Source organism: Agelaius phoeniceus, chromosome 6 (genome assembly GCF_051311805.1).
Source record: "Agelaius phoeniceus isolate bAgePho1 chromosome 6, bAgePho1.hap1, whole genome shotgun sequence".
NCBI lineage: Eukaryota > Metazoa > Chordata > Aves > Passeriformes > Icteridae > Agelaius > Agelaius phoeniceus.
The window spans coordinates 7,542,409-7,686,587 of NC_135270.1; the positions used below are offsets into that span (position 1 = coordinate 7,542,409).

Below are 144,179 nucleotides of genomic sequence, written 5' to 3' on the forward strand. Positions count from 1 at the left end.
CCAGCCCACGAGGCCGGGGACAGCGACGGTGCCGCCGTGCCCCGCTGCAGCGTGGCTCCTGCAGCCGCCTGTGCGCGCTGCCCGGGCCCGGCTCTGCCGCTCGCCAGCCCGTCGGCTGCGGGGCAGTGGCCGCTGCCCGGCGCGCAGCAGGGAGCAGGTGAGAGCGGCGCGGCCCGCGGGGGCCCGGCCCGCTGCACTCGCGGGCACTGGGGGGTTCCTGGGCGCGGGGCTTATGGCTCGCTCTCGGCCTTTTGCAGGGCAAAAGAAGGAGCTGCAGGAGCTGTACCAGCTGGGCCCGCAGCTGGGCAGCGGTGGCTGCAGCACCGTTTTCTCGGGCATCCGCCTCTCCGACGGGAGCCCGGTGAGTGGCCGCGACGGCCGGGTGTGGGACGAGGGGCAGCACTGGGAAGGGGCAGGGCTGGAGCTCAGCTCTCCTCTCTCCATGGCTTGCAGGTGGCCATCAAACGCGTGGGCCGGGAGAGCGTCCTGCAATGGGACGAGCTGGTGAGGGAGCGGGGCCGGCGGGACAGAGCGGGCCGGGGTGGGCAGGGAGAATCCCGGGGCGCCGACTGCGAGCGGGAGGCGGGGACGGCGGGGACAGCGGGCGTGGGCTCAGCGTGCGAGCCGCAGCATCGCAGGCCCGGCCGTGCCAAACAGCGGCGGCGGGGCCGAGCAGGTGCACCCCCCAAGCATCCCCTGGGCGGGAGGAAGCCCCAGCACCAGGGAGGCTGCGCAAGGGGGCGCGGGGCCATCCCAGGCGGGGCGCAGCGCAACAGCCCCGGGGCAGCATCAGGCCTCCGCAGGCATTGATTTTCTCCTCCTCACAGCCCGACGGCACCTGCGTGCCCATGGAGATCGTGCTGATGGAGAAGGTGGGCTCTGGCTGCTGCAACATGATCCAGCTCCTCGACTGGTTCGAGCTGCCTGACAGCTTCGTGCTGGTGCTGGAGCGTCCGGAGGCATGGCAGGATCTCCTGCAGTTTCTGCTGGAGCAGGAGTTCCTGTGCGAGGAGATGGCGCGCTGGCTTTCTGTCCAGGTGCTGGAGGCCGTGCGGCACTGCACGGCCTGTGGCGTCCTGCACCGGGACATCAAGCTGGAGAACCTCCTTGTGGACCCGGAGAGCGGCGACCTGAAGCTCATCGACTTCGGTTGCGGCACCTTCCTCCAGGAACGGGCCTACACGCGCTTTGCCGGTGAGCCCAGGGCCCGGGTCCTGCTCCCGGTGCCAGGCACTGCAGGGCCCAACTCCCTCCTGGGCTGCAGGCTGCGGCCTTCAGCCGGCTGCCCTTTGGCCCGGGACAGACGCCGTGCCCCGGGAGCCGGCTGCCGGCCCTGCCCACAGAGGGGGGCGGCAAAAGCCAGCTCCGGGCCTCTCGGCTCGGCAGGTCCGCAAGGGCCTGGGCCGCTCCGCTGGCTTTCTTTGCCTCGCAGAATGGTTCCTTGGCTTTGGCCAGCTGGCTGGGGGACGCGGGGTGGCCTCGGGGAGGGGAAGCTGTGGCCGCGGGTGCAGCCCCTGCCTCAGCCAGGAGCCTGGCGCTGGGCTCTGGAAGGCAGCAGCCCGCGCCTGGACAGCGCCGCCCGTCTCCCCTAGGAACGCACGCCTACAGCCCGCCCAAGTGGATCTGTCTGGGCTGCTACCACGGCCATGCGGCGACCGTCTGGTCCCTGGGCGTGCTGCTGTACGTCATGGTCTGCGTGTGCCTCCCCTTCGAGGACGACCATGCCATCGTGCAGGGGCAGCTCTTCTTCTGGCAGCAGGTCTCTCCAGGTTGGTCTCCGGCCCCAAGAAGGCGGCTTTGGCAGCGGGCGGCGCGCAGCCCGGCGCGGCCCTCACGCAGCTCCGCGCACTGTTGATCTGCCCCCAGGGCCGGCCGCAGGGGGTGGCCCGTGCCCACGGGCTCAGCGTGGCCCGCGCGGCCCAAGGAGGCGGCCGTGTCCCGCCGTGCCGCTCTCTTCGCGCGGGGCAGAGCGGCTCGGGAGGCCGGCGCAGCCCCGAGCACACGCAGCGCGGCCCGGGCCCCGCGGGCGCCGGGGACAGCTGGGCAGGAGCCTTCTGCCAGTGACCGGCGCTGTCTGCCTTCTCTCCCCAGAGTGCCAGCATCTGATCCGCTGCTGTTTGGCCAAGCACCCCGCGGACAGGCCGGAGCTGGAGGAGATCTTGCGCCACCCTTGGGTGCGGGGCAGGCGTTTTTGACGCTTTGCTGGAGCCTCTGCAGCACCCACTTACAGAATCCCACGCAGGACTGAGTACCCAAGGAATAAAACAACAACAAACCCATTGCGGCGTTTCAAGTCTGGTCCTTGTCATCAACTTCAGCTAAAGAACTGTCTTGGGAAAAGGGGAAATCAGAGGGCTCCCTTCAGCCTTTGTCAAGCTTTTCATGGCTTTCCTCCAGGATGGTCCTTTTGTGTCTTCAAGCAAAGGCTGTAGTGCGGGTAGGAGGGGCTTGACCGAGCCAAGAAATGCAACAGTGAAACAACAGCTGCCCTTTGAAAGTAACAGGGGCTTCTTGGTGTGTCTCCTGAAGTGATACATGGGTCCCTGTGTGCATTGCAAGGGTCGGTGGGTGTCAGGGCCAGAGATGTCTCCTCTCCAAAGCTCTGAGAAGAACCAGAAGCAGCAGAACGTCATTTCAGGTTAAGCCCCGATGAACTCTTCCTCTTTCTTTCCCTCCCATCAGCAGCAGGCAAATGCGCACCAAGCCTCGAGGCTAATGCCAGAGCCTGCTTCCTCCCCAGGAAAACTCCTCCCAGTAAGGGAGGAGCCCCCCACAGCCCAGGACTCTCCAGCTCAGCCCCCCTAGAGCCAGGCTGCCCTCTGAGCCCCACGTGCCCTGGGCCAAGTGGGGATTGGGGACCCTCTTGGCCACAGCCACCACAAATAAATTGGATGCTCAAACCTCTGACAAGAGGAAAAGGGCCAGCAAAGCCTCAGCCTGGAGCATAAAGAGAGCAGACTTCAGGCTGCTCAGGGAACTGCTAAGCAAGGTCACCGGGGAAAATTGTTTTTGAATGTGCTGGTGTTATGGACGATTGAGGCCAGACTTTCTTCAGAGAAAAAGGCTCTTGCTTATTTAAAAAATCTACAGGAGATGGAAGGCCTGAGATAGGCTCAGACCCCCATGCAACAAGTCAAAAAAAATAACAGTGTGTCTACTCCACATACACACTGGGTTCTGCATGAAGGGAGCTCCTCAAAATACCCCAAACTCAACTGAAATCCCATTCTATAACCCCCCTTTGAGTCCAGGATTGGTGGGTTTTGGATCCATGCAGTGATTGGCTTGTTTCTGGTGCTCCTATTGTTCTTTATTGTCATTCATTCCTGACCAATCATTTCCTTGGGGTGTCAAATGATTGGTTTGGTCTTTCATCCAATCTCCTTCTGCGGTGCTGGTTTTATTGCGCTGACTCTGTTTCTGGATGTTATTCTGCCCCTTTGGACCATGCCCCTGCTATATCCTGGACCCTTTAGAACTTGCAAAGAATACTGACTAACCCCCTAAAAACAAGATGTTATTCCACCAATTTCCCCAATCAGTTTGTAGCAATGGGGTCCACTTTTGGACAGGAACATGGGCTAATTTCCTGATGTTGGCAGTAATATTTGTAATTACCTCACTATGATCGTCTATTTCCACGCAACATTCAGAAGAATTAAATTTGCCACATACCCCTCCTTCCTCAGCTAAAAGGTAGTCTAAGTCCAGCCGGTTTTGATAAATCATTGTTCTCATTTGCTGGGACTGGGCATTGAGAAGGTCTGTGGTTAATGTGGACTGGTTGGAAATAATCACCAATAAAGCCTGTAATCTGATGATTCTATTTAACATATAGATCTGAGTTCTATATCCCCATGACCCATCTTGGGCCCAGGTGGCAGGGCCATAGGTGGTGATGATTCGCTCAGGGGGCCATTCTTCATTCCCTCATTGTTGGCTGCCCCCTATTAATATGTCTCTTTTTTTTCCAGGCTAATTTGTCATAGAGAGGCACTCCCAGATGCTGCCCTTCCACACTAGGGAAGAGGAAGAAGGAGAATCTTATAATGCCTAGAGTACAACTCCCTGCCCACCCTTTTGGTAGGACCACATATGCCACTTTTCCACACAGCCAACAGAGACTTTTTGGGGCTCTCCAAAATAGTGAATGTTTTTCTAATTTGTGGCTAGTCTTATTCCAAAATTTTGATATTTGGGGTGCATCCAAGAAGGGGTTGGGTTCTCATGTGGGGCACTCATATAATTTCTCCCTCTCTATGTAGGAGCACTGTGGTCTTTGAGATCTGGACCAGTATAGATGTGGGGGTCTAGGGATCCACCACTGGTGCGTGTTACTCAGTACCAAGTACCTTTTGCAATGGATCTCACCCAAATAGATGGTATACTCAGAGCTTTTCCTCCAAAGGCATTCTTCTCTAATTACTTCAGATCTCAAACTCCATATCTCCTCCTTGGGTCTCTTATCTGGTCTGGGTCCTTCTCTGTCCAGTAATCTGAGTACACTCCATGTGTCACAGACATCTTTTGTGAAAAATCTTTTCTTGGGATTTTTCTCCCTTCTGAGAAGCTGGGGCCTCAGAAACAAGATGTAAACAATGGTTATCTGCTGCTGTGGAATGCAACAGGTGGATTTTTGATTGGGCCATCTTGAATGTTTATAATTAATGGTCAATTCAAAATGGAGCTATCTTGGACAGAGTCCAAGAGAGCTGTCTTTTGTTATGATTCTTTTTTTTTCTATTCTTAGCTAGCTTCTGAGAAGAAACCTTTCCTTCTATTTCTTTTTAATATAGTTATAATGTAATATATATGTATCATAAAATAATAAATCAAGCCTTCTGAACATGGAGTCAACATTCTTGTCTCTCCCCTCATTCAAGAACCCCTGTGACCACTGTCACATCCATGGGCTCATAGAAATCCCCTCCCATGGCCAAACTTCGGCCATGCGAGTGTCCCCAGAAATCCAATAGTTAGAGATGTTAAATTCATGACTGATTTTATTGGTAAAGTCCAGGAATATACTTTTCCCTCCTAGTCTCTGGATTTCAGGCCCCTTCTTGATTACCACTTTTATCTCTCTTTCTTTAATCAAATCTGGTTCATAAGCCCCATATTTCACTTTTCCTTCAATAGGTCTCTTTTCTGAACTGATCCATTTTTCTTTCATAGGTCATTTCCCCCAGCAATTTCTGTTTAAAATTCCCTATATTTTTGAATAGCCAATATGTTTTGCCATCCTCTGTACAGGTTGTTAATGACAAAAAGTTGATACGGCTGGGATTAGTGTGGGTTCTGAGAATGGCAGTCAAGAGTCTCCTGCATGTAGAGGACAGTAACATTTCTCAAACAGCAGAGATCCCCCCTCACTGGTATTGATAAGCAGGAGGATCAATACAAATGGGGGTCCGGCACAGGCCACTCTCCCAACCATGCCTCCCCTCCACAGATGATCAGCGACTCTTTGTGGCAAGAGGGTAACCTGATCCGGTCTTGCCCCCCCTTCTTCCTTACTACCGTGCTGTTCTTACCAGTTACTGTGGCAGGAGTCTACTTTCCCTTTTTGGATTAACCTGTTTCTTCTTTCTTTTAGGGCTGGTGCCAGCTTGGGTCTGGGAGGCATCCTGTGCAATGCGGAATTTCAGGGGGCAGCCGGCCATTCCGGGCCACAGGCCCCCGAACACCAACACCGGTATAAACTATCAGCCAGAACTGGTTTCTCTCTCCAGTTTTACATGCAATAGAAATAATACAACTGCCTGTAATATCAAACCAAAGGAGGAAATTGAAGGTGCGATTATCGATTTGGAAAATACAGGATATTTTTGTGTCAACAGTACCACCTGCTGGATATCAAGAAGATAAGAGGCAAAGACTAATCAACATTATAAAAGTCAGAATATGGCACAACTCAGTACTAGTCTTGCACAAATATCAGCATCACTAAACTGTTACAAATGAATCGATGACAAATTTTCAGATCTTCTGAGGCACTCCCAAAACCCTGCAGAGAGGTCACAGACATTTTCAATACATATTTTTTCTTAAATCAGATATTCAAAACTCATTAAACATAATTAATCAGATGAATAAAAAATTCAAACCAATCTGCCTAGCAGCCCAATTTAAAAGCAAAGCTACTACTATTAATGAATGTGTTAAGTAGGCAGTTTTTAAACTAAATTACACAACTAACATGTTATATCCTTACAATCTTATTTAGCGCGGTGGGAGGAGTAGAAAAAAATGCCCTCAAAGCACTAAAATAAGAAAACCCCCTCCCCCCATCTGTTACTATTAAGGTACTGTAAAATGCCAAAAATAAGCAGCTCTTAAACTACCTCAATCCAAGGGACTTGACTGAAAGGTTAAAGCTTCAGCAAAAAAATCATCAGCCTTGAAATCCCCTAACATATAGGCCCTCTGACACAGAAAATTGTTATCATGTTTTTGCTACTTCTCAAGAAACAACTTTCTGACTATATTATTGTATTGGTTTTGCATAGGTGGTTTTCAGTAGCAGGGGGACCACAGAGGCGGCTCCTGTGAGAAGCTGCTGAAGCTTCTACCATGTCCAGCAGAGCCAATGGCTGATGGCTCTGAAGATGGACAGGCTGCTGGCCAGGGCTGGGACAATGAGAGAGGTTGGTAATGCCTCTGTGATGACAAATTTAAGAAGAAAATCAAAACAAAGTCACACGTTTTTTGCTTCTAGTTAGAAAAGAGGAGGAGTAGGTGAGAAGATGTGAGGGAAACACCCTGGAGACACCAAGGTCAGTGGAGAAGGAGGGGCAGGAAGTGCTGCAGGTGCCAGAGCTGAGATTCCTCTGCAGGCCCTGGTGATGCCCATGGTGAGGCAGCTGTGTCCCTGCAGCCCCTGGGGATCCACAGGGGATACAGAGATCCACCCACAGGGAATGGGGATCCACGGGGGATGCAGAGATCCACCCACAGGGAATGGGGATCCACGGGGGATGCAGAGATCCACCCACAGCCCCTGGGGAGGTGCCCATGCCAGAGCTGGGGGGTGCCTGGAGGAGGCTGTGATCCAGTGGGAGCCCCAGTGGAGAGGGGGCCCTGCTTCCAGGCTGGAGCAGCCTGTCCTTGGAGGCTGCACCCCGTGGCAGTGACCCATGGCACAGCAGATTTGGGAGCACTGGGTGCCTGTGGGGGAATTCAGGTTGCAGCAGGTGTAGCAGGGCTGCTGCTCGTGAGAGTGGAACTATGCTGGAGAAATTAATGGAAAACTGTCTCCTGTGGGAGGGACCCCACGGCCTCACAGGGAAAGGACTCCTCTCCCTGAGAACTGGAAGACAATTTGGTGATGAACCAACCAAAACCCCCATGCCTGTGCTGTTGGTGGAAAGGAGGGAGGGGCTGGGGGGAGAAGGTGTTTTAAGGGCTTCTTTTACTTCTCATTATCCTGTCTGATTCTGTTGGTAATAAATCCACTTTGCAACTTTAAATTGAACCTGTTTTGCCCTTGAAATATTTTTCCCAGTCCTTATGTCGCTCATGAATCCTTCATTATTTATTTTTCTTCCTCTCTGCTGCCCAGCTGGAGCAAGGGAGGGTGAGTGATCAACTCTGGTGGTGTCTGGTGTTGGGCCAGTGTCAAACCACAACAGTTACATGAGCACATTAAAAAAAACACTCATCTTTTCTGTTATGCATCTTTGTGGGGGCCCTGAGGGGTATTCCCTGGGTTAGAGAGACAAAAGGAGCTTCCCTCAAAAGCTGTTCAGACCCCGCTGGCTCCTTCCCTTGCTCCTGTGTCCCTCAGCCACTCCCTCCCCGTTTCCCCATTGCCCTGATCTTTGTCCTGCCCCATGGCACTGTTCAGCCCCTGCCTCTGGGGACACAGAAACCTGGACTGTCCCCGTGAGTGTCCTTGGACCCTGAACATATCACCACAGGCTGGATTAAACGTCTGTGGATATCATGCAAAGGCTCTTTTTGCTTCCTTAACCTGGACTTTACTAGTAGCTATTCCAGCTGCAACAAATCTTATACCAGGTCACACATTCTTCAGAAAGCTGTGCTCTCTTTCTCCATGAAGAGCTCTGTCCAAGCACAGTTCAAGAGTTCTGTCCAAGCACACTTCAATCTTCCTCTAAATCTTAACAGATTTGCAGGACTAACTAACTAATATATTTTAGTTACCTTCAGGGATTACCATTTGATGGATCCAAAAGGTGACTACATGCAATGGAGACCCCTCAGCTCTAAAGCTTGGCAAATACTGAACACTTAATCCACAAAACAGTAGCACATTCATACTCAAAAAAAAAAAATTAAAATAATGTTTTCATTACAAAGCAGAAAATTAATTCCTAACAGTGTACACCATGAAGCAGGAAAGTTTCATTGCCTCCACTGCAGCTCCCAGGAACACAACAAAGCTCTCCTGTGTCCAATCTCAGACTCTCCAGTAAGGGCAGCAGGTGACCCTCCTTTTCTCCACCTTCCAGTGCACCTCATCAGTCTCTCATTATGACAGTAAGACTTTTGATGGCCAGTTCAGAAAGCCCAGGACCAGGCTGAGACTTGTGTTAAGTACATAGTTCAGCAACCCAGTGACCTCCTGTGATAACCTAACAGGCTTGAGAAGTGGCTCTGTATGACACCCATGAAGTTCAAAACCAGGTGCAAGGTGCTGCATATGGTCAGGGCAATCCCAAGCACCAATCCAAGCTGGACAAAAGATGGATTGAGAGCCCTTAGGAGAAGGCCATGGGTGTGGGAAGCTCACCATGACTCAGCAATGTGCACCTGCAGCCTGGAAAGCCAACCACATCCTGGGTTGCATGAAGAGCAGTGTGAGGAGGAGGTCGAGGGAAGTGACTGTCCCTTCCCTCTGCTCTTGTGACACCCCAGCAGGAGCCCTGTGCACAGCTCTGGGGCCTCAACATGAGAAGGATAGACCTGATGGAGAGTCCAGGGGAGCCATGAAGACCCTCAGAGAGCTGAAGCACCTCTAGTACAGAGTCAGGTTGAGAGAGCTGGCCTTGTTCAACCAGAGAAGAGCCCAGAGAGACCTGAAAACCCTTTCCTGTAATACATACAAGAGAGATGGAGAGGTTTACAAGAATGTGCAATTGTAAGAGCAGCTTCAAAGAGGGAATGTCTTTAAACTGAATGAGGGTAGATTTCGATTAGGTATTCCGAGGAACTTCTTTACTGTGACAGTAGTGAGGCAGTGGCAGAGGTTGCCCAGAGAAGCTGTGGGTGCCCCAGCCCTGGAAATGTCCAAGCCCACGCTGGGTGGGTGTTAGAGCAACCTGGTGTAGTGGAAGGTGTCCCTAACCGTGGTAGACGGTTTGGAACCAGGGGGTTGTCCTAGGTTGGAAATGCAAGATGTGGCTGGAGTGTGTGTTCTATTGCCATCTGTTAGATGTGGGGCAGTTATCTTCTGTTCATTGGGCCACCTGTTACAGTTTTCTTTATCTCTTCCACTGTCGTGAACGGCGGAAGAAATGCCTCACACAATATGCGTGAATTGCAAATCTCAAAGTTTATTGAAAGCTCACACATATTTATATTGGTGTTAATGAAGCTTATACATATTGCAAAAGCTGAGCTCATTATTGGTTAAAGCACACTTAGATCAACCACACCTACTTCTATGCTCTAATGATTGTTTTGTTTCTATGTTTGCATTCTTCTAGCTTCTCTACCTAGGATATCTACATTTTCTGGCAAGCGATTTTCTCCCCCATCTTCCCGTTTCAGCAAAGGTCACTATGACCTTTGTCAGTGATTGGACACTGGTTTCACAATCCCCAGCTTGTTTCCCCTATCCTTATCCAACGGTATCACATCGAAGTGGCTTTTCTCAGCTAGCTAATTATCCAAAAAGCTCTCTACATTCCACAACCAGTCCTCCCTCCAGAAAATATCTTCTGTTCATGGCCAGTGAGTGTCCCTATATAGCTGATAAAATTACACCATTCCATGGGGAGATCCTCTGCCGGGGGGAGGAGACAAGCATTCCTACCTGGATATGATCTGAGATTTGGAACACCACAGCAGCCTTTTCCCACTGGATTCCCAGGGGAGTAGCTTTTTTTTTCACTAGATTCCCAGAGGGAGACCAGGCCCATCCACACCACCACTGGACCTTCAAAAGAAAACTCCACCTTTCTACAAGATCACTGCTTCACCAGAACCACATTTGTCACTCCTGGAGGGCTGCAGCCACCATGGAATGGGACTGCTGCCAACACCCTGACCCACAGGGGATCAGGTCATTCTGACTCTGTTAGTGTTTTATACTATTGCATTTTTTTTAAATTTTACTTTTCTTCTTAATAAAGAACTGTTATTCCTACTCCCATATCTTTGCCTGAAAGCCCCTAATTTCAAAATCATAATAATTCAGAGGGAGTGAATTTACATTTACATTAAGGGAGGCTCCTGCCTTCCCTTAGTGGACATCTGTCTTTTCAAACCAGGACAAGGGTCATTAAGATCCCTTCCATCCCACCCCACACTATGACTCTACCATCACATGATTCTGTGCCTGATTACAGATGGATGGAAGAAACATAAAAACTTAAAATCGTACTTCACAACAGTGAATGACATCACAAGCTCATGAAATAAATGCTAGGACAAGAACAAAAAAGATAAACCTTGTTCAAAATTACCAAGGTAGACAAGAATCTTGGCAGATGTTGCACGATCCTTTATTAAGAATACATTTATGAAAAAATGTGTATTTCATGATTGGCTTTTCACAAATATTGAAATGAATATTATATATGTTCTGTTAGAAAGTTATGCTGTACTAATTTTCTTAAGTAGTGTGTTAAATATAGTTTTAGGTTACAACAAAATGTTAAAATAGAAACTATGCTATGTAAGATACCTATGCTATGTAAGATGCCTTTTTCTAAAGAAAGGACTCACAGTGAGATAGCAGCCACAGGACACCTAAATCTTTTAGAGAAAGAGAATTTATTGCTCTCTTATCAGAAGAAACGAACTTCTTCCCCCCTCACTCAGCCAGGACGACACTGTCAGGATTAAGAAGTTGACGATGACCAGACAGAATCCTGTGTTTGAATGGAATTTATGCATCATGTCTGAGGTGTATGAATATGCAACGTTATTGTTTTTAATGGTTAATCCTCTGTTAACGTGGGTCCTTTTTCAGGCTCGTGCTGCCCAGAAAAGGTACCTGGACGTCTGTAACTCTTTGTTTCTATTGTCTCATACTTGTCCTAATCCAAATTGTCCAAATTAATATTACTCTAATTGTATTACTATTTTTATAACCATTTTATTACTATTAAACTTTTAAAATTTTAAAAACAAGTGATTGGCTTTTTTTCACACATTTTATATTCCTCGCATAACTTGGGGATTGATGTATGCACATCAATGTAAACACATGTATGTAACACATCAATCAAGTTCACTCAATTTCAGGAAATTGAAACACTCGAATTCAGGAAATACGGTAATGCCGGAGTCTACTATAAATAACTGGAAGAGAATGTTTCTTTCTTTTCTCTTAAGAAAAATTGGAAGAAACATTAGAAGAGCCAGAAAGCGACACCTTCGATCACCCGGCCGAGACAGGTCTGCGGCGGGCAGGGCCTCACAGCTGAGCTGGGGCAGCCGGGCGGGCACGGCACAGCAATGCTGGCTGCCGGCGGGCCCCGAAACCGATCGCACCGTTCTCCCGTGCCGTCACAGGGAGAATTCACTATGGAACACCTTCCATTGAATTCACTACCGGGGACACGCGCGCGTCCCCGTTCCAGCCTCCGCCCCCGCCGGTCCCAGGCCGGGGCGGGCCTTGCCGGCGCTTCCTCCGCGGGGCCGCTGGGTGCCGGGGCTCGCCATGGGGCAGTGCCTGCCCTGCATGGGGGACGCCGTCAAGGATGTGGTGGAGACGCCGGACCCGGTGAGTGAGGGGCGGCGGTGCTGCCCCGTCCTTCCCCGCTGTTTGTCACTGCCTGGGCGGCCGCGGTGAGGGGAGCGCGGGGGCGGTGACCTTCCCTCCTTCCTTCCCTCCCTCCCCGACAATGGAGGCCGGGCCGCGGGGCCGCTGCGGTGCCCCGGGAGGCTGTGCCGGGGAAAGGGAGCCAGTCCTTGGCCCCGGCCCGGGCTGCGGAGAGCTCTGGGGCCGGGACACCCGGGGCACCCCGCAGCTCGGGGCCTGGGCTCCGGAACCTCCTGCTGCTGCTCTACCCTGCCCCACGGTCACAGTGCGTGGGCACCGTAGTTCTGTGCAGACCGGGGGTTCCCGTGAGGCCTGTTAGTGCATAACTGTGGCCAACGTGAGCCCCATTTTTACAAGAAATGGGAAAAGCTGTGCTTTTTTTTTTTTCCAGGTAGATAGCGGTGCTCTCTTCTAATTACTCTCCACCGCATGACATTTTTCCTAGGCGAGTAAGAGCCCATGATTGTGGTTTGTACCCTCATCTGAGGGTTTCACGGGGGAGAAGGAAGGGAGCCTGCTTTGCCTGGGGGAGCAAGCATTCCCCTTTCCAGACTCTAAAAGATGTTTCATACACTGCGTGCAATTTCACCCCAGGCTGGATTTTTTTGAGTGAAGGTGCAGAACAGCTGAATAGTGATTTCTGGTGGGGTTTGACTGTATATATGCCAGCAGCTGGTCTTCTGGCATATTAGTCACTAAAAACACTTCGTTCTTGCAGGCTGGCAGTGCAGGGAAAGATGATGCTAATTACCTTGAAGTTGTCATTTTGCGGGAGTTAGTATCACGGATTTGAGTCATACTGAAAAACTAAAAGAATGCAAAGACTGTATTGAAGTAGAATTTCACTGTCTTTAACATTTTACCTAGGAAATAAAAAGAAGACAACTAGCAGAAGCCGCTGAAAAGAGGCAGATGGAGGTAATGTCTGATAAAATGTCATTTGTTGAAATTATTTTTAGATAACTGGTTTATGAGGAGAATGGCTATGGCTTCTCTGGTGACACTGAGTATCATGTTTGGATTGTGGGAATTGTTGTTAAGTACTTTCCTGGTATTATTAATGTTGTACATTTATACCTTTTTTATATCTATTAAGAATTTCACGGGTAGGTGCTCTAAGACCATTGCAAATTAACTGAGCTTGTTTGGATGGGAGATATTTTACAGTAGTTTATAAAACAACCTAAGAACTGGAAGAGCAACTTCAACATTATTTTTCACTTGTTCTAAGACTTGAAAACAAGAGATAGAGAAGTATTCAAACAATTGCAGTGGCAATTTCAAGTGGTACTGCACTTGTACTTTTCTTAAAACTACAGGTTGTATGCACTTGCAGGTTCTTCTTTGTCAACAAGGCAATAGTTTGAACATGTTTATAAGCTCAGATTCCAGCAAAGATGTAGTATTAACTTAGTTTTTTGTCTTTTTAAGATTGCCAAGCTTAGATATTTTTAAAGTTAGAAGAGGTAGGATACAAATGTTCTAGCAGAACAGCCAGCCTGGTTTTTTTTCCTTACATACCTCTAAAAAGACTTATAGCATATACTCTTATTGTAAATTTGGAATGGTGTGTCTTGGAGACCACAGCTGAACTGTGAAGAGAAAGAATTGTTATTTGTGTGAACGTTAGTGACATTACATACTGAATTATGAATTGGCCATTATGCATGGGACCATGTTGACCTGGTTTGAAGGGAGTTTAGTAAATAATTGGAGCAACAGCTGAGTGATGCATGAGACTCCTAAAAATCCTTGATTTTGTGTCATTCGATGTACTAAAAGCAATCCACATGTTGTTTTCAACCACAAATGGGTTTTTAAGCATAACTGTAGGAAATAGCTAGCTCTTAACTGGCTAAAAAGCTTTCCTGAGTGGAATGAGAAGTGAAGCAATTAGGGTTGTGGATGTCCTTGAAGCTTTGTGGGACCCATTATGCTGACAAAGAAAAATGGAAGTATCACTCTGTTGCTTTTTTTTTTCTTGGAAGACAAAGAGCTAAAGTATCTAAAGGATTTTTCAGGACTATCTTTGAGGTCATTTTGGCCTCTGAATGTTGGGTAATGGAGATGTCTTGCAAGCAGCCATACTTAGTTTCACCCTTGTGAGGAGACAAGAGAGTAGATCAGATGTCCTTCCTTCTCTGCTCATTATCCCTCCTGACATCATATGAGCTGTTCTTCCTTTTGGGGTGCTGCAGACAGTTTGGGGACCTGACCCCCTTGGAAGGCCAGTTTCCTAAGAGGCAGAGAACATAAGGTCTAAGTGGGTTGTTATGTTGTTATTTGGTGGTAAGATTTGTCTTGGTACCCCACTGAGAATTGAGTTGTTGTTGGGACCTTGAAATTCAGGTGAGAACATTGCTGGTTTGCCTTGATAGATTTTAGCATCTTTTGTATAAGTTCTGCTATGTTATTATAACCCTAAACTTATAGAAGAATAAGGTTTTTTAAAATTTTTTTTTTCTATTTCATGTTGTTAACTGTAATTCTGATGGTCCTGCCATCTAATCTAGATTGTCATTAAACAGTTCCACAGGGATATGAAGCATGCAGTTCAGGACAGATTTTTCATTCTGCTACCCACCCACACACCCTGTGACATTTTGAAGGGTGGACTGTCATGCAGGGTATTTCTCATAGATCACAGTTGAAAAGTTTAATTTCTTCACAACCTGGGCTGGCAATACTGACACAGGTCTTTTTCTCCCCTGTTCATGAGGGTAAAAGTAGTCCCTGACACTGAAAAAAACAGACTAAAAATCTGTGGACTTCTGATTCTGCATCTGAGGATTAAATATCTTCACCTGGATGTAAAAACAAAGGGAAACAAAACCACCCTCACTTACCTATGGGACCAAGAGTTCTCAGAAGGAGGAAGTATCCTGAAAAGGCTACCTTGATGTAACAGTAGCATCACTAAGTGCTTCAGTCTTTTCATGCAAAGCACAGTTTATAAAATAGTGTTGCCAACACTTGTAGTTTGGTCTCTGTCCAGAAAAATCACTAAATTGGTCTTACTCAAATGTGTTTTCTCCCAGGCTTCCTCTCGAGGTATTAAGAATGTTCACTCTGTAGAGCAGAAGAAGAAGAAACAGGAGGAAATAGAAAGAAGAATGGCAGCTTCACGTCCTGGAGGAGAAGGAGGACTGAGAGTAAGTTTAAAAAAGAAACAATGTGATTCAACTATCCATATATTCACTGTGAAAATCTGTATTGTCATGTAGAAGATTAAATAACTTGAGAAAAAACCAAGAGGAAGGGAAATGGAATAGAAATGGAAGGATGTGTCATTGTCATGCAGTGTTCTTAATGAGACTTCATCACTAGGACAGAAAGACAGCTGCCATGGCAGAGAGCTTTTTCTCCCCCCCCCCCCCCCCTTCTTCCCAATTTCTACACACACGATGCATCAGTTTTACAGGTCTCAGCACTGGGGCCCTCATCACTGTGTTACCCTGTACTCAGTGTCCCCTTTCAGTGCCAGCTGAGATTGTTTCTCTTCCTTCAGAGCTTATAGAAAAGATTTGCCCTAAGTAGGGCAGTGGTTTGGGGTTTATGTGTCTCTCATTACAAAAGAAACATACAGTGTTGGCATAAAATTACTACTGTTGCTATTCTAATGTGAACTTTACCTCAGAAGGCCAGGCAGAGAGTTAGTGAAGAATTACAGTCTCTCCAAAACAATAGATGGATCTGATCATTGAAACTCAGGCTTCATAGGAAATTCCTTCATCTTTTGCTCTCATTACCATACATGATTCAGGAGGCAGGAGTTTGTATAAGTTGCCACTGATAACGCTGATACACTGCATGTCCATCACTTGCTGGGATAAAAGATTAATTGGGAATTTAAAGGTGAATGGAGAACTTATGGTAGTTCAAGAACCTTACAGTGTTTGCTTTGGGATTTTTTCCTTTCTTTTCCTTACATTCATACAAACCTGTGGTGTGTTTTGTTTGTTTCTGTAGTGGCAGGTTGGATAACACAGGACTTCTGAGGAGAAGATGATTGATATTTACTGCCAGTAACTTGTCAGTTTCTGCAGCCAGGTAGCACTTACTCATCATGTGGCTTTTGCTGTTTGAAGACTCAGCAGAACTTTGCCATTGTGGGACAATGGATGTGGAAACATTCACAATGAAACTTAAGAACTAATCCTGAACACTATGTTTTTGCCAATTTTGTTTGTTTTCCATGCATATTTTATTGCTTCTGTGTCAAGACTTCCTGTCAGCTGGAAGTGGCCTCATGTGTAGTCAGCCAATATATGTGTACTGTCTGATCAGCTGATGTCTGTCTGTCTGTGTATGACTGACCTGAGCAAGCCCAGGTGCCCACCTGTTGGTTTTGATGCTTATTTCAAGCACTACAATTAAGTTTTTCTCCAAGTCCTCATGTAGAAAGTTTTTCACATATGTATGTATTTGAACATGCGGATGACAGCATTTCTTTTCTGTTTCCTAATGACTTGCACTGCTTAGGAATTTAGTGCCTTTTTGAAAAAAGAAAAGTAGAGTCATGGCAGGTCCGTACAAATGGAATAATTTTGTGACTAGTAAAAGAAGAAATAGAAACCTTTATAAATCCTGTGTACTTAGATCAAGAATGCCATTTTATTATGTGTGTAATAATTGTTCTCGTTTTCTCATGTGGGTTCCTTTGAGCCTGTAAGTATTTATAATGAATACTGAAAGATAAAACATGAAATTAAAAATCCTGTTATTAGTTGTATTCATTTATTTCCACAAGAGGGCAATGCTAACCTTCTCAGGATTTTGAAAAACAAACAGGAAAACGGTTACTATGTCATTACTTCGCCAGTTCATTTCCAAAGGTTTCTGTGTTATCTATTTAGGTGGACTACTTACAGTGCAAAAACGTTTTCTTTTCCCCAGAGAGCATGATGCACACTATACATGGGCTCAGTATGCAATTGCTGCATTTCTGACCTACTCAAGATAGAGAGGCTTTTTTCCCACCCCTTGAACTATGGATTTTGTCTTTCACATCTCAGTACTGCCCAGTGTTGTCCCAAAAGTGCAGTCTTGACACAATTTCCTGGTTTAGCCTTCAGAATTGAGGTGAGAAGGGAGAATTTGGATATTAACATAATGGTGTTTGGGCTGAAAAAAGCTGTATTCTTGGCTGAAGACTGCTTTCAGTTTCCTTTGGTTGCTGGCAATTGCTCTCTTCAGTGTATGAATTGTTCATAATAATTCTTTTAAAATCTAGTGGAAATGCATTGAGTTATAAAGAGGTATCTCAGACATTAATTTGAAATAAGAATTTCAGTCTAGCATCAGAGTGGGTGTCCTACAAGACACTTAAGCAGCACTTAGACTTTGTTGGTCACTTGGGGTATTTAAAACTTGAAACATTTTTCTCTTCATTCTCTGTCATATGCTCCTTTGAAACTGCAAGGGGAACAAATAAGCATGTCCCTTGTCATCCAAGCCTCTGCTTGCATTAGTGCCATGAACACGTTCATTTAAAGCCATTGAAAGAACCTAGAGAAACCATCACATTCTTCTCTCTCTCTCCATCCTTTATGTAAAAGCCAGAGCTGTCTGTGCTTCTTAAGAGACCTAGTTTTGAATGTTGGATTTATTCCACAGCTAAGGACCCACATCAGAGGATGTGGGAGTGTGTAGTTCTCGATTATGAATAACTTACAAAGCTGTTTCAAAAGATGTTCCTATAGTATACATATCCAATTGTCCAAATGGCCAGGCTCAACTGACTGGGAATTATTTGAGTAAATAAAGCCACTTGCTGTGACCGTGGTCACAGGGGTTTTCTGGTGAAGGAAGAGACGAGAATGTTGACTCCATGTTCAGAAGGCTTGATTTATTATTTTATGATATATATATATTACATTATGACTATACTAAAAAGAAATAGAAGGAAAGGTTTCCTCAGAAGCTAGCTAAGCTAAGAATAGAAAAGAATGAATAACAAAGATCTGTGTCTCGGACAGAGAGTCCAAGCTGTCTGGTCTGTAGTTAGCCATTAATTGTAAACATTCAAGATGGCCCAATCACAGATGGACCTGTTGCATTCCACAGCAGCAGATAACCATTGTTTACATTTGTTGCTGAAACTTCTCAGCTTCAGCAGGAAAAATCCGAAGAAAGATTTTCACAAAAAGATGTCTGCGACAACTTCCTGTTGGTTTAAGTTTTGTTTCAGTTGACAGTGAAAGCAGAAACTACTGCAGATCAGTAGTGTACAGCTGATAGCAACCTGCCATGTACCACTGAACAGCAAGGCTGAGAGCCACGTAGATGAGAGCTTCTCTCTCCTTGCAGATGTCTTTCCTGTCTTTCTTGTTGCTTAGTGCAGCAGTAAGTTTATGTGAACCACAACAGGAGTTTTGTCCTTATTTCCCTCAATCCTGGATGTTTACTTCACCTCAGAGGCTGTTAAAATGCACCTTTTCACATAGATTATCTAGATGGTTGATATTTCTTTCACATCAGTACAACTCTTTTTTTTTCCTTCATCTTCTGAAAGCATAGTCTTATATTTCAAAAACTGGCAGGCCAGAGCCCAGTACTGGTAAACTGGACTGAAAAGCTGACTTTCCGTCACTGTGATAGCATCATCTTTGTTGCAGTAATAAAGTGAAACGATTTGCCACTCCATATGGTTAAAATACAAAGATTATGCTAGAATGTTTGTAGCAGGAAATTCCTGAGATTTGGGAAGACACAGAAGCTGCATCTCCACAAGGATGGGCAGCATCACAGTGGGCCCTGAGGAACACAGATGACTTCAGCATGTGGATTTGGCAGAGTGACAAGACTAAGTACTTGAGACAGCTCATCAGGCACAAGCAGTGCCAGCAGTTTTCCAGGCTCTGGTGTCACGGACATATTTTATGAAAAATGCTTTTGCTAGGATCTTTTTCTCCTGAGAAACTGAGAGGCCTCAGAAACGAAATGTAAACAATAATCACAGAATTTCTAGGCTGGAAGAGACCTTTAAGATCATCGAGTCCAACCCATTGATTATCTGCTGCTATGGAATGCAACAGGTGCATCTTTGGTCTCATGTGGTTGTTTTTAATTAATGGCCAATCACAGTCAGCTGGCTCGGACACTCTGGTCAGTCACTAAGAGCCTGAATGAGAGATGTGGGACTCCAGGGATCTCCAAAATGCAGTTTATTCCATCCAAGAGGTTACAGCAGTCCAGGGTTGTGGGTGACAGAGCCTGTGCCTACAGCTGGCAGCTCCAGCTGCAGGCAAGCCTGGAGACTCTTTGGTTTTGGTTGCAATGCATTCTATACTTTTCTTTGCTGAGTATCTTAATACGGTAGAACCAATCTATACCTTAACTTTTATCTATAGCCTATCATAACTACTGTAATTACCATATTCATGTCACTATTCTCCAATCACTAAAAGTCAGTACATTACAGTTTAAGCAAGAAGTTGTTTTTCAGTTTTCTTGCAGTGGAAAATTCTGAGACCTTTTTCTACTTGCCACATCAGCAGGCTTGTTTGCCTGTGCTATTTTTCTGCTTGGTAAAAACATCTTGTTTGAGATGGGTTTATCCTTTGCTCTAAGCCATAAAAACCCCTTCTAACTAACACACCCTTTGCCTCCTTGGTTATCCAGTAAGGCTGACTCAGCAATTCTTTTCTTCTATATCAAAATTTACTTCCATCTCTATTCCATCATCAGATTCTACATTTAAAAATCTTTCTGCCAAGCATCCACATCTGTGAGACTTTCTTGTCAAACTTTCATCCTTCCAACAAGTCACAAGATTTTATTATCATTCCTTTCTATTCCTTGCTAGCCTTCTGATGAAATCCTTTTCTTCTATTCTTTAGTGTAGTTTTAATATATCATTTTCTTTTAATATAATATATATCATAAAATAATAAATCAGCCTTCTGAAACATGGAGTCAAGATTCTCATCTCTTCCCTTGTTGTGGTTGCCTGCAAATTCAACAGTCCGGGAGAGCCTCTCCTGCCCCATCACCATTTGTGTGTTCCACCTGTCTGTCCCACCTTACCTTAGCTGACACACCACAGGCTCAGAAAGGAGGAGGCAGAGCAAAGAAGGAGCACTGGTGCCTCCTTCCCTTGTCAGGTACTCTCAGGCTGCTGCCAATGAGGCAGTACAATGTGTAAGCCCAAAAAGAACCCAGCCCTTGTCAGCATCTCTAGGAGATACTTCTGTAACTCTGTGGTGTGGCAAACAGCTCATCTTCCAGATCTGAAGTGAATATGTGTAATTAATTCAGGATTGAGTCTTCAGTTACAAGAAACTTGCTGTACCTTTCCACACATATATTGCCTTCTCATTTCACTCATCCCCACCAACAATCCTTTAACCAGATGCCAGATTTTCCATATTGTCTCTAAATTGCTGTTGGAAAAAAAGGTGATACTGCAAAGGAAGGAGCAATTATCCCTGTAATAAAGATGTGAAAAACCCCTATCCTCAATCAGCAATGTAAATAATCCTGCTTAGGAAAAAATCTCCAGGTGATGTATGAATAGCAAGGGACAGAATGCACTGCCTATAAAGAGCAATAACAGATATGACAGTTACATTTCCAAACTAGTTTTGAATGGCTTCCAGCATGATGCATCATATTTGACATTATATAATAATAATGGTTTTTTGTAAATAATTTTACATCATTTATCCATTTTAAGATTAAGCACAGTTTATTCACAGGCATCTCCCATGGGGTTTGGTCTACAAGGACTTTGAGAAAAGGCTTTGTTGTAGCTCCTATCACTGGAAGTTTTTAGGACTTCAGCCTCCTCAGTAGTCACATTCAGCCAATTCACTCAGCAAGATTGTTAAAATCACTACATCATGGAAAATGACCCACATTTGTTCTGCCCCTGTCACTGCAAGGCTGTATGCCTTTGAGCAAGATTCTGCTACTCAGCTTTATCTTTATAAATTGAGCATAGGTTCCTAACAAATTTTCCAATTCCTACATTGCTACAGGACCTAATCCACAATGAAAATACAATTTATCAGATTAGCAACACTTACCTCCAACTCCCTCTTCCAGACTAACCATCTTACTGCATTTCTTTGGTTGTTTGTTTTATTGATGCTTTCATTTCCTCCTCTGTTATTCACACCCACATCAACGCAGTCAAAAGCAACAAGTCCCACCTGCATGTTTTCACATCAGGTGGTACTGGCAATACTTTAAAATGAAATCCTATAGTCTCCCATTCTGGAACTGACAAAGTTTTAAGTCAGGAAATGTTTTAATGTGATTTTTTTAAAAGACATTTGAGTACCTCAAAACAAAACAAAAAAAAGACTATTTTGACAGGTACAGTCCAAGCGCATAAAGGGATTCATGTTTAGTTTAAAATTTTGATTTGGATTTACTGGGACTGTTAAAGTTTACTATTAAAATAAACTTACGAATAACTTTTTTTGTAATTATCTGCTCTGATTTATTAATATGTAAACAACTTCAAATATTTAAAAAACTGACATCATAATAACAACACAAACTTAGTCTTGGATGATGGAAATAAAGATTGAACTTGAAGATCTTGGAAGTCTTTTCAACCTCAATGATTCTGTGAAATCCAACTACTTATGTTTAAAACCCTAGTCATTATTTTTAAATAAACATCTCACATTTTCACGAGTGATTTTTTTTTCCTTCCCTTTTCATTTGAAAACAGATCTCTCAGTGCTTATATTAAGGTGATGATTTTTTTTTCAGCTATGCTACATTTTTTATAAGATGATGTTGCTTGTGGTCTGCTTTCTGCCCCCTTATGGAGGACATATGACAACTTCTATGACAACTGAGACTTCAAAAGATTTATTGCCACATATGTGTTTAATCTTCCTAGAAAATGTTTAAAAATAAGAATAAAAGGAATTATGTAACTTTGGAATTATGTCCTGCTGCTTTGTCTGCTGCACCAAGCAATTGTGAACTGTTTGTATTCAGCAGGTATTTTTAGATGGTGAGGTAGGCCTTTTCTATAGAAGTGAGATATAATGTGCTGATTTTAATAAGGCATGGAACATGAAAGATGGTCTTGATCCTTCCTAGCCCACGGACATTTTTCTGTTAAAGACCACAGGAGCAGATCATAAGACCATTTAAAAAAATTTAACATCAGAAAATAGAGAAAAATTCTAGTCAGGACTAAAAAAATATTTCCAGGATGCTTTTGATTTTTTCCCCTGCAAAGAAAAATCAGTTTTCAAAAAATATGGGTATTTCTGTGGTATCTGTTTGCCCCTTTCTTTGTGCAGCTCATTATTAGGGCAGCGAGCAATGCTGTGCGTTGTAGGCATCCAGTCAATAGCAGCAAAGTGTTGCCACATTTCTCTTTGCAGAGAAAAGCAAGGCACAATTCTTCCCAAGAATATTTCTGAGATTCACATTCTCTGAACCTCAGAGAAAGGAAAAACATAATTCTTATCATTTGCTGTGCCTGTGTTGTGCCAAAGCAGAATGCAATATGGAGATTGTTTACCCACAGTGAGGATGTTTTGTTCCCTTGGCATGTCAGGGCCAGGTGTGTGTGTGTGGGTGTGTGTGGGGACTGTGGGTGACAGCCACGAGATTCTGGGCAGTGCGTGCAGCGTGAATGCTTGCCAGATTCAGTTTAGATGAAATGTATATAGTATAGTATAGTATAATAAAGTAATTAATCAGCCTTCTGATATCCATGGAATCCTCCTCATCATTCTCTCCCCTTGGTCGGAGTCACCTTTGATTTACAATAAATGGTGACCTGACATGTGGCTGTGGCCTGGACTGGGGAACCGAGACCCTGAATTTGGGCAGGGTTCGCAGCACGGCTGAGCACAGAAGAATCTGCCGAATTTTCCCAGAAGCGTGTCCAGAGGTCTTCGTGGGACGGACGGGAAAAGCCTCTAGGACCCCGCGGGACCCCGAGCCTGGATGCTGCCGCCTGCTTTCCCCTGAGAGGAGGGTATTAAGCCTTTCCTGAGTTTCCCTAGGGGAGACTCGGTCTTTTTCTACCGTGTTTAGCCCCCAAGCCTTCGAGGTGGGGCTTGGGAAGCTCTTCTGGCAGGCACTGCCCGATTGGGTCGGCTTTGACTTGTCAGGGGAGGTGAGCCCTCAATTTTTATGGGGAGAGAGGTTCACTTTGGAATTCGGGGAGCTCACGCTTCGTGACCATGGAGTTCTCGTGCCCCAGCAATTACTTTATGAGTTTTTTGACTGGGCCAGACGCCATGGGCTCCCCATGGGTATGAATTCCTCCTGGGATCCCCGAGCACGGAATGCCCTGGATGCTTATCTTCTCAGGCATTTCCAGCGGACTGGGAGGGTCCATCGGCAGCTGCCGACCTGGGAGCTGCTTTTCGCATTTGTGAGAGAGGACCACCTTCGTTTCAAGAGCGTTTCTGACTTCGTGAGGGCCTCCGGCAGGGCCGTGTGGGGACGTCTTCCCCCGCGCTGAGGGCCCACCAGCCCCGCCCCCCGCCGCAGCAGGAAGGAACAGAGCCTCTTCAAGGACACTCCCCCAGAAGAATCTCCTCACGGCCAGTCCCCGCCGCTGGCTTGTCTCCCCGCGCGGAGCCGGGAGGGGAGGCTTTGCCTGAGATGCCGGCAGAGAGGTTTTTTCCTGACACCCTGGAGCATGCGGAATTGGAGCCACCCGCAGCTCCGGCGGCGGCAGTGCCGCCTCTGGCACCGGCAGTCGCCGCTTCGCCCGGGTTGCCAGGCAAGGCAATGGACAGCGGCGGTGAGCCACGGCAGCGCGGCTCAGAGCGGGGGCCGCTTCAGTGTAGGGTCTCCGCCGCTGACGGCCGGCCTGGAGATGCCCCGGCAGCCAAGGGAGTTCCCGGCCGGCACCGCCGCGGAATTCTCCCTCCTCCCAACTCCGGGAGGGCGCGGTCCCGCTCGCACCCCCACCGAGGGAGACGGCTGGCAGCCCCGCGCCCACCGGTGCACCAGGTCTCCCTGCAGCACAGCCAGCAATTGTTGTCACGACATCGGCCCACGCAGCACCGGCGGGGGACAACTCCCCGGCTGACCCGTCGGTCTCGCCGCTTCCTCCACCTCTCCCGGGGCTGAGAGACACCCGCGGCTCCGGCCGCCCCTACAGCACAGCCCGTGACGGCTCCGACAGCGGCGTCCCCGCCCTCGGCCTCCGCCCCGGCGGGAAATGTTGAAGGTGAGGACCGATCCCCGATCCCCCCCGCCGCCTCCCGCCGGCCCGGCTCCTGTTTCAGGAAGGCGCTGAGGACGGTGACCAGCCCACAGAACCGCCCCGAGCGCCGCCCGCGGCCCCCGGCGGTGGCTGCCCGCGGCCCCCGGCGGTGGCTGCCGCGGCACCTGCGGCCTGCCGGACCCCCGAATGTTTCGGGCTGTGCCGAGGCTGCCCGTGCGGGGGGAGCTGGGACAGGGGAAGGCGACTCCGGCCTGTCCACCAGGGGAGGCACGGCTCGTTTGCTCATAGCGGGCGCCTCTTGGCTGAACACTCTGAAACTCAGCGTTTTGATGGCACAAAACGGTGGTTCACCGGCCGACTCTGGGTTGGTCGGGGGTTTCTCACTGGGATTTGGGGTGCCTGGCTCCCCCCGTGCGCCCCAGCAATGTGGGTGGTTTCCGGAGGCGCTGCCTCCGCTCCCGAGCCCCAGGGGATGGGGATGGTGCTGCTGATCAGGCTGGGCAACAACACTCGTTCGTACCGCGGGGGAGAGCGGCGCAGCAGGGGAGCGGACGGTACTCGTTTGTTCTGGGCAGACGGGACCCGAGATCTGGGTGCCCCATCCCCGCGAAAGCTTCTCCTGCCCAGCCGCCGGCACCGCTGGTTCCGGGGGGGACAGGGAGAAGCCGTTTGGCCGCTCACTGGCAGCATTGTGGGGGCGGGCTGTGAGAATGAAAACCCCGTCCTGTGGGCTGGGTCTGGGCCGCTTGGCTTGTCCCCCTCGCCCGGGGGCCTCTCTCCGCACACTGCCGGGTTTGGGGGTTCTGATCCCCCCAGCCGGGCCCGGGTCTGGGGTCCTTGGTCCGCCCACCCGGACCACGGCCAGGGGCTCTGCCCCGCCGAGCCACACAGGGTTCAAAAACCCTCTGCTGCTGCTGGTCGTTCTGAGAAAAAAAAGAAAAAAAAAAAAAGAAAAGAAAGAAATGTGGAAAAGGCTGAGTTCTCATGGTCAGTTCAGAGTGCTGGAAAGCCACGAGTCAGCCTTGGCCCAAGTGGTTGAATTATAGGCTGTGGCCATGGTTTTCCAGAGATTTTTTTGATACTTTCGGATTTCTAATAGTTATTAGTGATTTTCTTTAGCAGTTCTCTGTTTCAGGATTCTGCAGGTCTGTTTCAGAACCAGGAAGGACCTTCAGGGACATCAAAGAGCAACATCTCCAGAATGGACCTTCTCCTGAAACTCAGCTGTTCGGACTTGAAACAATGAACTTTCTTTGCATGGTGGTTTGGGTTTCTGATATTGTAATCCTTGTGTTAGTGATGTAATAGAAGTATATATTCTACAGGTAAAGAATCTCCTTGATCATTCAATGTCAGCACTTCACTGAGGTTTTGATTTGCCATGGATAAACCTCTTGAGATGTGTTTGTTCTCTCTTCTGCAAGGGACCAGCAGAAGAATTACAAACGCAGCTCCTTTTTATTATAATAAGAGGGGTGAGGTGTTGCCACATTTCTCTTCCCAGGGAAAAGCAAGACACAATTCTTCCCAAGGATTTCTGAGATTCACATTCTCTGAACCTCTGAGAAAGGGAAAACACAATTCTTATCACTTGCTGTGCCTGTGTTGTGCCACAGTAGAATGCAATGTGGAGATTGTTTACCCACAGTGAGGATGTTTTGTTCCCTTGGCATGTCAGGGCCAGGTGTGTGTGTGTGTGTGTGTGTGTGTTGGGACTGTGGGTGACAGCCACGAGAGTCAGTGCAGTGTGAGCAGGGTGAGTGCAGAGTGACTGCTCAGCAGATTCAGTTTAGATGAAATGTATATAGTATAGTATACTAATTAATTAGCCCTCTGATATCCATGGAATCCTCCTCATCATTCTCTCCCCTTGGTCGGAGTCACCTTTGATTTACAATAGCAAAGCAGAGATGAGTGATTACAAATAATAAGAGATTCAAAATGTATGAGTATTTTAAAAATTTTATTTCATTTTTAAATTTATACAGTCAGTGAAACAATCCTATAAAATGATTTTTCTAGGATGTTACAAGGCACATAAATTACCAAATATAAACATAAAAAAGTAGCCAAAATAATGAACTAAGCCCACATACGCCTTTAGCTGTATTAGAGGTATGTGAATGATTTTTGAGAATGTGAATCACTCTATTTACAGGGTAATGAATATTTCACATTTAACAATAACCAACAACATTAAAAAGAAGGGAAAAGAAAAGTTCATATCCAAGAACAGAGCCATGTTTTGTGACTCCAGCGGGACTTTAATTTTCTGAAGCTCTTCCTTGGGTCTGAGGGCTGTGCACCTTTACTGCTTCCCTCATGGGCTGCAGAACATCCCCTGGTATGACCAACCAGTTCTACTGGCTGACACAGGAAGGGGCAATCTCTCCACTTCCCCATGCTTCCACATTGGGCAGCTTTGTCAAAAACAGAAAGGATCTACACATAGATCGAACACTCAGCATTGTCTTCAGCTTTAAATAGTAAAATGGTGTGAAGGGGTTTCTTGGGCTTTTTCTTTTAAGTAATGGCTTTGAGAAGTTGTTTGGCATGCAATAAGCCATTATATTCTACTAATTAAGAAAAGATTGCAAAACCTACAAATAGTCAATTTTTATTTCATTTCAAGATACATTACCAAATAATTTCTCCAAATACCCAATTTCCACCTGCATATATATATTTCAACTAGACTAACAGTCAGGGATTCAAAGTAGTAAGATTTTGGTACAAATAATATTTCATTGCGTATTTTCTTCTATTAACAGGATTCACTGCTTTATGTAGCTCTAAGTATACATTCACATAATAAAGAGTAATAATTTGGCTAAAAAGATATGTCTGTTTATTATCCGATTGTAGTAATTTGCCTATCAAGGGTAATTTGCTATAAAAGATCCAGTACTAGAAATAAATAGTTCTAAATTCAAAGATCTTCAAAATGGGGTGTCATTTCCAGTCTGTGTTAAATTTTCCAAAGTCGTTTTAAAGCATTAACTAAATTCACTACGCTTGGGAGAATAATTTGGACTTACATACATGAAGTCCCACTCACATGAGAAGCTTATTTCACTTAATTTCCTTCTTGGTTTTGTAATGGGCAGAAACAACCAGATAATTGTCTGGATTCATGTCCCTGATGTTTGGAGACTTGCTCTGGATTGGAGATGTTTTCCCATCCACTCGGGAGATCTGAAGCATTCGGCATGGGTCGTGCTTCAGTAAGTAACCTGCAAAAGTCTCCCAGCCTCCTCCCACACGAACCATCACGTGTTTGTTGTGCAGCATCTGAAATTACACAGCAGGAAAAAACACAAACACTCTTGAGAGGCAACCATTCACAAAGAAATCATACTTTTTTTGCTGTAAAAACCTGCTTACTTTAACTGAAAGCCAAAAACACATGATGGTAGTACATAAAAGGAAAGGAAATACTGTACAATAAAAAGAGATAAATAGTAGAGTGTTTTTTATTTGCATTTTTGTTGGGAAGGATGAAACTGTGACAAGGAAGTCTCACAGATATGTATGTTTGGCAGAAAGATTTTTGAATGTAGAGTCTGATGAAGGAATAGAGATGGAAGCAAGTTTTGATATAGAAGAAAAGAATTGCTGAGCCAGCCTTACTGGATAACCAAGGAGGCAAAGGTTAGTTAGAAGGGGTTTTTATGGCTTAGAGCAAAGGATAAACCCATCTCAAACAAGAAGATGTTTTTACCAAGCAGAAAGATAGCACAGGCAAACAAGCCTGCTGATGTGGCAAGTAGAAAAAGGTCTCAGAATTTTCCACTGCAAGAAAACTGAAAAACAACTTCTTGCTTAAACTGTAATGTACTGACTTTTAGTGATTGGAGAATAGTGACATGAATATGGTAATTATAGTAGTTATGATAGGCTATAGATAAAAGTTAAGGTATAGATTGGTTCTACTGTATTAAGATGCTCAGCAAAGAAAAGTATAGAATGCAATGTAACCAAAAGAAAATTATAGAATGCATTGTAACCTAAACTAAGGGTGCAGCTGGAGCTGCCAGCTGTAGGCACTGGCTCTGTCCCCCATGACCCTGGACTGCTGTAACATCTTGGATACAATAAACTGCATTTTGGAGAGCCCCTGGAGTCCCAAATCCCTCATTCAGGCTCTTACACATTTTAAAAGTAAATTAAAAAAAAAAAGAGGTGGTATTTTAAACTAAAGACTTTCATATTTTATGTAAATAAATGTTACATGTTCTTCTAGTCCTATGAAGCATGGAGTCTTTCTGTTCTTCGTGTGTTTAGTAGTAATATGTCAGGGAACATGAATACTTAAAGATTTTTTTTTCTAAAATATATTAGTAAAGACACTGTTTTATATTGAATTGAAACTGGCTTTTCTTCACAGGAGTAGTGAAGGGCAAACAACCAAAATAATTTCCTCTATCTCTGAAAAATTTAAGAAATAAAAAACTTTTAAGTAAATGAAGTTACATTTAACAATTAAGTCTTGCTGACAATTTATTCTAATAAAATAGTTAGTGCTTTAATTAAACTAATCCAATGAGGTACATCAGAAGTAATTTATCTGGGTTTGGAAACACCTGAAATTTCTGCCTTAATTAAAATAAAATTTTTCTCCAAGTGCCAGTGTACCTTCTCCCTTGCCTACCCTTGAATTCAGTTGGTGATTTTACTAATATCTCCCTGTTGTTTTTCCATGCAGAACAGTAAAATAAATACCAGTGAGGTATCATAAAGCAGCACATTCTATAATTTATTGGTTTATTTTATAACCAACGTGAATACCACATTGAAATATGCTTTGATCAGGATATCTCATGAAATGCTAAACAACATTGAGCTGTAGTACCAGAAATTAAAAATTGATCCAGTAAAAGGTGTCTAGAAGACATTTGACACAGTCTGGGTTTTTGAATTTGGATGTGTAGCAGTGATGCCTATATTGACATGTCCAAAACTCCCTGGAGGGCTGGCAGTATTTGCAGTTGGGACTTAAATGGCAAATAAACCTTTTGTAACACAGTGTAGCCAAGAAAACAGCAAAAATCCTCAATCAAACAGAATCACACACAATAGAAGGTATGGAGGGGCTTGACAGCTGGCCTGCAAGCAAAGCTGAATTAATAGAACAACAATTGACGATTTTCGAGTGTATCCATAACAAGGAAGAAGACAAGGCCATCAGCATGAAAACAGAAGATACATGAAAATATTTGTAAGCTAAACTATGTGCCTAAGTAGATGTGTATATGTGCCTTATTAAATTTCAGTAAAACTTTTGCCAATATACTGACATTAATTGCTTTGCACCAATGAATATAATAAGTTATTGTGATGTAGTTAATGACTTAAGATCACTCTTTGTTAAGAGTATATAAGCTGGAGAACATGCAGAATAAAAAACTTTTTTCTTCCTGCACCCTGATCAAATGTGTATGTCATGTCCGACCTAATGGTGAGAAGAAGGCAAAAAATTAACTTAAAAAACCCCCTCAAACAACCCCTCACCTCAACCTATTGTTTGAATTCTGTGACATAAGGAAACAGATTCACCTGGAGTGAAGAAAGAATGGCCAGCTGTACAACTTACTGAAGTTTGAAAATCAGGTTACATTTATAAGGAATGGAACTCTTCATTAGAATAAGCAGCTGCAGATGAAATCTCATTTGACAGTTTTCATTTGAAACACTGTTCCACAAGGAAATTCTTGCTTGTGCACTTTGGTTTTTATGTGAAACACAATGTGCAATCAATTATGGATACTGAAAAATAAAGTTACTTCTGATCCATCACAAAGAGGTGCTCAAGCACTCTCGGTTTAATGAGTATCTCCCAGCTACTGAGTCCGTGCTGTTGCTCTGGGCTGTGTGAGTGTTCATTTCTTCAATAGCTGTACACAAATGAGGTTTTCCTCTAGATTTACGGGAGTGAGAACAGAATCAGACTTTTTATCTCAAGGTTTGTATTTTAGTTTCAAGACTTTGATTTGAGCTGACAAGGATATGAGATTTGAATCATGCCTTTAGTCTGGACAATGTATCATGAAAGAAGCAAATGGTTTTTGCATCAAGTTTGAAAATTGAAGGTCAAATGGAGACAGAGCCTTAAGACAGTCTGGAGAATTTTATTTAGCAACTTTCTTCTCTTTGAATGCCTTAAAAAGTTTTGAGAAGTGCCCCAAAAACTTTTGACATTAAAACAACTTAAGCCAAACTGTTGCAATACAACATGGGGTGGGGAGGGGTTGATTGTGCCTGAATTTCAGCTGCCCTGTATTATCACAGGGGGATTCAAATTCCAAGAGCAGTTAGTACCTGGGCTTTTGATTAAGATGCAAAGTTAGCAAAAAGTATATTTGCTTCAATTTCCCTTGCTGACTGCTGTGCAAACACACTATAAACACACTATTTCCTGATGCTTGGGTTAAATCTTTTGTCTTTCCCTTCTTTGATCTTTATCTTGTGTTACTATACTATTAAAAAATTCATTGAGTGCTTGCTTTCTACAGGCAGAGTTTTCCTACATCCTAAATGTAGTAACTGTTTATGCTGTATTGTGTGCACCATTTTATTCCTACAGTCATATTTCGACAGTAACATCAGCATGAATCCAAAATAATTCTGCTAGTTTCAGAATTGCTTCAGCTCCACAGAAGTTTGAAAGACTTCTTAGTATGGAAAAAACCACCAACAACTTGCTCTACTTTCTAACTCAAAAAGCAGTTTTCTTCCCAAAATACTTCAGCTGAAGATGAAACCTTTGAGATTTCATATTCCATCCAATTCACCTTTTCAATTGCATGAGATCCCTGAGAAGAAAAAGTTGGATTTTACAATAATAAAGTTTGTGAGTACCAATTTAAATACATTCATGGCGTCCATGTATTTTTCACACTGCTATCCAGCCAACTAAAACTAAGAAAATCCTTTCCAAAAATCCAACATATGTTTATGATTGCCATAAATTCCAATATTTCAGTTGTGTCTGAAGTGGGGCTGTCACTAAAGCTCTTCTCTCTTGAATCTGTCACTGAATCTACAGTGAACCAAACATATAACGAACCAGAGGACCAGAAAATAGCATTACAGAGGAAGAAATTATTGCTTTGGTAGGCACCAAGGCTGCATCCAGAGATAACAGGGACAATAGTTAATAGAAGTTAAGTGACACTGAGCTGTCATTGCATAGGACTTTGGCTTCAGAGTAAAATATAGTCTAAGCAGTTATGGTTTCACATACCTTAAGTTTGGTGAGTTTGATGTCTTATTAAAGAGATATTAGGCTGTATGTAAAAACAATAAGTTCATCTAAATAAGCAGTGCTTTACTGACTTGAAAAAAATCTATTCTGTGTTATAGGAACTAAAAATCTGGCCCAATCTGGCCCAATATTGTTACACTTCTGTGGATGCTGACAGTTTAGTCAGAAGAAGAAACAGATAACTTTCCCAGGCATCATCCTGGGGAAGTTGTGAGAAAGCTCAGAGAAAGAATTAAAACAATTCTTATCTTTGTGAACATGTGGAACATGTTATGCATGATGTTATGGAAAGATACTTACAAGGATGTGTTGTTCCTAATTAACCAATAGGGTGGCAGGTGTTATTAAGAACCAATCAGGTTCTTATAAAAATATGAAGTTTTGCAATAAAGTTGCTTTTATACCTTCTGAAAGTGCATGGAGTGTGTCGCCTTCATTCCCGTTCTTGACTCATTGGTGACACACTTCAGATTATAACTTTCTTAGAGAATATTTCAGGAGGTGAGAGGCAAAAGAAGGAGGAGTTACACACTTTAGATCTGATCCAAGTACTATAAAAGCCAACACAAAAACCATGCTGACTCAAAAGGAACTTGGGCTGGGCTCTGGAAACTAAATGCAGCAACCTAAGGCAAACAGTTAGTTGGTATGACTTCAGACCAACTTCAGAAACAGTGTAGGCTACATACTGAGAGAATATTGACTATAAAAATTGAAGGTGTTTGGCAAAATAATACAGAGCATCACACCAGTGGCTGTGCAAAAAAAAAAAAAATTCACACTCACAGAAGTGAAATGTTAATGAGATTGCTAATGAGAAAAAAATCAAATTTTACTGAATATAAGCCACTTAGACTTATTGTCATCAGTAGATGTATCTTGTTGCTTGTCTCTTAGGACTTAAGGATCCTTCTTTGAGTGCATTCAGAACAGCATCATGAAATGGGCTTCTAGATCAATACATTTCACAGTATTCCCAGAAACCTCACAGGCCAACACTAAGGAAATACCACTGATCTGAAGACTTATGTGCATTACTGTCTCAGACTGCTGCTTACAGTGAACTTGAAGGCTTTGCTGCCTCCACTGAGAGGTACACACAAGGCACCCTCAGATATGGTACATCTAGGTGATGATTCTGCGGCAACCTCTGCTGATGTTATTTAGGAATCATCTTGCTCCAGCTTGCCCATACCACTTTTGATGATTGACCCTCCTGTCTATGAAAAATAAATCACTTTCTGAAATCTCAGCAGTGTTCAGCATTCACTAACCATTCTTAGTAAAAAAAAACAAAGTGAGAGCAGGATACAAATCTCAGACCAGGAATAGGAGTCAGATCTAGGCTGTTAGCCTGCCCCAGTGAATCTCTGGGCCTGTATCTAGAATATGTTATTGTCAAGTAATGACAAATCATTCTGCAGGGCAGAGCTCATGTGGACATTTTCATGGAGCAGGACATCTCTTCCATTAAGAGACTGTAGTCTTTCTCTTCCCAGTTGTGATAAGAACTGATGTTTGGCGCTGGCAAAAGGTGAACTCTTGGAATTTGATGCACCTATCTGTATGGAAGATGAAAAAGTATTATCTGCAGATTTGAGACACTACTGCTTCAGGAAACAGGGCCAGCAAAATTAGTCTTCAAAATCCCCAGAGATTCCAGTGCTTGGCAGTGACCCAGGCCTGCTTGAAGGTGGCCACTGAAAGTTCTCAGATGTATCACTTCATGTGGAAGCAGGTCTAGCTGGGTGAAGCCCTGAGAAAGGCTCTGGAACAGTGGCAGTGTGCAGAAAAGTCTTTCCAGCTGGATGCCTACCCAGAGGCTCTGATGACAGTGGCTCAACATCCCTGACAGTCACCAAAACATGCAAAAGTTCCTGCTAACAGTCCATGCTAATAGTCCATTCAAACAGGATGACTGGGGGCTGCCCAAGAACAGGACACCACCATAGCAGGTGGTAGAAGGCATTTATACAAAATTAGAAGTTTTCTAAATTCATTCAAACAGGGATGCAAATTTTCAGAAATTTATAGGTAACTGTTTGTAGCTACATGAAGTTTTTCTACTTCTCTGAGAATTCAGTGACCTGAAAACACCAGAGTCTGTAACAGGCTCCTGATTATTTGCTTGCAAGCCAAATGTAGACATTAAAAATATCTCATTAGCAAAGATTATGCAACTTCATCACTAGAATTCCTCACAAAATTTATAGCAAAATCCTGAAGTACGATCTAATTTAATCATCAGCCAGGTTCTATTTAGATACAGTCCTATTTTAAAAAGTTTATAGACACTGTAGCATAAACATTATAAAAGGCAGTACTGCTGTTACACACAGAGGACTCCCTTACACACAAGGAATCGTGGGAGTAATTCCCAGCAGAATATGGAAGAAAATCAGCTTCCCGTGCGAAAGCTAGAAAGCTTCCCTCCAACTACACTCTCTCTTGGCTTTCACTTCCCTTTTGTAATAGAATTTGTGTCTTAGAGAAATGTTTTAGTCTAATAAAACAATAAAGCTCATTTTAGACTTTTAAGGAGTCACGTGCCTGAGTGCACATCCAAGGGATTAAAACTAAACATCACCTCTACAAATCTGAAAAAGTGCAAATTATGTAGCCAATTCCAGGTACTAATTATTCATGCATACTGAAGTAATCTATCTGCAGTCTTTTAATGTATATTTTGGCAGATGATAATTTATTAGTCCCTTCCAACTTAAATTACCCTAAAAATAAGTAAAAATAAGTCTTTCTCCACCTGAAAACCAGGAAATATGCACTCCTCCTTTTTCCCTTGTCTTTCCTCATTAAGTCACATTTTGCCTAGCTCCCCTCTTTATATAGGATTACACAAAAATATTTTGGATAAAAATGTCTTCTAGTTTTAAAAGTTCCAGATGATGCAACCTCAGCCATCACATATGGATTTGTTTAAGGAGCAGCTCTGACTTTCTGTGTTGTCCTTCTAAAACCCCAATAAAATAGCCTGCACTTCCTCTCTCTTCAGACACCATGATAATGACATGGAAAATAGATGGCTCTCTGGATTAACATCTCCCTCTCATTTTTGGGAAGTTATATGTTGTAAATCACATGAAACAAATCTCTCTTAGTTGGAAAAAATGTAATAAAAAAGCTCAGACTGAAAAAAATATGTCAAGAACATATGTTAATTGCTTGTCACAATATTTCTAGCTATGCTACAGTTTGGTTTAAGAATTAACATACTTTTTGAATTATAAAGAATTTTATTTTAATGTTATATCTTGGTCTGCATCAAACACATCAACAGGTATCCACTTAATTCATTGAAACAACCTCTGTTTCAGATCAAAAGAACAAACAGACTGTTTACACAAACCCAAAAGACATCTAAATAATCATTTAGATATGTAAATACCCAAAGGGCTATTTAAGCATTAAAAGTATTAAACAGAAAACGGCTGGTGTAATTATCCACTTTTCTTATTTTCAAAATTTAGCTGTCACTTTACTTTGCAAACCAAATTCATCAAAGAGGACTGCAGACATCTCTCTGCATGCAGGACCTTAAGGAGGTCAGCTACAGTAAGCAAACCCTTATCCTTTTGGAGTTAAAACTGAGGTTTTCTGCAAAACTGTACTGAGTACTAAATGCCATGTAATCCTTCTAGGCAAAAACTATTATGATAAAAAGAGTACCAAATATAAAAAAAGAATGGCAGCAGAGTTGTATGTTATATATAGTGGCATCTTTAAAACAAACACTATCTTTTACTTTATACATGGCAAGATACCTCATCTGCCCAATGAAGAATTTAGGGTTCAATTTCATATTTTTGTACCATTTTCCATATTCAACTCCAAACTGCTTTAGATACCTGCGGCAGACACACATTAATAGTGAGGGCTTTTTTTTAACAGCAAGAATGAGATAGTATTATTATTGTGATCTATCACAGATACCGCTGTATCTTCAAAAAGATTTGCTCTTTAAAAAAAGCCATCTCTCTTCAATTAAGACATAATGAGAGACTCATAGTGCGGTGCCCACTCGTTGGTGGGCAACAGACACCCTTAACAGTCCCTATTCTAGGACAGAATTTTTAATTATAAGTGTGTTTTCATTAAATTTTCTTCCCTACCCATATTTTTATCATTTTTCTATTTCACAGTTGAGTCTTCAGGATTTGTAAAGTGATAGCAGCTTATAGTATCATTATAAAATACAACATTAGGTGCTATAACTTGTTACTGTAATATAATATTGTCTTATATTATTAAATCGATATTACCTATTGTTTTACACTTTAACCCAGTAATACATTTTGAAATAAAGTAGAGATGGAAATGTTTAAATATATAAATAAAGTGAAGATCTACTCCTTGCTGGACACTTACTCAGTAACAGATACACTTTTTTACCAAGTGAAACCAGTTCCACATTTTCAAGAAATGAGTGATGGAGTTCCTAATGAAGTCAATGGGAAGTCCAATTCTTCAAAATGTATTTTGGGTCATGTTTTTTGGAAATCTGAGCCAGACCCTTTTGCTAAAATAGTAAGATTTTCTTCTTTTGTGTACAGGCCCCTAGGATAAAGGTTTTAAAACCCTAACCCTATATCCTTTGTAAATTAAATCCACTCCTTTCAAAGCAGCCTTCTTGTACTCCTTTTCATCTCACATCATAACAACAGCTGTTTTCAACACAACATCAACACATCAGCTGTTTTATTTCACTAAAACACATAGCAGAGAGCTCTTGTCATTTAGAATAGGAAGTGAATTGCTTCCACCCAATTCATCTTTTCTTGATAAGTCACTTTGCTTGTGTGTTGATTTCTCCTTTTTCTAAACAGGTATTACTGTCCATTTGGCAACTGCCTCCATTTTCAAAACCAGTCCCTTCTGTGAAAAACTTAAGCAAACAAAGGTAAATAAAGTGCAGTTAAAATGAGACTGCCTTTGTCTTTTGGGATTCAGTTTCTTTTCAAATCTTTTATATTCCATTTTTTAGTGCCTTAGAGATTAGGACCTCCTTTGAGATTTCTACCTCATGACTTTCCAATTTATTTTTGCAATAATTTCCCGAGTTGTTAAACTACCTTATCAGTCAAAAATCTTGTTTTTTACAGTGCTTATGGAATATATATATATATATAAAATGCTACTATAATTATGATGTCGTGTTTTTGGCGCAGCACTGGTAACACAACTGGGAATAGAAAACATCTGTGCTGAAGACAGGCAGTAAAGTAAGTGGCTAGTGATTGCAGTGAAATCAGACTGCTGTAGCTCAAAAACAAACACTTCATATATTACTCCACCTTGTTGGTATGACCTATATTATGTTAAAACACTGCTTAAGCAACTTATAAGTCATACATGATTGCAAATTACTCCTAGCAGGAAGGCAAATGGAACCTCTAAAATGGTTTAAAAATCTGGGAACAGTGTTCCCAAGTATCTCAACCCTGTGCCTTTCACCATTACACTGAGCTAAATCCTGCTCCACTCTTTCGGTTTATGCAGAAAGCAAATCTCCACCAAGCCTCACAGCAATATGAAATGAAAACAAAAATTGACTTAGTCACAGCTCAGGAAACTAGCATGTAATCAGGTCAGAAACCCAATACCACAGGGAAAAAATTTGTAAATTGTTCCTAGAGAGTTCCCCTAGAAGAGGTAAAGATGTGGAAAAGGTGATGGCTTACTTACATCTGGGTTTATAAAGGTCTGAAGGAAGCTAGGAAACACATATTTGATCATGAAGACACGGCGTGTCTAAAACTGAATAGGATGCTAAATTATTAAAGCCCTATATGATCTAAGAGAACTAAGTAGTTTCACAAGCCTCCATTTATAGCAGAGAGCAGAGAGCAGGTAAATGGCATGTTTGCAGTGGTATCAGGAACAATGTACCAGAAAAATCTTCCATTTGATCTATCAGCAGAACATCATACTAGGACAGCACCACAGCCTCCCAAAAGGGGCAACATCAATTGCTGAAAACAGTACTCTGATAAATCTAACAGGGTATCACTGAAGATCAGCCAGTTGTGGGTTGTAAGAAGTACATCAACAGCAGGGTGGTGACAGAATAAGGAAGTAAGAAAACAGGATGTGGGGATGAGCAAAATGATTAACAAACAGGTGGCCTAGAAGTACCCACTGGAATGTTGGAGACAATAGTACTTGAGAGCCAAGGTGTCCTGGGGTGATTTATACTGGTATTGTATTCCATATCTGTCTGGGCCAAAAAACTGTTACTGTCTCTTTCTTGAGAAGGCTGACATAGAACAGAGCCTAGACAGAGTTAAAAAATAAAGTAGGGATTTATTAAAAAGCCTTAATGGATCCACCTTGGGCAGCATAAGATCCTGGCCAGGGCTACACCCAAGATGAACCAAAATGGCCACAAAATGCACGACCGGTCATGAGGTCTCACACTTCTGTAAGGTTTGGTCCATTTGCATATTGGAGTTAATTGTCCAATTATAGCTTTAGGTTATGAAGTCCCATCCTGCTTGTTTTCTCTCTTCCTATGCTCTTGGGCCTGAAACTTGTAACAGTTGTCCTTGGTCCCAGGCTAGAAAAGGAATTGTTTTGTTTGCCTACCCTGTGAAGAGAACTTGCTAACACTTGATATGAAACTCTGAACTACACAGCTAGGCAGCACAAAATCTGAAAAATATGAAAGCTAAAACTTAAGGCATCGCCCTCCATCCAGGACCCTTGTGTATGTGGGGTTGTGACCATGGGCATTTTCAAACTCTCCCTGCCCAGGTTTGCTGTTTTTCACCATGTAGTGTTTGCTCACGGGCTGCTTGGTCTTTGCTCAGGGAAAGGTTTTGGTTTTTTCCCTTTTTTTTTTCCCCTTGGCTTGGAGAGAATGTAGTTATCAGGGTTGAGCTTCGTTGGGGGGAGTTCCACACATCCCTGTTGACGACCCTGCTCCAGGAGAGAAGATGGGAGCAGAGCTCTCACTCTTTTGTGGCAGCTTTGGATTTCCAACTGTAGCCATTCATGGAAAGTGCATTTCACAATCAGAAACTGTTCTGAAGTGAACTTTGCAAATTCTGCCAGCAGTGGAAACAAAAAGCCAGTGAGGTGCTGGGGCCGGGACACACTGTGTCCCCCTTGGCCTGCTCCTCCTGCTGCCACCCCTCCCCTGCGACGCAGAGTGTGGCAGCAGCGGCATGGATCCCACACCAGCCTGCAGGTTTCCATCTGCCTCTGGAACGGCCCTGGAGCTCCTCCCTTCCCTTCAGAGGCTGTCACCATCTCTTGTTCCTGGGGCCACGCAGTCACCTGGGAGGTGCCATTTGTCACAATCCGTCCTTATGAATGGGTTTCGTGATGGTTCATGAATTGATCCGATGATCAGAGATCCGAGATCGACACGGCACAGGGCGTTTGCAGTAATAATCATAAACAAATGCACCTTTATTGAATAACCACAGCAAAATGCGTTGGGGAGGAATTGGGGGAAAAGGGAAGAATAAGGAAAAGAGGGAGGAAGAGAAAGAAAGGTATATATCTACCAAACGTAGAGAGACGAAGGCCTTCGATGTCCAGCCAGTGGAGTTCACCAGGTCACGTCTGGGGAGATCTCAGGGTTGCAGTTCATCCAAACTCTTATTATACTCTTTTTGGATTGGGGGAAGGGGATGAATCTTGAAATTGAATCAAAAGTAGCCTATTGTATTTTCTGGGGAAAAATGGTTTTTGAAGAAGGGTATACACAGTCCATGTTCTCAGTGGTGGTCAAAAGCCATTGTCTTCTTGGTCCACTGCTCACACCTGCAACATCCATCCTGCTTTGGTGAGCTTGCCTCCCCCACACACCTCCCCCGGGTTGGGGGTCTCAGTCCCAGTCCTTGGGAAGAGTTGGGGGGGGCCTTTTCACATAGGGATTTCATGTCTCCGTCTTTGATGGAGAGGCTTCTTACATCTCAGTCTGTCTGTCACAGTGGTTGTAAAATAGGTGAGGGGTCTTCTGTGGAGACCACCCAAAACCTCAAGAGAAGTCCAGCCAAGCCAAGAGGTGGGAAAAATTCCAGGGTTATTGTTGCAAAAGGGCAAAGTGCCCCTCTTTTCCTTTCACTGGGTTCAGTGTAGCACACAGCAAACACACCTGTGAACAATAGCTTAGCAATGCCAGAAGCTGTGCTCAGGCCTCAGGGTCCTTGGCAAGCGACTTTCTCCAACAGGGCCAGAATTTCAGACAAGGGTCCTTTTTCTTCAGTGGTCCCCAGTCTCTGTCCCTTTCATGATGATCGTGAGGCAGATGAGGGAAACTTCAGATAGAGACTTACACCATTTTAGAAGTGCAGGGTGTGATGTCATCTTCCCTCATATCCTCCAGCCATTTTGGGAATGGCATTTCAGGCCCTCTTTGTTCTCATGGGGTTGTGAGGTCTAGCAATTTAGTAACTAGCAGTTATTTACCTTTTATTTTTTCCTTTCCTCTCCTGCCTGCTGGCATTCTGACTGTTAATAAATTTTTGTGGGTTTTTTTCACTTTGATCTACTCATATTTATTCCTTATTAGTGGAAAGGGATTATCTGAACTCTTAAAGGGAGACAACTCATTCCAGAATGTTCTCCATTAAATTGTCTCCAACCAAGAGACAAGGGAAAGAAAGTTTCTTTCCAACAGGCATCTAAGAGTAAGCAAGAATCTAGCAGCCCACTGAAATCCTGAACTGATGTAGCACATGGGATAGTGAAGGATAGAGAGGGAAATCTCAGGGCAACTCACAGTAATTACAACTTAAAAGACTGAAAGGACAAACTGGAAGTGGGACTGTCAACATTGTCTCATAAAGAAGTTTCAGTGATAAAGAAAATGGCACGTGATACCTGACCTCAGGACCTGAGATATTTGCAAAGACCCATATGGAAAGCTGTGCCCAGGAAACGGAGAAATTGACAGGAATGGGATAAGAAAAAAGAAAGATCCACTAGCACAGTGAAGTGAATGGAAAGATCTCATAAAGCCTGAGACATTGAAGAACAATCCTTTAATTAGTGTAGAAGTCCCAGATTGAGGGTGAGCATTTCTGTAGTCATTGTGTATCATCAAAGATACTTAGAAATCATGAAATAACATCTTGCCTTCTGCAAGGGAAGTGAGGAAATGGAAATTTTTCCCTTTTCACATTGCAAAAATGCAACATTCTTCATCTATTTGTGCATGGCAAGAGATGAAGTCAATATGCTTGGTATAGTGGCAAAAAACACTAATGCACAGGAGTTCAGCTATTTGTAAACCTGAAGCAGCCAGGAATTGTTTTAGAGGTTGAAACCACAGCCAGGTAAGTCCTGTATGGCATAGATAGCTATTGACCTCTTGAATTAACAGTTGTGTTAAACATTTCTTCAAAGGGAAGACACTGGGACTGACTGTAGCAAAGATATTGCACTTAATGAAGCTGCTTATTTCTGCTTCCAGACAATAGCAGGCTCATTGAAATAATTATTCCAAGTATTCCTGCCTAACTAACTGAAATTGAGATATATTTTTGTACTGATAAAAATCACATGACAGTTTGGACATTTGAAATTCTTATTCTTATTTAATTTTCTCTCAAACCTTACATTTGGCTTCTGTCTGAAAGTATTTTATAGAATTTGGAAATAGCATATGTTTCATGTCTAACACTAGATCTTGCTTTACTGTTTGAAAACAGCATCCAGCATAGGTGAGCACTCTGTGTGCAAGAAATAACACAGATGCAGAAGTAAACACAATTCCTGTTCATTAAGAACAAGTGTATTTCTGACAAGTGAAGCCATTTATGCCTTGGACAAAGATTGATCATGTCAAGGAAAACTATTTATATGGGATTCATGTTCAGAATGGCATTAGCAAGTAAAGGGACTGTGCATTTCCAAGCACTTTGGGTGACATCTGCTGCATTGAGCTCTGAGGGCAATTAAGGTGAAGCTTTTTTGTTTCTTACTCTCTAGACAAATTTGTCTGAGCCAGCCACAAGGAGGACCTTGTCCCTATCAACTGAAATGTGTGATATTGAGCAGAAATCTAGTTGCTCTTAGCTGCAACACTGACTCATAAGAAATACTTTATGCAACACTCAGCAGATGAGATGATATGGCAAACAGATGAAATACATAAAAAGAAATCAGACAGAGTTTATGAGAGTAAGTGAAAGTGTCAACCTGCAAATGATATGTCTGTATGGAGTTATGGAAAACCATAGGTACTAAAATCAAATAATAGGGGTAGAGGAAGACTGTATTAAGAAAAAAAAATTAAAAAACATTAGCATGAGGCTGCTAAAATAAATTTATGAGAGATTTCTTAAAAAGAAGAAAAAGACTTTCTTCTTACCTTTGAATAAAAACCCAAACCCAAACAAACAACTAATTTTCTTAATTGCAATGATTAATCTTTCTATTAGCACTTGGGGCCCTGAAAAGTTTCTCTTAAAGAAACCCAAATAGCTAGAGGCAATTCTCTCTCACTTTCTAAAGTCAACTAAGTTTTTACCCCCCAAGAAATACCTTTAAAATAATGTATTAGAGCAGTGAGGTACTATTCAGTTAGAGGCAGAAGTTAGTAAGAAATAAAAATATGAGTTCCATCTATAAATTGTGCACAAATTTAAAACAGAAACCCCATTGAATACAGAAAGGAATTAATTTTACCCAGACGATCAAGATTCTCCAAAGTTACATTCTTTTAAGGACGTTGAGTCATTTACAGAGTGTATTCATGCAGACTGATCATCTGTTTAGATTTTGCCACTGAATTCAGCTGATCTAGGGTTTCATCATGCAAATGTGCGTGGGCTGCGTGTGAACATGCTCGTGTTACAGGATTGAAGAAGTACATAAAAATGTTCTTATGAATCCTGAAGTGCCATCTGTTCTCTAGCTATTTTATCAAGACTTATTCTGTCTCTTCTAATTTTCTGCCTCAAAACAGCCAAATTAAAGAAAGTACCTCCTGCAACTAAACAAAACACTGCACATCTTCATCTACAAAATTATTCTCACTGCCTCCCTCTGGAAGCAATGTGCATGTGGTGACAGATGTTTTAGGTCCAGCACAGACTGATTTCAGTTACCACACACATCCAACTGCAGCAATCGATGTGTTTCCCTGTCTGGATTTTTTTTTTAACCTTCCAAATTGCTTCAATTATCTACTTTCAAGTGTATGTAAGATTAATGCAGAAGCTGGAGTTAAAATGCTTACTTGTTTCTTTTCTTATGCATCCCCATCCTCTGGGATACCAGTACAGCAAACCCAAAAATACTTTCCCTGTAGTTGTGATCCTTGTAATATTTGTCACAAAAGTGATTGTTGGCCATTTTCCCCAGATCACTGACTTTTGCCCCCTGTGGAAATAAAGACGCTGCCAGTCCTTTAGTGGTTAAAATCATGATCCATAAACTTTAAAATTATGTTTAAGGTATATTCAAAATTAAGTTTAGTTGAGATACATCCTCAAATTGACCAAAGCATTTCCGTTTAACATGTGAAGTCTAAAACAAACAAACAAACAAATGAATAAATAAATAAATAGCATGTCTAGAATCATCACAATTCAATTCAGTAGCTTAGTATAGCCTATTAAAAAACTCAACCCCAAACTAAACCAACCAACCGACAAAAAAATAAAAAAAACCCCCCAAAGCCAAAACCATTGAAGACGTCAAATCAGGACTGCAGTAATAAGGAAAATCACAAGGAGGCAGGCAAACATCACAATCAATTGAAAGCATGAGAAATAGGAATAAAATGTATACTCTAGAGAAATGAAGATCTCAAAAAGGATAGGTGGCACTTTTTCATTTCCTCATGCAATAAAAACTAATAAAAATGAAACATTTCCGGATACCTTAACAAGGAACTGAATGCCATGTGTTTTATGCTTGCAGATTTATCTTTGGGAAGAACTAAAAAACATATGACACTGTAGAGGTCTTCTGCACTACTAGTCAGTGTCACAAATACTTTGACTTTTAGATGGTTTTCTGCCTTCTATGAATTTATTCAAGATTAGCAGCTGCCTCATTTGGTTTGGCACTGTCAAGTAAGCAAAAGGAAATTCAATAGCTTTAAAGTCCCAACAAAAGAATACCAGAAAGATTTGAATTTTTCTGGACATTCTCAGAATTGTTTTTACACTTTCAGATGCAGAAACTGCCTACATATTTTTGCATGAAAAGTTCAATAATGCCATTGCTACTCAGGCTTTTTACTCCTTCATGGTATCACTTTCAGGAATGGCAAGTGCTGAGGTGTCTGATCCAACCCATAAGAGAAAATAATATGTAACAGCTGTAATACTATTTCATTTCCTCAAATTTATGAGATGTAGGTTTAATTATAAGCTCTAAAGACATATTTTTCACATGTTCTTCAGCAAGTAAATATACTGTAATTCTATACTTCAAGTCTCTAGGCTTGGCATAACAAGACTTACTTGTTCCAGTGCATCTGTGTACAGGCTTGCTGGCTAGTCAAAGGTAAGAACTGTGAATATGTGTGGATAAAATACTAACATTAAAAAGTACAGTTTCTGATAACTAAGATAAAACCAGTCACAGGGTAGATATAGTTGAAATTAGGAGTTTCTAAGATTTAACATATGCATAACATAACTCTTCACTGAATGCTTGCAGATGAAATTGGTCAGTGCTCAAAATTATTGAGCTGTCTGTATGTTCCTGAAGATGAAGAACCTATAGTGCACAATTTCAATATGCACTAGCCCCTGCCTTACTGTGACTGCAACTTATTAAAATAAACACATAAAAATAAAGAAACGAACATGAAAGAACACCACCAACATGATGCATGGCAATGATGGTAGTTATGCAGTTTAATTAAAGTGAGACATGTAAAACTGGGGAAGTTTCATTCATATGACTACACTGGCCTGAGGAGATCATGTACCAAAATCCAGAAGTTATCCAAGAGAAGCTATAATAGGCTTACAATCAGTTTATCCCTGTGCCAAAGAATGAATGTTCTTCAAAAAAGCTTTTTAAAGCAATACAATATACTAGCCAGACATAAAGCCATTTGTCCTTGGTTGCCTAGCAATCCTAGAATAGAGATGCAAATAAATTCATCCAGCCTTTATTTCTGACTAATTCAAGATTACATTCTATTGTCTAATCATCGTAAATATATTTAACAATATGGTCTTTTAGAAGGAAGCTATTATTTATACTATCCTCTACAAAAAGACTCATTAAAATGTGGCTATATTGAGGATATTGCTTAGAAGAATCCTTTCTAATAGCATCACCAATTAATAAATAAATTGGGATACATCTATTGTTTTCAAGCATGGGTTATACTTCAGTAATTTAATCCACCTACTTTTCCTCCATCTTTCCTCTACAGGATGTTTATTTCCTGTATTTTTCATAACCTAACCCACAAGCTTCATGGAAATCTGGATTACAGGTGAGAGAAAATGAAAACCTTCAAAGGAATAGAAGCACAAAGGAATGAGCATTGAAACAGAGAGCAGTGCAAACCTTATTTTACAAGTGTCCCACAGCAATCCAGTACCCCAGAATGGCAAGGAGAAAACAGGGAGCTGTTCTTGTTCCAATCTCCTAGCTGTCTTCTATTCTGAGGCCAAAATATTCCTCAAAGAGCTGCAGTACAATTTTAGTGTCAGTCCAGTACGGGCTCTTGCTGAACATTTACATTAAGGTGAAACACTGCATATGGACATTTGTTGTGGAGCAGTAGTAGCTGCTAACTCACATTCCTAAAAGTTACTTGGTTAATTTGCCCAAAAACCTAAGTTACAGTCAAGTTCTACAGAAATGTAAATAATTCCCAATATACTGAATGAGATTTTCTACTCTGACTCTCCAAGAAAGTTCTGGACCATGGTGTGAAGGCTTGGCTTCCAGTTGCTTCTCCTCATTGTGTAGGTGCAGCAGTAGCTGCAATCCCATCTCCTCCCACCAAGGCTCTGTTCTGAGTTCCTAGGTTTCCACCACTCCAAATTCCACCTCCTGCCCTTGATGAGTTGCACCTACCACCCTTCCTATTTATAACAAGCAGTGAGGAACTCTGGATGCTGGACCAATGCCACTCTCTCTTCATTCTGGACTACATAATGCATACTTTTAAAGAAGGAAGAGTACATGGATGGAAGAACAAAAAATGGGGAGAAGACTTCAGTAAAGAAAAATACTTCCCCCCCCCCCCCGCCTCATATTTATACAATTCCACTTCTACAGCTTCATTCAATTTGATGTCCTTTTCTTCTTTTGAAAAATGCTCTCCTAGATTTGTAACCCTGTACTTTCATAAGCCTGTAGGTGGACCATGGTAAGGTTAAAAACATGAGCTGACCAACATTTAAGATTAAAGGTAATAATGTGTATAAGTCTGTATTTGCTCCATTATGTATGTCTTTTGAACAGACAGTATGTATGTGTTGTATGTCTTGTGAACAGACATAATTAACAATTTTTTTTACTTGTAGAGCAGTTCACTTTGAAAAATGCATCACTCGTATATTATATTTCACTCTTTTTCCCATTATCTCCTCATCATAGTCCTGAGCACCAGCAAGTCTCTGCTAACATTGTCCTTTGGCCTCACTCTAATGTCAATTCACAAAAAAAAAAAACAACCAAAAAACCCAAAACAAACAAACAAACAAACACCACCAAAAAAACCCCCTTTATATCTTTTAACAACACTATGTTCTCATTATGGCAAATTTCCAGCTCAATTTGCCTTTACATATAGGGTACATTATAAATGGAAGCAATCTTTATAGTTTCATGTAAATTGAAGGAAATACCTGAAAAACCCAAGGTCCCAAGAAGTGAGTACACTGCCAGCCAACTCTGCCCTGCAGTATCACTGCTTCCATTGACCCATTAAGGGAAGAGGAGCAGCTTTCATAGGAAAATTATTTTACAGAAAAATTTCAGTGAGCTGGCAATATTCAGATAATATTCCTTCAACCAACACCAATTATATTAATGAGAACTGTCACGACTCTGTAAGGTACTCCAGAAAACCTATGCAAAGCCCAGATACCCATGATTCTGGTTGGCTGCCTACAGAGTGCCTCAGATTCCTTCTGTTTTATGATTCCTAGTTATGCTGGAAACTCTAGTCCATGTGCTTTTAGATAAAATCTAATAGGCAAAGAACAGAAAAGTCTCAAAGTATGTTTTCCAGTCTTATATATGAACAGTTAAGGGCAACACCAAAATGATGAAAACAGTTCCACAGAAATCTGGAAACTGTCTCCTACCTCCATCCCCTGGTTTTTAAATCAACAGAGCTACATGCATAAGCAAAAAAATTACATTTGGAAAGTATCTAGAAGCAGATTGTTTTATTAGATCTTGCTTGAATTTAGACTAGAAGTTATTCTTTTAAATGAACAGGCCTACAATAAATTTATTTAACTCCATGGGTTTAATTAAAATGCCTTCTACTTTACACTGGGTTATGAGGGGAGAGCAAGAGTGGCATTATTTCAATAATGTTTATCCTTAGGCTTAATTTTCTTTAAATAGTACAAAGCATTCTCTCAAAGTTTTCAAAATGATGTCAGTGTGAGTCTGTGGGGCATGATGTTACAAAGTTGGAATGAAATTATGTCATTGCAAATCCATGAAACCAGCATTTTCAATAATGAACCAAAGCTATACTAATGTGTTTAAAAAAGTGAAAATCATCTGAGTGGTAAGAAAAACTTTAAACAAAATGAAGATATTGCAGATTGCAAACTATTTATCCAAGAGTGCAGTCACTGGTTTAGACTACAGATCCAAATACACATATATATTTGGCTAGGGAGTCACATCTAATGCAATGCCATCTGTAGTATTTTACATATTTCAAATCTACAAGATCTCAAGCGACTTGACTAGCATGGAAGTCTTTGGGCCAAATTTGACCAGAGTATAAGTAACACTGGGAATTACATACCAAGTTCATCAACTGGAGAAGAGTGCAAATGGCTGGAAAATTTAAACTAGCATACCAAGTGGACAAAATTTACTCTTGCTGCAATGTGAAAGCAGGAAATCCACAACTGGTCACTCTCCCAGCTTCTAAAAATAGCCATCCAAATGCAAGTCAGAGGTGAATCAGTTGCATTAATGATGAGAGCATGAGCAGAAATTAACATATGACAACATGGCTGCATGCTATCTCACTGATACCAACTTTTCTTGCTACACCTCTTTCCTTTCTTTCTGGGTCCAGATTAGCAATTGCCATCATCTTGAAGCAAATTTCTAACATATTTGAACTTAAAATGGGTTTGGTCTGTAGTTGTATTGCCACTGAGAAATTAAGAATTGGCATTTCAGCATAAAAAATGTATGACTTTCAGGTATGGAAGTTAACTACTTCATTTCATACTCATTGCTACTTCACCACAGTCATTACACCCATTTTTCGAATCCCCTTGCCAGATCTACATGTATATCCTTACACTATTACTCCATTAATACTGAACATAATTAAACATATAAATTAGAAGTACTTTATTTCTCAACCACATTAATCTTACTAATGTCCTAAACTGCACATATAAATCACTTCAGATGGTGAAGTGATTCAGGCTTTTTTTTTATTCAGGCTTTTATTCTTAATAGTTTAGCACAAAATAAATTTCAGCTGAAATTAGTTTCATCTAGTTTGGTGTGTTAATGTTGAATTTTTAACTGCTTTGACCAAACCCAAGATATTTTACATGGACATGAAACTGCCAGAATTCACCAGTTTGGTAAATTTGGGCAATAAAAGACAAAATACTGATGTTCTTGTTCTCCACAGCCCTACTTTGACAGCACCTCTGATACTAACTTTGTTCATAATCCTCACTTTTCCATGAGACAGATCCAGGAAAAATCATGGTAATACTATCACTTTTGTTCTGTGGAATTCCAAGTTTATCTTTGGAATGCTTTCCAGGAGTTTACTGTACTTTCATGACACTTGTGAGTGGCTGACCAGGTGCCAAACCCTGAAATCCATTTAAAGTGCAGTAAATGTTACCAAAAAAACAGACTTCCTTGGCATGGAATTTTAAAGATAAAAAATTGCTGGGGTTAAAAGGAGAAACAATCAGACTTTAAAAATGCACAGATTTTTCATATTGTGCTATTTTTCTGTGGGCTATTTAATAATTTTAGGACTCTGGTAACTCTCTTGACACAGGAGTGAATTATTTAAAGTTAGTATTAGTAATTCAGTTTAGTTTTGATAGCTGCTAGCTGTAACCTGACAGCACTTCAATTCAGTCACATGGAAATTCCCTGTTGCATATATTCTAGTATGCTGGATCTGTTTGCACTCATCAGTTTTATATCTTTCTGCAAATACCAGAAGAAACATCGTTCTAGGTTCTGGCAAAGATCTTGGAAAGGGAGAATGTGCTAGTTGCCAAAAAGACACTGATTACTCTAACAGAGTAGCTCAGAGTGTCTGTCCTTTCCTTTTTAATATGCAAACTTGTTTCTGATTTAGAACTGATTCCTGGCAAAGGTGTTTTCCTCAGTGCTCATTTGTGGATAGCTAGGCTCTATGTCGACTCTCATCTTAGAGAACACAAACCACTTTTCACTTACTCAAAGCATGAATAAATTTTATAACATTTAGTTCTGCATTTCAGGGCAGGAAGGCAGAGTGAGCACACATAATAGGAACAGAAGCAGTACTTCTATTGCATGTATGCTTTTAAATCATGACTACAGTAGCAGAATTATATAAAACTCATTTTAAAAAATGTAACAAAAAGAAGAGGTATGTTTACACAAATCCAGTGTGTATACACATCGAGTATGCAAGTATCCTTGCATCCTTCAATACTTTATCCTTAGATTTCACTTCTTTCAGAAATATACTTTTTAATTATTGCCAGAATAATAGATTTTCCTTTGATAGGGTGATCAGCTGATGCTTTGGTAAAGGCTGAAAAAGCAATGGAAACATTCTTGAATGAAATGCCTTCTCAAATATTGTTGTTCATTGCTGCTACATCTGAACTGTGCAGCAGACAGTGCTTCCTCTGTTCCACATGTGGATGGTGTGCCCTCGCCATATCCTAATCCATGAAAAGGCAACATTTTTTTTTAACCTTGCCTCTCCTCCTATTTTCAGGTTATCACAGAAGAGGCTGCATGCTCCATCTGAACATTTAAGAAACCCTGTGTGTCCAAAATTATATCTACTTCATATTCTAAACACAGACCTGACTAGGAACCACTGCTGCAGTTTCTAAAAATTTCAGTTGACTGTCTACAGGTCTGTTAAATCTTTAAAGCTTTATTCCATTTTTAGTGAGGAACCAGTTTCTCAACTGGCACTGAGGAAAGTAATTTCTACAGAATCTTTGTGCACTGATGTCTTCACAGTGTCTCTCCCTATAAGCAGTTTAAGAGATACTTTTCATTATAGTGCACTTGTTCTGCAAAACAGTTTGACTACACTAAAAATTAGCATGCAGACATGAATATTTCAAACTCAGGGCCAAACCAGAGAAGGTTAAATCAACATTTCCTTCTTGCATTTGCCATACTTAAAGGGTACAGTTCTCACTTTTAATTCACCTGGATTTAAAATTTAAAAATTTACCCAGTTAACATATTAACTCTCCTTGATGTATTTTGAGTTGACATCACCTAAATTTTTAAACTTTTAGTCAAAGGACTATGGTTTCACAGATAGTAGTGTGGCATATGTACACACCCATGAATAACTGTTCACACCCAAACAGACTCATAGAATACATGAAGTACCCTGTGCACAGACAAGATGGGGTATAAAGCAGACAAGAGTTCCTAAATGCAAACACATGTGTTAAGTTGGTAGATCGTAATAGATCTTCATAACATTTTTCCACTTCTGTATTATGAATAAAGCAAAATGAATGTGTGTTGTAAAACAAAGCTTCTTCAGACTGGAGAATCTATTAAGTTAGTATTAGCTTTTGTTCTAAAATGACTTTGCTTTTTAAACAGTTTTTGTTATTATGTTAATCTTGAAAGTAAAAACTAATTGTTAGTTAACTAATTGTTAACTTTTAGTTCTATCTGAACAATGTACACATCATGGATAGCCCTAAGCAGTAGCTCTAAACAGAGATAAAACTCCAGAGATCTTTCCCTTAGACAAGCTTTGCTAATACTAAGCACCAGTGCTGTGAAATTCTTTCCATGTAACTTTCCTCTCGAAGTATCTCCTAAGCAGTTATTATGAATTTTGAACAGTTAAAGAAACATGGAGATCACAGAGTAAAATGTAATTATGTCTATTTTCACATCAATATAATCTTTCTTCATCAGGATACTCTTAGTTTTTGGATTGGACTCTTTACTTCAGTATTAACAAAAAGGGAATATTACATAAAAATTCCTGAAGTATTAAATGTCAATACATTGATATTCACTAGGATCTGCAAAAAATTACTTGATGGCTTGAAGTCAAATACAGCCAGAGTCTTGGCATCAAAAAATCCTCACTGACGACCCTTTTAAATATACATATATACACAGTGCAGACCTGAATCAAACACCTGATCTCCATATTTCCTACAGCAAAGATTTCATGCCACAGACACCATGGTATAGAGCAGAAATCTTTGAGTTTTAAGGCATCTCCTCTGGCTCAAACCTCAGGCCAGTTTTTGGACTAAATGGAAAGAACAGTAGAGAAGCACCATCAGCAGCCTGGCCAGTATGTCACAGACATACTGCTTTTCTGAAAGAAGGGATGGGGATGCCTTGCACATTTAACAAAAAGCCTTTGCCCCACTATTCTGTATATACTGGGATACTCCAAAAGCACTCTTTGCTTACTTGTCCTCAACACTGATGGGATTTCCTGAAGCACTGAGAACCAGCTTTACTTCTCAGAGATTGAATTTTTTTGGTGCTGTTTGCAAGGGACTCAGGACTAGGTCAAGACTGCATACTAAAATGATAATAGCTGATACAAAAACTCCTGAACAAAACCACGTCCCCTTTGCTATTACTTTCCCTGAGCTGGAAATGTGTTTTAAAAATTAGTGCAAAATTACTCTTTTTACTCTTAGTAAATTAGCTACATTATAGATGAATCTGTAACAAAATGATACACAATTATCAATACATGCAGACCAGGTTTTCATGGCCTCCTTCAAAATCTGAGTTCTGTCCAGAATTGCTAAGAATTGTTAAGTAGGACTTACTATAGTAGCTTTTGCAAACACTATATTAAATTTAAAAACAAAACAGAAAAAAAATCCCACCACTCTATAGACTAGAGAAAAGAAGGGAAATGAGAACAATGTACACTTTCAGCATGAAATTGCCATGATATCATTCTTTGGCTTGCCAATATTTTGGGAAAATGGGGTGGAGAGGAGAGAATGAAACAGAAACGGGGTTCTTTGTACCCTTATGAAATGCTAAATTTATCTTCTCCCTCTTGCCTGTCAGTAAATCATGAGGAAGCTGTTAAGTAAAAGAAATTTGCATGAGCACCACTGAAATTTCTGAAAAACTGAGTTTTTTGCAGCCTACCATTTTACTTGATTTACGTGAGTTGGGTTTGAAAGTTCTACACAGAATTCTGAATACAACTATGGTTCTTCACCTTAGACACAGGAGAAATACATTTAAAAAGAAAAATTTAAAATATCTAAAATACATTTAAAATATATACATTTTGACTGGGAAACATTTTAGGTTAGGAATTTTTAAACCCTATCATATAAAGAATTCAATTTATTGTTCAAAAAAATATTTAAGTATTCTCTTCAACTACAGTGTCTGAAAATAAGTGAGCTATATTAGTTCAACTGGATTTATAATAGACTAGCTAATGGCAACATGTTTCTCGGGTCTGATATGGGAAGTGAAACCTGAGCTTTAAAAAGAATAACTGCTTCAACAATTTTTTATGTGTTCCCTTGATGGAAACCAGGAGGTATTTTGGAACCTAAAGCAAAACCAGTTTAGTTGAGCTCAGATCTCTAAAGCTAAATGTTATCAAGAGCAAAATGGCATCAAAAGGTTAAATATCTGTGTCGGTTAAAAAAATAAATTCTAATAGAAACGCATTTTGTGACTTAGCTGGGCCACCTTTAAGTGACCTGTTGATATGTTCCATGTAAAATCACACCACTGGAACAGGGCCAGGAAGCCATCAGTTGGTTGCCAAGCCCAAAGGCTCTGGCTACACCTATCTTTGAATCTCCCTGCCACACCAGAACCACTTGCACCAGCTCAGATCCATCGTTATTCTCATGGAAAGATTCAAAATTGTGTCTGGGCTCCAGATTGAAATTCGGTGTGTAGAGAGCAAATATTCCTTGGCATCTTCATTCAAAAGGAAAAATAAAAATTAAAAATTCAGGAAAAGGAAGGATTTAAGATGGGAGGTTGCAGAGGCAGAACACAGATGAGGTAGAAACCAGTTCCTTTATAGGTAGTCTAACACATGAAAAACTTTAACACAGAGGCAGGAACCCATTTCCCCCATATTTAAAAAGTCTTTGAGATTATTAAAACTTACTTAAAATGAGACACAAAGTTATCATGGTTATACATTTGCCAGACTGTTATAAACATATCTCCATATGAATAAATAATTACTCTTAAATACATTTAAGTTCATGTTAAGCTAACTTGGTATTATGCTAAAGGTTGAGAAAAGCAAGACTTTCAAAGGCAGTAACCACAGCAGAGGAAGCAGCAATTTTCCTTATGCTGTGACATAAAATCTCCTTATGTGACAAGACAGGGCAAGGGGCAATGGTTTTAAACTGATGGGAGAGTTGATTTAGATTAGATATGAGGAAGAAGTGTTTTACAACAAGGGTGGTGAGACCATGGCACAGGTTTCCCAGACAGATTGTGGATGTCCTGTCACATTCATATTTTCTGAAAAATCCCTTCGTCCAGGATTTTTCTCCTGGGAAGCTGAGAAGCCTCAGAGAAAAATGAAAACAATAATTATCAGATTTGCTTCTGCTCTGTTTTGCTCATGTGGAATGTGTTTGGAGATTGTTTACCCACAGGTGGTTGTTTCATTGGTTTCATGTGAGTTGTTTTGACTCAATGGCCAATCAGGGCCAAGCTGTGTCAGGACTCTGGAGAGAGCCATGAGTTTTCATTATTATCTTTTTAGCCTTCTGTAAGTATCCTTTCTGTATTCTTTAGTATAGTGTTTTTTAATATAATATAGTATTATAAAGTAATAAATTAGCCTTCTGAGAACACGGAGTCAGATTCATCATTCCTTCCTTCATCTGAGGGCAACCCAAATACAATTATGTCCTATCCCTGGAAACATCCAAGGCCAGGCTGAATGGGTGAGCAACCTGGTCTAGTTGAAGATAACCCTTCTTATAGGAGGGGGTTGGACTGGATGACCTCTACGTGTCCCTTCCAAACCAAACCATTCTATGATTCCATGTATGACAAATCCTTAATACAAATATAAAAATTACTTAACTTCCTTTCAGTATTATTTACAAAAGCAATCATAACCTAGTAAGTAATACAAATGGCATATTTTGGCAACAATTCTGGCTCTCTTCTGAATATTAAAGCTTCAGATGGAGTTGCAGCGAGTTGGTTAGAGAAGAGGTGTATTAGGATTGCAAAACCTAAAATATCTAGCAAAATATCTAATAAATTCCACCCCATATATTCATCTAAATAGAGTGTTCGTAACAACTAAAGCACTTCAGCATCTGTTGCCATGATTGAAATACTATCTTAACAAAATAAGACAATTTTAGTGACCTGGGGTGTGGAATTTTGCGGGGGTAGAAGAGGGGGGAGCTTGAGTTGTATTTTAAACCCTTAAGTAAATGCAATTTTGATGAGTTGAAAGCAAATGGTGTGCTCATGACAGTACACCACTAAGCAATCAGTATCAAGGGATGCTGATTTATGACTTGATGAGCAATCTATAGCTGGTCTTCAGTTTAGTAGTTGCTGTTTTTTGGTAAATACACTTAAGATAACAATTGACTCGGATCTCCTAAGTTTACTCATCTTTGGCAAAGAAAATGTTTTCTGTGTTTAAAACTTCCTTATAGCAACATATTCTTGTTTAGTTCTGAATTCCAAAAATCAGTGACAACAAAAAGAGTAAAAGGAATGCTCCTAAAAGTCCATTAAAACATGCAGAACAATGCTTAAGTGTCTGAGCAGATCTGTTAGATCTCAATGAGATTTGTAAAACAAACTGTTAAAAAAAAAGTATTAAAAAGTTTTAGAAATTTGAGCATTCACCATTTTAAAAATCAAAATATAGGGGAAAGTTTGTTTTTGTGTACAGCTAACCCTCAATGAAATAGTTCATTACTAGAAGACATGATGAATCATATATATGGTTTTCAGAAGGGGATAAACAATGGCAACTGCATATTCAGTTCTAACTCTGAATTCCACATTAGGAAAGAAGTTTTATCCCTTGGCTTGTGTGGGCTACCACTGACTTCAGGGTATTTCTAACAACTTGAACCCATCTCTAAGTTGGTACTTACTCTGTAGCATCCATGTGATAACTAATAAACTTTTAATCAAGGCAAAAATGCAATAATTACAGTTTCCTTACTGTTCTGTTGATAAAGGAGAGAAACTACACAGCAAGCTTCAGTGAAAATTCACTATTTGATGCACAAAACATGTAAGTGGTCTTGTACTCAAACTTCTAATGTCAAGAAAATAAACAAAACCAAAGAAAATAAAGTAAGGATCAAATGGTGACCTTTGCTGGGCATTTGTGATTTCTGCTGATGGAGGTGCCATGGAAGCACAATTCTGGTCCCACGTGAACTGGCACAGTCACTTGATACAACTATTTCCATTTGTGATATACAAGGAGGTGAGCAGCTCAAGAAGCAGAAGCAGTAAATAATACTCTGTCTAGGATCTTACAGGTACCTGTGCAGAACTACTAAAACCTGTATTTTAACCTGTTCATGTATTTTGATCATGAACTAAATTTTATACAGTTCATCACAAACAGCTTGAAGGGCAAGTTGTCATTATATTAGAATAACATAATATAATCAAATTTGATTATATATATATATATATATATAACATATATAATCAAATTTGAGTGCACTTAACCTTAAAATCTCTCTCCCTAATTCTACATTAATGTAGTCAAGAATATATGCCAGTCATTTTTCTTTATTTATTTACCTTAACAAACGGAATTTAAAATATGAAGTAAAAAAATAGCTATTAATACTGCCCTAAATTATTAGAAGCAAATTATATTTGAAAATGTTGTAGTTAGATAAAAATCTAAAAATCTGCACTGAAAAAGCATTTTTCAATATATCCTAAGAGTATTATTTCTATGTTATTGCAATATAAGGGAGATAAACTGAATTTATCATGACTGTTTCATAGTCTTTGAAATAGTCTAGACTAATAAATAATTAAAGGACATAACTGTTGTGGATAAAGGTCTCATTGTTTTATTCCTTTGCTACCATAGGAGTTTCTTGTTAGATAATTCTTTTTACTTTTTGAAAGATAAACCTATTCCTACTGACTGATGCAGATGCAGTTAAAGTTTTATTTGGGTTTTTTTTCTTTTAAAGTTGCAGCATAACATCTCAAAATATAATCTAAATAAATCAATGTAAAAAACATCATCCCCAAAATTTATAATAAAAAATATATCAAATTGACAGGTTAATTTTTACATTTTTAATCTGAAAGATAAATAACATAAAATGCTACGTAACTGTATTTTGATTATCAATCCCATTAGTCATCATAGAAAATAGAGAGGAATTTCTTGTTCCTCTCCACTGAGAGAACCCTGAAGGTGAGATGAAGGCATCCCTCTGATTCTAAAAAAAACCCAAAAAACCCCACAAACAAAAAACCACCAAAACTTTTTAAGAGAATAAAAACCAAAAATAAAAATTCAACTTCCTGCATCTCTCTAGTGGGTATGTGACAACTTCTAGCAAAGACAAAATCCTCCTGGAACTGACTAGTTGATAAATTCTCTACCATGCAAATCATGACTATTCTCATTAAAATACAATCTTCTGTATTTCAACATGAGAAAAGATTTGGAAATATTTATTACTTTTCCTCTGCGCAGAACTAGAAGGCATCAGAGAGGACAAAGTCATCAATAAACACATGGGATAAAATCCTCCTGTGTTGATATATTGCAAAAAGTACTTTTTACCTTTACATGCATATTGCCAGAGGTGGAGTTTGAAAGTGAAACATAGCAGATCTAGTTTTTGGTGAATAACATGAATGCTTACAAAGTGTGACTGAATATATAAGGAGAGGAAAAAACTTGCTTTCACACTGACAAGAGAATGACAGAGAAATAAAATCTTTTTGAAAATGCACTCTAACTTCCTCCTGTTATTTTAGGAATAGAAAGGTAAAATTACATTACATTAAATATTTTAAAAGCCTACATACCATTTTTGTTAAATCATGGCCAGCCCAGTTCTAGGCAGAACCATCATTCCTGAGTCAAGATATAAAGCCCAATGGGAAATTCCCATGCAGGCTAAGATTCCTCTCAGAGAATTAAACTAAAGCTGAGGAATATGGCAACAGATAATCAATGCACTTCCATGCCTGAATCCTAAATGTCCACTGAAAATCCCTTATGAACAGTGCAGAAGCTTTGGTTAACAGACACTACCACAGAAACCACATTTTTTCTTCTTTCCAGATGGCAGCAGGAGTTATGTTTACAGTAGAAAAGTATACTGTACACACTGTATATCATAAAGAATCAGGTGGGGTTTATTTCCTTTTCAATTAGCATTGTATAGTAACTATCTAAACCTACAGTGAAGAAAATTCACCCTAAAAATATTTTAGCATTCTTCTAGAAAAGACAGATATACTTACCTTGACTCTGTTAAATATAATTTCCATTAGTGTCATACCTAGTCAACTCACCAAAGAAGTTTAAAGAAGAAATGTCAAGCTTAGTGCTGTCCTTTAAAGGCAGCACTACAAATAGCAGCATCTCCATTTCTAAAGCATCAGGTTTACTAAACTGCTTTCTGAACTGCAAGCACATGCTGCTGTCCCACCATTAATGTAGAATATAGCATTGTCTAGTACATGTCGAATGAATTCTTATAAAATGATTCATCTATTTAACAGAAACACAAGATAACTGAGAGAAAGGAAATACTTTCCCCCAGTAACATTTTCAGTATAAATTTATGGGACCCAATCCCTAGTTCTCAACAATACACTATAAATAAAGGACTTTTTGTTTTGAAAATTATTGTCTGTAGATTAATGGTGGAATTGATTAGCAGTCTATATGGGTTCTTAGCTGTGGAGGTCCATTACCTGAATATAAAAGGAGTAAGAGAAGCAAAAAAGGAGAAGAGGGGAGTTGTATAATTTGGTCTATTTTTTTATTCTTGGTATTGAGGGGAAAAAAAAGTCTAAAATAATGAAATCAATACTACATATTTTTCTAGCTTTGTTATTCATCTTTATTTACCTTTAAAGTATTGACAATTTTTTGTATAATTAATTGCCACACAGAAAAACTTCTGATTCTGTTGTGCAGGGTAATTTTACCCTAGTTTATTCTTGCAAGAAAAGGAAACTCCCCATTACACCTGGGGAATGTCTTGCTTTGCCATCTTTAGCTCTTGCTAAGAAATCAGCTGAATTTGAGGGTGATACTTTTAGACACAAAGCTTCAGAATACTCTATCCTAGCCTCCTCCTGAGAAGAATTCTCTTTCTACTAATTTTAGGTAATGTAATATTGTTATAACTTCAGTTCTAAAAGCCTAAATTATAAATACAATGGCAGAAAATGACCACACGTTTATTAGTAATTTCAAGAACTAGAATGTTACTCTTCTTGAAGATGCATCACACCCTAAAAAAGCACAATATGATTTGCTAAAAATGTTTCTCATCTCCAAATGGAGTTCTCATTGTGCAATAATGCATAGAGGGAGACACTTGGAGTTAAAGAAGACACAGTATTTGATTGTCCACAGAAGGAGGTCACTGAGGCAAACCAGTCTAAGCTAGTGAGAGAAACTGCAGAGCTATCGCACAGCCTGTCAGTTCCACTGAATCTGAATATTGCATCAAAGATATATTCTGTAAAAAAACTCCACCAAGTCTAACAAGAACTTCATTGGGTGAAAGTAAAAAGGAGGAATTTCAACAGTCTACCATTAAATTAGGAGCTAATAATGTGACTTACAAAGGGTTTTTTTGTAAAGAAGTTTCTGATGAACCCTTTCAAAGTTCTAGACACTAAATTAACATGAATGGCTGCACAAATGCAGTATGTCAGTGAAAAAAGGTAGAAAATTAAATCAAGAGGAGAAAAAAAAAAGTATTTAATTTCTCATACTTAATGGGTTTTGATAACCCTCAGTGAGAATCAGTCAACTACTTCACTAAAAATGTCAGTTCTTCAAAGAACCAGATAGTGGAGCTGTAGCTGCTTTTTTATTCAGTGCAAAAACAGCACCATCAGGTACAAAGTGAAGAGAGAGATGTCCATGGGCTTCTGGCTCCATGGAGGCATCCAGGCCTAAATAAGAAAAGCTGCAGGCAGGAAGGGGAAAAAAATAAAGAATAAAGGGAGAGGCAGGAGAGAAAGGGTAACAAAAAGAACAAGCAAGCTGCAACTTAAGCTGGGGCAGAGCAGAATTCTGCCTAATCTCAATAGATTAATGATAGAGTACAGAACAAAATGGATTTCCTGACAGGTCTATAGGCAGCACTCAATGCCAGCCACCCCACTGACACCTCCAGGATCACTGTTTGTCCAAGAGCTTTTGAGTCTTGTGGAGTGCATTTTACTGGCCCTTTAAGGACTTCTTTTTTTTTTTTTTTTTTTTTTTTTTTTTTTTTTTTTTTTAAACAATAAATGAAACCTGAGAAGGCTGAGAAGAATTCCACCTTCAATAGCCTAAGTAGGACTGAAATGTCATCTTTTCTATGATTGTGAAGCTGTTGGAGAGGAACTAGCACAGAGTAAAGAAGTGTCCAGCTGAAAGGCCTCCAAAACCACCTTGTATCTGGGCATAAACTAGAGCTGCACTTCAGACATGCCTTTTTCCAGCACTTTTGCAGTCTCCAGTTGGGAATTACTGCAGCTGGCTATTAACACAAAGAAGACTGAGATGAGAAGCCCAGAGACCAATGACTGTTGCTGTCCTGAGGCCCAAGAGGTGTTTTCAGAATTCACTCACAAGACCCAAGGCATCCCACTGTATCTCCTTTGGAGTTAGGGTAATTAAAACTCCTGATGTGCCCATGATTGGGACATTTTAAACACCCTGGAATAAAGCTCAGGAAAGGATTTCCACTACTAAAAACATAAACTCTTTCCCAGATTGGAAGGGAATAGGCCAGGGAAAAGCAGAAAAACTTTGAAAATCTTTGGAATAAGGAAGAAAAAAAGCTAGGAAAATTATGTGAAGGAAAAACAAAAGACAGAAACACACAATACAAAAGCTGTGAGTACAACTTATGCATTTGAACTGGAAACGCAGAGCAAAACATTTGAGTCTTGAGATGTGTATAATCAATCTGCTTTCTATTTCTCCTTCTTTCCAGTTCTTCTATGGTATATGATACATCATCCCTACCTGGATGGTTTTGAGTGAAATCTACTTCTATATTTATACACAAGTACATTTATCTCACAAGGAAGAGGCAATAGTGCATACTAGACTGACTGCAGAATGATTTATATATGTATATATATATATAAACATATATATTACACATATATTATATTAGTGAATCTGAAAATAAAGTTTCTACACAGGTGCTGTAGCAGGTAAATAACACCTTTCCTTTCCTGGGATTTAGAAGAAGAAAGTATTAAATAAACATTTTATTATTACTATAGAAAAATAATGTTACATGTTATTAATTATTAAGGATTCAAGGTCAAATATTTAAGAGCAATCATGTACTTATCAACTGGGCTACAAGAGAGAGAACATCTGTATGTTACAGGAAAAATAAGAAGCTTCAAAATCAGGAGCCATTACATCATCTAATGTGACTCCAGCTGCACTAGAGACAATTTCCCAACAATCTGAATGTCATCAGAGGTATGGACCAAAATGACAGATCTTCCTGAGAGAAGCTGGTGAGTTTCTGAGAAATTTTCATACTAATGCATATCCAATGCAACATGAGAACATTGAAAACAGAATTCTTGTCACTGAGCCTGTTAAAGTCCTTTTTCTTACTATAAACATCTCTACTTTGCTGCCTTCTGCAAGAAGCAAGGACTTCAAACTCTGTGACTCTCTTTCCCAATTTATAAACCAAACATTTGTACAAGTTTTCATGACTCGTTATTCTTTATTTTTAAAAACAGGTTTATTCATTCAGTTCCATTCTGAAAGATTAAGGCAGAATGATAGGATGGTAGGAGAGTGGAAAAGCAAATTATTAATTTTATGTTGCACACACAGAGAGATCCTGCTAACTGTAAACCAATGGTTCAATTTTAAATTGAAAAATAAAATTTTTCAATTTAAAATTGAAACTGGTTTCATTTTAAGCTAGTAATTTATTTCAATTTATTAAATATAATCCATTAATGTAAAACATGTCTTTCATATTTTGTGTGGAAGTGGAACTTAGAATTGTTCCTACTTGGAAGGAAGGAAAAAGAATCTACAAGCAGGTAAATTTTTATTGAACATAAATTTTTAACATCTAAGACATCACAGCATTATTTTAATCACATTCAGTTTATGCATTATGGAAATACTTCATGCATAAAAAACTGCAATTTTATCAGGAGATTTAAGTATCTTCATGTTTTTATGAAGTTTTGTAATTTCCCTTAATTCATGGATTTAAAACTTCTATTAGGAATTTAAATATTTTCCTACGTTTAAAGACAAAAAATTACTCTAATTTTAATAGGACCACTTTTTGCTACATATTCCAGAGGATTTCCTTTCCTTAGAATTACTTTAAATTGACACATCTACATTGTTTCTGTGATTATTTTGCATGAAATCTATGCTCTGCCATGTTTTATTTTGCTTCTCTATTCCTTGTTCACTTATTTCATATATAGATATAAATTAATAAAAAGAGGAACTTGGGACACTTTCTCTTCTGGTTTGAATGCTGGTTTTGGGGTTTTTTCCCTAAGAGAACTTGCAGAATTAGAAAAAAAAAATACAGCTATTATTAAATAATTTCTGAAAAATTAATCTTAGCTATCAATTAATATGAGTTAACTCCTATCACATGGCATTACTGAAATGATAGAGGTTTTAAATTCTATAGAGGTTACTGGAAAAAGCTAATACAGTAGTGGATATACTAAGCCATCTTAAAACAATGAAACTGTTGATCTCAATTCAACTAGAACCCATTGGGCTGTAAACAAATGGCATTTATTTGGCTGTGTCATGCTGTGTGTAAAGAACATGCAGCCCAGGAGGAACTACCTCATGGCATCAAATAGGGTGCCAAATACCATCAAAATTAAAAATCAGCTCCACAGCGTAAATGTACTTTTCCACAACTGTCCAAAGGATTCCAAAGAAAGGCTAATGTATCTAGTTATGTGCTCAAGAACATGTAGAGTGAAGAGTAAAAACTTACTGTGATCCATTGAAGTGTTCCAAAATGAAGTTCAAACCAACCAGAACCAAAGGACAACTGCCTTTTAAAACCGAGGAAAATGAACTTGTTCCCACTGAAATGCATGGCAAGTTTCCACTGATATAAGTTTTGTAGGAATGATCTTTAACACTGCTGTTTAATACCTAATCTATATTACTGTTATTTTTTTGCACAATTCAACTTGGAATGCAGCAGTGTGGTATGAAAAGGGATTTTTGTTTGCAAACTTGGAATGAAATCTGGCTTGGACTAGATTGCATAATAAAGAAGCCAGCAAAAGGGAATTTGACACTCACCATTCTGGCAGAACTCAAGTTTCTCAAAACAAAACTATTAAAAATACTTTGATAATGTTTTTAAAATGAAAACCAAAAGGAAGAAAATGTAAATGTTAAACTATGCCAGATACTGAGGTCTTTGGTTAATAATCATTACGTTCTTCAAAGTGGTATGAAACTAGTAATAAAGCTATTACCTAAATATACTGCAGAATTAAGAACAGTCTCTTACTGGCTACAAACCAGAAAAGCTATTAATCCTTTATACTAGCACGTTGAATCTCAAACTATCTGAGATTTAACAAATCCATTATTTCTTCTTCTTTATGACCTATTACTGAATTAATTAGGAGTTCTCAGTACTTATTCAGGACAATACTTTACATGTTCCCAACTTCAAACTCCTGAGAAAACCCAAACCCTTATCTGGCTTCACTGACTTCATTGTAAGCTACGTTAAGCAGAAGTTTCTGACTGAATAATAGCTCTGGTATTTTGTTGAACCAGGAACTTGACTTCTGCAGATAAGAAGGGATCCCTCTGACCTCTTCTGTTTATAAGTGCTCAGTTTTATCAGGTCACAGTTATGTGCCTTTAGCACAACAGGGATAACAGTTATTTGAGAGCAAGACCTATCATTTTGTCAAGTCCTGACTCAAGAATAGTGCATGTGGAGAGGAAGATGGGAATAAGTGTAGTAGGAATCAGATTAACATAAACTACAGAATAACAAGATTAGCATATTTTCAATTATTATTACCATAGCCATATATAGAGAAGATTAGGTGGATCAGAAGAATTAATCTTTGAAAATATAGATGTGCTAAATTCAGCCATATAATAATGCTAGCAAATATTGATACTGATTAACTTTGTGCTGTGGGAGTTAATAATCTGCATACAAAGTCTGAAATACAGCTCTGGGTTTGGAAATACCTGTTAATCAAATGACATACTATGGATTTTAATGGTTTGCTCTTGCTGCTTTAGCAATATATCTTAGTCATGCCTTGGCAATTCAATGATCATGAAGCCTTTGATCTGTTTCCTGACCTGTTAAACAGTATCAGTCAAAACAGAGTGGGAGAAAGGCTGTTCTAATGCAGGGGATATTCCTTCAAGCCAAACTGAGAAGTCACCTGGTCTATTTCTGAAGACTTTTCATTTGGTTGCAATTGATTAAAGAGAGAACAAATTCAATGACCTAAAGTCAGAAGGATATTTATTATATTAATAATCCCTTGGGCCAGTTAACACACTGTAGGTTATTTATTCTCCAACTGTGTCATAAAAATGAGTCAGTGCTGGTTAAACAGAAAATATTTTTTCCTGTTAATCAGTGATGTAATTTTCAAAGTGGAAGGTAGCAGTAAAGTCAAAACAAATTAAAAATAAAGAAATGAAAATAAAATCTTTACCCTAATAAAAAGGATCTTCTCTCCAACTCTGTATCTTCCCTGCGAAAGACGCTCCACACAGAACTTATTAGGGCATTTACAAGGTGGATCTTCAGAAATGTGCTTAACCTATAAAACAAGAAGTTATTGATAGCAAGTGTTTAAAATAGCATGGATAGCAAAACATTCAATAAAACACTTGTCCTAATGTATCATTTAATGTAAGTCTTAATTGATGATATTTTTCTTGGTTTTGCTTAACATTTCTGTAACCCCAGAAAGCACCCTGTGGTGCTTTCCAATAGATTTAGTAGCTGAGCTAAAAATGTTACACAGCCCAGCATCAAATTTGCACTCTATCTGAAGTCAAGCAGTTTGTTACATGGAGCTTAACACCAAACTTTTGTAACTTTTATGATGAATCAGCTCAGAGTGCTAATACAGCTAACAGGCAAAATGAAGATGCCATAAGATTCATCCTGCCTTCTAAATATATAAAAAACAGAGGAATCTTCCTTACCATTAAGAGGCTCTGCCTCTTTAAAACTGTGCTCAAACACTTTAGGGAAAAAGCATACAGAAAATACTGTGACATGATTAAAAATTAATGCCAAGACACTCCCCAGTAGTTTCAAGTGCCAGTTGATGATCTCCTTGTTTGGGCTGGTTCAAACTCAGTTAATTTAAAGAGACCTCAAGAACACTATCATTGCCAAACCTAACTACATAACTCCAAAAAACAAGGGCTGAGAAAAAACAGATGAAAACCACCTTCCTGCGCATTGTTAGCTGCACCAGCTTGACTTTGGCCTCCTTGCTCTGACATGTGCTACCAAAGACAGTGACATTCAGTAAAAGTACATTTTGTACTCTTCAATGATGGGAAAGTAGCAAAGGTATCAATACCAAAAGAGCAGGTCTGGCTATGAAACTCTTCCTTGACATTCAAATTGCACTTCCGCATAGGAACAGTAAGAATTAGTGCAGCATTTCCATACACTGTGGTTTTCTTGGACAAAATACATACCTAGTATGTCAGCATGAAACAATGCAAAATACCAGAGGAACTTGTAGATGTCTGTCCACTTCAAACAATATTCCAAAGACATTTTCATACCCAGTTTGTAAACCAAGGCCTGTAAAAATGGTCTGAGGCCCAGGAAAGGATATTTTCAGAATAGCTAACAAATTAAAATCTTAAATTGTTAGATAAAAAGAAAAAAATGCTTGGCCAAAGCTGTAGCACTCCAATGAGTGTTCTGTTTGTCATGAATAGATAAGGCTTCTGAAGTTTAAATGTTTTTCAGATTTGCTTTAAGAATTAAATTATAGTATGTTAAATAAGCCAAAAAGAACTTAAAAGGCAACCAATTATTGTTTCTATACTTTTGAAACTAACCAGAGCTCATATAAGGAATAAAAAACCCAGTTACTGGGTCCAAACAAGATCAAGGTTGTTTTGAACTTTGTAAGACCAAAACAAACCCATCTTCTGCCTGTGGAGAATGAAAGCCACAAATCTATTCTGGTGTAAAACAGAGGATAATAAGATCTTCACTGCTGATCCTGCTGTTGCAGGTTCCATTGCCTTACTGTCCCAAAGGACACAGAAGTATTGAGTGGAATTCGGAAATCAAATAAGGAAGCAGAGGGAGGAATTATATTCTATTTTATTTTAAGTCTGGACTATATGAGAAACTGCTGCTATTTTATGGTGTGAGTGTCTGGGGCAGTGCAGGTCAGGACTCTAGCTGGATGAATTCCTTCTGTTTCTATCCATACTGCTTTCTAAATTAAAGGAGGTGGTTAGAGAAAATCTACATTCTCTCTGTTCAATTTCTACATGATATGCAGCCACCAGCCTCCTTCTGCACATAACTGTTCTTTCTCAATTCTGTTGAGACACAAGCGTTTTTGCTAAGTTAAGGAAGAAATACAAACCAGAGAATTTTAAATGTAATTATAGTAATCAAATTTTTTTTAAAAAAAGTGTTTCAATAAAATGAAGGAACATTATATTCCATCTGCTCTTTGTAACAGGAAAGTGGCACATGGATTTTTCAAGAAGTGCTTTGTAACTCCCAGGTGGCACATCTACCTTGCAATGTAGTAGTTACTATGGTAACTGCTTCTTTTTACAGGCTAGGTTTGTACTTTTTCAGTTTAACCTCTTCATGGTCTCAAAATGTGTCCTTTTCATCTGATTCCAGCTATTTCAAATGAACCCCTGTGGGTTTGCACCAGAAACATGAACACACAATATGCTGCAACAATTTAATGAAATTCAAAGCAAGATTCTAACAATGAGGAAAACAAAGCTTGTTTTTTACTATGTGAGAATCACGTAGAACAGCATAAAAATTAGGCTGAAATATCTCAGAAGTGTTTGTTAACATTCAGTACAAGTCAGTATGAGCCGAATCTTGTCCTGACTCAGTCCTTCCTCAGACAAAGCACCAAGTGGGAGTTGGTGAATAAGGAATAAAGGAGTAATAAGAAGGGAATGTGGCCCTAAGCACAAAGCTAAGCTGCAGAGCTCCTACACAGTGTGACTTTTTTTTTTTTCTAAGCTTCAGACATAAATAATTGTGGTCAAAAGGGTTAGGGTTAGGGTTATGAATGTTTAAAATAGAGTGAGATGTTAAAACTCAGGCTTGTGTGTGTTTTGCAAGTGAGTGCATCAGAATCAATAAGACAGGAAGAAGTTCCTCCCACAACTTACAGCATCATCCAACAGTTTCCCTGTGCTCTTTTTCCCAGGAGACTTTGTGGGTGATGGTGAAGGAGATGGAAGGGGAGCTGAAAGTGTTTCCTCTTGTTCAATCTCTTTTTCCAATTTAATTAATCCAGGAGGTTCCACCCCACACCTTTTGGAAACATGCAAATAATAAATTACTAGTCCATATAAAGTATTATATATTTTAAAACAAAACAGTAGAAAGAATTTCTACTTTGTGTACAATAACACAATGATACACACACTAATGGACATGTTTAAAATACACCAACCCATACTGCCCTAATTTCAAATTAACAGAAAAAAATTTAGATGCAGTCTCTCAATCAAATTTACAGGAAATACAGGTACTTTTTCAGCTTCTCTGTCTGTTATCATGTATGTTGGTGAATAATTTATGAACAACACTAGGCCTCAAAAATTGCAATACCATGCAAGACATGATCAAGTTCAGTACATTTGCACTTTTATTCTATTTTATTTTTTTTTTCCTTTTCAAATTACTTAACAACTTATATTTTATGTTAGTATTTTCTGAAGAAATACAAATGCAAAGGGATTAAGGGCTTTCCTGGTTTCAGCTATTGCACTGAATTTATAGATAAGTAAAGTGAGAATTGGCCACTACTCTTCAGAAGTCGTGAGTGTTTCTACTAATTGATTTTTGACAGCCTTCAGATCTCTGCTTACAGGCAACACACTTGTAGCTCTAGCTAGAACAAAATACAAAATACATGCAATTCATCATGGATAAACTCAAACCAGAGCACTTGAAGAGCAAGGTTCTCTTTGAAAGATCTTTTGAAAGCTTTATGGCAAGTGACTGAGTCAGTATCTCACAGCATGCAGCAGAGCTTGGACAGAAGTCAAAAGTCTAAAAGTGCATCCCATTTTTCTAATTACCAATAATCCCCTTCTGGTTTTTGAGGTTTTTTTATCTGCCAACACTGAACAAACCCCAGAAAAACACCCAGAGTGTCACTATCATATTTTCTGAAAAATCCTTTCACCAGGACTTCTTCTCCAGGGAAGCTGAGAAGCCTCAGAGAAAAATGAAAACATTAATTATCTGATTTGCTTCTCCCTGTTTTGCTGCTTTTGAATGTGGTTGGAGATTGTTTATCCAAGAGGTGCATGTTTGATTGGCTTCATGTGAATTGTTTTTACTTAATGACCAATCACAGTCCAGGTGTGTTGAGACTATGACGTCAGTCACAAGTTTTAATTATTATCTTGTTAAGCTTTCTGTAAGTATCCTTTCTCTATTCTTTAATACAGTTTTAGTACAGGATTCTTTAATATAAGTACATAAAATAATAAATTAGCCTTCTAAAAACACAGAGTCAAATTGCCAATTCCTCCTTCATCTGGAGACCCAGCAAATACCACACCGGAGTTCCTTTTTCAGAGAATGACTTCAGCTTGGAAAAGTTATCACACCAGGTGGACTTCTCATAGCAAACTACTTGTACAAATGAAATTCTATTTTTTTCTGCAGCAGAAAAGTCCATAGTCCAAAGGCAGAACTATACTGACTTATCTAAATAAAGACCTGGACATTAAAATATTGAGCATTAACAAATACATACCACGAAAATTAAAGCTAAATACCATAATGATCTTAGAAGTGTACAGAGAAAAGATATAAGCACACATACTAGCTTTTGCATTTTTCTGATAGTGTTTAATTTAGTCATACTACTGCCTAGTGAATTAATAGAAAGCAAAGCAAGAACCAAATCTGTGCTTGTATTGGCTTCTAACTGGTGCAGTCTGTGTAATGAAAAGTCAGCCAACATTGAGGCAAGCACTTATATACAATCTGTTTACTTCCTGTCTGTCTGCAGATGCTGACAGGCTGTAAATCATGAATTCCCACTGGGCTCTAAGCCTACTTCTGCATACAGCCTTACTCATCAAATAAAACTCTTCCACTGTAAGAAATGTTGCCTCTTTGCTTCTACTACTTTTCACAGTTTCTAAATTTTGTCTTTGTGACAGATTTTTGAAGTTTCCTATACTTCCAGTATTCCGAATTCCTCTGATGAACAGCTGAAAAATAAAATCAATGATCAAACAAACACACACACTTTTTTCCCCTACATGCTGTATGAATCTGAAGCTAAGTTGCTGGAAAGCTGAAATTGTAAAAAGCCACATCTTTTCTGAGAGGCGTAGAGGTGCAAATTCCAGGAAGGTATGCTGAGCATTTCCTTTTCTGCTCCTTTCTAGCCTGGCTTCTCACAACTCCACGTGAAGCAGCAGTGCACTGTAACATGATCTCTGTTAGTCTTCTTAGAGCACCACTTTCCATTTTTATCAAAGAAAAATTGAATACAATAGCAGAAAGACCTTGAAATTGCTCAACAGTAATTCCAAAAGACCTGTGAGTGTTGTTTAACTCTGCAGAGTTTAACAGTAACCCAAGAACTTCATCCTTTGTGCAGAAAAAATAATTTAGCTGTTTTCCATTGTATAATCTCTGCCTTTCAAACACTTAGGAGAATGTTGGACCTGTACATTTTCAGAGGTCAAATCCACCCTGTAGGACACTTCCCTCCCTCATAAATCTCACTGTATCCACATAACATCTGCCAGTGACACAAGGCCTCATTTTAACTATTGATGTTTTGCAGACAATCTCAGAACTTTGTTTTCATAAAAAGCTGAAATTCAGGATAATTTATCAGGCAACTGTATCTTTATTAATATCTTTGAACTGCCACTCTTTTGAGCCAAGTGGTCACACCAGTTTCCTACTCACTGTGCAGTCCATCCATCAAGACCATCTTTCCCTGATTTGTCTAAGAGGACACTGTGAGATAACATGCTAAAAGCATTGCTAAAGCAAAGGTAAATTATCACCTGTCTCCCCTCCTCCAGAGAGTATCTTTTGAATACAAGTTCAAGTTCAGCAGAACAGAGCTAAATGTAACTCCTCCTCAAGCAATCCTCATTCTTTCTCACTTGTGCCTCAATCACAAGTTCTTTTGCATTAAATAAACAAGCTTAGGTTGACTTTGGGGAGTTAGAGAGCTGAGGACTAACAGTAACCTAGCTGGGCAAAGTGTGCCAAAAGCTGAGTCCTCATGATGAGTAGGCCACTTTGAACATATCTTTCTGCTTCTAAAATTACTCAGTATCTCTGACACTTTTTGTTCTTTAAAAACAGACTGAGGCACTTTTCTCAAAGATCTCCACAGCTCCTGTTCTGGAAAGCAGATCCCTAAGACTGCCAACTGTCACAGACATATTTTATGACAAATCTTTGTGCTAGGATTTTTCTCCTGAGAAGCCTCAGAAATGAAATGTAAACAATAATTATCTGCTGCTGTGGAATGCAACAGGTGCATCTTTGATTAGTTTCATGTGGTTGTTTTTAATTAATGGCTAATCACAGTCCAGCTGTCTAAGACTTTCTGAGCAGTCACAAGATTTTATTACCATTCCATTCTTTTCTACTCTTTTCAAGTCTTCTGATTAATCCTTTCTTCCATTCTTTAGTACAGTTCTAATATATAATTTTCTTTTAATATAATATATATCATAAAAAAATAAATCAGCCTTCTGAAACATGGAGTCAAGATTCTCATCTCTTCCTTCGTCCTGGGACCCCTGCGAACACCACCACAGCCAACAGACCCAGCTTGCTCTACAAAGCATCCATCTGACTTCTGTCTTGTTTAAAGCAGCACAACAACCTCCCTTTAATGTGCTCTTTCCTGCACTTAAAGAAGGCAATTATCAATTCTCCTTTCCCATACAGTTCTAGTTTACCAGACTCAGGCAAAACAGGCATCATATATTTGGTTTTAAATTCTATTAACCTGACATTCCAGTTCAGTTTTTGTGTACCTTGGAAGTGTACAAGATTAAAAATGGGGATTGGTTTGGTTTTGAAGAGATAGTAGAGCAGGGAAAAGTAGACAGACATGTTGTTTGACCCCTAAGCTATAAATAAAATTAAAATGAAGAAACAGAAATACAGAAACAGAAATACAATATATAAAATAATAACTAATGATATATGGTAAAATATTCATGCATTATAAATAAAAAATACAATACAAATATTTTAAAGGTAAATGGATAGATATGCATAATAAATGAAAGCATGGCTTATTTATTTGTTCAGTACTTCTTTCCATGTCTGGAACAGAAAGCATCTGAGACATGGGAGCTTAAGACAAATATAAGGATAAGATTCTATTTTCATTCCCTTGTAGATCTATTGAGACATCAAATCTCACTGAAAAATGAGATTAATCTAACTCAACCAAGCTTAGCAGAATCCAACACTGCCTAACCACAACCATGCACTACCCGAGAAGTTGGGTACTATAAAGTAACCAACTAGGGCAGATACCCTTGACAGTTCTGCCCCAGGCAAAAGGCCTTTGGGTGCTGGCAGGTCTGTCTCCAAGCTGGTCTTGAAAGCACAGTTTGTTTGCTCAGGTAAATTAAGACTTATTAATTTTAATTTCATTATGCACCTGCAGATCAAAATACTTTCTTCTTTGTGGGAAATTAAAACAATTTGCCATTTGAACACAAGTTCTAGAGATAACAAAATAAGTGAAAACCTGAAATCATTATTTTTTGATCATTGCTGTTCCTATGCAAGCTTCCACTGACAGCAAGAGTTTTTCTGAAACTGGACCATGAGACAAATTTCTAGTTTTCATTATGAGTTCATTCACAAAATAGGAATACACATGATGCAACTTTGCCAATACTAGTTCTTAAACTAGGAATAAACAAGGGTCTCCCTCACCTTGATTGTTACCACAAGGAATTCTTCTGAAATTAATGAAACTATCTGAATAGCAAGGTACTGCAACTTTACACACATCAGTGAATGCAACTGCAATTTACATGCAAGACTGGGCAGCAGTGCTGCTGCTCATGTATTTTTCAGTAAATCTTATGCACTATGCTTGTTAAATCTACATCTGCAAAAAGGGGGGAAATCACATTCTAGTTACTGTAATTTTGATTGCTTAGCAAAAGTCCTTGTCTTGATGTCAAAGATAACATTACAATGTACTGAAGGTCCAGCACAGCTAAAATCATCTTGGTCAGATTTAGATCAAGTGAAGATCACCTTATTACCAGTAAACTTCATTAAATTGCAGTTGTTTATAGAGAGATCTGACTTTAGAAGGAGAAATGGCTCAAAGCTTCATAGAAAAAAAAAAACCCTCCTCTCCTAACAGAAGGATAGCCTACAAATATCTTCATTGAGGTACAGATATTTTGAAATATTTGCTAACAACTGCCTTCAAGAGTGACATCAAGACAAACATTCTATTTGAACCTAATGAGCACAATAGTCATCTTGAGATGTGCTGATTTAATATGTCTGTCAATAGCCCCTGCGGTCAAGAATGCAAATTTTTCAAGTCTTTGAATATTTTCACCTACCTTGCTGCAATTCTTCCAAGTTCCAGCAAACAAAGGCACACTTCTCTTGGCTGCTTGTGGAGAACTAGAAAAGCAAAATGAATGTGGAAAACATTGATAAATAAAAGCTATTTTAAAGATCTTAGTGATGGAATGGAACCTAATCATCAACATCTGTTACTCTTGACTCTGATGAACGTTTGTTTTCTTTTGCTTGCAGTAGAGTTTTATTGGAATAAAAAGGATGAGATTCATGAGTGTTTCTCAGAGTTCAGAAGCTCCATTTAATTAGCTAAATCACTGAATAATTATTTGGGGTAATTGGTAATCTGCAAGCAAGTCATTACTATTTAAAAATAATCAAGAGCTCTGGCATATTGAAAACACTTTAATGAGTAGAAAGTCAAAAATAATAAAATTAGAGTGATACTTTTTGTTTCACAAACTAAGAAAATTAATATCTTTTAGTTCACTATTTTTCTTAGCCAATTTTATTTTCAAAAATAACAAAGTTGCATTAACAAAGACATACCTCACTATAAATTTGGTCCTGAATTTTTTTTTCACATCTATTCTTACAGTAAATATGAAACTAGAATGCTTTAGGAATCAGTTCTTCACAGTATGAAAATCCCATAAAGAAGAAACTCAAAAAAGAGTTTCTTCTTTATGCATACATACATATTATGTAAGTCTGCATGCCTGGATTCCACACAGAATAGTTTTTTTATGACTCAGTAGCTGTGACACAGCATGATCTTCTCATTTTTGTGAGAGATTGCAATGTCAGGGGTTAATGTCCCAACCATCCATTTGCAAAAGCAGCAGGTGCTTTGCTGAGGCCAGGTTTGCACTCCTGACTGGAAAGAGAAGGGGAGATTTTTTGGGTGTGTGGGGGTGAAATATCTCAGCTGTGTAAGAGCAGTCCAGGCACAGAGGTGCTGTGCACCCACCATGACAAACCAACTTCTGTTTAGCAACAAGCTGGGTTTTGAGCTAAATAAGGGAAAAGACTCATAAGAAGCAGATTCTGCCAAGTGGAACAGTGTTTTTTATCATGGCAAGGTCCCTTACAGAACTGGCTCAGGTGTAAATCTCCCCTCCATGGAAGGGACTGGAACACTCCCATGGGCCTGCAGGCATCCCTCCCTTCTGATGGGGCACAGCTGGCTCAGCCACGCTGGTGTGACAGGCATCTGCCCTGCTTCAGGTGTCACAACCAAAGTCCCCCAAAACGTGCCCAGACGAATTCCTGAGGCTTTCCGCCACAGTGTTGGATCACCCTTGCATCAGGGATGGCACCTTGGGTGCTGTCACCTGAACCTGACTGTATTTTATCCCAATGAACTGGTGTTCCACGGGCTTACCCCACTCTCAACATCACTTTAAACAAGAGACATTGAAACTGCAACAATTAAGTCTCACTTCACTCTCTGTTCTCATCCTTTCTCTCTTTTCCCTCTATATTTTCTTAAGTGGTATCTTCATACTTTGCTGCATTTCTATAGATGATAATAGCCAAAATGGCTTCATACCTCCTTTCCATTGCAGCCAAACTGATCTAAAATAAACCTGCCATATATATACATATATACATACATACATATATATATATATATAAAAACACTAGTCACTCAGTGTGGTTTCACTCTCACCTGCCCAAAGGAATCTGTTAGCAAGAACCTCAGTCACCCTTGCCTTCAGGGACAAGTTATAACAATTATGAAATACCCCCATAAAACAATACATTTTTTTTCCTCCACAATTCAGAATAGGTAATGTTCTGTAAAGAAGTTCAGCAAATCCAAAATCAATAAACCAAGGAAGGTCTGTGGCTGTTTGCATGATCAACTCCCCAAAACTTCAAGAAGAAAAGAAAAACAGAAGAAAAGAGAAGATAGTAATTATGAGTACATTGTAATCTACTCTTTAGAAATACCTACTAGAGTAAAGCCCTTATGTTGTTGTGAGTAAAAAGTCAGGTTTTAAAATTTCCACAATATTAAAAAAAATTGTACAATTTCAGATTGGATTGAGACCAAAAAGTAATTGTGTGACTCTTTGTATAAATTGGACAAAACCTGAACAGTGTACAAATAAATTTGTTTTTAATGAGTTAAGGTCAAGACAACAGCTATATAAACTTTTGGTAATCTAAAGACTCACCTAACTCAAATGCATGAAGAAAAAATACCATACCTGAAAAAGATATTTTAATGTCTAGTTAAAGCTCTGAAAGCAATCACTTTGTTCTGTGTATCTATGAGAGCCAAAAGGGAACTCCAGAGCCTTGAACACCTCTGGGTAACCAATGCCCCAGGGCAGACCTCCAGCCTCTGGGGCTTCAACTTGAGCTCCACTGACAGGATAAGTGTAAGTGGGGTGAGCTGAATGCTCATCCCAACATCTTTCCCTAGTGCCTGTGCAGCCTTTTGAGAGGTATGCATTTGTTTTTGAGAGACATGCAATCTCATCCAAATATACTTCCAGAAGTGAAACTGCAGAGCATGAAAACTAAACAGGCACTGCACTAGGAAAAATATATTTATTCTTCAGCCATCTGTTACTAAGAATATAAATGATGAACACTGGGACATTCAGCTATTTTCAATATTCTTCCTTCCCACAACATAGTAATTACATTAAATATTTACCTTTACTAGTAATCAGTATTTTTAAAGTGTTACATTCATGACCCTTGGAAGTCTATTCTGCTATTTGGGTTTTAAACTGGTTGTGACAGCCCCAAAATAAAACTTGATTTTAAAAAGGAAGACATACCCCAAAATATAAATAGAATAAACTCGGTTTGGAATAGTCAAACCAAGTAAATTGCAATTCATATGTATGTACATCTGAATGACTTTGGAATGGAAGAAAAACAGAGGTTCAACCACCACTATTTGCAAAAAGATCCATAAATATAGCTAGAAGAAAATTTGATTTAAAAAGTTAAAAAATTATGTACCCAAACAAATTCCATAGACCTTTAGCAAGTCTGAATCAACATAATCTAGACACATTTCATGCATTTCATGCTGAACAATGTGGCACAGTGACATCATTGTTAGAGGATGAAGATGTGTGCAGGCAATAACCAGCCACAAAAACAAACACCAGGTGATCTCATAAGACAGTGCTTCTAAAGAGAAAATAACAGCATTCCTGAGGACTATACAGCATATGTATTTCATTCTGTGTCTCATTCAGAGACCAATAAATGTCATTTTTTGCAGATCCCCTGCATAAAATGAATGGAAATATCCATCTTTCTAGAGAATCTCACTGATGGCATTTGCTTGACAAGAGTGCAATGGGAAGATAGAGAATTAGTGCAAACAAGTCTGGCTTATTTTAGGTGTCCTGCCTTTTTGCTTTTCATCTCATCTCTTTAAATGCTTATTTGCTGTCCTCATTGCCTGCATCTTTACATGTTATCTCCAGCCACTCTTTGCTAACAATAATTCCTTTTCAGTTCCTGGAAGTTTTTATCCTTGCTTCTCTCTAGCAATAACATTTCTTCACACTGCTCACATCTTGTTGCTGTCTCATTCTCTTTTTACAGGTACTCCTCTTTTGCTCACTCAACCTTTGTGCTTCCCCAGAGGTCCTTACCTTCTCGGGTTTCTGTTGCTGAAATGGCTCCCAAGGTATTAAAAAGTCTCTTTTTTCCCAGCCCCGTGACCGAAGAAGAAGTCAGGATTCCTCAGCTCTGCTTTTCAAGGTTGTTTATTTTCTCTCATCTATTCCATTCCTTCTCTGACCTGCTGAGATCTGTCCAGCAGGTTGGGTTGTGGCACAGTCCACCTTGGGGTGGTGTTAGCTTTTTATACTAAGAACTACGTGTGCTTTATTTACAATAATTTTCCAACACTTGTCACCTATGTTAGACAGTCTGTCTCTACCCTAAACCAATCCAGAAGTGTCACCATCACAGCAGAAGACGGAAGACAAGAAGAAGGAGAAAGACAGGACATGCCTAGATTCCTCCATCTTGCCTCTTGAACCCCCATTCTAAAAACCCCAAAATTCTACTTTTTCACCCTATGACAAATTCACTATCATTCTACTCAAACCCTTGTGGCTTGTAACTCCTCACACAAAGTTAGTAATTGTTTCCATGGGCTAGGTGTTTTTGACTCTGTGCCAAGCTCTCTCTGAGCCCCCTGCCAGGGTCTCGAGTCACCCAGGGCAGCCAGAGCAATGTCCTGGGCTCTGACAGTGCCTGGATACCACCAGGAGAAGCAGAGGAGGAGCAGCCTCTGCTTCCAGCATTATCAGAACCTGTGACTGTGAGGAGACAGAACACACAATGCACTTGGAGTCCATGTCTTTACTGACCAGCTTTAAACTGAAAGTTTGCAATAACATTCAGGGGTTTTGTTTTGTTTGTGGCTTCGTGTTTGTTTTAAATTAGTAGAATATCCAATCACAGAAATAAATACGGAATATCCAATACAAAAATAAACTTCTCACAACTTCCTGCCAAGTTTCAAATCTTGGCTCCTAACACTTTTATAAACCATTTTTAATGAAGTCATTCTTCCTTCTAACATAATTTTTTTTTGTTTTAGAGGTTAAGATATCAGGAATAGCTGAATCACAAAACGTAAATATGATTTCTGTTTCTAATGCATTCCTTATCCCACTAGAAGCAAAGAGTTTTACCAAGTGCCTTAGCATTTATTATCACAGGCTTCCAATTGCCATCAGAACTCACACTAGTTTAGGGAAAGTTTTCCAAAAGGATGGTCCTTTGGTCCTTCTTCCTATCGTCTCTCACATTTTCCTTTAATATTTACTCTGATCCAAAAAAGAAGGCTTTTTTGTTCTTAAAAAACCTCCAATATTGTTTTGTCAACACTCTATTAAATTATAACAAACTTACCCTTGCTTCTGCATCAGAGTTATGCTCTGACACACCTGTGCTTCCCCTATACTCCCTGCCCCATTTCAGCTCAATCACTCATGGAAATCTCAAAACAATTCAGGTGTCAAACCTACTAGATCCAAGGATAGTAAAGAATTAATGTAGAGGGGATATAGAGATCATTTGAACACTAATAATTTACTGAAATTCATTAGTTTAACATGCAAATCCAGTGGTAACAACAAAGAGTCTAGGATGCTTCTATAGTCCTCAAAATGAGATGTATTCAGTAATATTATGAGTAGTTTAGTAAAGAGTTCCGAAAGATGGGAAAAGGCTTATTCTGATGCAACTTCAAGTAAATTTTAACATAGTTTTGCAATATGTAAATGTTTCAGTATAAAAGAACAGAAAAAAACTTCCATCTTGAAATCAGATAAACGACATTAATAATTTAAAAAATAATCTTCCCCATGTATAACATATTTTTAAGCAAGCAACATTAGAGTTTTTTTCAAAATAACCTTTAAACCAACAATGTTAGAAGAGAGATCAGAGGTGTTTGTGGTTCAGTTTACTATTTCCACTAAAATACTAAATGCATTTATTTAGGAAACCTGTCCATGAAACTCAAATCAATCAGTTGCATCAAAAGAAGTCTATGTCACATCCTGTGTGTACATATGCATAGAATATACAAGCACAAAACATTAACATCAACAGCATCCAACACCTCCCAAAACAGATGACACATCAGCATGCTGGCATACTCAGTGGCAAACCCTTTTCTTGCTGGGTATTCTTTATCATGGAAGAGATGCAGAATATTCACTGGTTCCAAATCCTATAATCATCCAACAACACTCCATTACCACAAAGAGTTCAGAATTTATGCCTTCTGTTCACTGAACAATCACAGAAAATCTTACCATTCTTATTTGTCCAAGAAGAGTTTTCTTTGAGTATTATACTCTTCAGGCATGAGCAAAATTACAACTATCTCCACCTAGTGTGCTTCCATAAAGAAAGTTACCAGAGCTGTGGGGATCTGCTGCCCTAAAGCCCTACAGGGGAATTTACAAAGTATATTTATGGGAACAGAGGAGTTAAAGGCAGTATTAACATCTTTACACTGCATGAGAGAGTTAGCACATCATATTCAGAGTCCCACATAGTCTGATACATCTAAGAAGACCATTCAACGACACTATACCTCAAGATTTGCACAGATGACCAAAATTTGGATTTTGGATCATAATTTTTGGTATTATCAAAGCTAATTCCTTCTCCTTTAAATACACTAATTTTAAAAGTAAAAAAATATGACAAGCATGCTAAATTTGGCAATGATTGCAGGGAGCACACATGGTGTCCCTCTATTTTGCAGCACTCCAGATTACCCCTACCTACTGTGTTGCTATTTTTAGCAAATTTTTTAAATTTTTTTTTATTTTCCCTACACCCTGTGTTGCTATTTTTAGCAATTTTTGAAATTTATTTATTTTTATTATCCCTACGTCCTGTGTTGCTATTTTTAGCAATTTAAAAAATTTATTTATTTTTATTATCCCTATGTCCTGTGTTGCTATTTTTAGCAATTTTTGAAATTTATTCATTTTTGTTATCCCTACCTACTGTGTTGCTATAATTTTTACAGATGCTCATGTGTGAGCTGCAAAGGCATCAGCTACCCCAGCCACCTTTTCTTTGCAAAGGCATTAACTCGGAGACTTTCCTGCTATGTCTCTGCACTTAGGGATAAATTGCCACCAGTCAGCTCTGGCTGTGTTACAAATCTTAACAGGAAACTGTTTCAAATTTTTTTGCATTTTAGCCTATGCTAAAACATGATAACATTCAGCAAGACAAACTACATCATATTATAAATTATTAACAAATTAGCAGTACAAGTCTTCAAACTTTTGAGCTCTCTGCTGTTCTCTTCCAATGATATTTAAAGTAACTAGTGATTAGACAGTATAATCATATCTACTAGCATATCAAGCACCTCTGTTTTTCATTCTATTTACTTTTCCTTCTATTTATTTTGAATACTTCAATCTTGTTTCCTTGTTTAGCTCAGCTGAATAGCCCAAATCCAACAAAGCATAAATTGCTAAATTAGTCCACAAGTAAAGGACAGGAATAAAATGACATGAATAGGTCTGCTGCATCTGCTTGTGTGGATCAGCCCTGCAATGTTAACCCTTTGCAGATCAGCCTCTAAGAACACTCAAGATTCCCACTAACATCACTTACCTGCAGGCTCAGCAGGACTGCCCCTATCTGCTCTGGTCTCTATTTGAGACAGCTCCATCCCAGTGAGAAATGCCTTTGTGCCACTTGAGCCTCAATGCTAAGAAGTTAGGAGTGATGGCTGCATTTGTGTGCAGTTATACTTGCATGATTTCAGAGACTTCTTCAGAATTTATAACAATGAGATATAGTATTTTTAAGTAATGAGAAATAATAGCAATTAACAATTTCTTAGCCAGTAGAGAGTTCATTTTGTTGATCTCTAACACGCTTGGTCCTTTTTTTTAAGTCAGTGCCATAAATCCATCATTCAAGTATTTCAGTGCACTAGATCTTCAAAATCACTCTTGTAATTCTAGAATACATATTTGCCAGAAAAAAACCTCAGGAATGTTTTATATGATACAGTAGCATGATGAAAATATTACTATGTGCCCTTAATTAAATAACACAGTATTTCCATACCATCAAGCACACAGAATAAGAGTAAAAAAATGAGGATAAAAATCCACTCAATTGAGAACATTGATACAATAAGGTTCTCCAATAGAGACAGAAAAAAGCTGGATTATCACTATCAATTTACACACCAATTTACTGAGCTTATTAGCTGTGGGAGAAATAGAAAAAAATACAAAACCAGTTACCTCTGTAACCATAATTTCACCACAATTATCAACAAAAATTGCAGAATTCAATGAGGCAGTGCAAAGACAGGTGTCATTCACACACATTTCTCACTACTTTGAAAAGAACCTTGGATATTACTTACCTTTGCTGAATTTTTGCTTCCTATGCATTGGTGAAGTGATTTGTGGGAGAGAGAGGAATATAAAAGCTTTAGATTGGCAACTGTTAAGATTATCATTATTTCTAATGCATTAGGAAAATCTCAAAAAAGCAAAACTTCAAGTTAATGATTAACTGAAGGAGAATAACAGCTACTGGTTTTACCTTTTTTTTTTAAAGACATGATTACCACCTCCTTCTCAAGTTCAGAAAAATGGGTCCAAAATGTTATCAAGGCCTAATCCTATTTCAAGCAACATAAATCTTTTCTAGTAGTACATTATTCAATAAGGGAATAAACCTCAGAACCAAGTTTTTAATCAGTGAAGAAAATCAGTCAATAATCAAGCAAAATAGACCACAGGTTTGCACACTCAGTCATATTTCACTTCCATTTTCTGAGAGAGGAAGTCCTCTGGAACATACCTTTCCAGGTGGATTTGCACTCTGCTTTCCTATGGCAGGCAAGGCACTATGTATGTGTGAAAATTAATTATCAGGAAATATCCATATTCCATCTATGCCAATTCCATCTCTAAGCAAGATCTAGTTTCTTAAAAATGCACAACAGATTTGTGGAACAACAGCAAATGGCTGGGCTTGCCATAGCAATACAAACTTCAAATACCTTGAAGTATTCCATTAACCGGAGGTTCCTCTGCCTGTCTCAGGCATTGGAGGTCTGCATCTCCTGGTGCTTACAAGCTTCTTGGTCCTAGATAAATGTCCAACTTGTTCACCATTTCAAATCATTGAAACTACAATTATTGTTCATCTCCCACATGATTTACCATATCAAACAAGAATTTCATCTTAAAGATTTAATTAACAAAACAGAGTCAATACATATATTCAACTTACTATTTGTCACCTTTGAGATATTAACCTGTCCTCTGCCAAGCATTTTCTCCCAGACATATAAAATAATGTAATTAAAAAACTTCCCAGGATAAAAGAACAGACAAATGAAAAAGAAAAACTCTCTCAGAAATATCTGTGCTAGACTACAGAAGCAGAACAAGACTGTAAAAGAATGGGATTAGATCAGTCACAACACATGTAAGAGCTTCAACAGGGCAAAAGCTTTTTGAGCAACAGAACAAAGAAGTTTCAGCACAGTGTGTTCATTTGTCTTCCAGAGAAATTGATCTGTCACCATGACTGGTTTACACTTTTATCTGATTTCAGATAACAAACATTGGACTCTCTTAATTTCATGAGATTTGGCTGAAAAACTGTGAAGTCAAGATTCATAAGATTTCCTTCAAAGAAAGAATAGTTAAACCAACGAAGACTATGTAGTATTAGAGCAGCGATTTCCTGAGCAGTACAATTCTTTTTACAAAACACCATGAAGCAGCAGTATTGGATAATTTTTGTCCAGAACTGCACAAGGGAACCAGCTGGGAAAAATGGTCAGCATGGGAAACAGCAAAGTTCTTTATCTTCTCGCCTCCTGTGCAATTCATTAAATCCCACAACCAGCCAAATGTCTGCAGACAGAACTGTGCATGCACTTGTATCCTGCTCTCCCAAACAGAAAAGCACCATCTTATACATTGAACTAAGGAGCAGCATTCCATGCTCACAGAAGTATGTGTGGGGTGAAATATTTGTGTGCATGAAAACATAGCAAGAGTTTTCTCTCATTTAAGTTCCTCTTAAAATTGACTTAAATGAGTAGTATGTGATGTGTACTTCATTTGTTCATTCTACAGGCAACAGCAGAATTAACACAGTCAAACAAAGGTCAGATTTAGAGTCGGGACCTATTAAAAGCCTTTCTGTCTTTCAAGGCTAAACACAAAGGAAAAGCTATTTTAAATTACCAACTACTACATAAAGAATAAAGAAATACATACCCAAACCTTCTGATTCAAACAGGCAGGTATCATCCACACCTACATCTCTGCACCAGGATAAGAAATTTGCTGTGTTGTCCCGTGCGAAAAAAGACCCTGAAGGAGCATTGGCTTTGCATGGAATTTTCCGAACTGGTAAGGTCTGAAAAACAGGAATTCTTTATTTAGCTAAATGATACATGCTATCATAATACTTAAGTATTATGAAATCACTATGCAAGTTTTGCATAGATGGGTAACTCCCACCAACTTATTTCCTTGGCCATTAAAGAATTCCAAGCAGAGAAGCATGAAAAGTGAATTTAACAGCATGAAGTTCTCAACCAAAAAGTCTTTCCAAAAGTCCACACAATGAAGTTGAGAGCTGAACCAACATTCCTACTTCTTAGGAATATTAGTAACTATAGGCTTTGGATTTAGTGTTTGGTCCAGTTCACTGAATTAAAATAAAAAAAGAAAATATTATAAAGACAGACTTTAAACTAGGAGCTGAACTTTCTCACAATTAAGGATGAATTACTTTCAGTTCTATGTTAGGGGGAAATCATAGTGTAAAGGTGTGGGTCTTGAGGCCCAAAGACTACAAACACTTCAGAAAGGTCACTCTTGTAAGAATCCACAAAATTAGAGAGTTTTGAGAAAGCTGCAAAAAGCAAGCCTCAGAAGCAGTAGAACTGTGATTAGAGCTAAGCAGCAGCTATGAAATAGGTCAGCAGAAAAATTATTTAAACTGTCGAAAAGCAAAGACAAATAAAACAATAGTATGTGTATTAACGCTTGTCTAGAATAACTCTCTAAATTACAGAAAAGTTTATCTAGCAAGATATGAAGAAGTTTAAAGCTTAATAATAAAGCTCTGTGCATTGTGTTTTAAAGCTTACAAGTAAGTATTGTATTCGAAATAAGCAAGCATTGTTTTAACCAAAAGTACGTGTGCTTATAATAGTTAAATAGAAATACTGTCAGTATGCTTTTGCTTTGTGTGATTAGTCAAAAAACTTATAAAGTAAGTTGTAACATTAAATTCTTGGTCTGCTGCCTGGGATGTGAGCTGCTGGCATCTTCCCATTGTATTAACCATGTAATGAGACTGATGCTGAAAAATCAAACAGTTCAAGGCACGTTCCCAGCAGTCCTGTCCTGTTGATGATTTGTACATACACCCCCGACCGGCGATAACTGTCCCCTGTTTAACAGCACCCAGAAGTGCCCAGTGCACAACACAGAGCTGTAAATCTAGCAGGTACAAAGTCAAGGTCTACAGAGACCAGCCCTCACTGCCCTCACCCCTCAGAGCAGTTCCATTCACATGATTTCAGTATCAGAAAGGATGCTACTGGTACAGCATCAGTATCTGCACCAAACAGAGCAATTACCACATCAATCCTGCTGCCTGCATTGGCACATTTACTGAGACACACAAAAAAAGAAGTCCTTAGCATTTAGTTCTCACTTAGGGCTTCTTTTCCTCAAATGAAAAATAGCTGTACTACATGGCCAAGTGAAGACAGAAAATGAAACATTGTTGCTGTGTAACTTTAGGGATCTCTAAATCATGGAGGAATTCAGATCTTATGTTGATTTGAATGCACTATTTTTCCAGTGCTGATTTATGAAATTTTTACTTCTGTCTGGAGTCAATAGTTACTCAATCTAAAGTGAGCTAAGGGGTAGAAAACTGCAAATATGGTGTCTCTACTCATTCCTAGCTTAAAATTACTGGAAATAAGGACAGCAGAGAAAAAAAACCCACACAACAGCACAATAATAATATCAGTATTAAACACAGCTTAGAAGGAGTTTAAATACTATACATATGACAGCAGCAATGTAAAGGCAGAATATGCCTACATGCACTGAGCTACTCACTGCTATCTACCCAATAAGCCAAATAAACTGAAAATAGAGCAACTGCAGGCAGAATCACCACTGTATTTACCAGGATGTCAATGGGGACTAACAGATTATCTTAGATGTGTAAATATGTCTCAGAGATTTATGCAATTAAATCTATTCCTCAAATCACCATCTAGCTTTCATTCCCCCATGATTCTTACTCCAATGACTCAATTTACGTTTCCTTGTTTTGGAAAAATTAACTTTTGGTTCAAGCTATTTGCAAGGAGATATTATTATTTTTCTATAATTTATATAAAACACTTGTAGTAAACCCCATAGATTTAGGAAAAGCACCATGGAGAATATGAACAATAGGAATGCTGAAACAGCAAAAGAAAATTCCTGTTTCCCTGTCCTCCGCCCTTAACCTATCTCTGTAACCCTATAAGGCAATGTCATGTTAACCCCTTACCCATTGGTCAAGCTTGGATCCTTTCCCACCCTATAAAAGAAGCATACTGTACCCCATTAATTGAGAAAGAAGAAGAGCAGAGACCCTTCACGGACCTCCCCAAATAAAGCCATCTTCGTGGAACAGCCTGCGCCTTCTCCTTCTCCTCTCTCTCCGTCTGCTGCAGCCTCAAGCCCAGGGCACCACTACCTAGCAAGCAGAGCTGAAATCCTAAGAGCTTGCAATCACTATAGAGCTGATAATCACCATGCTTGCTGGATGGTAGCCCTGCGGCCTTGGCATGAGCGAGCTAGCTTCAGGCACCCAGTCCCTACCCAGGGACTGAGCTCCTGAGCCCTATTGCTCTGCTTTATAATAACGTCAATGAGAGGTTATTAAACACTGACTGATTTTGCATGTTATTTTAAACAAAATATCTTATGCCACAGATACCATATCACCTCCAGATACCATATCACCATCCTGGAACAAGGAGGGGAAAGCAAGAAGGAAGCAGGGAAGTAAAAACAGCACTTCTCTAATCCAGAATAAATAAAAAACTATACAATATGAATTCTTTAAAGGGGCTCTAGATAGGGAACAATCTTACGGATCAGAGCACAATGAAGTTTCAAAACATTATTTCTGCCCCTTCCCATTCTTCTGGAGGGAGAAAAAAAGAAGAAAAAAAAAAAAGGAAATAAGTGCTCAATTCCTTACGTATCAGTGATTTTTTTTCTTTTCTTAAAAAAAAAGTTAATAAAAAGCTGTCAGCAATAGACACATATTTTAGGCTAGCACTCTTTTCATATTACACTAATTTCTTCAAAGAAACAATGAGTATCTCTTCTGAGACAAATACTCTCCAGGCAGTTTCTCCCATTGAATTTCCTCTTGGTGACTTAGTCTTTAGGAAGAAGAAATGCAGCACTTGTCCACCTCTGTCTCTCCCTGCCCTTTCCCAGGAGATTTTAATTGGACAAATCTAATATAGTCTCTAACTGTAATAGTCTTAAAAGTACATCCACTTCTTTTAAAAGGACTCACACAAGTCTCCGGCAGCCTGCTGGAAGAAGGTTAGCTAGTCCAGGCTGCAGAGGAAAGCTGTCAAAACAGGACTACCACTTAATGATTTTTCACTTAAATATTGCAGAAATCTTAAAGAAGTCCCTTCCTTACATGATTTCCCAGAGAAGGTTCAACCCAACTGTGCCTCTTTCAGTGCAAAAGAGGAACAAGCAGAGTGGTCACAGATACTGGATTGGCACAAGGGAAAATGGGAAAAAGGCAGGGAGCAGCAGGAGTTGGGCTGCTCTATGAGGGAAGATCATCCAGGGTCCAAGGGTAACCCCAGCACAGGCAGAGGCAGCCCTCACTGGCAATGGTGCAGTCCCAGAGCATGCCAATAAGGCAGTGCTGGGAACATGAGAGCTTTAGACAATTGTTCTATTAGAGGAGGAAGAGCCAAGTCAGGTCTAGTGTGTCAGGGAAGGCATGTGAGAAACAGCAGGAGACAAGGCTGGGCTCAGGGCTGCAGCAGACACTGACCCAGCCATGAAACCAGGCTGGGTTCCACTGACCCAGCCATGAAACCAGGCCGGGTTCCACTGACCCGGCCATGAAAACCAGCAGGCAGGCAGGCAGGCAGGAGATGGTCTGCTCCCAACACAGCTCTTGCAAGAAGAGGGGCTGAGCCAAAAGATGGGTTTTGGGTCATGGACAGAGAGGGCAGGTCAGGGTCTCAGGGAGGCTGGTCACAATCAAGGTATTTTGATTCCCTCAAGTCTTGACAATTAATGTCTGGTTTATAATGCTTCAGTGGAATCAGAAACACTCAGTACTTTATAATTAACTCCATCTTGCCAGTAGGTGCAAAGAGGTGACATTTCATAGCCCTCCATCAATCCAGTTACATAAAACATGTGTATCATACTTGATCACATTCTCACTGAATCAAATTATCAGCAGCTCTAAATTGGTTCAACAACAAGAAAATCAAAAAGAATGAAATTCTTTTCCCATATAATCTCTGCTTGGACCAGATTATCTGAAGTGATACATGGATGTTGAATCAACTGAGTTAACAGGCAACATAAGGGGACCAAATAAACGATATCTGACACTACTCTTTGTAATTTTTTATTTTTTACATCAAAATAAAAGCACAAATTCAGCTGGATCATCTATTATGGATGAACAGCACTGTGACAGGAACAAGATGCCAAGAAGCTAGCTCCAGTATTCCTGGCACTTGCAGACTTGTGCACAAGAATTTCAGAGAGAATGGAAAGGAGATAAGGATAGTTACTTTATCTGTAAGAGCAGACCTGCAGTGTCAAACCATGTCACCTCTCAGTTCCCTCTTCAGTTCTCATCTCTGGATTTTTCCACAGTGTCCATGTTCTCAGGCTTGCCTTTGCAGAAAACTAGTGAGTCTTCTCCAAGAAAAAAAACTTGTTTCTAATGCCAGGAACAGCTCAGAAGAGCTAGTGACATCATACTGGGTTTGCTTGCTTCTACACAGCTCTAGACAGTTCTGTACTTTTATCTGCTTTGTGCTCAGACAACCATAATAAACAGCCTATATTCTTTGAAATCCTGCTAAGGATACTGAACACTGTTCTTGAAGTCTGTAATAAACCACTTAGATTACCTTAGAACTACTGAACAACAAAAAAACCCAAAACAATAACAAAAAAAACCCCAAACTAAACAATACAACAAAGAAATTCTTGTGTGTGTGACTGATGGCTGCCATCTGGCATCCAGTGGGGATTTGGGCTCAGTGTGGGAACAGCCCATCTGCTCTCCTTGGCCCTGAGCCTCCAGAATGGTCCTGGAGAGCAGGAGCTGCTGTGGCACAGAGCCCTCAGCAGGAGCAGAGCTGAGGAGTGAGGAGACAGCCAGGAGAGCCTGCACTGCCTCTCTCCCCAGGAGCCATTGGGAAGGCATTGCAGCGCCTGGCAGGAATGCAGAAACCCCCTAGAGACCTTTGGGTCATTGCTGCTCCCCAGTACTAACCACACATTAATAAACCTGGTTCTAAATGTTTTGTATCTTTTGATTGATGTATATTGCAGTGACTGAACGTAGAATTTCTCTCAAGAAGAGAAATTCAGAACAGATGGTTTGTGTATCAGTAATCACCTGAAATTTCATACACATAAATCACAATTCTATGCCTTGACAACTAAGACTTTTAAACACATCATTTAACCTAGCTTCACTATGAAGCTTAGACATTCATGGAACTCACAGCATTCCTTTACAGTGTCTTTCAAAAGCACATTTCTGGTAAGAGCTACTTACAGCAAATAATAAGAGTCTAGGTACAGAACATCACACTTAACTAAGCAAATTTGAGATATTCTTAATTTCATAGTGACAGAAAAAAATGTTTGATTAACAGATGTCCTGAACAGCTCTGAAGTGACAACCAACCACATGTAAAAACAAGACATTGTTGTGAATAACAGCTACATAATTTAACAACCAAAAAGACCACAAAAGCTTCGAGTCATTTTCTTGAGTAAATACTACACAGACAAATATCCCTGACATTGCATGATTTCACTAAAATATATAAAAGTTTCATCCCATTTCCCATAGTATTAGGTTCTTGCTGAAGAGAACACCAAAAACCCCACGCTCCTTTCTATTCAGTAACAGCCCTACCAGGTTTATCACACAAATTAAAGGGAAATACTCATATTTTCTAATCACCTACTAAATTTTCCTACCACCTCTTAAACAGGAGTCTACTTTTTTAATATTTCCAAAACTGTCACTGTACTGCTCAAACTATAACACATGAAAGCTTTTATTCAAGAAAGGTTTCATGCACAAATATTTTTTACTGAGTTGTATAAATTCCCTGACTATTTCAAAAGTGCTTTCTAACAGATCATTCTGAAATAATTAGGTTTCCACATGGCAAAACTGACTTTTGTTGACATAGTATAGTATGACCACAGTTGCTTTGAAGCCGCAGTGGCTGCAATTACTCCTATCAAGTATCAGGAAAACAATTCCCCAGTCACACTCCTTTTACAATCTTGTCTTGTTGACGTGCACGCATGTGGTTTAATACAGGATGTGAAAGTGCGAGTGAAACATATGATGCAATCCTGGAAAAATGCTGTCAGGTTCACTTCTAAATCCAAAAGGGACTCTCTTACATGGATGCTCTGAAATCACATGGAAAAATGGATTTTTTGTACTGCTTTTTCAAAATGAGTTCACCAACACATGCTAAAATCCTCATTTATTTATGTCAGACAGACTTGACCCATATTTTGAAGGTTGTTCACCATATTTTCCTCTTTGAAAACATGATTTCAGGACATTTTGAACTATCACTTATGCTTGAATAAAAAGAAAATGATGAGCCATTTGTCTGCTATGAAAGAGGGTTACAGTTACTAGGTACTCAAAGGAAAAATTTGCTTTTATCTCCTGGTGACCTACATTAACCAAAATGGGGGTTTGAGGGGGAAATTAGGCTATGCAGCAGCTAACTGCTGTGGTGTCTTGCAAGGCCATTTAGTGTTATGTGAGCATAAATTCCCACTGAACTGTGATTATATCAGCTAGACAGAACATGTATCTATTTCAAAACTTTTTACCATTTGCATTTTCACTTAACTCTGTGGCCAGTACCAATCCTTTTCCTCCTTCAATTCTTTCCTCATTTTGCTCAAGTGTTCTTAAACAACTAGACCAATGGTCAAAAGAATGCACATCTAAAACAGAATATGGAAATATATACATAGAATTTAAAATTAACCATTTCCCACTGAAAAAAAAAATGAACTAAGAAAAGAAATATAAACCCCTCAGCCCTCCTAAAGCTGCAAAATAGAATTTAAACCCCAGGGCAAATTTAGAATACAAAAACCCAACAAGGAAGTTCTGAAGGCTTAGGAGACAAAAAAAAAGCCAAACTTTTCCACAGACACAGAACTAAGAACAACTTCTATATTGATGAAAAATAACATTGAACATACAACAAAGGAAGCACTCCTAAGCAATTGACTTAAAAAGCAGCAAAACATTGTCCTTCAGGGAAACACAGTCTTTACATTGTCATATTGTGTCATTTTAATGGGAATAGGAAATTGGATTTCAAGTTTACAGATCATGTGTTGATTTTTACCCTGTATAATAACCACAGAGATCATCAAAAGCCAAAAATCACTCATTATCAACTAACTAGATTCTAAGAAAACATTTGTGAATTCTTTGGAATCCCTAACATATTTACAATACATCAATAAAAATAATTAACATCATCAAGGCTTTATAGAAATATACAGACTTCAACACTCAAATAACTGCAGGACCAAATGAATGCTTTAACCATGTTATTAAGTGTCAAAGTAGAACACACTCTTCCATGTGGCATTAGCATTAGCTTCTTAAGCATATACAGAAAATAAACTTAATTTAACAATATAATTTTCAAAGTTAAGCATTTTTTCATGTCTTTTTTCTTCTAAGTTCTCTGTCCAAGACACAGCTTACTCAACATACAGCAAAAGATTGGTTATTCAAAAAAGATAGTGTTAATAGTAATGAAAAACTAGTTTCACAGAAACAATGCAGCTTTTTACTTCTAGCAGTGTGCCAGCAATCCAAGAAATACAAGAGACTATTCAATCCACAGACAATGAACTGTGATATCCAGAAGTAAATAACATCAGAAAGCAGCAAGGCAGAAGCGTCATTCACCAGCCACAGCGTATTTCATTATTTGACTAATAAGTAATTTAAATGTAGACTAAGGATATGTGCATTTCAACACATCATGGCAAAATCCCAGTGTCTGTCAGAGCTGGAAGGCTCTCAGGGGCCGACTCAGCCAGGGGAACACGCAGAGATCCATAGCCAGGAGTCCTGCACTGCAGAGCACAGCTCATGGAGCATCACAACAGAGAGCCCACATCAACAGGTGTCAGATGCTGCTCCTTCCCACTCCATCTGTGTAACTCAGGGTGGGATTAGGTCACTCTGGTCCAAAGACTTGGGGAGTGCAGCATCCACATTCTCTGAAAAAATCCCTTCGCCCAGGATTTTTCTCCTGGGAAGCTGAGAAGCCTCAGAGAAAAAGAAAACAATTCTTATCTCATTTGCTTCTCCTGTGCTTTGCTCATGTGGAATGTATTTGGAGATTGTTTCATTGGTTTCATGTGAGTTGTTTTGATTCATTGGCCAATCAGTGCCAAGCTGTTTCTGGACTCTGGGAAGAGTCACAAGTTTTCATTATCAGCTTTTTAGCCTTCTGTCTGTATCCTTTCTGTATTCTTTAGTATATTTTAGTACAATACAATACAATAATAAATTTGCCTTCTGAGAACATGGAGTCAGATTCATCATTCCTCCCTGCCATGAGAAGGTCCCCACAAATACAATAAGGGAGGTCGATAAATTGTCTTTTAAAACTTCTAGACATCTACATCTGTAACATATCCATGCCTACTGACAAGTACACTTTTATCAACACTCTTTCAAAAGCTTGAAGAGGTAATTTGCAAACTCCAGGCATGTATGCACCAAAAATTAAAAGCCATTATTGCTACTGTCTGAAAATGCTAGCATGCCAAATGCAAAAATCAGTGGTGGTTTGGTTTATTTCTAATGCTATAATAGCATTAAATAGAGTGACTAAAATTAGATAGCATTCAAGAGAGAGACTTTAATTTTTTTTTAAGCATATTAAGATTTTATAAACAGAGAATAAGAGAGAGACACTAGGGTAAGCCATGGCAAAGACCTCCCTACAGTATCCATGAAAACAGGGGTTCAGTAGTTCATTCACATTCAATAAATGGTCTGTGTTTTTTCCTCAGATCTCTGAGTTTCAGAATTAACAATCAGATGGGGATTTTTAAAACTAGCATTTCATAATGGGCTTCTTCAATAACATATGATTAGAACAGAATGTGGCAATTCTCACAGTTGCTCTTTCAGAGGGCAATTACACCTTATCCTTGGTAGATGATCATGAGCTTTTCCCCATCACAACCTCAGAACTCAGAGCTGAATTAGCAAAGAGTTAGTTGAAGAAGACAAAAAGAATCCTACTTTCTGAATTTCCGTCATTTTATTACAATTAAATGAGAAAAAAATCGGAGGATTGCAATTAACAGAAGAATTGCATTTTTGTGACATTGTCACACAGCATGACTTGTGAATGAACATGCCAATAAGCACCAATTATTCCATGAGATGTGAAAGTATTTCCATGATATATAAATGGTTAAATCTGTAAATCATGTGGATTTTCATGGGACATATTTTTAAAAGCATCTTATATATTACCAAATTATGTTTTATCAAATATCACATTCCTAAAGGGGAAATGATTCTCTCAAAATAAAGCATAAAACCCACTAAATTTTGGCAAAAGCAACTAATTTTAGTAAGAACAATTTCAAAATCACTTTACCCCTTAATTATTCCAGAAGAACCCAAGTTAAGGAAAATGCTCCAAAAAAAACCTAATAAATGGTTGAAGTTCATCAAAACACATTACAGGTTCTAAAATTTCTTATTGAAAAAGGTTTCCATAATTTCACTGACAGTGTGGCCAAATAACATACTCCTTCAAACCATGGAATTATAGTGAATAGCCTTTCACTGTCAGTCTAAATAATAAATGTAAGAAGCTATTCAAATTCTTTGATAATGGTGGATATACAGCTGTATTACCATTATGCCTCCTCTTCCACCTGGTTTTCTCCCAATGATCAATCTCACATTTTGAAGTGCAAGACAAGGTAAGGGTTTTCCAGCCCTTTTCTCTAAGATTAGTTCCAAATAGTGCACTACCTCCCATGAGACAAGTTTCAAGGAAGACTCTGAAATATCTAGACAGTCTAAAGAAATACAGAATTTTATGAGATGCTTTATCCATTTGCTTTCTGAATTTTCAGATGTTTAACAAAAATGAAATTTTTATGCAGATGCTGAAAACATTCAGGAAGAATTTAGCATGAACCTCACTGCAGGTAAATCTGATGCTCCAAAGCCCTGGATATTAATTTTTGAGAAAAGAAAATGCATCTTTGTCTTTATGATAAAGAATCTGAATTTCTGTAAGTTTTCCAATTAAAAACCACAGGGAAACTGCTATAGCCCAGGGAATTCTAAACAGGTGCGGAACTTAAAAAACTTTCATGATTTGAAAAACATGGTGGAGCTTTATCTACACAACAAAATTTCTAAATCAGCTTTAAATCAGCCACAAGTTATGAGCAAAGCTTTACTGCATACTTGAAGCCTTTGGGGCTGATTTACATAAACAAACAATTTCAACTATTTATTCAAATAAACAAATTAAACACAATTATGGCAGCTATAAATTGATGCCTATGCCTCAAAGGGAATTTGTTTTCTTCTTCTGCATTGCAGTCATTACTTATGTTCACCATTCCTATTGCTTCAGAAATTTTGGCTTATCTTGGTTCAGGAGTACCTATTGATAATTGCATCAGATTCTGTAGTTCTTCCTTATTCCCAGAGAACTTCTACCACTAACTTAGATGTAAGAACTGCACCATAAATTGAAGACAGTTGGTCTAAATTATGTTGTTTTCTCAAGTTATAAGGTAATTTCCATGCAAGTCTCTGTTACTGTTATTTGTTATTTCTGTTCCAGACTGTTCCTAGTACTCTAAATAAAAAGCCAAATAGAAAGATCTGCAACAAAGATATCTATAGTTTGCTTTAAATACTTTACAAAATAAGTAATAGGAACATAATGCATTTCATATAAGAGGCAAAATCCAGCAAATCTAAAAATGGCTTTTTATAAATTTCTCTCAGAAAATATGTCATCCCTATCTTTAATACATGTATTGAAATAATGGCAAAAAAGTTATGAAAATGTCCAGGTTTAACATAAATTTTATGAAGTGTTTAAATATTAGCATTCCATACAAAGTCAATGTTAATTAAAAATCTCTGGGAAAAAACTTGGTGTTCCCTTGTTAAATTACATTATTAGAAATCAAAATTTGGTCCTCAGACCTGATTTGCAGTCCAAATCATTACATTTTCCAGAGCTGGACTACCAAGTTGTTAAATTCTTAAATCTGCCCTGCTTTTTCCCTGACAATTAGCTTGTGACACAAATTCTTGTTACTTCTGCAATGTTAAACAGGCACAGAGAGAGAGGTGTGCTGGAGAATCACTGAAAAGAGCAAGGCCAGTTCACATCCACTGCTCTTCAAACCAGGGAACAAACCATGCCTTCCCAAGGACATATCAATGAGAGGAACAATCCAGAGACACATGATGTCTTGGTGCTGCCTCAGGATTGTATACCCCTGCTTCCAACACAATGCATGGCCTGAAGTGCATTTAAAACCTTTAAAAGTAGTTTTTCAATGTATTCACCTGGAACATGCCAAGCAGACAAGCACATAATATCCTGGAATTGTTCAGAAATCTACTTTCATAGTCTGATGGGCAACGCCACTCTATTGTGCCATGCAATCCTCCTGCAAGCATAAATTTTAGTTGTTGGAGTATTTGCTGAGGCACAGAAGGTTTCTGCATATGACCTACTGCACAAACCTTCAACATCTTAACCTACAATATCTGCAAGAAACATGGCAGCCACCCAGTTGAAGGAGCAAGCTATTGACATGTCTGAGAAACATACAGAGTCCTCTGACAAGCAGCTCTACAGCCTTGCGGAAATTATTCCTTCTAGATGGATCAGCACTTTTGAATCATTTTGCAAGATCATTCTTTCCCTCTCACATCCACATCAGTCTGCCACTAGAAAGATTAATACACAAAAGGACAATGCTGTAGTTTCTCAATCCTCCCAAGTAACTGAGAGTCATATCTATCATGCATATGACTAGAAGTTGGCTCCATGAGCTTTTATTACAAAATAAGTCCAGAAAGTATCAGTGTGCAGAAAAGCAAATTGCTGCTCCAGACCCTAAAGGATCTGTTCATAGCCTAACAATTGATGCAGCCCTATTCATGAAATCCTCAACTGGAGAGTCAGATTTATAAGCCCCCTCACAGAGGGGACCTGGACCTGACATCAGTGATGCAGCTGAAGTGTTTTTACACAGGGCAGACAGGCTCAAGGCACCAAGTTTACAGAACTCATCCCATCTATAGGACACAGGTAATCTTGAGAAACTGAAGCCTACAGTATAAATAAAACCACCATGTTGATTAGATCAGACTTTCAGCTTGGCCATCTGGGGTCTAAGAGCAAGATCCAGATTCCAGATCTAATTCTGAATAATTGGTAGAGATTCTTCTAATTGTAACTCTTAAAATGCATAACATATCTCAAAGATAATTCACCTTCAACCTGCTTCATGAAGACATTGTTTTAAGTGGAGTGTTTGTAAATATATCAGCAGCTCCAAGGATGGTGGGCACACTACTGTGCCCTGCCAACAAAAATGGTAACAACAATTAGCGCAGTTTATTTATGCTCATTTTTAAATCTTTTTTACTGGTCTTACTGAACTAAGCCAAACCAAATCAAATGTGGGCTCTGTGCATACTGAACATGTCTTGATGCTCTGGGTTTATTTGTACAGCTGTGAAATTCTCAAATTAACTATCTGTCAGGAAAAGTAAAACACTGACAGGAGACTGTGGAGAAGAAATGCAAGTCAATGGGAGAAAATTACAAAATGGCATAGTGCAACATTAATTACCCTCATGGAATAGCTGCTGCTATAATAATAAGTCTGTAGTTTCAAGACAGTACTCCATTAGCACCAGCAGTTTCAACAACTTACTACTATACAAATCTTGGGCATTTATTAAGATTGATGCCAGTCATCTCCTTGTCATTTTATAAATGTACATTATTAGATTTATGACTCTAAAAATCTCCAGAAAGAGGAAAAAAATTACTTCTTAGAAAATACATTATATAGCCAAACTTTCCTCCCTGTTTAAAAAATCCATTTTCATCTAGGACTCAAAAATTTTATCAGTTTGTAGCAAAGGATCACATACAACATCAGTGCTTTCAGAATTACCAGTTTTGAAGCATGGTTTAGCTGCTTAACAATGAAGAACATTGTCTTCTGGGATTGTATTTGCAGGGTGCCCCATGGCAGGGAGGAATGGCGGATCTGACTCCATGTTCTCAGAAGGCTAATTTATTATTTTATGATACTATGCTATATTAAAGAATACTAAACTAAACTATACTAAAGAATACAGAAAGGATACTTACTGAATGCTAAAAAGATAATAATGAAAACTCCTGACTCTGGAAAGAGTCCTGACACAGCTTGGCCCTGATTGACCATTGAGTGAAAACAACTCACATGAAACCAATGAAACAATCACCTGTGGGTAAACAATCTCCACACACATTCCAAAGGAGCACAACACAGGGGAAGCGAATCAGATAATTATTGTTTTCCTTTTTCTCTGAGGCTTCTCAGCTTCCCAGGAGAAAAATCCTGGGTAAAGGGATTTTTTCAGAGAATGCGAATGCCACATTCTGGGATTTGCAAAAGAATCCTAGGACCTAACATCTTCTGAAATGAAGAATTTTTAAAGGCTTCCTCTCTAGAAACTGAAATGCTTTTAATATCTTATTACTTAATATTAACCACTCAAACAGCAAAGTGGCTAGAGTAATGGAAGACACAGATTTTATGATTTCCAAAGGTGCTTATTATGGCATTAGGCTCACAGTAGCAACATGCAGAGACTGCCCAAACAGCACCAGAGGCTGCCAAACTCCTGTACTCTAGATTCCACATCACCCTGCTGAAAAACAAATATCAAAGGGAATTTGGCCCAGGTGGTATTTTTAGATGCAGGGATTCAGTCCTAAAAAGGCTTTCTACAGAAATAAAAATCCAAATATAATTCAAAATAATTTCTTTCAAGTTTGACTCTTGTGATAGATATCCCTTTGTCCACTGGCACAGCCAGCAGAGTATTCATTCCCAAGAAACAATAGCACACAGAACCTATGAGTGACCCTTATGCTCTCTCAAGTTCTAATACTTTTCAGCCATAGGGACTTCCTCCTCTGGGTGGGGTTTCTGTGTATTCAGCCTTCCAAAAGAGCTCTCTTCCAATACCTTATTCAGTATTTTAAATTTATTCAATTTAAACACCCCTTGACGTGGTGTTTGTGAGGGCCCCCAGGATGAGGTGAGAGATGAGAATTTGATTCCATATTCTCAGAAGGCTGATTTATTATTTTATGATATTGTATTAATGAATGCTATACTAAAACTATACTAAAGGAAGAGAAGAGATACATCAAAAGGCTTGACAAGAATGAAATAATAAAAACTCCTGACTGATTCAGAGAGTCCAACACAGCTGGCTGTGATTGGTCATTAATTAAAAACAATTCACATGGAACAAATCAAACATTGACCTGTTGGTAAACAATGTCCAAGCCACATTCCAATGCAGCCATCAGATAATTATTGTTTTCATTCCTCTCTGAGGCTTCTCAGCTTCTCAGGAGAAAAAATCCTGGTGAAGGGATTTTTCAGAAAAGATCATGGTGACACCTTGAAAAGAATTTTCCAATTTGTATGTAAACAAGGTCTCCCTTTTTCTTGTTTGGCTTCCATCAGTTTCATTCAATGTCCCATAGGTTTTGTATGGAAACTGACCATTTACCACACCATACCTGATTTTGCCAGTTCCATCACATGCCCCTTTTTCCACACTCAAACATCCTAACCTATCCAATCACTCATGAAAAGCAACTCCATTATTTCCTTCATGCATCAAAATTTACCCCTTTTTGCCTGCCTCTGACTCTTAAGGAAAAAAGACTACTTCATCACAATCCATTTAATCTCCTTTTCAGCCTCTTAAAGCTCTATCCCCAAAGTCACATTACCAGTAATTTCCTATGTATTTTGAAAATGTCTCCAGTATCCACAAGTGTTTGCACATGACAAAAAAAGGAAGTGTTGATATCAACATGACAATCTTCCTTCCAGATTTGGAAAACACAATATTTTGGGAACTTATTTGACGTCTGTTTTCCCAATTTACTCCACACTCAAAATAGCTGAATCCCCCCTGGCCTAGGGGATTCCTGAAATCTGAAGGAAGCTCAATGCTCACTAATAAGAAAGGGAATGATACAGTTTAGTTAACAAACCAACTGCAAAACTGACGTGGACTTGAAACTTATTGCAAAAGCTATTAAACCAGAAGCATAGGTTTTAACCTCTGATATTTTGTAGAGTACTGCAATATGAATTTAGGGAATTATGGAAAAAAGCTGATGAATCAGTGCATGCAATATTAGCTTTTAATGCCTTCTTAACTCTGTTGCTATTGTTGCTTAACTGGCCAGACAGCCCCAAAGAGCTTCACAATGAATTCATGATCATACATGATACCTATCAATCAGAGCAGAATATATCATCTTTAAGACACAACTAAACCCAAAATATTACATGAAGCTTTTCCATAGGAACAAGTTCACATAGAAGGTAAAACTTTGCTTATGAAAGCAGACCAGATCTTCAAGCTTGTGGAAGGTCTGAGTTAAGATTACACACACTCCTCCATTAACCATATCCTCATCATGACTTCCTCCCTCAGATGCAAGCTGGTGCAGCAAGCAAACTGATCCTTCTGGCCCATTTTATATCATTATATAGCTGCTTCTATCTAAAAAAAATTCAAAGTTACATAATATGGTTAGAAAAGTTAGTTATCTATTTTGACAGAGGCTGAACTCAATAAAAATCAGTGACTTCTCCCAGCTGCCAGTGAAGCCATCCGGGCACCTTGGTGTTTCTGTTATCCTGTGCAGAGCAAGGGTCAAATGGCTTCAAATTTCCACATCTACTATTAATGAAATGCATAAAAATGATTCAGGAGAGGATTGTGGAATCCTTTCTATGCTAAATTTCATACAGCATTATCTCCTCATAAAAGTTCTTGGCACCACAAAGTCAGATTTCTCATCATGAAGACTAGTCTTATTGCCCAAGAGTGCTATACAGGGAATTAAGATCTGAAAGGATGAATAGCTCCCTAATAGTATACACTGATACAAATCTATTATTCTGCCATTTCTTTGAATTCTTACTAAGTATGAAATAACATGCATTGAGAAAATAGCAGTGAGGTAGATTTTTTCCCTTTAAATACACTGTCAGTTGTACCAGCCTGATAAATAAAGACCAACAAATCTAAATAATGACCACATATGGGATTGCAAATGTCTAATTGCCTTCTAATGTAACTTAGAACACAAAAAACAGTACAAGTAACTCTTCCTTCTGCCTAGCTAGTTCCTAGGCTCAATCAGAAAGACTGCCCTGTTTTCTCACTTGAAAACTACCATGACACTTAGGTGAAGACAAGCCAGACCATATTATGAAGAGGAACTCCAAAGACACCCAATACTTCTGCTAAAGAAGACCTGATTATAATTTGAACTAGGAAATATGACAGACAATTTCTTCTACAACAACAATTATGAACTTGGAACCAAGAAAAACAACTTACACAGGTGCAACTGACACAAGACTGTCAGTTCTTAGACCAGCTGATAAAATTTATGCCATGTCCTAATTTCTGCTGTAGACAAGTTATGAAACATCAAGAGCAGAAAATGGATTAAGTGATTTCTGTTCTTGGCCTCTTTTTTACCTGTTCTTTATTTGCCTGTTTTAGCTTTCAAGGAAGATGTACCTGAATGCAACCAAAAATATAAGAACAGTTTCATATTGAATGTGTTAATGTGTCAACCATTTGATTCTACTTCTCCAAGAAATGAACTTGCTGCACTCTTGAATGTTGCCCAGTAAGACTGTCCCATGAGAATAGTTTAAATTAAAGCAAGGTTGTGTTCAAACAAGTCCTTAAATGGATCCTTCCAAAACTCCCAAGTATCTAAGTTTCCCATATAATTCCTTCCACTCTTTACTGAAACCTCTCCTAGTACACGAACAAGATCTTTGAACTCAAGGCACCAAAACTAACTATAGAGTTTTGTTACTGGTCTCCCTAGAGCTGTTTTTAGAGGAGAAGACACCTCCCACAGCTACTTAATATTCCCCTTGAAAATAAATACAAGGATCATATTTTTGCTATTGCCTACCACATCCCACTGCCAGATCTGGTTTATTCTTTTTCTCCACATATTACAAGTACTTTTTGAGTAACTGCTTTGCATAGATACTTAAATAAATACCACATAAATATTATTTCCATCAATTTCATATCGCAATTTTTCTACACAGAGAAATTTCCTCCCCATCCATTTGCAGAATCTCCACATATAAAACCTCTTAACTGTTCAAAAAAACCCTCAGTACCAAAATGGTGGGATACATCAGATACTGATATTAAATGCTAGAATATTGACCAACACTTACTTTGGCAGGCTTGTTTGCATCAAAGCTGTTTTCTTTAAATTTCTCCTGCAGGGTCTCAGCTAGCCGGCAAAGCAAGGCACCATTATCCAATTTCTCCATAAAGGTTTCTGCTGTTATTTCTCTACCTGAACATTAAACAGAAAGTTAACATGGCAGAAAGCATGCAATGGTATAGACTGCATTTGAGTAAAAAGATAAATTAAAAAAAAAAAACCAAAACAAACCCCAAAAACTGAATAAAGCTTTAACTGAAAAACTTGCATTACTTTGAATATTTTATGAATAACCTCAATACTACTTTACTGGTAGATATACAGCAAATTATGAAAAAAACCCCATGCTTTCTTGGGGAAGGCATGTGATATTTGAAAAATAGTTCTAGCATATCCAACCCTGTATATTTCACTTTACTTATGAAAATCCAGTGCTTTGAACATAATGTTTTAAAAGAGAGAGTACAGCAGGAAAATGGTTTACACCAGAGTGTGTGGGCAGTTATAGCATGAATTGCTAAGAGTTGATTTGTAACAGAATTAGAAAACCATGTCAAAAAGGAAAGGGTGGTATATTTTTAGTAGACTCTTAAATCTTGATCCTTCAAGAAGTAGAGAAGACAGTGACTGCAATGCTCCTATGAATGTTCTTTTTCAGAAGAAAAGTTAGGTACATAACAAAATAATGGAGAGTAAAACTTCATGTTATACATCTACTTGCCACACAGATCAAAATTTTCACTAAAAGAACAAACCTAAAATACCCTGCTTTTAAACTATATCAATTCTCATATCAGACTATATGGCATTACTTCAGCTGCCAGGAACTGTCCCCTCTTCTATAGCTGCCCAGACAAGTTTGCATAACAATGAAATCACATCCCCCTGGAAGACGAGATCACATGAGCCTTGAGAAGATTGCATGCTGACCCCAGATGGGAAGGGAATTATTTACCATACCAGAATAAACTTCCAGGATCTTAACATAATCTTCAGTAAAAATATTCCTATTTCCTATTGAAGGTTTTTCATTTTCACATTCCTACTGAAATATTTCCCTTTACTTTGGACACTATGTTGATGAACTGCTGTATTTTCAGCCCTTTTAACTTTCACTCATATCAAGAGAAGATAATTGGAAGAACAAGAATTATTCCTTGATGACAGCATTTTTTTTCCTCCAGTATTTAAATATGCCATTTAGGAAATAACACTACTAACTAATTTTTCATAGGCTGTTGCACAGCATGCATTAGCAACAACGGTCTAATGTGCCAAAAAAGAAAAAAGAAGAATATTTAAAAACTGAAGTGAGACTGCTTTCTCATCCCATCCACATCCACTCCTGCTTCCATGAGATGTCTGTAAACTGAAAATATTAATCTATTTAGAACAGGTTCACTGCAATTTCTTGTCAAGCAATATAGGAAAAGTGAAGCTTTCCCATATCTTTTTGCTAAGAAGAGAGGGGAAAAAATAACATCCAAAAGTAACAAAAATGAAGTATATGCATTAGTACTGAATTTCTTGCTGATAAACTGTAACCTGATACTCCATGTCACAATACTGAATATAGCAGCATTATAAAGCAGTAAGATTTAAAAATGCTATAGGAAAGCTGGCTTTTCTAGGCCTTTGTCTGAAAACTTTGAGATACTTTAGCATCTTTTGGGCAAAACCAGTTTGGTAGGTTAAGATAAAAATTATAAAGATTGTTGCAGCAAACCATCTTCAGATACAGCACACTTCTGTTTTTCATTGAAGCTAACCTTGTTTTTGTCTATCACATTTTACTTCAGAAATATCTTTTTAACATGAAGATTTTCTGTTTTATTCCCACTTGATTTTGTTTGCCATGTAGCCCACTTTATTGCTCCTGTATGCATAAATGACTTCTCCAGGCAAAAGAGCAGTAGCAGCACTGCAGACAGGCAGTTAGCTTATGCCTAACTGATAATATTTTTGCCATATCTCCAGATTAAATGAAGCCAGGAATGAAACTATAATAGCCCAGACATAAAAAACCTGAACAGCTCAGCATCTCAAAAGACTTTGCCACCATTCTAGCCTACATATTTTCCCATTTGCCCCATCAGCATTTTTATAAAATGCTCTAAAGCCACTAGAAAGCTAAATTTTAAAAATAACTATGCTTCAGGAACTGCTTGAGTATTAATTTTTATAATACACTCCTCTTCTAAAAAATTTATTTCAAGTATCTTTAACAGACTACAAATTTTTATTTTGTTTTGCAACACATAATTTTCTCACAAACACAAGCAAACCCCCCCACATTCTACATAACTCTTCTGTTCTATGATATACAGATGCATCATTTCATAATAATTGAATGTTATAAAACCCTTAAAACTCATTTATCGATATTTTCTTTTTAGAAAGATCTAAAAAAAATTGGTTATCTTCTTCTGCTATTGAACAATATATTTATATTATTTTAAATGCTGAATTGCATTAGCAGTTTGGTCACTGCATATTGTACACTAAACTGGATTATTTGAGTTCTATTTGCCTTTATGAAATCTGAAAGAATGAGTTTTGCATTGAACATCTGTCTCCAATGAAAAGTATATTAGGTGTCAGCTTTCAGTTCACTGTATTTTATGGCTTCATAAGGTGGCATTTCTTTGCTGAAACAGACATGCTGACATATTAAACAGTAGAAATGTATTGATTCAAGTAAGAGTAATGTTCATAACCTGAGGAAAAAAACCGCTCCATGTATTTGTGTGGAAAAAACATCAAACTCCATTAAAAATGTACAACTCCCCCTACAATTACCAGAAAGCAGTTGCAATGTTTTTATAGAATAGTAATAACATCAAGTATAATAAAAAAACAACACTGCAAGTATGAGAAGAAAATCCAGGAATACGAAGGATTTCAGAAACCTCTTAAGGGCTTCCTACCCCCTCTTTTACCACAACCACCAGAAAAAGTCCCCTCAAAAAGTCAAACAGATGCACCTGAACCACTTGGAAACTGTGAGCAACTATCTGTAAGGTCACCCAGTGCTGGGGGACCCCATAAAACCAGACTGGAGGTCCATGAAAAAATAATGGGAGAGTTCATGTCTTGCGTGTGTGCCCAAGAGGTTGAAGATAAAGTTTTCATTTCAGGTCTCAGACATTCAGAAGAAGAGATGGACCTAAAGACCCAGGTACCCAATTCTAGTCAATTCCTCTATCACACTTGGGGTAATAACTACAGGGCAAGACTGACTCCAGCCTCACAACTTGCTGATGGACTATTTTAATTGCATATTTTGTGTGGTAACACAATACTAGTAGTTTACAAATAGAAATATTTCACTCAAGTAAATCTCTGAAACATCTACAATACTGAGGCCCTACTGAAACAATTGCTCCTGACCCTCTCAATTCACATGGCATATAAATGCAAGAAAACAAAATGTGATAAAAATAAAGAAAACCAAGGCCAATGACTATGCATATACAAAGCTGGTTCTTTTCTGATAAGACTGCTCTGTTGCCTACAATAATTGAGAGTAGGAGAAATAATTTTGAAAGCATTGAGACATTATTACTTACTTGAAATGGGACATAAAAAATTTCAAATGCGTGCTGATAATAAAAAAATTATAAAGCAACTCAACTAAGTAAAAAACTATATCAGTGCCAGTAGAATCACTGGAGGTATCAGTACTGTGAATATCTTGATATTCAGACAATTAAAACCTGTATTTCCCACTGGATCAATCTGAACAAACTGAAGTTGAAAATACACATTCTGTTACAGAATGCTCTTAGGCAACAAGGTGAGCAAGAACACTAAGCTGACACAGATTTAATTCAGAATCAAAGAAAGACAGTTTTCTTGCAGAAGACTCATCATTCTCCAACTTCAAACTATACACCTCCTTCAAATACTTAGCCTTGTCTTCAGCTTGATGCCTCTCCTAAAATCCTCACCTCTGTTCCTTTCCTCCAAGCCTCCTTCACTTTTGCACCCAAGCAACTTTTACATGCATCAAACAATGTTCAATATTTACATGTCCAATTTCTCAGCATCTTGCATTCCCTGGCCCCTCAGCTATGAGCTTCTGAAGCCCTCTTCTGTTAACAGGGCTCAGGACTGAAACCTTGGAACCCAACATATGCCTGAGGTGTAGTCAGTCCCATGTGCTAAATGAAGCTGGATGGAATAAAAAGACAATATAACCCTCAGCAGCTTGTAAATAACCTCTGGGAATGGGGAAAAAGATTAGAGGTCCACAAAACTGCCCAAGACGAAAAAGGGAAACCATCTCTCTGTACCTGTCCTAAACTACAGGCTGGCGAGGAGGCCCTCTCCTCCTCATGTCAGCCATTCTGCTTCTGCTTTACTAGAGAGTAAAGCAGACAAGCAAATCTTTCAAATTGTCATTTTGCCTCTACTAGAAGAGTTCTGTGGCCCAAGTGTGCTAATTCCCATATGCAGCTTGCTCAGGGTGGAATATAACTTTTTCAGTGTCCACAAGAACATTCTACTGAAGTATACATACAATCTACCAAATTTGGAGTTTGTCAGAAGTGAAAGCATTCCCAAATGCTTCACCAGCTCTATACCTAATAGAAACAAGGCTCAGAGATCATTATGACTTGTAAATCAGCTAGATTAACACATCTTGTTATCTTTGTCACTGCCACTCTTGACTGAGACACCAAAGCTCAACAGAGTGAAGCAAGGACAGGAGACACAACATCCATGGCTACCATCTTCCTTTCCAGCAGACAAACCACAACACTGACATGTCCCGCTTTGAAAATGCTCTAAGGTACAATAGCATATGAGTTAATCCTATCTGACACATGGATTTCATCTGCAATGTCCTTTTTCCATCCCCCAGACAGCTAAAATCTATTCAGCAATGGAGCTGTAAAGATGAACTGTCCTCTCAGAAGCTCTGAGTTTCTCTGACATGGTTCCAAAAAATAATTAGCAAAGTGCACACAAAAGTACTGGTGATTACTAAACAAAAACCCCCACAACAATGTCCATGCTAAATTAAAGATGCAAAGTCTCAGGATTAAAAATTCTTCCAATGTTATTTTCCAGCTGCACCATGTATCTCACTTTTCTAATTTATCAATTGGGAAAGGTCAAATTCTAGCTATTCCTGCTTTCTATCTGATATCAAAGCACTTCATTCCTATTATAAAGTGCAACATCCCAATAATGTTTCCCAGCTTGGTTTTGAACCCGCATCAGGCTATGCTGCTGCAAAACCAACACCATTCCAACTTCCAGTAACAGTGTACAGAACATAACTGTCTCTCCAAAAAAATCTCCTAAAAAACCATGCCTTGATCAAACTACCTCAAAGAGTTTCAGCCCTGTCTTTGCCTAAAATACTATTTTTTAAATCTATATTTATTTGAAAATATTATGTGTCCTTGTTGAGTCCTAGTACAGATGAATGACAAAATATAAATGAAACAAACCAGCAAAAATTAAATTAAATGCATATTAATTTCCTTTATGAATTGAGGAATCTTATTGCATGAAAACTGCAAGAAGGCCACTCACATGAAGCCACAGAAGTCACAGACAGAGCAAGCTAGGACGTGGATACACACAGTATTATCTGCTCCATGTTACTTGCATATCTATGCATGTAAAGATCTACTGACCATTAATTCAAAATACATTGCTTCTTCCACATACACAGGAAAAATCCCAAAACAAAGAAAAAAAGCCTTCCATATTCTTCTATCCTTTTGGATGCTGAAAAATGCATGCTATTTTACTGTACAGCAGCATCCTCACACATATCTTCTCTATTTAAAGTTTATCCAAATTATGCAGTAATTAAACAAAATTTGAATTCTGAGTTAATATAGTCTTATGAATAATTATTTTAATTCACACCTCATTTATTTTGAATGTGAATTTTAATTTGATTGAATTATTAATTTGAATAACAATGTCTACATAGGGATTCAAAGCACTCTAACAAAACACTATAATTTCAATTCATCAGCACAAACGCTGAGAAAAGGAGAGCTTGGTGCAAGAAGGTGTGGGGGAATGCATTAAGCAAATGAACTGTATACACTGCTTAATTAAAAGAAGGTTGTGCCCATTTAGTCCTGCAGTGCAGAACTTGGTGTCCATATGAAAAATCAGATATTTAATTACAGTTGGCATTTCAGAACCTCCTGCTGGTTGCTACTTTCTTGCTCAAAGAGTGACCTCATTCCTAAACTTATCACTGGGAGAACTCTGTTACAAACTGCAAGCAATCTTCTATTTGTTCTTGAGTGGATCACTAAAACTTCATTGTTCAAAACATTTAAACAATATATTTAATCCTTAATGGAATGTGCTGCTTCCAATTCAAAAACCAGTCACTTGGATTACTGTCTTGAGATAATTGGAATGAAAAGTTCTGAATTTTGTTCTGGTTTTGTATAGACAATTTTATATTCAAAACACATTAATTTAAATGGAAGTACCATACAAATAAATAATTTAAAACACCTGCCACTTTTCCAGTTGTGGATTCATAACTCAACTTAAAAATAGGTATTGTAAACCTGCAAGATATTGTGTTCTATTGACATTGTGCTTATTGATCACATCTGTCATAACATAACCGATATTTCCTTTTCTTTCTCTTAAAAAAGAGGAAATAAAGCAATATAGAATGTGCTGATGAAAGACACTGGATATACTCTGTTACTGTATGGTATCACTGAGATGGTTTAACTACAGCATTTGCCATGACAAGACACTTCCCACATCTCACCAGAACAGATTTTCAGAATTTTTTTTAAATTAAATAAATCCTCCAAAACCATGCACACCAAATTTTCTTCCAAAATCCCATCAACTAAAGTTTCATGTAAACATAGCTTCTGAAATATTTTTCTTCTCTTTATTTAATGAGGTATTCTCTAAGTCATCTATTTCTTTGGTAGTAGCCTCTGTATTTACAGAGATCACATAAAAAATATTTTCCCTGAGTGTTCTCAGGAAACAACATACTATTTCCTAGCTCATAATTTCTAAATTCCACCTTCTTGAATAATTTGCACATCTCTTTCCTTCTTGCCAGGAACAATCTCATTTGCTCTTTTTATATGTACCTGATTTTTCCCCCTCAATTTTGGTTTGCATCCTCTTCTGGAAACAGCAAGCTTTGTCTTCACACACCAAGATGCACACCAGTAAATCTCTAGGTCCCAGCTATGCTAGGTCAAACCCCTCTATGCACAGGCTATCACAAGTCTCAGCATGCATTGCCTTGGGCAGCAATTATAATTACTTGACCACTTGGTCAGAAAAGAGTTATTAAATGGTTTCTGCTCAAAACACTCACTACACCATACTCTGCAGGAGGCCTATCAATAAAAATGGAAGACATAGGTGAAGGCAGCAATTAGTATTATTCAGCTTAGTGGTACAGGTACAGAAAATACATGCCAAAAAAAAAAGGAAATTTGAAAGAAAGCTAAACACAGAATGTATAATGTTCAGTTATGCTACTCACAGAAACACAATGGAGGCAAATGAGTCCTCAGCTTTTCTGACCTTGCTAATATTTGTGTTACATGACGGTAGCTACGTAATCATAACTTTATTTTTGAAACACAAAGAAATCTGAATCCCCAGCTAACAGTGAAAGGAGCTCTCACACTGCCCAGTAGGTGCATTCCATCTTGCTGTATCTTACCCAGTAGGTTTGTGAGCCAGAGGGCCAAATCCTCCTTCATTGGCAGCAAGTTGGCCTCATGTCTGCTGGCAAGCCACTGACTGTACTGGTGCATGTCGGAGAGGCCAGGCCCTCGTGCCTTCGGGCTCAGGGTAGTGCACATGACTTATCCTCTCGTCCCCTGTTCACAAAATTATGTAAAAAGGAAAAAAATAAGAAAATAGTTCTTCATTATACCAATTAAAGTCTCACGTGCGCCATTTTTAGAATTGTAGAAAATAATCCCAACCAGAATATAATGCCCATCTCTGGAAGTGTTCAAGGCCAGGTTGGACAGGTCTTTGAGCATGCTGGTCCAATGGAAGGTGTCCCTGCCATGGTAGGGAAGGGGCTGGAATGAGGTGTCTTTAAGGTCCCTTCCAACCATTCTGTGATTCAATCATGACAACATTAATCATGTGCCTAAGAAGTCAGATATCAGACAAACAGAGGTGGATCTAACACATGGTCACACACACCAGTGACCAAAACTTTGTTTTGTTAAAGGATTTTTTTTTGGTAAGTGATTAAATCATACAGACAAATGTTAACCTCATTTGTACTCACCAAGCTACATGCTGCCAACACAACAAAATGTTCTGTAAGGAATTATTAAAATCAAATTAAAATAAACATTTTGCACAAAGCTAAAAACTCACTATGATGCCTGACCCAACACCCAATACCAATTCAGATTAACTGGAGAGCTTCAGAGATTTTTGGACTATGCCCAGGAAAAACATGGCAACAACCAAATTGTGCTCCTACAGCAAACTTATCAACAATTAATAAATGCTGTAACTAAATGGAAACAGTCTATTCTACAGCTTCAAAATTATTCAAGGAAAAACTACACTGAATATATTGACTCAATAGCATCATTTGTTAAGAAAGCAGCAGAACAGCTAGTGTTGGTCACTCACTTGCCACTTCCCAAATTTTCCTCTGCTTCAGTGATGACTTACTGAAACTTCTCAGGTAAGACAACTAATTTTGAACACATGATGTGTTAAACATTGGCAGTCACAGGAGCCACTGCTGGAGCTATCTCTGTGCCTCAAGGGCTAGTTCTCCACCTGGGGCAGAAGTGTGCAAGGTTATTTTTCCCTCTCTGAAAGAATCTTGAAGCAATTGTAGCAGTGAGCTGAAATACTTCCTTGCCTGGTAGGCTGTAGCCTACCCCAACCAGTAGACATAAGGTTGTCACTGATATATTTTATGAAAATCCTTTCGCTAGGATTTTTCTCCTGAGAAGCTGAGAGGCCTCAGAAACAAAATGTAAACAATAATTATCTGATGGCTGTGGAATGTGGTCTGGAGATGGTTTTACCAACAGGTGCATCTTTGATTGGTTTCATGTGAATTGTTTTTAATTAATGGCCAATGACAGCCAGCTGTGTCGGACTCTCTGAGTCTGTCATGGGTTTTTATTACTCATTCTTGTTAAGCCTTCTGATGTCTCCTTTCTCTTTCTTTAGTATAGTTTAATATATCATTTTCTTTAATATAATATATATCATAAAATAATAAATCAGCCTTCTGAAACATGGAGTCAAGATTCTCATTTCTTTCTCGTCCTGGGGACCCTCAAACACCACCACACAAGCTCTTGGACAGGTGGCACCAGAAAGACATTAAGTGAATGTGAGACCCACAAGGAAGAGTCCTTTGCCTATTCTCCACACCAATTGTACTAAGACATGTCAACTGCCTTCAATTTATGAACCTGCAAACACTTTCCTTCTGTCCTTTGCATACCTTTCATACCAGGTAAGAGATATTTGTGACCATAAAAACAACAGCAGAAAAAAAGAACAATTTATTATACTATCCATTGTGGCCTGAATAACAAAAATACTGAAACCAATTTCTATGTCAAGAGACAATATTTACTAAATGTAAAAAAAAATAAAAATAAAAATTTAATTGCCTTTCCATAAAATTGTGATGTAACTGACTTTTCCTAATGTATGTAATCGTATTTGGAATATCTTAATACTTGTATTAAAATACTTCAGCATTTTTAACCTACTCTGTGTAAATAAACTCCGTGTTTGCAAAAAAGTCTGCATAAGCTCTTTTTGACAACACCTCACCCTAAGTCCTGAAGTTTAGCTTGCCCTTGTGATAGGCGCAGCTATCACTACAAATATACTTCTTATTGAAATTAGACAACTTTTTTTCAGTGAGGGAGAAGCAAAAACATACATAAAAAAAATTTATTCTCTTCTATAAACACATATTTCTGAATTATGAGTAGATTTTACATTTTTCTAACAAAAAAAAATCCTTATGTATCAAAGTTTCTTTGAAGGCAGAGCATTTTAAAGCAGACTAAAGTACTTAACTCATGCACAGCTCTGTTGTGAAACTGACTTTGTAAAAATGTCAGCTTGGATTTATGGCTTCCGGGTTAATTAAATTCAAATAATATCTGTTCATTTAGGGCAGGCTGCAAGGGAGGGGAGGGAAAAGACTTGGACTGTTAGCTCTGCAAAAATCAGTCAGGACTGTCACTCTCAAAATAGATTGATTCAGACTAGAAGCTACCAACAGCTAAGGAATTTCAATGACAACATATTTAAAGTTTCTCTACGTTACTCAGAACCACATAAATTACTCTTTCAAATCATTTTGGATAGAAACACAGGCAAGACAGATAACTGACACCAGTTGTCATCAAAGATTATAGGGGAAAGATCAAGGATCTATCACAAACTTGCTTTCCAGAAAGAGCCTTCAAATTATTTTGACCATTTTTTGGGGCCTATAACCTCCACTGATACAGTGAGAGCCAGAAGAAGTTTTTGTCTCTTGAATTACCATTGCAATGATAGTGGTAAAATGCAAAAAATGCAAAAAAAAAAAAAAAAAGAAAAAAAAAAAAGAGAGAGAATTCTTGTTCCTGAGTGTATGTATCTAAATATTTGGGAAAATCCTGCGATTTGTTTCTCTTTACATACAAATTGGAAAAACACAACAGAAAAAGCAGAACTATTTCACTAAAGGAACCAGTTATACCCTGCACCTCTTCACTGGGAAGAATTTCACATTTCATACATGCTTTGTGGAGGGAGTTAGACTAGATGACACTTGGAGGTGCCTTTCAACCCAAATATACTGTTATTTATATTTCATGGATGCTCAGAGCAATATTAATCAGGAAACTCTACACAGGATGTGCCCTGCTAGAAGGGCAAAAATTGGCACACACACACTAAGCTGGGTTATGAAGAAGAAAACAACAGGCAATACCCTTTTCTTTCACCCCACTTCATCACTTCCAGGACCAGGGATATGAAGTGCTCTATGGAAACCTGGGGTTAATTAATCCCCAACATTATGAGATGGCTGACAGTCATCCAGGCACAATACAGGCTGCTGACACTGGTGGGGCTGAAGGAATTCTAGGGTCTCAAAGATACATCTCTTTAAGACAAGATAAAAAAGAAGGAAGGCTTCTTAAACAGCTATATGGAAGCTGTCTGGGTTTCCACAAGTGTCTGTGGAAGAAGCACTGCAGTGTATTTACATTTCAGGCTTGTTTCTGTGGAAGTGCAGAGTAGAGAATTGGGGGAATAGGGATGTTATTTCAGTTTGTCTCTAAAATACAGCATTGTCTTTAAGTATATTTCATATTGACCTAACTCAGCAATCAGGCTGTGTAAAGTCCCAAGAAACTTTTGAGACTCATTCAGGGAAGCAAAGTGTGAGAACAAAGATTTTGGAGGATGAAAGGGTGCTTCAGTCTCATAGTAACTCTGGTAAGTAAGAAGAAAAAAGAGAGACAGGAAGGGTATTCTGAGTTTAAGGTGGTTTTCATATGACACATCCTCAGAATGAGAAACTGGAAAGATAACAAAAGCCAGACAGACAGGTGACAAAATGAAGGTGAAAATGAGATAGAAATAGAGAAATAGAGATGCATTAATCATTTTCACTCTAGCAAGTGAAAATGATTAATGCATTTCTATACTGGGACTAGGTCTGCTTGAAATAAAGCCCTGAATGAAAATAATGTATGCACTAATTTGTGAAGTGACATGCAGAGTGAGGACTGAGGAACGAGAAAGTTAATACTGATGAAGAGCCTGAAGAATCACAGATAAATCACATACAAGCCAACCTTACCTCTGTGTAAATTTTCTTTGATTTCATTTCCAAAAAAACCCAAAATTTTTCACTTCTCCACTACTTTTCTGAAAAACTGCCCTACACTTCAGTAAAATCCAAAAAATTCCTACCTTGGACTTTTAAAATTAATTATTAAAAAATTAAAACTCAGCTTCCAAGGAGCAGAGTATCTCCTGTCACAAACTCTACAAGTTATACTGGAGACCAGTTAACAAACTCCAAGCATCAGAAACTTTCAAGCTCTGAATTATCCTTCATGCAAACACTGATTGCTACTGAACCTGTTAAATTCAACTTAAGCCTTCACAACACTTCAGTACTGAAGTACCCAAGTTTCAATAAATAGTTCATCTACTTCATCAATTGTACTTTTTACACACTTATTAGAACTTCATCACACAGTAGCTGGGATCCAGGAAGAAGCCAAAATGCGAGAGTTCTGTGAAGGTTACATCAATGCAGTACTGAGCTCCTTCAAGATCTGTATGAAGATTCTCCCTGTGGCGAAGGCCAGGCCCTTGTTTCATCACTCAGATACATTCAAATCTCTTCCTTAAAATGTCTTAATATACTTATATTTTAGTGAACTGAAGAAAAGTTTGTTGACAATTTCTCAGTGAGGTCAGAGGGATGGACCAACTTGCATCAGAGGTGGACAGCAGCTTTTAAGGATACATCAGCACAGCTGAGGCAAGTCTCTGGCCCCAACAACTATTTCATCCTTTTCCTTTTGGCAGACAAAGTATGAACCAAGGAGCCAAAAAATATTCGGCTTCCTAATCTCACCATTTTCTAACAGCAACATCAAATCACCATATATACAGCTGTTTAAAACTAGCCAACACAAACATGATAAATATTTTATAGAATGTTGCACTCTCTGTAAACCGTTGAGGCTGACTTGATTTGCAGAAGCATTTTTAAAACTTACCTCTAAATGCTTTAAAGCAAGTGCTTCCCCCTACTATTCAGAATGTAGATGAGGAACAGTCTTTGACTACTTTTCATCCTGTTTTGTTACAGTTCATATTTATGTAGCACAACCCTTTTTTTTCAGCCTCTCAATGAGAGGAGGATGTCTCAAATTCTTAGCCTCATTGTCTAGATGAAGAATTCAGTGTGGGATGGTTTACAGTACACCCAGAAATGTGTATCACATTCAACACACTAAAAGGTCCTGTTTCTCTCTGCTTGCTCCTACTGAACAGTGAAGTTCTTATTTTGCTCTACAGTAGAGCATTTACAGTTATCTGTTTATTGCAGTTTGTTGCTTGTATTTTGCCAGCAGTGTAACCTTACACTATCTGATGATTGTTATCAGTGATCATCAGGTGAAAGCAATGAGAATCAAACAAGTGATCTTCTGTGTTTCTACTGGCTTTTGTTGAGGTTAACGGGTAGGAAAAAAGGAATCAAGAATGATACACTGTACTCAAAACACACAGGAGGCAAAGACTGTTTAATCCAGAAAGTAAAACTGGATGCACAATGAAGCACTCAGTTGCAGATCCCCAGATTCAATTCCCTTTCCTATTCCAACCACCCTCCTTACCTGTAAAATTGTGATTTTCTTAAACCAAGTATAAAAAGGGAGGAAAAACTGTATATATATAAAAGCTTGCATGTATGCATAGATATACACACAAAGAAAATATATGTGCTCCAGCCTGCTAGATAATCATGTAAACCAATAAGTTTTTACTCCAATTTACCCACCCAGTTCCAGTATATATGCATAACAGCTTACACTGAGAAGCTGCTGGCTATGCAGGGCTCTCTGCACCATGAGTTTCACTGTCACTTCAACCTGGTTCCCAATTAAATGTGCATTAATTCTCAACCAAAAAGGGGCTTGAACCATTTCTTGCAGCTTGCTCCCACATAAAATCCTTCCAGGTCAGGAATGAAGAAGTCTTGCTGAGTCACTTGATCTTTATGACTTGACTTAAGAATTAGCATAGATGTGAAGTATCCAGTGAAACAAGCATTCTTCTTTGTATTCAGTTAGAAAACAATAAAAACAAGTTAAAGTGTCTATGGATGGGGAAAATCTATCATAAAGCAAATGCAGACCTCCCTCCAGTGACCAATCAAATCACCTCTGATGCAAAGGTGCTACATGATGGGCCCTTTGCAGAAGAGCTGACATAAGAGCTGAAGGGACACTGTGACAGACATCAGGTTTGGCTCCCCAGGCACTCTTGCCCAGCAGACAAGGTCAGTGACTGGCTCTGTGCAGCTGGCAGCCAAACCAGAGCTACCCAGGACTGAACATCTGCACATATGCCAGCTCAGTGGCCCAGCTGCTTTAAAAGCTGGAACTACTGGAACAGAAGATGTCATAACTTTGCCTCAGACCCTGGGTTCAAAGACTCTTTCATAAATCTGATCAGGATTAAATAGGCAGGCTTTGAGCTTGTGCAATGAAATTTGTTATAACATGACTGAGGAAGCACATTAGCCACCAGTTGTAGAAGAAACTAAACGTCACACACACAACTGTGCAATTGCTTCACTGTCAATGATAGAGGAAACAGACACAACTTAGACAAGATCAGCAAGGTTTTCTCTGAAGGAACTGGAACTTGAGCACTAGCCTGTACATTGGCTTTAACAGAGGGGTATCAGCCATAAACACAGACAATCTCCTGCTGTCTCAGAGAGAAGGTAATGCTACTGGAAAGCAGCCAGCCTGGAAAGAGAGGAGACACAGGATCAAAAGCCAGAACAGAGCTCATGAGTGTATCTGGCAAGCATCTCTGCTGGATCTCCCTGCTAGCTCTAATCACCTCAAGCAGATGGAAAAGAACAGAACTTTTGAAATTTTACTGGAGTTTAAATGGACTGCATGCACCATTCACTAACTGCAACACCAAGCTGAGTGCAAAAAAGGGGTAAGATTCAGTGTTCATAAACAGACTGAACTGCAGAACAAAATGCATAATTGTGCAAGTAGAAATGAAGCTGCCCACAATTTGGGACTCATATTGCAATCACCACCTTCACATCATCAAGTGCCAGTTTTATAGACATGGCAGAAACAAGGATAAATACATTTTAAAACTTACTTCAGTTTTCCTGTCTCAGTGTTGACATATTTTTCAGATTTGGAGAGTGCAATATCAGTTCACAGACTAAAGATTGCTCCTGTTTTTCCACATATATATACATATGTGTATATACACACATACATGCAGAAAGAGGGGAAAAAAAGATATATGAATGCCTTCCTTTGAGAGCCACAAAAATAACTAAAAACTTTTCATTTTTTAATGTCAGGAAACTGTTTCTCATGGTGAGATCTGCTAGACAGTGGAATGACTTTCCCAAATGAAATTGTGAAAGCTCCTTTTCTTGAAATGCTAAAAATGGACTAAAAGAAACAGTAAGAAAAAACCCAGAGACTTGCCACTCACTGTTAGATGTTACTTAGTCAGTCTTTACCACCTTCAATTTCCAGTTTACTACAGAAGAGTAATCACTCTCCTTTTGCCCTTTTACATACATAAAAACAAACACAATCATTTTTAAAGTCATTCTGCTACTACCTTGCATATTGTCTCTCCAAGAGCTATTTGCAGAGCTTTCCCTTCTATAAGAAACAACAGGTCATTCTTATCTGCATTATCATACAGGTACCTTACATCTAATCATAACTTTGCCCACTACTATAAACAAGCAGATAAAACATAAGCTGACAAATGCAGCAGCGTATCTTTATGAGGAAATTTAATTTTTCTAGATATTTTATTATCCTTATAAACTATACCACAACCAATTTAGCCCAAGGTTTCTGAGTTTTCCCAGATTAACTTGGAACACACTGTACATTAGGAGCAGGGGGAGGGGCACTGAAGGGGAACGACCATCTGAAACTCATTAGTCAATTAGAATTTTTCAGGGCTTGCATCAAAATGTGATCTACACTGATAGAGTAAGTTTTAATCACAAGAAGCCTTTGTCCTTTACATTATGAATACACACTACAAGTGTGTGCAGCACTTTGAGGGGAGGATGGAGAGCCTGGCACATCAGCTTACCAATACTTTATACCTGTAAGGCCCTTGGTCTGAGGCCAGACCAAAACAAAGTTAACTGCACTTTAAAATCTGTTCTAATCATTGGAAGCCTAGACATTCTCAGGACTATGCCTAGTAGAAACAATTTTATTGCCTTGATAATGTCTCCCTTACCAAAAGGAAAGCAGAAAGTCTTTCTCACACAGACAAATTGAATGCTCCTAAAGCAAAACTTTAGGAACATTCAATATCTACTTGCTCATAAAATTATAACTTCTGGAAACTGAGCCTGATTCCTAACACTGTCCAAAACCTCTGAAGTTGATTCCTCTTTGCATGGCTGTTACTATATGTTTTTCTGATTGCTTAAGCAAAATAGCCATTAAAAAATAGTATAAAAGTTTCAACCCCCACCAGTTAGAAAATAAAATACATATTTAAACTGACATATCACATCTCACAAGGAGTAGAAGTGTCTCTTGCGGTAAGGACACTATGCAGTACTACAAGCTGACTTCCAATCATCAGCTTTGCTTTTAATTATGATATTCCATTTCTAAATCCTGTCCTGAAATTAGTGTTAAGCTTAACTGAGAGGTGTAAAGTGGAGTTGAAGAAGTACTGTGCATAGTAAGTGTGCCAATTTAAATAAGACCGTAGGTAAAATAAATAAAGTGACCAAATAAGTCAGCAGGATAAAGTAAGTGGCAGCTAGAACTTGAGGATAATATTGACTCCTCAGCACTTCACCACCTTCACATAAGTTTGACCATGGTTCCAACAAGGGCAATATAATCCTGATAGATGGCTCATGGCACCATGCAGTATAAATTCAGGAATGTCCTATTTAGAAACTTCCTATTAAATCACAATCCATGTCACAAAACCCTCATCAAACTGTTACATTTGGCACAGCATCCACTTTGCAACGAAACAAAAAACACATAATGCACAGGGAAAACCGATAATAATTCGTTCATTTTTCATTGCACAGTAATGTCAGAAGTATGTTGAAGCCTGGGGAGCCTGCAATGCATGTGTCCTGCTGTCCCAGGAACTGCAGTCCCGCAGGAGCGCGCAGAGCCAGCAGGCTCAGATGACACCACTGCACCAGGATGTACACAGCAATCCTGGAAAACAGCAACTTTCATTACTCACACCTAGAACGTTAGTGAAGATACAGAGCGAGCGGATGTCACCATTGCACCGGGATGCACAGCAATCCCAGATAACAGCAACCTTCATTGCTTACTCCTAGAACGTTAGTGAAGAGCCAGCAGAGCGTGCAGAGCCAGCAGGCTCACATGTCACCACCGCACCAGGATGCACACAGCAATCCCAGATAACAGTAACCTTCATTCCCTATATCTAGAACGCTCGCAAAGAAACAGAGCCTTCTTAAAAGCGAAACTCCGTCCCCGGAGATTTGAATCTAGAGCCTGAAGAGGAAACCAAGAGCCCTGGGCTAAGCAAGGGTGCCTTTTGGCACAAGAAGGGTCCCGTTCTCTATCCGGGGGGCGGCGGAGGGGCTGGGAGCGCCCGGCGGAGCTCGGCCGCCTCCGCCCGCCGTTGCCGCAGCCCCGCACAAACCCGCCCTCCTCCTCTCGCACCACCAGCGCCCCAGGGCTGCCTAGAGAAGCCATAAAGATAAACCAGAGGTTGAGGCCAGGGGTGAACGCACTGTGAGTAAGAGCCACCCCCCATCCCTCCTTGCCCGCCCCGCTCTCACCCGCCGCGGAGTCCAATGCGTTTGTCCTCCTCGGGGCCCCTCCGCAGCCGGGCTGAGCTAATGGCTTTGCCATGAGTGCTGGAAGCGCTGCTCCCAGGTCTGCCCCTCGGGGGCAGGACCAAACAAACCCGCCGCAGCCCCCGGCCCTCCGCGGGATGCCCGGGGCAGCCCGCCAACAGCCGCATCCTCACGGCGGTGAGGCCCGGGAGAGCCACGCGTGGATCTCCGCCACACACCCACGGACGCTCTCATTCCGCCTCCGCCATGCTTTCAAACTCCCACGGTAGAGAGCGGGAGGGAAAAACCCTCACCAAAGCCCCGCGACCCCACAAGCAGCCAGCGGCAGCAGCCACCCCCGCGGTGCCCACCGAGCCGGGCCGTGCTGCTCCCCACGTACCCTTTTGCAGCCTCCCCAGGACGGGGAACAAGGAAACAAAAGCACCAACTCCCCACCGAAGAGCCACCGGGCAAAGATCACCTTCCCGCTTCGTTCTGGCCCCTTTCTCTTTAAACCCGAGAACAGCCGGCGAGACACACGAAACGCCCTCAATTTAAAGGAGCCCGCGCGGAGAGCCCCGCCGCAAGGCTGACAGCGAGCTCGCCGCAGGGCAGGGCAGGGCAGGGCAGGCCGGGCTCCCACCTTGGCTGGGGTAGGCAGAGTTCCCACCTTGGCAGGGAGGCAGGCAGGCAGGCAGAGTTCCCACCTTGGCAGGGAGGCAGGCAGGCAGAGAACCTACCTTGGCAGGCAGGGAGGGAGGGGGGAGGTGGCAGGCAGGGCTCCCGCTTGGGCTGGGGTGGGCAGGAAGGCAGGGCTCCTACCTCGGCTGAGGGGGAACCAGGCAGGGCTCCCCCCTTGGCCCGGGCAGGAAAGCAGGCAGGGCTTCCCCCCCCCCCCCCTCCCCCCCCCCCCCCTCGGCTGAGGGGGAACAGGCAGGGCTCCCACCTTGGCCCGGAGGAAGCAGGCAGAGGCTCCCTCTTGGCTGGGCAGGGCTGCGGGGTCGCCTCCGGGGCCGCACTCGCTGCCCCTCTCGCCTCCCGCAGCCGCCGCTCTCCCCCAAGTGCAGCGGAGTGGGCTGGGAGCAGCCGCGCTGCCTCTCCTCATCCGCTCAGCTCGATGCTCTCTTTGGGAAACCCGGGTTTGGTTTTGGTTGTGTTTGGGTTGGGTTTTTGCCTGTTTGTTTTTTTGTTTTGTTGTTGTTGTTTTAGGGGGTTGTGGTTTTTTTTGGTTTTTTTTTTTTTTGTTCGCGGTTGGTGTTGGTTGTGGTTTGTTATTTGGGGTTTTTTTTTTACACTTCCCCCTCCCCCCTCATTTATTCTCCCCCCCCCCCTTTTTTTTTCCCTCTCTGACACCGATTTCCTACCCTTGAGCAGTCCGCATTGACTGAACGGAAGTTTAATACTTCGTTTTTTCAGAGGGACGGCAAACGCAGTTCACACTGATTTACCCTTGAAATGCTGAGGTATTGTATTACAGCCCTTGGCAGCGAGTTGATTCTTGCTTCCATTTATCTTTTATTATTGCTCCCTTTCCAAGACTCGTGGTTGTGGAAATGAAAAGAAAAGAAAATGTCACATCCAAGATAAAACTCTGTTTTTTCTTTAGTTTGACTGTTATGTTTGGAATTTTTTAACACTTACAGACACATCTTTTAATTGTCACTTTTTTTTTAAATGGCTAGAGAAATATTTGGTGAAGCTTCATTGCGTATTTCTCTAAAACCATTTCATGCCACCTTGTACATCTTGAATAAAAAAGCATGCTGTTCATAAACTGATCATTCATTGTACACATTTTAAAGAGTGATGGGCAGAGGTTTTGCTTGTTCTTGTTATCTGTGCTTCATTTGCTAAGCTAATTTTTAGCACACCATTATTTCAGACATTTCATTCTCACGTTATGTCATTTTTGTGATACTTCAACATTTAAATGTCAGAGATAACCTTCTCTAATTATTGTTTGTTCACTTCTTCCCTGCCCAGAGAAGCGCCCACTATTGTGAATTCAATAGTGGGAAACAGATATTCAGACTTCTTCTCTTAATGCATGAATGTAGAGTGTCTTGTTGAGTTTCCTAATGGTATCATGCTATCACTTTCAATAAGTGTGTTCCAGATGAACACTGCACTTATTTTTCTCTTTCAGTGTAGAGTCACTTAATTCAGTTGTTCTAGCCAAAACACATGTATAATTATGCTGAAAGAATTATTTTAACCTGATTGCTGAAACACTCATCAAACTGACCCTTATTTTTTATTTACATTCATTTCTTTGTACACTGCTCTGCTGGGAAAACTGGATTTGTGTAATTAATGCTGGGTTTTTTTTCAATAATTGCACTATAAGCAAATTCCTATTCTCTGAATAGCAGATATTCATTCCTGGCCAATCAAATGCACTCTTGTTATTTCTTGTATTCCTATACTATTATTATGCTTTTCTGGTGGACTATTAACTGCTGTGATGAGTGCTGCTTAAATGAGAGCCATTCATCAGCATGCTGATATAGTTAACTATGGTGAGCTCTAGCCATCTACTATGTGCGTAACAGCACAGAACTAAATTACCTCTTAGTTTTGATCCAGTTAGCAAAATTTTAATGCCCCTGGGCATGACTGTTTTTATTGGCTCATCCAATTTTTTTTCTCAGGAAAAAAAAATAAATAAAAAAAGCCCTAAAATTATATCCTAAAAATGCACTGGGTTGGAACTGATGGTGAGCTGATGAGCAGATTCCTGCATCCACTTGATTATCTTACAATTTTTTACCTGACCTTGAGAAAGATTTTATTTGTTACTTAATAAGGAGCCAATTCAAATCCAATTTATGTCAACTCAATATAAAAACCACCTTGAGATGAAAAGACAAATTTTGTTAAAATGTCCCTTGTACTTAAAATCCTGCCAATTTCTAGAGAAGTTGAAAAACATTCTCCTAAGCAACAGTTACATCTTGACTAGAAGCTTCTCGTGGTTCATGTTCTCTTGAAGTTCCAAGATTCCTACTAAGTTTAGGAGCAATTCTTCACAGGGAGTGAAGCTGAGGCTTTTCCAGATCCCATGCAGTAAATCTTGTGTGAGCATTTGCACAGGTACCAGTAGGAAGGACTGGAAAGGCAGCTGTAAGATTTTGAAGCTGAAGTTGGGTGTGTGCTCCTTTATATGGTCAGTTTGTACCACAGGATAATCTAATAGCATGAGAGTATTCATAGATACTTTATGTATCTTTTTGTATTGAGGATTGACAGTAGATATGCAGGATGTAACATCCAATACAAGAGTTAAGAAAAACAAAAAACTGAAGGTTAGATCAAATCTTACTCAAGCAAAAGGGACAGAAACACAGTGCCAAGTATGCATCTGGAATGTCCATTATGTGAATGCTGTGGAAGCTTCAGTAGCACCATCACAATTACAAACGAGCTGAGATTCACACTTCTTCCATCCTTTAATATTTGAATTTGGCTTTCCAATTTGACACAGTAACTTTGGAGCCCCAGCAGAAACGCATTTTCTGCATAAGGTTATTTCAATAACAGCGTTGCTTACCTTTGCAGAGGAAATATACAAAACTTTCCTAGTCAAATACTATCATTTTCATTAGTCCTCCACACAATTAATCTTAGGTCCTCACACTTTCAACCTCCTGTGTCCACATGTTCTGATAATACTTTTGACAGTCTACTTCCAAACAAATAAGAGGATGAATGGTACAAGAATAAACAATGATTTGAAGACAGACATAGGAAAGGAGACAGAGAACTATAAAGCATATTTGGAAGTCATGTGCATGTAGGAAAGGTGAACAATATTAATACCACAACAAATATCTTGTCATCTAGATAATATTCCTTTCCTACTGTTAAAATTAATTCTCATAATAGATGTATGTACGTGGCTGAGATGCAACAAATTCTATCTAATGATGTCACATGCTTCCTATGATTTAGGACAAAAATTCAGGATTAAAGATTCTGAAAGATTTACTTGGTTGCATGTCAACTTTGATGCATAGATATTTGCAGATTAAATTCTGGAGTACAGAAGTCAGCAAGGATGACCACAATGGCCCATTTTATTTGTGTAATTCCTCAGCCCTTTCCTAAAAAATGTCTTATAATCACCACCTCTGATGACCTGTGGGTGCTGTGACATGATCAGGATTTTCTTATGAAGGTACCTTGCAGGTCATCTACAAACGGGAGAGAAAAATTTCCCAGATCAAAGGTTTCTCAATGCCCAGGGAGCTGAAGCAGCAGTCACTGAGTGGGAGGAGGAAAAGAGACCAAGAGAAAGACAGCGGAGGATGTAGAATAAAAAATAAAAGTAGAGTGGAGGATGAAGTTCTCAGCAGGCAGAGATACAGGCATCTGTCTTGTCATATCTGTTGATCCCACTTTCCTGATAATTTTCCAAATTTCCCAAACACTCCTCCTTCCATATGTAATTAGTGTCACAACTGACCAGAAAAAAATCAGTCAAATACAACAGATACATTGAAATTGATCACTGGAAGCCCAGTTCTGTATCAACTCCTTAAGCACATACATTAAACAGGACATACCTTGGTCAACTAAGAGAAAAGAGATGGGAGACGACAACTGAGTTGTTGAGCAGAAATGCTGCATAAACTGTATATTGAGTTGAGAATATCATACCTGTTCATTTTCTTGCTTTTTTGCCATTAAAGGGACCATATGATTAAATTATTTAACTGAAAATTAAATAAGTTTGGAATGCAGAAATAGATTTGCTTTGTTCTTTCTTTCAGTAAGTGCCACAGAAGTTAAAATTCAAAAAATAGAGTTCAGAGGTGACTAAAAATTGCTGGTCTTGAGTCAGTTTGTTAGAATATGAGCAGCCACAATGAGTGCAGAACGTGTTTCATAAATCATCCAGTATTGCTGCAATATTATAGTACTTACTTTGCCACAAATTTCCATGTCTTCCTTGACTTTTAATAAAGGGAGAGTTGTCAATAGCTTTGCAGGCTTGAGATCAGTAAATACAACCTTATGGAACTCCCTGAAATATATTGCACTAACTGGTGTCAGAGAAACATATTTAAATTTTTTTTTCTAAAACAGTTGGAATATAATGTAAAAATCTCAGTTAAAATGTGTCCTTTGTATGGAAATTTTAAGAATAGTGGAAAAATGAAATGGGTAGAATATGAAATTGTTTCAGTTATGCATCATTTACTATTTTCATTACCATGAAAATAAGACAAGCTGTAAGTTAATTCCATCCTCTTACAATTCTGTTCAACACACAGTGACTTCATAGTCAACTGAACTTTTATCCAACCTGCAGTGAAACACTCATGTTAAAGCTCTATGAACAAACTTCAAATTACTCCTTTACTATAAAAGTAGTATGTTTTGTCCTTCCATCTTGTAAACTTACTATGCAAGAATTGTACTTTCTATCTATATAATTATATATAACTAAAAATAATTACCATTTAAATGAAACTTTGGTTTTAATCTTAAATATGACACTGAGTGCTGTAATCTAAGAGAATCCAGTTTTCATCATTGCAAGTCCAAATACAAGTTAGCTGTTTCCTCTGCATCATATTTACTGAAACATACCTACTTCTAATCTTTTGGAGTATTCTTCATTAGTGTCACAGAAAACATCTGGATAAAATTTGATGCAATAAATTAGATTTCTGCTTCGATTGATGTACTGTGCACCAGCATACATAGACTGCTCAGAAGATCCAGGTATGTGCATCACTGGGACAAATATTATAGAATAAGTGCTCATAATTCTGATTTATATAGAATGGTATTATTTGGCTGAGTGTCATTTATCCATGGATACAGAGCATACAGTTGATATGCGCAACTAAACAATAATTACTGGGCCAAATATGTTCTGTCTGACAAAACACAATAATCTGTCCCTAAAAAAACAGTGCCTTAAACATAAATGAAGCAGAGAGTTATTATCAATTTTTTCTTAAACCCTCAGATACTACATTGATAAAGGTGATTTAAATCCCTACATATATTGGATAGGCCTCATAACTCATAACTCCTTCAAGAGTGAAATCAATGACATCCTCACATACAGAACTCTAAACTTTTCTAACTACAGCTGATACTACACTGTGCTCCTCACAAGACAGTGTAGCAATTGAAAGTGATTAAGATATATAGCAACTTAATCTGAGATACCTGTCAGAACTAGCCCAAATGTAAATGAAGTGATGAGCTCTCTTCCTGTTCCTTATATTTTACAAGAGATCTAGATTCTGTGGTTGGTCTCTACTTTGTCTCCATTCCAGACAAATCATTACAGTAGGGTGCTAACTGAGGTCACATAGAAACACTGGATTTTAACTGCTAACAGCACAAGAAGAGCAGTGAGAAAAAGAGGATCTAAACAGCTATCACTGCCACATTGTCTTCTTGTAGTGTTTTGGAATAGTTTAATCACCTTCTTCTTTTATAGTAGCTGAATCAAAATACATAAACTATTTTTCATAGGAATTAACAGATGAACGCTGTGCTTGAGAGGCAATTTACAAAGAATTCTGATACACATATTGCAGTTTCTTGAAACTTGCAAAATTTCCAGACCAAGAATAGCAGAAGCCCAATTAGTTTTTTAAGAACTCAACAATTATTTTAAACAGAAAATATTCTAACAGAGTAATAATGCTTGCCCACCCACTTCCCCCATAGCTGACCAGATTCCTGCCTTCCTTCCTTTTCATTTTGGATGTCTTCCTTCTCTTGACACAGATCTACATTTCCCTTTAATCATCAAGATTCATTGTTTCAATTTTGCTTCCCTTTAACTTATTCCCTTTGTTATTGGGCTTTGTATGAAAATAGCTTGTTGAGTTTATAGTTAACCAGGTCACAATTCTATCCCTTACAGTGAAACTCCCATTAATAAAATCAGATGAGGCTTTTTTTTTTTTGAGCCTAGTTCGTAAGAACAAAATTATCAGCAATTATTCCAAATCTGAAAGAACTGCAGATAACTATAGACATAGTTTTAAATCTTTTCTTACAGAGAAGTATATGGACTCAATCGAAAGTCTTCCTAGCTTCATCATAACCACACTGGTATTTTCCCAGATCACTTCAGTCTATACGTGTCAGAGACATAATTGTAATATTTAATTGAATGGGGAAACATGTATTTCAGTAGGAGAGGTACTGAACTGATACCTCTAGATGAATTGCTAAGGTCAATCCCAAAGAAAATAGGTGGCATACAAAGGTATTTTATGTGAGACAAACATGTCTTTCTTCCTATTGGCTACCTAACGAAAACAATTTCATCAAACTCCACTATCCTAGTCACTGGAATAACTTCTGCAGTCCAATTTAGGATCCTGTTTCCATATCAAAGCCCCTTAAATCAGAAGATACTTTGGCTGTCTCACAATTTCAGTTCTATTTTTCTCACATTGCTTCATCTGTGAAGCAAAAAATTCTACCTTATTCAAAGTGATAAAGCACAGTCACAAAACATGTCATTTGTAATGAACCTGCCTTTGTAACAAGGAAATTAAAAATTCATTGCCTGGCTAGCAACGTAAAGGAAGAGAGGCAGGATGGTCCTTACAGGTGAAGCTCAGGTACATACTTAGGTTTTTGCAAATCTGAGTTTCTTCCCACACTGCCTTCACAGCTCTCCCAATCTTTTTCCTGGTGCTTCTGACATAGCTGTTCAGCATTTATCCCTTAGCCCTACATTTTCTCCATCAACATTCCAAATTAAGTTTTCTCAGAAGCTATTGTTGAGATACTACCTCTACTGCTATTTTTTTCCAGGACCTTTTTTCCAACTCACAGTTCCAGCAGCCAATCCTATACCTTAAGGAATGCTTCAGGTCCAGCATTCCTTTTCATTCTTCTATTACAGTGTCATCATCAAAGCATTCTTAATGGAAAGAACACCATTCCCTCTGCACCATACTAAGCTGCCAAGTGAAACAGGGTGAATGCCAGCTCATTTAATGAGTTATTCCTGTCTTGTGGGGTTGGGAGATTCAGTTCCTTTTCCCACCTCTGCAAATGTATCTGTTCTAACAGTTTTGCTAGACCACTTTTTATTTTAATTTTTAAAAATACATTTATTATTGTCTATATATTATTTTAAAATAGACATTCATAAAAAATAATCTCATAAAGTAGTCTGATGCCAGTGGACACCAAAAATTGTATAGAGATAGCCTTGATTTATTAAGTTGATTTATAGAAGCACCCTGCACTTATTTTCTCTTCTCTTCTCTTCTCTTCTCTTCTCTTCTCTTCTCTTCTCTTCTCTTCTCTTCTCTTCTCTTCTCTTCTCTTCTCTTCTCTTCTCTTCTCTTCTCTTCTCTTCTCTTCTCTTCTCTTCTCTTCTCTTCTCTTCTCTTCTCTCTTCTTCCTTATCCTGCAAGCCCTAATAGAGAAGGGAAATAAGGAAGTTTCGGAATAATCCTGGCTCTGGTTATCACTTGCTTTTGAACCAAAACAAGAAATCTTTGTGTGATCTCAAAGTATTTAAGTTTTTAAGGGAAAGTTATTTAATCTTCCAGATGCTTCAGAGTTATAATCTATAACATGATTATCAAGTGTATCCCATGAGGGTTTTGAGGCAATATTAAACATTTTGATGTCACAGACTGAAGAGTCAACAAATTAAAAATATTATTTTTTAGTGTATTAGCTCTTTTACAAGCATTCATGTTGTGAAGAGGTTGATCAATAGCAGAATCATCTCTATGACTTTATACTTCATGTAAGGACACTTTTCCTTCAGGAGAGAATTCCCAGTTCACAGTGTTACAATCTGAAAGATGATAAGGGAATAGCTAATTGCTGACAAAAGACTAGTGTTTCTATTTTTTGGGTGTTACTTCAGCACCTTCAATCCACAGATCATCCTTTTCCAGTTTATCCTTTCCTTCACTGGGAATGATTCCTTATTCTTTTAACCATATCAATGTCAAAATAAGGAGTTGGTTTTGTTCAACAGTGTACACATTTAGTTTTGCTCTTGGGAGAGCCTGATGCATTGCTTTTTATGCTATAGCCAAATGCCTTGGGCATGTTTTTTTAATTGAGGTTGGCTGAAACTGTTCTGCTTTCCTGCTGCCTGTCATAGGCTGAATTACAAACAATGTTGGGACTGGTTACCCAGCTCCCCACATTAATGACATATGTTGCTGAAATGCATTGAGAAACATTTAGTAAGATCAAATTGCAGAAGAACTTCAAAATCAAATGCCCCAAACCAACAATGAGGAGAGAAAGAGACAGAAAGCTAATTTTTTTTAACTTTGTGAACATTATAGGCATGCTTACAAGTAAGATCAAAGTCATAATTCCAGTATTAAAACTTATTCTGTGTGATCTTTAAATTTAGGACATTTCTATTTCTTCATCTGCCACAATTCCCTGCAAAGAGCCCACTAATTAATTAAATAACTAATTCAACAAATTATTAGTAAAAGAAAATACTTGCACAAAATATTGTAGGTCTGACAAGTGAAAAGAAATAGGAACCAAATAGACCAAACAACTAAGACTAAATATTTAGAATGGTTATCTGAATGATATGACAGTCTGAGATGCTAGTAATTCCATATGGAATTTGCTACCAAATATAGTACTGTGCATTTGCGGCCCTCAGGCTTCATACAATAACAACAACGGGAAAACCAGTAATCTGAAATAATGCAGTCTTGATAAACACACCTGCTAGGGTCTAAATCCATCATCAGGACCTCTATTTCCACCCTCACAGCTATGAATGTGAAATATTCATCTGTAGAAAAAACATATGGATAAACAAAATGATGCAGTGTTCTATCATGGCAGAACTGGTGATATGCATCTGCTGTAACATACCTGAAGTCTTCCTGGACAGAGATAAAAATTATAATGTTCTTAGGCTTACTTTAGTTTTTATTATTCCAATAATAAAAACTAGATTGTCAACTTAATAAATAGGTTGCCTAAGTAGAATATATAATGATATTTTATATCCTATGAATAGGCTAAGTTCACTGTCTGCTTCTCCATGAGTTACTACAAAAGGCAAATCAGAACAAATGCTGTGAGACTGAAATGTTAATAGTTAATGACTCAAAAAACCCCAGCCATTTGCAAAAGCAACAGGTGCTTTTGCAGACATGCAGAAAGTAATTGCCCAGGTGCAGAGGAGGTGCACAAGCTGGGAGCTACAACCTGGGTTTGTGCCAAAGAAGAGAAGAGGCTGATAAGAAGCAGGTCCTTCAAGGTGGGATAGTGCTTTTTATCATGCCAATCTTTTTTATCATATCAATCCCTTACATAACTGGCTGAGGAGTGAAAATTCCCCTCTGGAAGGAGTACTGCTACATTCACATGTACACCTGAATGGATTTATCTTCTGATGGGCCTAAAGGTGTCCTGAACTAACAAAGACCCCAAAGTGCGCTGTGCTCCACAGTGTTACAGCACCCAGGGTAAAACTCCCCACAGCTCCACAGTGGTACAGCATCCAGGGTAAAACTCCCACCTGGATCTGAGCCTCTATGAACCAACTGAACTTTTGTGTTTCATGGGCTCTTCCCACCCCTGATGTATCAAGACTGTGAGGATCACTTAGACCAAGGGAGGATGAAATTACAACAATCAAGTCTCCTTGCTTGATCCATGGGTGGTGACTATGTATCTTCTCTTATACTTCCATTTTTTTCCTTTATAGGTTTTGAAGTATTATCTTTATATTGCTATATTACAATAGACAATAATACCCAATACAGCTACATACCTCCTTTCAAATTGTTCTAAAATAAACCCTACACACACACACACACACACACGCATATATATAAACCTGATCATTCAGGGTTGTTTCATTCTAATCCACCCCAAGGGATATATTAACAAGAACCTGGGCTGCCCTTGTCCTCTAGGGCAGGTCATAACAAATTCAAAAATGTGAATGAAACCAAGAGGATGGACTTCTGTGAAAATACAAAGAATTGCACTCCTTAGCAAGTACAAAGAATGCCAGGCCCACAACACATAAATTTTCGAGAAAGAGAGTCTGGAATAGCTTTCCTTGAAAAGATATTTTAAAAATTCAATAAAAGGCTACAGAGTCTCCCAGTTTTCTGAAGTGGAACATAACCCTCCCCTGGGATATGGCACTATCCACTAATTCTATGACACTATGACACAAATTCCACTAATTTTGCTGAATGTGGCAGACCAGTTACAACTCACTGGGTATGTTCAGTGAGCTGTTAAGAACTGGGCTGCTGAATGACTTTGGAGACAAATTTAGTGGGAAATCCATGACCAAACCTTGCGGATTAAATATGTGTTTATGTCCATTAATATAATAACCAAGACATGCTTGGAAAGGACTGAAGTTACCATTTGCAATTTAGTAATGTAAACCACATGTAAAATAAAAAATTAAAAATTAAGTAAGATCCATATTGTTATTTTGCACCAATATCTTTGTCAGTACTTCCCAAGTATTGGTTAATTCAAGTTACCTGAGACACTGATGCATTGGCTATAGCAGCAAGTCAGGCAAAAGGCATCTACTCACAGCATAAATTACCTAGAAACAATAATTTTTATATAAAATTTGAACCTTACATGCTTGCTATGAAACCTAAATATACACATTGTAAAGTTTTCCCATGGGGGTGATTTCAAAAACTGTAAAAGCAAAGATCTGGAAACTAGGAAGAACAAAATGCTATTAGAAATCCAGAAAAATAAACAAAACACCCTGAATACATGGTATGCAAAAGGAGAAACAAACATTTTCTATTCTGAATATCAGCCTATTCTCTGAGGAACCACTGCATCCTAGCAGGCAGTCTCTACATTTCCAGTTCCATGTCTTCTCTGGTTCTTTGCACACTAGCAAGAGAAATGGTAATTTTGAACCAGGACATGGATCTCAATTTTGTCAACAGGACAGGGATTGAAATGCCCCTTTTTTCTTTCCCAAGTCCTTTGAATAGAATAGATAAACCATACTGATTTTATGTAAATGATCATTTTGGTTTTAGCCCAAGTAATTTTATTTCATAATTTCATTTAGTAGAAAATTCTAACCTCTCATTTGTAGTGAAATCACTGTTTTGATAGCAAAGACCAAAGAAAATAGAACCAAACTGCATTCTGAGATTAAAGAATTAGTCAGATTACTGCCATGGAAATGCTCTGGACTATTCCTTGGATAAATCGTTTCTGTACTATAGTTCATAGCATCTATCCACTTGCCGTATTTAGGCAAGTTACACCCAGATTACAAACTGTTGGGTTTCCCATATAAATCCTGACTGCTGCCAGATGCACAGGATGAATGAATGAGGATCCCTAACTTGGACACAATCATCTCTCTTCATGCAGAAATGTTCAAGAGCTCTCAAGATCCTTAGGCATCTGGTTCCCATTGATTTGCTATTGTGGCAAGGTGCCTAACTCCCTTAGGTGGTTTAGAGCAGTTCATCATCAGCAAGTTGTGTCTGGAAGATTTGATCCATATTGTCCATTTTCTAAGAACTATTAGATCCAACTCTTTCTACAAAAAGCAAGGGAACCAATTCCAGCCCCCAAGGGCTGCAAGTTGTCAGTTAACAGAATGCATCAGCATTTCACAGAGAAAATCAGACACAATATTTTTTCATTGTTTCATGTCGTTTTCTCCACACAGAATATAAAACTCAAGTACATTTCTGAGAGAGTAATTATTCCTTGATGAAGTTACCAATATATTTTTCTCAAAGTACAAAACGTTATTGAATACCAAGATATATGATGATACTTTCAACAGTAGTTTCTACTAAGAGTAGTGTTTTTTCTCTTTTTGTTATAACAAATAGAATTAATATGAATTTTATTATTTCCATGTTTAATCCTGGGCTACTGCTACTTTTTCTATACCAAAAATACCCCAAAAAACACCACCCTCCCCCAAAAAAACCCCAAAACAACAGAAAAAAAAACCCTTTACTAAATCAGACTTTTCTTTTAGACTTTTCCTTTAATTCTAGGAATTCATTTTCACCCATCACCACATCCACAGGTTCAAACTGCACAAGAATTCTCTTTTGCTGGCTTTTAGTTTTATGCAAATATCCTTTGTGCTAGGTCTCATCTCTGCTGCCCTTTTTTAGCCCATTGTTATTCTTTCCTGCAAGCACAAGGGAACACTGTTAATTGGGGAAGACAATAGCAACATTTCAAGAGCAGCTATGAACAAGCATATTATGCTACATATGTCACCTATATTGTCATGCTTTTTGGATATACAAAAGCTCCAATCTTTGCCATTACGCATACCCTTAAGTGCACTGGAGTAGGAATCAGGTAAGCCAAAATAATCTAGAATTGACATGAAATACAGCAATCCAACTGCTATAGAAACCACAACACCAAAACATTTTGGGTTCTGGGCCTTTTTACTTATTAAGTACCTTTATTTGCAGTAAAAAAGTGGGAAAAAAACTTCTTAAAGAACACCATTAAGTTAAAAGCTCTGGAGTTAGGAAAAAAACTTTAACTGCTAGAGGCATTTTTGAGACAGGTACACAATTTGCTATGAGCAAGCAGCTCTCAATAGAAACCAAAATTGTTTTACTGAACTATTGATCCTAGAAGTGGCTGTATGAGTTTTAATGATCTGCTTTTAGAGAACAATATGAGTGTAGATAACAGAATCCAATATTCCTTTGTATGTGTTTACATAAATAAACCAACAAGTAAAAAACCCCTACAACTTTCTTAAACAGGGAGAAAAATCCCTTCAAAGCTTTGCATTAACATTTGCTTGATTCACACATTTATATTATTTTTCAATGGGATGTTCTTCTTGATATGCTAGGATGGAGAAAAGTAAAATCTTTTAACCTTAATGAGATTCACATATAAGCTCCTCCTCGCTTCAAGAATGTTTCTTACTATCCCAGTGTCCCACATTTGCCTCACAATGAAAAGGATGTTAAAATGGAAAATCAGATTCGTTTGTAAATATTAACCAATGAGCTTCTTAGCAAAGACTGAAAAAAAATTACGTATACATTCTGTGGTTTCCATTTCCTTGGTTTTATTGTCTTTATGTAAATTCTCCCAGGACTTTTCACATTATATGTCTGGAAGCTGCAGCCATTCAGTAGAGTAAAAGTTGAGAGAATAATGAGAAATGTGCTGGAAAAATTCACATAAAAGCTTTGGAGACATGAAAATGGGAACAACAGATACGTAAAAGCCTTAACACTCAAAAAAATAAATGTCTACCCAGCATGTGCATACATGTGTTTTAGTGTAGCTCTCTCTGAATACACAGACATATTAATTGTAAGGACACTGTATAGAGCAGCAAAGGAGGGGTATATGACAATTTTGAGATGTTTTCAGGATATTAAGGCAATGAAAGTGAATAATCCAAATGACTTCTGTTATTAGAACATGGACATACATATAAATAGCTCTATACATAGTTGTCTTGCATAGAATTTTATATATCTTTTTATGCAAATGAAATACTTATCCAAATATGACATGAAAATGTGTTTATGAGATCTCCCTGAACTCTTGTGCATGACAGCAATTTCAGTGTCATGGAAATATGCAGAATCTACAAATAGGAAAGAATCTTTAGTTGTTCTTCTTAAACATTATTTTTTCTTTTTCTTCCAATACTCTTACAGAGACTTTGACAGTCAAAACTAAACTTGTGATAGTAGACTAAGCTTAGTCTGAGTATGCTTCACTTGATACAAGTACTAAAGTATTACATATGAAAATTCCAAACCTTTAGCCATAGTCAGCCTTTATGACTCAAGTTCTATGGAATATTATTTTCAGAGGATTCTGATAAGATGATCTCTAAAGCATATAGCTCTTTAAGACAGTTCTTAACAGGTACCCAAAAAAGGAGGGTTGGGTTCAAGCTGAAGAAATGGATGAATTTGTGCACCTGATCCTATAAGAAAAGTACTTGAGATAAGTAGATAAGTGTTCTTGGCTTAAAGGAGAAGAAGGCATGTATGCAAACTAACCAGTACATTCTGTGACCTATCGAGCCCACCACGACAACAGGCAGCAAATTAAATCTCTCTAAAGGGCACCACAAAGGCAAGTGACCAAAGCACGCAGCTCAACGCTTTACCATTCATCAGCTGAGCAACATGAATGCATGCTCTTATCCCACAGCAAATGTAAGATAAAGATGCATTAACTCAAACAACCTCAGGCAAAACTACTTGTAGCTTGTGGCATTTACTGGGTCCCCAGGACAAAGGAGGAATTGAGAATCTGACTCCATGTTCTCAGAAAGCTAATTTATTATTTTATGATATTATATTATATAAAAGAATACTATACTAAAACCATACTCAAGAATAGAGAAAGGATACAGACAGAAAGCTTAACAAGATACTAATGAAAAACTCGTGATTGACTCGTCAGAGTCCTGACACAGCTGGATGATTGGTCATTCAGTTAAAACAATTCACATGGAACCACTCAAACAACCACCTTTTGGATAAACAATCACCAACCACGTTCCAATGCAGCAAAGCACAGGACAGAAAAATGAGATAATATTGTTTTTCCTTTTTCTCTGAGGCTTCCCAGCTTCCCAGGAGAAGAATCCTTGGCAAGGGGATTTTTCAGACAATATGACAGTGACAAGTAGCTAATACACACATAGCAACTGCAACTGGTTTTTGGAGTGCATACATGATCATTTAACAAGGCTCATGTGGTGCAAGGCAACTGAATGTCTGTACTAACTTGACTTCTAATCAATTATTCACATAGAAAAAGGTGACTTCATTTGCCACCCAATTACACTTATGTTTATGATACTGAAGAGCTATACTCCTAGTTTAGTAGTTTTGCTAGTATGGTTCTGACTCATAGTATCAAAATGAGAAATAGAGCTAGACAGCAAAATCTGCCTTTTTCTAAAAAAAAATTCAGTTTTGGTATAGGCAGACATAGGTAAATTAGAGTGAGGTTTAGGTTGTCTCAGTGACATGTTATATATAGCATTCTTTCAACATGCTGAGTTTCAACCAATTTTCACTCTAGTGCATTTCAAAACTGAGGCTTGGCCATTGACACCAGTGACTAAAATCACAGCCTAACTCATCACAAATGGGCACTGCTACTAATGTAATGATACACTGCAAGCAGGGAAAATCCCCCTGATGACAGATTAGCCTTTTGTACAATCTGAGGCTCATGCTGATGTACAAATTAGTAGGTTCAAAACCTTTATTATGCAATTTGATCTGTTCTCATACCAAAAGCCCAGAACAGCCTCGTCCTTTTTTGAGATACTGAGAGATTACATTGACACTCAAAAAAATAAATCTAAGTACCTCAACAGAAGATATGGAAGGGGTGATGGTAGTGGCTTGACTAATAATCTCAGTTTTTCACAGAGTTTGTTGCAGAAATAGAAATAAATTCTACAAGAATGGTTCACAAGTTTAAAGTCTTCACTACATGTGAGATAATGGCAAACTTATGCCTGGCACATAATTTGAGGCAGCAAAACAAATCTCCTTACAGTTAGAAAGAGAATGTTAGTGCCAGAAATATAGAAGATGATTATACATCTCTCTCTCAATGTATTAATTTTTATAATTTACAATAACACCCTCTTATCTAAGGAAAGATTATTTTGGAGTTTTGTAATGCCAGTTGGCATGAGTAAACAGTGTCCTACATTTCTGTTCAGGAGAAATAGTATAACCATGTTATAGCCAGTATGACTTCTGAGAGGAAGGAAAATAGAGCAGTGAAATCCAGACTTCTGGCTACCTTGACCAATTTTGCTTCAAAACTGATATTTCCTGCCAGGGGGAATTTTACTGGCTCCATAACCAGAGTGAAGAAACTCACTAGTTCCATAAAACTTCACATGAATCTTTTACTTGACTTCTCAGCTTAGATAAAACAGCACAGTAATTCATATTAAATGCAAGGCTTGTGAAACTGCTTTGGAGTGCTTCACTGAAAAGTGAGCTTGTTTTCAGGGAGCTGGAAAAATGACTTCCCAGATTTTTGTATCTAACAGTCACATCTCTTACTTCCTAATCAACTTTCTTTGCCATGTATGTTATCAATCAAAAGCTTTAATGGAGGAACATTTACTATAGCTTAGCACAGCCATAGATGAATACCCCTCAAAACACTTACTTTAATGCTCATTTTAGAGACTAAATTAAAAAATTACAAAAGAGACTTTATTGGGGAAAACCAAACAGAACAACAAAACAGAAACAAAAGCTACAACACAAGAAACACTGGCCACCCCTGTTCATACTGTCACATCTACTCAGAAGAAGTATACAGCAGACATCTGAAAATCCAATATGGTGTGATGGTAAATCTGTACTCTAGCCTATCATTTAAGATAGGCTGTTCTCTCTTCTATTTTCTTCTTTGTGTTTAAATAAGACATAACAAAGGTTATTTTTTCAGACTGTGTAATGAAGTGATAATTCTTCTGTATGATTTTCTTTAAGGTATCATTGTGAGTTTCACTTCTTGTTAGGTAAAAATAGAGGCTCTATAGTTTACATAACATGAAATACATATCCAAACACACCATAAAACAGTATGAGAGACTCCTGAAAACATCATTAGTAGAGGAAGCAGGTTGATATCAAACAACCAAAGACCTATGTGAAGCCTAGAAATAAACTTTGGGGTTCTTTTTTAAAAAGTAATCAAGCAGGAAAGCACACTGCACACAGTGCTATCTGAAAATCCACTCACCATTCTATCTGCCCCATCTCTGTGTTCTTACTGTATCTCCTGACATCGTAACATGAACTTTCCCTTTCCTATCCCTTTCCCCAGTACTAACTCTCTACCTCACCTCCTCAGTCTCTCAGTACTTACTTCCCAAGTATCTCCCAACTATCTTAAGGTATCCCTCAGTAGAAAACCAGCTCAGCACTGTACAGGGTACTTTTAGACCATACCTATACAACTCAGCAATACTATTACATAGCAACAATCTTAGTATGAGTTGATAGACAGTAACTACAAATTTTGATGCTTAGTAATAATGATGATTACTAAGAAAGAACTCCATGGCTATCCAAGATATTACTTAGCTAGATGTAAGACTGATCATAATAAAGAGAGTACCAGCTCTCAAATTCATATGCAAATAATTCACCTGTAAGGAAAAATATCGCATTTTTCAATTTAATTTGATTGCTACATAGTACCACCACCAGCAGATCAATCAACTGATAAACAGATCCCACTCTTGCAGTGGAAAATCCTAAAATGCATTCTGAGAATGGTCAGGGTGTCAAATAATAACACAAACTTCAGAGAAGAAAAGGAGTTCCTTTAATGGTGAGTGTAGAGAAAGAATTATGGGTTTTATGGGCTACTGTGGTGCAACAGAATCATAACCATCTCACTGACACCTTGCTTCTTTTTTCATTCCTCGAAATAACTTTCCAATGCATCCTAAAAGTCTAATGCAAAACTCTGCTGTTTCTTCACATTAGGCTTTATTTTTCATTATATGTATCCCAATCATAACAGCAGACTCCAAACGCAACTGCAATACCTAGAAATACAGAAACATCTTTTTGCATGAACCATTTTATTAGGGATGTCAACCTGTGCCCTTTTGATGAAAAGTGGTGATATTTAGAACTTTCACCCTAAGTTAAAAAAATGTTGAAATATTCTGTTTTTGTAAAATTTAATTTTTCAATCAGTTCTACAGAGACCCACTAAAACACACAGGCCATCTCTTTTCACCTGCAAGAGTATTCCTGATAACAGTGTTTTTTTCCAGACTACTTAGAGTTTCACAACCTGTTTTGTTCGTTTCCTGGTGCTGCAAATATGGCTATTTGATTTCTTTCAAATGAGACATTCAGAGACATTCCCACGATATAAACCTGTATGTTTTATCCAGTAAAGAAAAAGAACAGTAATGTGAAAGATTTCTTGTGAAAAGTTGTCTGATGTAAAGGGAAATCTCTTTTCTTCTTTATGACATGGAGCATATGCACCTCCAAAAACATCCCTACCAAAATAAAACATGGAATTCACTGAAACAGTTTTCTTCCTCTGTGCCACCACCCTTCATTCAAGATGTGCCCTATTAAACCAGAGAGGCCTATATACACATGTGTGTATATATATTACATATTACATATTACATACCATGTATATAACACTGAATTATATTCCAACCACTCTAAGTTTCTGTCACTTTTTCATGTAAGTAACATACAAGGTAACATCCCAAAGTGCTACACTCAACTGTGTAACTGCAGAGTTTGCATGCTCCTTCTTCTCTTCATTGTATATTATTTTATAAAATGCACTGGAATATACAGGTAAGGCAGATGATCGGTAAGGATGAAGTTATTAATTACAATAGCAATTCCATTGTTAACAATGCAATAAATTGCTAGACGAGAGATATTGGAGCCAATTTTATGTTTAATAATTAACAGAGTGATTTTTCTTTAATAGCTAACTTCAGAGATTTTTCAGGGGAAAACCATATATTTTAGAATGATACTTTAAGATATATTATATTCATAAACATTGAGGGGTTTTTATGAACTCCTTCAATCACAAACAAGGGCCATAGAATTTCACTCCAATGCCTCTATTGGGCCTTTAACCTACAGGTGACCTAGAGCATCAAGCCTATAGCATCATGTTTTTTTTAAGTAAGAAATAAGAAAAATAGGAAAATAGGACTTAAATAAGAAAATAGGATAATAACTCATATGAGAGATCTGTTTTAGTGAGTGTACTTAAGAAAACTTTTACTAAACAACCATCTAGGGCAGTCTACAAGAGGGTCTAGAGAGGGTAGCCTAGTATCTAAACCATTACTTACAATTTTCTTAATCTGTCTCTTGCTCTATTTTTGAAGCATGATGTGAATTAGAGGAGCTCCTCACCAGCAGCTTTGATATTACTTTTAGGGCAAGGACTGTGGACATGAGACAAGGTCTCAGCATGTTCCTAGTGAGACACAGAATTGTAATGGGTTCAGTGGCTCTGTCCACACATTTCAATTTTCCTTAGTGGAAAAGAAAGCAACAGAAGCAAGTTGTTGTCCTCTTTCTCATCTTTCATCCATGTTAGTTTGAAGTCAGAGCTATAAGTGTTGTGTCTCTTACTATCTAAGCTACCAAGAGTCCTTGCACACCTCATCACCCAAAAATGCAATTTGTTTAATAACAAACTTGGAAGAAACTATTTGCAGCACTAGGATGTACAGAAGAGAACATACATTCTGCATGAGGATGCATAATGTTCTTTCAAAGAGCATTATGGTTTGCCCTACAGTGTTGCAGCTCACTGTGTTATAGTTTGGTTTCTATATCTGATTCCTGCGGTAAGTTCCAGTCAAACCTCATTTACTGTGCCAGGTGTTGCTTGTGCCTTTCAGAAATCTAAAGGGTTTGCTTGGGCAGGTTGGCAGTGCTGTCCCCAGGGCTGGACACAGGGCACAGTCCTGGCAGGCTGGGTAGAAGGGTGTCCACCCTCCCCTCCTGGGCATTGCTGCAGCCCAGCCCAGCCAAAGGCACCAGGGACTCACCAGGCAGTCACCAGGCCACTCTGCTGTCTCCAGACGTGTCCCACTGGCTGGCATTGTGCCACAGGGCTGATGAACTTCCAGAGAAATATCCAGCAGCTCCCAAAGCTCCCAGCTCCAGCACCTCGATGCCACTGCTGCAACTCTGAGGAGCAGGGCACAGGGTGCATCTGTGTAAGGTGCCAGAAGCCAGAGCAGTCTGCTCACTTCCACACTCTGAGGGAACACTGAACTCTGTCAGGGAGGTGAGGATGGAGGGAAAGAACCTGTAACCCAGCTGAGTGGGAGCCCTTGAGGCAGCGGACATTAGGCAAGCACCTGAGAACAGTCACTCCAACACATTGGCTGTATCAAGTCATGCCTAACTTGCTTGGTGTGTAGCAGAGAGGTGGAAGTAGAGGGGAACTAATGGGGAATCACTAATGAGCTATGAAGCCATTAATTGGTGGGGCAGAAGGGTGAGCCCAGCCCCTGGCAGAACACTGAGCCCTGGACAGTGATGGGCAGCCCTGCTCCCTGCTGGGCTTGGCCATGGCTGCCTGCCAGGGCCTGAGCTACCACTGAAATTGGGAAGCACCCCCAAAGGTGGGGCAGGGGGAGCTTTGCTCCTGAAGAAGTTTATTTTCTAGGGGATTGAGGAAACCCAGGGCACCAGGAATACTTCTCTGTCTGCTCTGGGGTACCCTGACCCCCAGGGCAGCACTGACTCTGACCCTCATTCATGGAGAAAGTTTCCCAGACTTCAAGATAGAAGATAGACCAGAATCCACAAAAGTGTGAAATAGATTTATAGAGAGTAGTGTAGGTGTATCACTGGGTGAGAAATTGAGGTTTTGGGATTTTTGGTATGTTGTGGATGGAAGGAAGATGGAGGGCACAGGGTGTCATCCTGGGTTTCTTCTTCATGCTTCTTCTTCCTTCTTCTTCATGGGTTTGGGTGGCATTTTGTAATTGGGCAGAAAAGTCCACATTGGGGGCTTTTAGGAACCAGTCATTGGGTTAAAAGGGAAAATAATCTAGGTGTCAGTTCTTAATTGGATGGTTTAGTCTTAAAAGACCTTGCACCAAGAGATTGTTGGCCATTTTTGTGACTTCTAATGAAAAGCTGCAGAACTCACAGTAGTGAGACTGTTTTACTGATCAGAAATAATAAACACCTGAGTCTGAATTACTGTCTCAAGTGCCTTCAATCCAGACCCAGAGAAACCCACAACTGGTACCCCCACAGGGGATTGTTAGAAATACAGGAATACCATGGTACATATCGTTCTGTGCCTCTCAGCACAGACCGGCCGGCCGCGAGAGGTGATTGTCCTGCTCTGCTGTGTCCTCACCTCGCATCCTGTGTGTGGTTTGGGTGACACGATATAATAAAGAAATAAAGCAACTGCAGAGTAGGTTTAGGAGGAGGGCAACGAATATGGCGTAGGGCATAGAGCAAAATGATTAAAAAAAAAAAAAAAAAAGTCGCGGTCGGTTTTTATCATTTTAATTCAATTTCCCGCTCCGGGTTGGGTGATCGGCCGGAAGTCTAGTGACGACTCTGTTACCAGCAGCTCGATCCGTACCGACTGACATCCCGCCCGGCCAATAGAGCTGCAAACGCCGTCCCTCGGGCTGGGCTCGGCCCCGGCGGGACAGCGCTCAAACCAGCAGCGCCAAGCCTGGCCCATGGAGGCTGTACTGGGGCAGGTGGAGCAGCTGCCGGCGCTCCTGGCCGTGTCCCGCTCCGCGCTGGTGCGGGACTGGGACTCCCTCACGCTGGATAGGGCTCTGGAGTGGGCCCGCTATTTTCAGCACCTCTATGACCGGTTCCGTGCCCGTCCCCAGCTCCGGGAGGTCCTCGGGCGGCGGCTGCGCCGGTCCCAGCCGTGCCCTCTGCTCGGCTTCCCCGCGCTGGGCCGCTGCCCGCAGCTGCTGGGGCTGGCGCTGCTGGAGAACCGCGCTCTGCCGCCCGCCGCCTGCCGCCGCCTGGTCCGCAGCCTCCTGCAGCCTCCCGGCGCGGGGCCTGCCTCCGACCCCCGGGGCCTGGAGCTGCTGGCCCGCCGCAAGGCCGCTGCCCGCCTGCTGGCCTTGCCCCGCCATGCCCCCGGGCCGGAGCCGCAGCTGCAGGCGGAGGCGCGGCTGCTGCTGAGCCGGCTGCGGCAGGAAGCCGGGGAGGCCGCGGGGCAGCTGCGCTGGCTGTGCGGGGCTCAGGAGGGGCAGGAGGCCCGGGAGGCCGCGGGGCAGCTACGCTGGCTGTGCGGGGCTCTGGAGCTGCTGCCCCAGCCCCGCGCTTTCGGGGTGGTGGCGGCGGCGCTGGCTCTGCTCAAGCAGGGCCGTGGCGCTGAGCAGGCCGGAGACGGGCATGGGGATGGGGATAGGGATGGGAGCAGCAGCCCAGACGGGTACCAGGAGAGTGCTGCAGGAGAGGAATGCACCGCCGGGCTCCTGCTTTCCTGGCTGCTGGGCAACCAGGATCGATTTTCTGCCTTCTGCCTTTGCATCCCAAGTTCCCATCTTGCCTTCCTAGCTGGTCAGTATTCCCAGTTATGCAGATCTTATTTGGACCTCTTAACCGGCTGGGGAAGGCACTTGCACTATGACCCTTTGCAGGGACAGTGGGTTAAAAGTTGCCTTGACAAAGCTGAATTGTCCTGGGAGGAATTAAGGGAGCACTTCATCTGCCTCTGTCAGGGATCCACGCCGCTCAAAGAGCAGACCCAAGCTGCTCTGGAACTCCTGAGGACACAAGATGGAGACTTCAGAGTCCGTGGCCTAAGTGTGTGGACTGACTTACTGATGGAAGTGGGCTACTCATGCGTGGACACAAAAACAACGGGGAAACTTACAAAATCAAGTACATCTGGTTAACTTTATTTGGTGTGAAAGGCAAGACAACTACTCCTCACTTCCTTGAAAACCAAATGCTACTGTGACTGCTGATCACAATGATTCTGATTGCATCTGGTTCTGAAATCTTTCCGGGAGGTCTGGTGTTTTCTTCTTGTTGTGCTGTCATTTCTGGTCAACACAGAAAATTTCTTCCTTTTCAGTACTTGCTGATTAATTATCTAATAAAATGAAGAAAATCCATTCTGTTTCAGATACAGAATAGTTTTCTGTTTAGAAAATATGACAATTCTGATATGGTCACGGTAGTAATTTTTCTAAATGTTGGAGGCTGAGCAAAAGTTCAAAGGGAGGGTGGAGTTTCAAATGTGAAAAACACGAATTCAGGGTTCCTTTAGTAGTGATTGTATTCATTGGGCTGTCTGCTCTGCTGGTCACATCATGTCAATGCTTCCATAGCTCTTGCACATGATTCATCCCCAGGGTCAGTGAAGAAAGTGAGAGGAGGCCAACTGGAAAGCATCTTGAAAAGTTCTAAAATAAAGGTCTTTACTCATTGCTATATTATTTGATAATATCCGGGTGTTTCCTAAGGAAAGTGAGGTAAAATGTAGGATATTCTGTGTGGCTTTCTTTCCATTTCCATAATTTATTACATGTATATATGATATATATTATATAAAACTATGTCTATATATTTATACAAAATATTAAATAATTGTATGTGTAAAATATGTGATATATACAGTATATATAATATTTCCCCCCTTTGTTATTTTATGTCTTATCTGTTTCTGTTAGGAAAACTTGAACAGGGTTGTTTCTACCATTCCACTTTCATTGAAGTGAGTACTGTAATGCAGAAGTAATGTGTATGTTCAGCTCTGTAAACTAGTATTACCAAAAGTGAGCACTGTAAAAAGAGAATAGTCAAGGAAGATGAGGCAAATGTGTGGAACTACTGCCAAAAGAGTTACTCATTAATCTTTTGTATGGAGGACCTGTCAGAGTTCCAGTAGACCATATTCCTACAGTTTCAAGATCGAGACATCTCTTTCTTTTGTTGCAAAAGCCTTGTAGGAGGGGTTAGAAGATTCTTCACTTATGCTTATCAGCTTAAAGAAAGCAAACAAGTTATTAAATGTATAAACTGTATCGAAGCTAATTAGAGTAGTAGTCTGCCTTATGACAGGAAATAGTGTATATAACCATGGAAGATATTTCTGAATGGCAGAACTAAAGTGGGAAGAATAAAGTGGTTTTTGAAATGGAAGCAATTAGTACAAGGATTGAATATTGTTTATCTGGGGAGAGAAGTGATGCTTATTTGAACTTGTATGGAAGTAATTATGGACATAAATAAGTTCCTATGCTTCACCTATTCTAAAACAGGAGAGATACTTAGGGGTAGCAGCCTTTATATATAGTTAGAAGGACATCCTACTAATCTATCAAAAATACAACTTTTCTTTGCATTCCTTGCTATGTTACATCAGTGAGACAAGTTATGGAGATATGTGGATGAACATACTCTAAAACTACAGCTGTGTCAGTTGTCTTGCTCTGTCTGAAATGGAGTTGTTGCCCCTTCTGGAACTTGTGGTCAGTCTTAAAAGACGCCAATGTCAGTGGACCTCCTGACTGAGTCAGTATTTCTGTGGTATCAAAAAATGAAAGCTGTCTAAAAAAAACGGTCTGAAATCTGTCAGTGTTTAAAACTGCTTAGAAGTGTAAAGCATGAAGTTTGAATTTATGTTGTCTAGCCACAGTTCCCTGTGTTACGTAGTTTTGGCATTTGGTATGGAAACTCTGCACTTGAGCTTGCTCTTAACGCTTTTAACAGGCATAAGATTTTTTGTCTGTTCGAATACTTTCTGCTATCAGAGGCTCCTGATGAATAATGTACCCGAAGATGCTCGACAAAGTTATTTGCTTCTCCCCAGATACACATTAAGGGTGATTAAAAAATATTGCAATAACCTTGCAAATGTTGTAGTATCAAACCAAACTTCAGCTGTTAAAACCTACTGTTCCGAGTTTACTGAATCTATGGGACAAATTTCAATGAGGGTTAAGTCTTAGTTTTGCTAAGTTAAGTCAGGTTAGATATGTTTGCTAATTATTCTCAGAATGTTCACTATCAATTAAGTCTTTTAACTATTTCTAGAATAAGTCAGATCCTTGTAGGGAGTTTCTTCTTGCAGTATTTCAAGTGTTCCTTTTGATAAGCTTTGTGTTATAAAATTCAGTTCATGAAGGCATATGTCTTTCTTTCAATTAATGTTTGTTACACCTTTTAATAACTAAGTGCAACTGCAGAATCTTTTACTGGCATAGCTAGGAAGTAATAGGCCCATCAGTGACTTTATTTAGAAAGTAAAGAAATAATCATGGGCATGGACAGGCAAGAGCCAGGCCAGTATAAACCTTATATACTGATTTCCAATTCTGACTTCCTTACAGAAACAGGGATAGTAAAAGGTAGTTTAACTTCAGTGAGACAAAAGCACCTGGTTATAGCAATTACACAGGAATGTTCCAGTCTGTCCCAAATACGTTATAAAGAGAGGCCAGATCTCTGATTACCAAATTCCAAAATCCATATGGTATTCATTGCACAAATGCACTGGTCCACATTCCCTGTTATTTCAGCGTGCTTGTGGTAGCTGTGCAATGATGAATTTTTTCTGGAACTCCATTTTTAATAAAGTATAAACAGGAAAGGAACCTCCTCCTTTTATATATTTGCAGCTCATGTGTGCAAACTCTTGACAATCTCAGCTATCATGAGAAGCAAGATACTGTAAATGACTGGCTAAGGCCTCTTCTACAATCACCTTCCTCCTTTTTTTCCCCTTAATAAGGAGAAGCAGATCTCTGCTCTTTATTAAATGATGATTGAAGAAACTGCTATGCTTGTGTTTTAGAAGATGAGTAAGAATTGTGGAATGTATCAGGAGGGTCTTACATGCCCAATTAACAGCTATGATATTTTCCTGCTATTGATGTTTGATTTTTTTCCCCCAAGAAAGAAAAAACAATTTATCCCTTGACAAACAGAACTGCAACTGCACAAGTGACATACTATGAGATGTCTGGATACAAAGTTGCCTCTTTTTCTTATTTTTCTTGTGAAGTTTCTGTTTCTTTGTTACTAAGCAAAATCTAGAAGAAAGCAAATTATATATTCTAGTATTTTGCAGTATGTATGCAGATACTAGAATAAAGATAAAGAATGTAGAATAAATTGTTCATTTATGAAAACAATATTAGCAAATTGGTACTATTCAGGTGAATATGCAAGCCTGATGGTCACAATGCATTAACATGAATTTTTTTTTTTGCACACAAGGTTTCTTTTCCCCCAGCCCTTTCCCAAATAGATGAATAAGGGTCTAATGTTCTTTTCAGTGAGCATGAAGGATGATTTTTTTTTCTTCTCATGTGTAAGAAAATATTTATTAGGTCATGAAGGCAGACTAATATTTTAATCACATGGAAGTAACATTGTCAGATACTGTTTAATTAGGAAGTTGAAGTTGTGTGGCTAATTTTAGTTCTGTTGTTTCTGAAAAACAGAAGGTTTAAAGCTGAATGCTATTCCTTGTGAACAGTTTGGATGAATGACCCGTTGCAGAGTGCCAGCAAGGCACATCATTGCCATTCAGAATACAACAAACAGCAGTAGCATAAGCACCCTGTACTTGAGAAGCTTATTTATTTGTTGGGCAGAATTGCAGGAAAGTAAATAAAATGCAAGGGGAAAGGGTGAGGAGAAAAGGTGGAAGGCCGCTCACTTTTGAGGACCCATTGAGAAAGGGTAGATTTCCCCTTCCCCAGAACTGAATGGCCTTGTTACTGCTGGAGACAGCATTAGTTTGGTCATTTTGTGATTAAAAAATCAGAAGA

The 144,179-nt window shown here is 39.2% G+C and overlaps 3 protein-coding genes and 1 long non-coding RNA gene across 4 annotated transcripts; 3 read left to right on the forward strand and 1 right to left on the reverse strand.

Moving 5' to 3' along the window:
• The first annotated feature begins 11,756 nt into the window (after positions 1–11,756).
• Positions 11,757–16,674, forward strand: SVIP (small VCP interacting protein). The gene is made up of 4 exons (XM_054635420.2): positions 11,757–11,917; positions 12,824–12,874; positions 14,995–15,108; positions 15,926–16,674. The coding sequence occupies exons 1-4, from the start codon at positions 11,855–11,857 to the stop codon at positions 15,938–15,940; spliced, it is 243 nt and encodes an 80-aa protein (XP_054491395.1). The 5' UTR covers positions 11,757–11,854; the 3' UTR covers positions 15,941–16,674.
• Positions 16,675–22,564: 5,890 nt separating this feature from the next.
• Positions 22,565–29,541, forward strand: LOC143694293 (uncharacterized). Its single transcript, XR_013182655.1, has 2 exons — positions 22,565–24,122; positions 25,242–29,541. It is a non-coding gene; the product is annotated as an uncharacterized LOC143694293 (long non-coding RNA).
• GAS2 (growth arrest specific 2) lies at positions 26,064–117,463 on the reverse strand. The gene is made up of 8 exons (XM_054634865.2): positions 117,258–117,463; positions 106,961–107,120; positions 99,272–99,396; positions 81,605–81,746; positions 71,849–71,912; positions 66,410–66,554; positions 63,709–63,816; positions 26,064–27,410 (listed from the first exon to the last, which is right to left on the reverse strand). The coding sequence occupies exons 2-8, from the start codon at positions 107,100–107,102 to the stop codon at positions 27,192–27,194; spliced, it is 945 nt and encodes a 314-aa protein (XP_054490840.1). The 5' UTR covers positions 107,103–107,120; positions 117,258–117,463; the 3' UTR covers positions 26,064–27,191.
• Positions 117,464–139,025: 21,562 nt separating this feature from the next.
• Positions 139,026–140,513, forward strand: FANCF (FA complementation group F). Its single transcript, XM_077179565.1, has one exon. The coding sequence runs from the start codon at positions 139,110–139,112 to the stop codon at positions 140,289–140,291; it is 1,182 nt and encodes a 393-aa protein (XP_077035680.1). The 5' UTR covers positions 139,026–139,109; the 3' UTR covers positions 140,292–140,513.
• Positions 140,514–144,179: the final 3,666 nt, after the last annotated feature.

Bases quoted from the DNA above. Each gene is read 5' to 3' on its own strand.
- SVIP (XM_054635420.2), top strand. From the start codon at position 11,855: ATGGGGCAGTGCCTGCCCTGCATGGGGGACGCCGTCAAGGATGTGGTG. The intron at 11,918-12,823 runs GTGAGTGAGGGG...CATTTTACCTAG, and splicing joins TGGTGGAGACGCCGGACCCG to GAAATAAAAAGAAGACAACT. The intron at 12,875-14,994 runs GTAATGTCTGAT...GTTTTCTCCCAG, and splicing joins CTGAAAAGAGGCAGATGGAG to GCTTCCTCTCGAGGTATTAA.
- GAS2 (XM_054634865.2), bottom strand. From the start codon at position 107,102: ATGTGCACTACCCTGAGCCCGAAGGCACGAGGGCCTGGCCTCTCCGAC. The intron at 81,747-99,271 runs GTAAGTGTTGGT...CCTGTTTTTCAG, and splicing joins ATGCAAACAAGCCTGCCAAA to ACCTTACCAGTTCGGAAAAT. The intron at 66,555-71,848 runs GTAGGTGAAAAT...TGTTTCCAAAAG, and splicing joins CTTGGAAGAATTGCAGCAAG to GTGTGGGGTGGAACCTCCTG.
- FANCF (XM_077179565.1), top strand. From the start codon at position 139,110: ATGGAGGCTGTACTGGGGCAGGTGGAGCAGCTGCCGGCGCTCCTGGCC.